The 144,179-nt window shown below is 39.2% G+C and overlaps 3 protein-coding genes across 5 annotated transcripts; all 3 read right to left on the minus strand.

The window, feature by feature from the left end:
* Positions 1-11,730: 11,730 nt before the first annotated feature.
* LOC145769386 (uncharacterized) lies at positions 11,731-16,268 on the minus strand. Of its 3 annotated transcripts, none has more exons than XM_082581005.1 (7): positions 15,083-16,268; positions 14,545-14,645; positions 13,834-13,885; positions 13,341-13,409; positions 12,733-12,911; positions 12,403-12,504; positions 11,731-11,969 (listed from the first exon to the last, which is right to left on the minus strand). In XM_082581005.1, the coding sequence occupies exons 2-7, from the start codon at positions 14,614-14,616 to the stop codon at positions 11,859-11,861; spliced, it is 585 nt and encodes a 194-aa protein (XP_082437131.1). In that variant the 5' UTR covers positions 14,617-14,645; positions 15,083-16,268; the 3' UTR covers positions 11,731-11,858. The 3 variants fall into 3 exon arrangements, with proteins under 3 accessions (XP_082437131.1, XP_082437129.1, XP_082437130.1); XM_082581003.1 differs by having other exon boundaries at positions 12,403-12,516; XM_082581004.1 differs by having other exon boundaries at positions 12,403-12,516; positions 14,545-16,268.
* An 11,232-nt stretch (positions 16,269-27,500) lies between these two features.
* On the minus strand, positions 27,501-57,794 carry LOC145769544 (glutamine--fructose-6-phosphate aminotransferase [isomerizing] 2-like). Its single transcript, XM_082581195.1, has 19 exons — positions 57,702-57,794; positions 50,103-50,210; positions 44,375-44,482; positions 43,914-44,039; positions 43,710-43,768; positions 43,432-43,566; positions 42,470-42,531; positions 41,407-41,486; positions 37,750-37,864; positions 37,606-37,676; positions 37,419-37,540; positions 36,828-36,995; positions 36,563-36,675; positions 36,295-36,460; positions 34,928-35,042; positions 34,519-34,646; positions 34,109-34,276; positions 33,874-34,035; positions 27,501-30,467 (listed from the first exon to the last, which is right to left on the minus strand). The coding sequence occupies exons 1-19, from the start codon at positions 57,706-57,708 to the stop codon at positions 30,423-30,425; spliced, it is 2,058 nt and encodes a 685-aa protein (XP_082437321.1). The 5' UTR covers positions 57,709-57,794; the 3' UTR covers positions 27,501-30,422.
* A 6,177-nt stretch (positions 57,795-63,971) lies between these two features.
* LOC145768550 (RUN and FYVE domain-containing protein 2-like) lies at positions 63,972-86,815 on the minus strand. Its single transcript, XM_082580066.1, has 15 exons — positions 86,511-86,815; positions 85,131-85,223; positions 83,239-83,370; positions 81,746-81,863; positions 81,233-81,334; positions 79,621-79,744; positions 66,548-66,681; positions 66,113-66,293; positions 65,849-65,965; positions 65,495-65,662; positions 65,243-65,340; positions 65,070-65,156; positions 64,731-64,955; positions 64,519-64,645; positions 63,972-64,450 (listed from the first exon to the last, which is right to left on the minus strand). Exons 1-15 carry the CDS (start codon positions 86,752-86,754, stop codon positions 64,307-64,309), a joined length of 2,094 nt encoding a protein of 697 aa, XP_082436192.1. The 5' UTR covers positions 86,755-86,815; the 3' UTR covers positions 63,972-64,306.
* Positions 86,816-144,179: the final 57,364 nt, after the last annotated feature.

Consider the following 144,179-nt stretch of genomic DNA (forward strand, 5'->3'; position numbering starts at 1 on the left):
TTTTGTTGCTGCGGTATTCTAAGACAAATATGCAGGGCCCACAAGAGGGGGGGACAACCGGTGCATTGCACCGGGGCCCGGTGAGTTCAAGGGGGCCCGACAAAATATCTAAATTTACGCGTTAAAGTTGATTTCAACAATTTTGCATAAAATATTGTTTTTTATATTAGTTCCGTATGTCGATTGGGCCCCCTCATGGGTATGCCCTTTTTTAAAACTACAGAATTTTCAATTTTTTGAGTTCAAGGAGCCCGACAAAATGTTTAAATTTGCGTGTTCAGGTCGATTTTGCATAAAAAATTGGCAGTGGCTATTTGACCGGCGCCGGTCTTTGAATCTGAAACACTATTTGACCGTCATTACGTCATTGTCCAGTCACTTTTTTTCTTTTTCTCTTTCAAAGCAAAAGATGAGAAGCGCGCATATAAGTTCTGAATCCAACCATTTCATTCAACTCGTTACGTGGCGCATGTGGTACGTCGCCGCTTCCTATTCTAGAGGGACTGAGTTCGATACTACCCAGAAGCGTTCTTTTTTTTTAACTAAATTTTGACCCAAAGTGCATTTTTGTAGTCAATTTTTAAGTTGAGTTGCATTACATTTACATACCATTACCATTGTTTTAAAAGAAGCATTGTATATAACTAACTTGTTGAGAGCAAAAATGTATTGCTTCGTTCGGCAAACACGGTCACATCAATCAATCATTTTATTTTTCGTCATTAACTCGACCTGTTATCAGCCGGGACCTGATGGTCCCGTCCTTCACTAGTTTTGAAATTTTATATAGAAGGAATTTTCCTAAAGCGCTGATATTTCTTGACTTTTACTTTTTATCATTTGAGCATCGTTTAAACCTAATTTGGTTATTTTTGGAACATTATGTGGTTCACAATAAGCATTTTGTCACAGGTTGTTCAGAAATTTTGTCTAAATTCCTATATTTTGGCAATCGGCCTCGAAATGACTCATCGCTTCTGCTATTGTATACACAGTGGCCGCAGTCAACCGCGAGTCAAATCATCAATCACAGATTTAAACTTAGAACTAAACGCAATGGGACTCATAGTGTAATTTATCGTTTTATCTAAATCCCAGGCAGTTTTTGTTGCGTCATTGCACAATCTCGGCAAGTGAAGTTGACCAGTTTTTACGAAGATTCGACGTGTTCAAAACATGAAAAGCAAACTTTGGCTACTAGGAATGATCTGTTACTTTAGTTTAGTATTTACACTTTGCTACTTCTGAAAAGAAAAACAGGGCTAATCACAACCGAATCATCAAACACAGTTATCCACAAAGCGTTGTACCATTATGTGTAGACGACATCAGAGGAACGGGTTATTCCAAAAAAAGAAATAATCTAGGCAAAGTTTCTGATCGTCGCTCCAAATGCAATATGCCTTTTTGCAGAAAGCACATATTGAAACTATGTATGTCATGCCATTTATGACATGTAGGCTACAGTTGAGAAGGAGCGATCTTCCCGGCGTAAGCACTACCTGACTACTCACAACAGAACAGCGAGCATTGTGTTTCTCTAAATGCTTGTAAACTGAATTTTTCATAACTCCACGATCATTTGTGTGTTGATCCAGAATTGTGGTACATTTCATTTTTAATTATGTAAAAGTAAAATTAACTATTCTTACATTGTCTCGACATTGCCAGACTCAAGTTAAACAACCCAGACAGAAAAACCCGTCATTTATACATTGATTCAACGTCTGAAAAATGACGGGTTTTGCTGTCTGGGAAATTTAGCTAAAAGCAGCAGCCCAGGCAGAAAAGTTGGCTTTTATATCGTTTCAACGTTTAGCTACATTGAAAAGTATCAAAAAGAAGCTTTTTTCTGATTCTAAAACATTTTGGCAGGTTGAAATGAAAGCTACACTCTATGTTATGAAATGAAACGCCTGAAAAAACAGCTGACTGGAAATCGTGTTACCTATACTTCTAACCCAGCCAGTAAATCAACCACTTTCAACAATGATTCGACGTCTGCAGACGTTAAATAAATGTAAAAAGGACCAATTTTGCTGGCTGGGAAAGAATGTGATAAACTAAAGTTATTTCAACCAGAAAATCAATCTGCGAAGGTTGAATCAATGTAAAAAAATGATTTGCTGGCTGGGACGCGACAACTATTTATGCTTTCATTCATCTTGATTTGTCTTGAGAGATACTGCGATGCTAAGCAGCCATGACCACATGTGGAGAACCTATCAGTGCAATTCATCACAATAAACTCAAAATCGCTTGATGTAGTATGAATATGAAAAATACTGTATTTATTGTAGGAAAAAATAATTTGTTTCAAAGTATTTTTTTGAATGTTCACAAAATCATCAAAATTAAAATTCGAACGAAGAAAATCGGACATAAAATGACTAAATGCCAGCAAAATTCGCGGTTTTAGAGCTTTTTTGCAACATATGTTTTCAGAATACACAAACTAAGCATTTATTTCGACAACAAATAATTACAATATAAAATAACAGCATTTGACTACGTACATGCAAATTTTCTCAAATGTGCGATATTTAGCGGCTGAGTTATAACCCATTAATCAGAGCGTGACCAAATGGTCCCGTCTCGTGCTTTTCGCGTGTCTTTGACACGAATACCAGAAAGAGTTAACGCGTCCGGGACGAAAAAGATACTAACTACAAAAATCGATATAGACCTACCAGCACGTTAATGAACAGGAAAAGGTGGCAAAACCTTGAAAAGTTTAAAACGTGTCTGAATTGAAAAATTATGTAGGCTATATACCGTATCAGTAGTTAGCACGGCCACAATCGGAAAATTACCCAGAGAAGTTCTCAAATTCCAGCAAATTAAAAAAACTCTAAGTTTATTTCTCACATTTGAAAAGACATAAAAAATAATTAAAAACTGACTACAAAAATGCACTTCGTGTCAAAATTTAGTTAAAAAAAAATAAATAAAAAAAAGAACGCTTCCGGGTAGTATCGAACTCAGTCCCTCTAGAGTCGGAGGCGGCGACGTATCGCACGTGCCACGTAACGAGTTGAATGAGTCGGTTGGATTTAGAACTTATATGCGCTTCTCGTCTTTTGCTTTGAATAAGAAAAAGAAAAAAGTGACTGTATAGTGACGTCATGACCGGTCAAATAGTGTTTCAGATTCAAAGACCGGCGCCGGTCAAATAGCCACTGCCTAAAAAATTGTTTTTTATGTTAGTTTCGTATTTCAATTGGGCTCCCTCATGGGTAGCCTATAGATGCCCTTTTTCAAAACTACAAAATTTTCAATTTTCTGAGTTCAAGGGGCCCGGCAAAATGTCTAAATTTGCGTGCTCAGGTCGATTTTGCATAAAATATTGTTTTTTATATTAGTTTCGTGTTTCGATTGGGCCCCCTCATGGGTATGCCCTTTTTCAAAACTACAGTATTTTCAATTTTTTGAGTTCAAAGGGCCCGACAAAATGCTCAGATCAATTTTGCATAAAATATTGTTTTTTATATTAACGGTAGTTTCATATTTCAATTGGGCCGCCCTCATGGGTATGTCCTTTTTTAAAACTACAGAATTTTTAATTTTTTTAGTTCAAAGGGCCCGATAAAATGTTTAAATTTGCATGCTCAGGTCGATTTTGCATAAAATATTGTTTTTTATATTACCGGTAGTTTGATATTTTGATTGGGCCCCCTCATGGGTAGGCTAGCATATTAGGGCGTGTTGATTTAAATTATTTTGGAACTTTGCTAGGGAACGTATATAAAAACATGTGTATAGATATCTATAGTTGAAATCCAAAAATTATTATTCGATTAAATAAGATTTAGCTTGGTAAATTTAGGTTTATTTAAAATACAACAAATAAAAAAAAAATTGTTTCGATTATGGTCATTTTTTAGTTGTAAGTTCTTCAATTCCATATAAATATGACTATAAATTGTTTCTAATTTGTTATAGTCTTCATTTAAAGATACTTTTTCAGCTTTCAAGATTTTTTTTTATATCAGATGCCAGGCGCGGATTTATTGGGGGGCAAGGGGTCCGCTGTTGACGTCAGTTGAACGTCTGTTGACGTCAGTTGAAACAATCTGAAACCTTGAATGGCTGTTTTATAGTTTTTAGTCTTCATTATTTTATTTACAATTTTAATCAATTACCGTACATGCCTGCAAACATGCAAATATCCAATTGGTCATGGACACTGCATAGTGCATACGGGGTTTTAAACCAGATTTCAAGTTTACTTTCAAGATTAAAATATTTGCATTAACTTGTTGAAAATAAATTTAATAACGATGGCTTCTAAGAAGAGGACAAGACGGACTTTGATGCATATGAGCAAACTTATTGGAACCGGTCAAGAGATGTTGCCTTCTGAGCTTCCCATTCTGAGATGTCTTCTGAGATATGGGCTACTGTTGAGAGAACGAAGCTGTGAGGATGTGAGAAACTACCCTCTATCCAATCTGGCAATGGACATATCCCTTGAATTATTGAAAAGATGGAGCCGAGCAAATTGTTGTTTTATATACCTAATTATTACTTGCCGACCCGCAATCTTAAAAAAGATTCATTTGAGCTGGGAACAGGCAAAAGATATATCTCTTGGAAGAGGAAATTCACATAATATGTACGTGGACGTGCCCAAAGGAAAAGAAGATTCCAGGGAAAGAGCTTGCTTTTATCAACGGCCAGAGAAATAAGATCGGATCAATTGGGCCACATCAGATTGCCTTGCCAGATATAGCCTACCTAAGCACAACAGGCAGGTCAAAAGACAGAAACGACAAGAAGATGAAAGAAAACTGATTGTGGAGGATTTTGAAACAATTAGGGAAAAGGTTTCAATATCATCTAACAAAACCATGTCCTCCGATGATGAAAATATTGATGATGTTAAATATGTGACATCAAGCACAGAAATGCCAAGCAAATCTTGTAATAAATTACAATAGAATATACATATTGTGGCTATGACGAGCATTAGATATGGTCTTGGGCTACATGCAACGGCTGCTATGACCACTGCTGCCTTTATGGATAGGGGCTTAATCACACAAGAAGACAAGAGACTTGTAGTTGATCATAGTAAAGTCAAAAGAGCCCAATTAAAAGTCATGGCAACATTAAATGCATCTTCTTTGACGGCCGCCAAGACATGACAAAGTTTCTAATAAAAGCAGACAATTCAGACAGACAATTCCCCAGCATCATCAAAGAAGAGCACTATTCAGTATGCAGTGAACCAGGAGGAAGATATCTTTGTCATTTCACTCCTGTGAAAGAATCTTCCAACAAAAAACCTGCTGAAGTGATTGCAGATAATCTCATGGATTTTTTCGGTAATAAAGAGATTGAAAAAAGTCTGCAGGCAATTAGAAGCGATTCCACGAACGCTAATACTGGCTGGGCTGGTGGTGTTGTTCATTGGGTAGAAGTGAAGTTGAGACGCAAGCGGATATGGTTGATTTGTGCCCTCCACACCAACGAGTTACCCTTAAGGCATTTAATGAAAACAATCGATGGAAAGACCTTGTCTAACAACAAAGGGACAGGTGACATTGGGAAGATGTTAGACATTGCCACAACGCGTGAAGTGGTTACTTCATTTGTTAAACTTCCCATTGCAGAACCCCTTATTGGTTTATCTCAAAATATTATATCTGATCTGTCTACTGATCAAACTTACGGATATAGAATTACCGAGGCCATTAAAACAGAAAAGCTTCCTGCTGATTTGGCTCTCCTTCAGATTGGTCCTGTGAGCCATTCCAGGTGGCTGACAACAGCAAATAGCATTTGCAGAATATGGATCTCAATCCATGGCCTTGAAGGCAATACTCTTCATAATTTAAGAATGTTGGTAGAATTTATTGTCCGGGTATATTATCCCTGTTGGTTCAATATTAAAATTAAGTGCTCTTGGGTCGAAGGGCCATGTCACATTCTGCGCCAACTCCGGCTAGGCCGGATGCAAAATAAGACAGTAGTGGATGCTGTCATGCCAACCATCAAACCTTCAGCATGGTATGCATTCAGCGAAAACATCATCCAGACTATTTTGTGCTCAGAAGACATTGAGGAGAGAAAAGCTGAAGTACAAAAGATTATAGATCTGAGAGGAGGAGATGATGACACACTAGGAGATGTTTCAGTACGACCTAGAAAGACGCCTTTCATTAACTCAGATGCTTCATCTCTAATTGAGGTAATCGACTGATCCGACAGGGTGTACAATCCACCTTTGACTTGCAAACTTACAATAGCGCAAGTAAAATGCTTGATTAACGAACCTATGAAAGTTCCACAGTGGCCTTATCATGGTCAGTCAATAGAAAGGTGCTTTAAGCAAGTCACTGAGGCAGCTGGAAAAGTGTATATGCATGAAAGACGAGAGGGTTGAATCAAGGGCCAAGTAGCGAGTCGGCGCAGGATGTCAAGGAATGAATCAAAACAAGACTTGATGAATCTTGTTGGTCAAGAAAATACCATTATTTTGTGTTTTGTATTGTCGTTTTATCGTTGGTTATTGCTGTTGGTAATCCTTAATGTTAGTTGATTTGTTTTTGGTAGGCAACTTAGTTTTGGTCTACATGTTTTTACATTACTTCACGGAAAAATTACATTAACAAATTGCAATAGCATGCTTATCTTCATACTATAATACTAACGAGTATAATGTTAAATATTGAGAAACAACTGTAAAATTTTTTAAAAATGTGAATCTGGGAAAAAAATAGCTTGTGGAACCTGAAAAATGATCTTTAAAGGGAGAAAAACTTCCTAGCAATTAATAAACACCGTATTATTATGGAATTAAAGAACACATGTCTCATTAGAAACAATAATCGGGGAAAAAAATAAAATGTTTTTATATTTGTGGTTTTTTTATCACTATTTAAAACAAACAAAGATTTACCAAGCAAAAGTTTGTTCAATCAAAAAAAAAATTTGGATTTGGTTTATTCACGGCCATACACATATTTTTAAATAAGTTCCCATCTGAAATTCAAAAAAATCATTTTTTCTCTTTAAATTGACACACCTTACTAGCATATGCCCTTTTTCAAAACTACAGAATTTTCAATTTGTTGAGTTCAAGGGGCCCGACAAAATGTTTAAATTTGCATGCTCAGGTCGATTTTGCATAAAATAATGTTTTTTATTTCATATTATATTAGTTTCGTATTTTGATTGGGCCCCTTCATGGGTATGCTCTTTTTTATGACTACAGAATTTTCAATTTTTTACTTTCAGGGGGCCTGACAAAATGTTTAAATTTGCGTGCCAAGGTCGATTTGCATGAAATATTATTTTTTATGTTAGTTTTGTATTTCGATTGAGCCCATCATGGGCATTCTTTTTTAAAAAACTACAGAAAACATATATTGCAGTGTGAATGAATATTTCAGTTTATTTCAATGTTTTAATTTCAGTGTTAGTCTGGGTGCTTTAATGTGAATATTTGGGTGTGTATGTTTTAATAAGCAATTGATTGATCAGGTTAGGTTAGAGCAGGGACGTGCAGTCAGGGGAGGCAGGTGAGGCAGTGCCTCACCTGCCAACATCTGGCAAAGCAAAAGTTATATCAAAGAAATGGTTATCACAGAATAAATATTTTTTGTTAAAAAGTAGTAAATATTGCACGTTTTTAGGTGCTTTAGTTTGTGTAAATTGCTGTAGTCGTGCCCCCTTTCCTCCAAATTTTACGTTTCTACACCCAAACTGTGCTTTAATTTGTTTCTGTGGCGATATTCCTATCGAGCGTTCATGTGGTCAAAATCGTTGAAATACGCAAGGAGAGGCAACGCCAGCTTTGCCTCACTGCAGATCAGAAAACTTCCATACACTGCACTATGCGTGCCTTTTTCTTTCGCAAAGTCGCCAGAAATCATCATGAACGATTTAGCTACGATTTGAGGCGCGCCTCAAATGTGACGTCACAGCTATGAAACCTTTTTCGTCAAGCTGGAGTGCCCGCGAGCCTACGTGGTATGTGACTTCTTGCAGCGTAAAGGATCGTTTCTTATAAAATGTAAATAAAATGCAGGAAGATTTAGTATCAAATCTGAGAGATTTTTAAAAACTAAACTTTCAATCCAAAAGTTGAAGTCATAAATAAAGGAAGACCTGTTCCAAATTTATAAGGTTTGCATCAGACGACTGAACAAAAAAAAAATAACTTGCAACTTTCAAAGAGATTGGTACTCAAAAAAGAAGTGGCTGTGTGGCTATGCTTTAAAAATTGCCTTTTCTGCTTTCCCGTCTCTTATTTTCAATATCTAGTGATAATGTTTGGAGTAAAGAAGGGTCTCTACAACAAAGTCACAGATATTTTAGTCCAAAAGGATAGGCGCATGGATTTTATTTTTAATAAATGTGAAAGCATGCTGCTAATTTTTTTGATTAGTAAGTTATGACACCGTTTTTGTTGTTAAAAAAGTTTATTGTAAAAGTGACTTGAAAAAAGTAGTGCCTCACCATCTAGGAACCTCACCGCACGTCACTGGGTTAGAGTCATTACACAGAAGGTATTCCATGCATTTTTCTGACATCTTGTCAATTTATGACACAAGCAAGCAGTGACAGTTATGTGTAATCATGTTGAACTGGTACAATTTTAGTTGTAGATAATTTTGTTTAGTGTGATATTTTAAGAGTTCAGAAAATAGTAAACAGTAGGAGCCGGTATTGAAATATTGTTCGAATTGCTTAGCAAGAAGTCGTTACTGTCACTTTTTCAGTACAAAAATGCTCAAGTGTTTTTTTTTTGGATACTAATTATACTGAAATCATGGAGCTTCTCTAATATAGCCTGAGACAGTACAGTATTTTTGAGTTTTTAGGACTTGAATGATTTTGCTATATTGGAATGCAAGCAAGTTTCGTGGAGGCAGTGCTGGAAAATAATTTTGTCCTTGTAGCAGGGCCAAATGTTATAGCAGTCTAACAAAAATCAAAAAAAAGTTAAAAGATTAGTGAAAGTGTGATTTTTTGAGTAAAAAATCATAGATCTTTACTTCTGTTGAAATTGAAGTATGATACAGTTTCTTTTAACTCTAGACAGAATCAGAAGTGTCTTAGTTGCAGTGCAACTTACTTTTTCCAGCACTGCAGAAAGGTGTTGATTTTCAAAAATATGTTTAGTATATAAACAAATATTTTTTTATATATCTTAAGTTTTCCTTTTCATTTGTTTTCACTAAGTATTTCTTAGCAATCTTCTCCAGCCAGGCCAATCCAATCTTACTCTTGAATTTCAGGAACAGTGTCAATATTGACTCAAAACAGCCATTCTGTAGTTGTGCAGGGTATTTGTAAAGGTATTGATACATAGTATAGTGATAGATGTAGGTACATTTACATTGATAGCACTTGAAAATAGAAATATATTCAACTTTGTTTTCTACTGACTGCTTGCTGTAGAAATGAAGAGTAAGTGATCCTCAATCGTGCTTGAATGCAGTTTCACTCAAACAAGCAAAGAAAACTAAAGGAGTAAAAATAAGAAGCAGCCTATTGATCCTGAAATGAAGTTGGTATATAATATAATATATTTCTTAATGTCATGAACAATAGCAATGCATTCATCCAAGTTTGGTCTCCTAGTCTCTGCTGATTTTAAGGTCAGAAATGATATTGTACGGTATGTTAATGTAAAGCTGTATGCACACATATGCAATGCTACATAATATGTCAGCCATGCTGGATAGTGTTGCCATTTTCATCTTCAAAGTGGATATTTTTACCCAGTTTTTGCCATGGTTACAATCAGATGTTGCCAGAGTTAGGATTAAAGTTAGGAAGGGTTAAGGTAAGGGTTAGGAATAAGGTTAGGGTTTTGATCTTTGCCCAGGACTAAACAAAATTTCAAAAATATGATACCGTACAAGTTTTTGTTTTCAACAGCTATAAACTTTTCCTCAAATTTGGGCAGAATTCCTTATCTGGCAACACTATTGAGGCTATATTTACACTACATAGTGTAACTATAGCCACAGCCTTTTATCTTTGTGTATAACTAGTGTGTATCTGTGAATTTAAAGTCATAAACACCAGTACAATACTGCATTCTTTGTGAAATGGTGGAGTGTTAATACTTTAACCTAATGTATTCTTTGTGTTATTTTTTAAACAGGTCTGGTTTTAAAATAAAAACATTGTGCGGAACACCATGTATGCATTGGTCTTGTGGATTAACGCGCACCGCAAATTTTGCTTGTGATTTGTGAAATATCATACGACATGTCGCGTTGGGGGGCCCGGCAGCAACATCTGCACCGGGGCCTGGCAGGGCTCTTGGAGGCCCTGCAAATATGAACAACATGTAACGCTGGATACTGGGTACGAAATGCGTTCTTTTCTAGCATAAGAGTCAACCTACCTAAAATTACATTAGTGCGGCCGCCACAGCTCTCCTTAGTGCCAAAGTGGCACGCATGCAAAAAAGGTTGGTGACCCCTGATGGAGAACATAGAAAGTAATGGAGAATTTAGCACTGGACCCCCACAGAATCTTCATCTGGGAATCTACAAATCAACTAACAAAACCCGCCGCAAATTCTAATTTTTAATTCTAGTTGCAAATAAAGTTTTTAATTCAGGACTGGTTTTTCCATTCCTCATTTTTTAAAAGGAAACATGCAGCCTATTGCGGATGAACGAACAATCTCTGTTTCGTGATGGAGGATTTAGAGCAAGAATTGATTGATTGTGGGACTGAAAAAGTCATTGATAGGTTATTCCTGGTAGTTTCGCATAAGCTGACAGAGGCTTTGAACCATTGACGCAAGGCCGGTTACCGAGATTGAAAGAGTAAAGTTTCTGCTTGTTGTCTGTAATTATTCCATCCATTAGGTGCCGCTGATTGGAGAGCTGTCCTTGAAGTGTGTTGCTCAAGCGCACACCCCGAGGGTCATCGAACCACCATCGCTTGATCTTGCAAACTTGTGTGTTCACCCACTGACCTGTCGGGATGAAAACTCGAAGAATCGCAACTTTGATTCGTTTCAGATTACAACGCTTTTCAATCCTTTCTGAATTGCACTAACAACACGAGTTTAATTTCTATTCTCGGATAATTTAGCTGCTTGTATGAAAATCACTTTCTAAAGTAGTAAATATTTTATGTGATCCACTTTTACTCAATGAAACATCGGGGGCTGCGACTAAAGAGTAACATTTCTGTTTGAGATTGTGACGTTATTTTGAAAGTTGTTTGCTACCATTGAAGCTTAATCTTTTGCTGTAGGCCACAATGCAGCCTACCTTAAAATCGTTTCCTGGCTAATTTAAAATTCCACTAAATTACAAAATACATTTGTAGTTGTTAAAAACTGTCTTTGAGGTTTTCAAAAAACTTCTGTGTGAAAGGAAGTGGTTAGGCGTAATTGACATTCGCTATTGGATTCTGATGATAACGTTGAACTTCTGATGATGACGTTAAACTTTTGGTGATGACGTTAAACTTTTGGTGATGACGATGAATTTGTGAAAAGGGACCAAAGAAATTAACGCAAGTTCTCAACTAACTTCAATAAATTTATTGCAGAAAATCCATGTCCTACTTTGTAGCACACGGACGTGGGAGGTATCAAAGTTTGATGACGTACGTTGCCTCACTTGCTGTGGATGGAATATGACAAGTTTATCTAACCTGTCAATCATTCAACAACCTAGCTGTTAACCACCAGACAACCTGTCAATCATGGAGACACCTGCCAATCATATACTTGGCTTTTGAACGCAACAAACAAATATCTTTCATTTATAAATTACACAAAGACGATGCAAAGAATTCAAAAACAATTAATAAAAAATATATTATATAATAAAGAACTGTCAATGTGTCGTCATAGTTGGGGCAGCGTTGCACTACAAAGCAGCATCCCGGGATGCTGGGGCGGAAGGAAGCAGGGCTGTGGTCTCTGCTGCTCGATCTGGTTGAGGATGAGACGCCACTGTTGTGTATGGAGGCGGAGGTTCCTGCAGGAGACAATTATTCCGTCACATATGATGCCACGTGGTTTGTTTGTGACGCTGACTACGTCTACAATATCTATGACGCAAAACATACGTCAAACTGTAGTTTTCGTTTAAATCAGAAATAAGTGATGACGTCATTTCAACAATAGCAAAATGGAAATTTATTCAAGTGACGTGATTCGGACTGAAAAGATCGAGTTTTTTTTTGTAGTATCCAGGCTTACACCCAGTGGTTGACGATTTAGGTTAAGTAGACGGGAAGGCAAGGAAGCCAATCTTCGTGACCACCTTCAGGCATGCCTTTAAGTGTCCTGCCACAGCCGCATGCTCTTGAGCGGTGTCGAACTGGCGCCCTTTCGATTGCCGTTCCAGGGTTCTCACCACTCGGCCATGCAGCCAACATGATCGAGTGTGAAGCAAACAATCAACTTACCAAATATGGCATTGTTTGAAGGGGTTGTGATGAGTCTCTTGTTCCTCCTCTAGTGGAAGGGTCTGATGGTGTGTAAGGGGGGAGGGCAATATTTGAGTGAGGCTGGAACATACACTGACAAATATGGATTACACATGATCAATGAGCCATGAAAATAATTAAGTCAGGGACGATTTGATTCGAAAAAAGAGATCTGGTTGAACGCGACGCACACAAACATACAACATCTAGTTCTCATTGTCAATGAGAAGATGGGTTTATAATAAAGAAACTGTCTGGACACACACAATGCAGCAGCTAGACGTTTCAACCGCGTCGTTGCCTTCATACCTTCCATTCATTGTTGCTTGACATGAACTCTCGTGACGGTGATCTTCGAAATCGATGAAACGCTCTCAAGGAATCATTTCTGAGAAGAGTGTATCTTCCTCCTTCGGAGTTGCTCTTGCAGAAGTAGCCACAACAAGTGAAGAGAGTGGTTAAAGTAATCACACCCGCGATCCAAAACCCTGAAAGATTTGAACAACTTGAACCTTCTTTCGGAAGTGGAGGTTGCTTCTTGGTGTCAACAAATATGTTAGTTTTTGTTTATAGTTTCCATCTTATCTTCGAAGTTCTTCTGACGACTTCTCGTTTGCATAGCGACCATCTTATGCCGATGAAAGACTCCGCTGGAAGTCCGTTGACTTGACGAAGACAATCGAATTGGTGGAATTGTCATTATTAGTGACAATTATCATCGACCTCAATCTGACTGAATTAGTCGCATGTCATTCGGCATGATCGTGGAAAGACAAATAGAAAGCAGGAGCTAATACATTCTTAACAGAAAGCAGATTATGCTTTTTAACAACATTTAAAGACAAGGACACCACTCGATCCTTCTGCACCCGCCTCACCAATATGTCGTCATCTACAATCTATGACGTCACACTTACACCAAACCCGCCATATTTTTTCCCAGCAACAAACTTCTGGCTGATCCTGGCAACAAAACGCGGTGACACCTAAACAAAGGAAGCGATAATAATTTCCTTCCATTCATAACTTTCCTACTTTGACATAGATAATCTACACGGCGATTGATGATTCATAATTCCCAACAACTGACAAATCTTGGTAGCCTATACAAAAACATTTATGAAGAACAATCTTTCCCATATTAGCTTTTAGGTTTACAATCCTCGAGAGTAGGGTGGCCAGTTCCTTTATCTCGGCCGCCTTACCTTCAGCAACTACGCTCAACCAACTTATGACACCCTGGCTAAAGGTGAACGGTGTTTATCAACAACCAGCTGAAGCTGGGAGTCGAACCAAGTTCGCAAAATTGGAAGCCAAGGCTTTATCTGTTGCGCCATCCCACCGACCCCCCAAAGCTCAATAACTAAGTATGGGACCTTTACCTTATGTCACTGCTGGCAGTCAACTTACCAAAGCAATAGTTGATTTCATCATCCGGGGACTTCCCGCATACAACGTCACACTGCAAACAAAGTCAACAATGTAGGCTACGTTCTGGATGCGATGTTACGTTGAAACAAATCTGGATTAATTTCAACCCCAAAAAGTGCTGCTCGTCACGCCGTTTGGTAAGTTGTACACGTCTGTTGCTCTCTCTATGACAATGTTTGTTAAATAATGAACGTCGTCGTAAAGAACCCTATACTTAAAACTTCGAGCATGGCCTAGTTCACGGGTCGGCAACCTTTAGCATTGAAAGAACCATTTGGTCTCGTCTCCATTAAACTAAAACCTGCTCGGAGCCGCACCATCTAACTGACAGAAAAAAATTAACGCTAACAGGAAAGCCGTTTGTTCGAGTTATTCGGCCACACCCTGTAGAACTGATTTGTAGTTACCATTCCAACAGCTGTCAACTTTTAACATGACTGGGAAACACAACTAATTGGTTCATAGTCAGATATAAACATACACATATTCTTTTAATGATTTATTTCACGCAGTTAATGTGATTTCTGCTCCTGAACTTTATTGCATTTCATATGACAATATTTGTTAAATGAGCGTCATCGTCAAGTAGCCTATATTGCAACTTCGAGCATGGCCAAGATACTCATTATGACCATATACACTAGATATAGTGCAGCTCTCATTGTCCGCATTGTTGGCAAACAATCTCACCTTGACGATGCCAAGAAGCGGAAGGACTCCAATCAATCGATGCCAGGGAGCGTGCACACATTCTTTTAACATTGTTTAGACGTTAATTATCACAAACGATTCTGAAAACAAAATAAAATCTATTTACTTAATGTTCAGGAGAACAGTTACGTCACAATTCAACGGACGGTTTGTTCTCATCCGTCTCTCAATCTTTAGAACTTCCACAATAGAAGAGGAAGATATAGTTTTCTTCTTGAACCTCAGAAGGATCGAGATCAGTGATGTGCACTTTATCTTCGACGTCGCTAGGTTCAAAAGACCACAGGTGCTCATGTTCTACTCTCTGCTGACGTACATGCACAGAATGAGATTAGCGCATATAACACGCCCTCGTGTGGTGGACACTATTCTCAAGGGGGAATTACCAGCAGTTGAGCACATGTGACTTTCATGAATTTAAATAAAAAAGACCAAACATAACTTTCCTATCATTAGTCCACCAAGAATTGGAACTAATGGCAGAAAAATAATGAATTGGACGCTGCTGTCTCTCAACCTTTCTTCTGGTTCCTTGATGTCATTGAGGATGAAAAGTTGTTAGAGGTGTACAGAGTCAGGTTTTCTGAACTCCCGCTCCAATCCGAAATCTTTGACTCCAAATTCACTCCTGTTCCAAATAGTTACGAAATATTGACTCCAAACTATTGACAAAGGACCCTGATACTTTCGCTACCCCCGTCATGAACAGAAAAGCATATTCTCAAATAAACAAAATACTGCTCGGAAAATAAAAGCATAGAAGTAGGATACACAAAAATTACGAATGTGTCAAGTAGCTACCGCGTAAATACTTGCAAGTTAAAATTATAAAATACAAACTCTCTACCAAAGCTCTAAAAGTATCAACTGACAAAAAATCAGACTCGGCTCCTGCTTTTACCAAGAACTTACTTCACACTACGGCTTCACTCCGAATGCGGCTGAAAACCGAAACTCCGGCTCCTAAATACTCAAAAATTCCGGCTCCTGTAGGCTACAGTACACCTAGGGAGTACACCTTTGAAAGTTATGCGAGGATCCTTTATGACTGGATAGGACTTGACTACAAACCTGCAATTAATCTGTTTTAAAATAAAGAAACTTGGCGCTTCCTTTCCTCCAGCCCTCGACGACGATATGAAGGAATATGATGAGGAGGATGATGATGTTCTACTCGCAGCTTAGCCGACAGTTTCAAGAATTCTCATTTTGTGAGACGATTACGTCAAATTGTCTCCTCACTATGCAAGAAGATTCTTCCTCGGTCGTTCACTCCTCGGTCGTTCACACCATCTAAGGTCCACCAGGAGGCTTTTGACTTTCTGTTAACGTTTATTTTCTCACAATCTTCGCGCGATGAGCCAAAGCCTGCCTCGCTCTGACGATTGCGCCGCAACGCACGATGACGTCATATCAACTGAGATATCTTGTGTAGTTCGCGCAAGAAGCGAGAACAAAGTCACCATAAGCATGATTAGACGAAGCCACGTCACAAAAGCGAGCCTCGCGCGGTTGCCTTAAAACAACTTTTCGATTTATCAGGTATCGTCTCAACCGATTCATACGCTGACCCATCGTTGGCTCAACCGCTTTCACAATTTTCCTCCCTCTCCGAGATTCTGTTGGAAAACACATTTTTATGATGCATATTGCATATACCAAAGGATTCGCAGAAGTGGCATAGTTGTCAAACCAAGTCTCAGCATTCATTCATTTCAAGTTTGACAACAAAATTTTTTCAATCTTTTTTTACCAGTTTTATGTCAGATTTCATCACTTTGTTAGAGTCGGCTGCATGGCCGAGTGGTGAGAACCCTGGAACGGCAATCGAAAGGGCGCCGGTTCGACACCGCTCAAGAGCGTGCGGCTGTGGCCGGTCACTTAAAGGCATGCTTGAAGGTGGACACGAAGATTGGCTTCCTTGCCTTCCCTTCCACTTAATCTAAATCTTCAACTACCCGGTGTAAGCCTGGATACGACAAACAAAAACTTTGTCAGACAAAAGCAATCCATTGAAGAGGCTGAATGCGTTCATGAAATGTGCTGAGGGAGCAATTAATTCATCTTCTAAGTGTTTGTCAATACTCCGCCTATGATGGTTCAAAAACTGTAAGATTTTTGTGCAGTTTGAAATAATCCTGCCATGAAATCTGGCTTCTGGGGACGATGAGGTTTTGTCCTTAATTTTTGCTGCACTTGTCACAATTATTTCTTCTGGTCATGACTTGGCTTACCATTCCTGCAAGGTGAGATCTACCCATGTTTACAAGTAGCCTCATGTGGCTAGTGTTGAATTTGGTGCCACTGTCTTTCCACCTACACTTTGTTTCAGTTAGGAACTTCTAGTCTAACCTCAGTAAGCATGTCAGTTCTTTTATGCAACGAAGACACTAAATCAACACAATTCTGACTGTGATTGTTGTGGAGGCAGAAACCACAGATGAAACTTACTTGCTGTGCAGCATAAACCTTTGTTCTTGTCTCAATGCTAACTGACTTTGATTCTCAGCTTTGTAATTCATAACTTAAGAAATTTGTAACCATCACAATTTCTTACTTTGACTCTTGTTGCTGCAGTTCATGTTAATCCTTCCTAGAAACAACCGTCTCAACATAAGCTCAGTCCTTGAGTGCTGCAGACAAGCAAGGAAATACTTTGTTATTCAATGAATGGCACAAACTCCGGATGCATACGCTGCTACAAATAAGCTACAAAGGTTTGGTAAATTACAGCGTTCCAATGTTATATTTTTTGTTTGAGTTAAATTTTCCGCAGTGTGACTACACATCTTCTAGTATAAAACAATTACGTGTTGCTTACAATGATTCTTTTAGAATATTGCACAACTTGCCTCGTTATGTCAGTGCCCGTGGAATATCAAGTAGCCTAATGTTTAATATAACAACGTTTGATGCTTTATTGAGAAAAAACATGTTTTGGTTTTCAACCGTTGCATTCACTCCTCAAATCGCTTTATTTCAAACCTGATGTCATCTGATTTTTTTTATCGTTTTGAATACTTTCAATTCTTTCAACGCTCATTGTATGTAAATTTGTAACAGCAGATAGCCCATTTAGTGAGCTTTTAAACCGACGGCATCCAAAGTGGCTCTCTGTGACCTTTGTACATTTGCAGTTTGTGTATTATTTCGTTGTTTTTGTTTTGGATATGGACAACTTTGTCTGACGCAAATAAATAATAATAATAATAACATCAATCCAAGCAGGATTTATTAACGTTTCATGACGTAATTTTGGTAGAGAGGTAACTGTCGAACAACTAGCAATAAAGCCAAGCAAGCAGAGAAAGCATAAAAGGTGTAATGGAACTCAATAATTTAAAATCAATTCACCACATGAAAAATACAGAGTTTGCAACTTTCATGATTAAATATTCATAAAAGCTACTTCCCACAGCATTCAATGATATGATTATGTGTAAACAATCAAGTAGCTCAACAACAAGAAGTAATTCTCCTTATATTCCGATATATTGCAGAATTGACACCTGCAAACAATCAATACGGTACACGGGGCCAACAGTTTGGAACAAGCTTCCAACTACTATAAGAAATGAATGTAAAACTGTAAAAGGCTTTAAATCAAAAATAAACAAGCTAAATCTTCCTTGAAATAATCCTATCTAAGTATTACATACACCAATCATACTAATATTTTTTTTGCCCAGAAATGATAGGCCAATGTGAGTAGATTTATTAGCAAAATAGTAAGGTTGTAAGTACTCCTACTGGCCTTCTGGTTCTTGTGTTTTTTGTCCACAGAAGTTCTACAGAGTCTTCAGAAGTTTTTCCATCCTCTTCGACCAATCGCCATCTTTCGGTGAAGCGGTGGCCATGTGCTCCAACCAGTTGTTTTATATCAATATCTTGGACTGGATCGTCATGCTATTGTCTGTTTGTTTGTCTGCAATTTTTTCTACGTAATATACCGAATTGGATTTTTTATTACTTTTTTATGGTTTAACGTGTAAAACATAAGGTACCTGCAGCTAATAAGGCTCGCTAATCTTCAAACCTCAATATTTTTCTGGGGAGACTGGGGGAAGTTGGGCCGGTGGGGCAGGTTAGGCCACCCATATATCTTGTGATACACAATCGCTGCATGTCACGTGATGGCGTCATGTGATGCCGTTTCGTTCTCAGATCATACAATGGTGAGGTGAAGTTGATTGTGGTCAGCGTTTATGAGTGAAGTAAGAAAGTTTACTTTTTTGTGTTTTTTTGAAAAATTATCTACTTGAAACGTAAGCATGCAGAACTGCAACTGAAAGTGCTATATTTGTGGCTCATATATATTTATATCGTCAGAGGTTAAGTGTCAGTTTATGGTACTCCATTCTGTCGAATCTTTTATAGATCAATCTGGCAAGTTGTACAAAGCAATATGTCTGCTGTTGGGGTAAGTTGGGCCACTTTGAAAAGTTAAAAAAGTTACCTATTTCTGCATTGTTTGTTTAAAAATGTTTTGTTGTAATTATGAGAACCTGTACACTCCGAAAGACGCTTGCCCGAAAGGACACTTGTTCCAACATGCAGGGGCGCCGGAACGATTTTTGACTGGGGTGGCAGGATTACAAAAAAAGGGCACTTTTGTTTACTAGAAGGCCAATTTTTTTCAAGTTCCTAAGATAAAATATAGCGATAATGCTAATCTATCAGCTCACTATGTATTGAGTAATGAATAAATGATAGCCTACAAGTATCCGGTATACAAAGAAGGGCATCTTGCTATGTTATAATGATGTAACCTACTGTCAAGCCTTAAAGCAGCCGGCGGCCATGGTCGCTAAGTAGTGCTTGAATGACCGCCGGTGCTACCTCCTTAATCGGCCAAGTTTGGCCGCCGGTCTCTTCTAGCCAATTATTTAATTTCGCAATAGAATGATCGTGGATTAACTATCGAAAATATGTAGTATCAAAGAGTGACGCAGAATTAGGTCAGCGCGTCATAATCGCCACAGTTCTATTGTGCGGGAATATTTGTTATTGATGGAATATATCCATCTGCGATCATTAGCGCTGTAAGTCTTGTTTGTAATTCTTGACGTTTATTTTAACAAAGTGTTAATCCGAAGTGCTAATTTACATCGGCTGGCAATATTGTCGTTTTTATGTCGATTCGATGTTGTCGGACATTGATTTGTTGTTAAAAAGGAGAACTAGGTTAGTTGACATCCGAGGGGAAAACATTTTTGATCATATTTAACAAAAATTATGCTTCTTTTAGTAATGTCCTTCACATCATTGAAATACTTATTTTATTACCTTGCCGTCATCGTCAACACATGTCGAACGTTGTTTTTCGTTGCTAAAAAGAATTCTAGGGGAGTGGCGAACTTCTTTAAAATCAGCTACATTGGAGACACTCGTGCAAGTGTCGTTAGATGGTCCCGCAGTACTGGATTACAATCCCGATAAAGCAGTTATTGCGTGGTGCAACGATTCTATTGTAGGACGTCGCCTTGGCCTAGACTTCAACAATGCTAAGTGACCATTTTCGCATTGTTGCAAGTTTAATTCTATTCTATTTAATTCTATTTTACCCCCGAGAAGGAGCTCTCGGTAGGCGACGATGGCTGCCGAAAAAAAAAAACGAGTTGGCCTGTACTGACGTGTTGCAAAATTTGTGCCGTAAATATTATTTTGAGGCAAAAATGAAAGATTATAATTAGGCTTAAAGCGAATGGCAGAAATTTTTATATTGCAAAATGTGCAGTAACTTACATGACTTTAAAAGGGCACCATTTCCCCCCCTGCCCCTCCATCTGCAGAAAAATTGAGGGCAGGGGGGGCATCTGCCCCCCCGCTTCCGGCGCCCCTGGCAACATGATACTTGCCCGAAAGGACACTTGTCCGCAATTGCACTTCCCCGAAGGAACATTGCATATAAAATACACTTTATTTTCAGGCAAGTGTCCTGTTGGGAAAGTGTCCTTTCGGGAAAGTATTTCGGGACAGTGATCATTTATGATATTAATTCATCATTTGCAGTTAACACTGACTTAGTATGGTTATTTCTTATTGTTTTGCATACCGGCCCAACGTGCCCCATATGCGGCCCAATGTACCCCAGGGGTGGAGGCACATTGGGCCGAAAAGTTATCGTTTTTTAAACCTTAATACATTTTTTCCTGAAACACTTAGAATAAATTCAAAATTCAGAAAGAATTACTCGAAGAATCAAGATCATAATGATGCATAGCGTTCTACAATCGAATTAGAGTTGAGTGATCTACGTTCAAAAATGTGAAAAATGGCCCAACTTCCCCCCGTCTCCCCTACTGCATAGTTTTGAACGAAACTTGAAATACGCATACTTTGGATCTATCTAAACAACATATCTGTGAAACAAGCTTCTAAGTAGGCCTAAAAGGAGTTGTGAAATATTAACAAAATAAAAAAAATCTCAAGCGGGCCTTATTAGATGCATGTGTTGTGAATAAGGCCCGGTTTGAATTTGCACCAAAAGTGATAGAAAAGGTGTGATTTCCCAAAGTGATTTTCACAATAACAACCACAAAACAACTTCTAATCGGCAAAACAGGCACAGAACTAATAAGTAAATACACAGACACAACTATTCCCTCCTACCCCGTCCCCTATTTTTTTCAAAGCGACATGGTGTTTTTAGATGTGGTAGGGATACTAAAGTATTTTGATACTGAAATTATGATATTTTCATTGCAATAACAAATTGGATTAATGGTGTAACAAGAATTTTTTGGGTTACTCAAGTCTTTAACCCTCACTTTCTAAACCAGGGGTGCACAACGCTACAATTTTCCTACTCCATGTGCCCATGAGCCTTATTACCAACATTAGCCTAGTCGTGATCATTCAATTCAATTTAATTCAATTCAATTTATTTTTCTTTGTCAGAATGCAAAAGAAATGATATTGTTAAAAAGAAATACAGTAACAAAACTAACAAAAGGAAAAGGTGGCAAAACCTTAATGGTTTAAGACGTGCATGAATGGATCTAATATTGCGGTATATGCATCAACAAATATAGTTAAGCACGGCCACCAAACCTGATACTTACCATCATTATCAGTCTTGCTTTAATTAGAAAAAAAGTTCAAATTTATTGATTTTACTGCATCAGCATGCACATATCTTTCACATAAAATGCAAAAAAACCGAAGTCAAAGCGGTTTGTTAACTGCAGAACAGTATTAATAAAACAATATGTAGTAAACAATATAGTATCAATATGTGAAAATTAATAAAACCACTCAATTTCAGTCCCCCCAAACTTAAACTTTCCGTAACTCAAAAAGATGTAAACTTTAGGCTGTGAAACTTTACCAGTCAGTCTCAATTCACCACAGCAGCAACCAGAAATTTCACTTGTGTTTAAAAGATTTGTAACAACGGAGATCTCGGGGGTGGGCCTTATTACCGGCCGGACCTTATTAGCTGTATATGCCTTACGGTAACCCAAATTTATCATATTACTGTGACATGCCACTACTACATCCCAGCTAGCGATGCCTGTCGTTTTTGCATTAATTCAACGTTTGCTAACGTTGGATCGGTGTGGAGGTGACTCTAAAATTATCGCTTTATTAACGCAACTTTATAACAAAGCACGCTTGATATCTTCAAGACATAACTTCCCTGGGTATAACTGAGTTTCCGCAAGATGATGATGTTGTTTTTGCTTGTGTTTCACATCGTCAAGTTGTAACTATTTTGTGAGTCGTGCAAGGCCTGGTGCGTTGCGCTTGAAATGGCTTTGCCCGAGGTAGGATTTCTTTGTGGGGTTTTCTTTGCCTGCCTTGCTCTTATTTGCTATGAGCTAAACGCATCAAGACGTGTTCCCCTCACGACCATCAGCACTCTTGACAGGGATATCTAAAGAAGGGGATGCGAAGGCTCACAGCGATTGCCTTAATCTTATGACACTACCAGGGCGGTAGTTTGCAGCGCGTGAAACATGCGGTTCTTTTTACAATTGCAGAAAGTTTTGTAGTGCAGCTGGTACAGTCAGCTACAGGTGACAGTTAGTAAATGTTACATAGAGCATATTTAAACAATACTTGCTTGGAAAGACAGTTGAAACGTTACCAAAAAGCCGTTTTTCTTAACAAAGCCGTTGTTGTAGACTAAATGTAAAGCAAGTGTACGGGTAGTTGAATTAACAAGTGACTATGAGCATGCAGTGAGTATCCACGCCTGATGCTAATAGCGCAATTCAGGTTATCATAACAAGAGTCATTAAACTACTACCGGTGACAATTGTCATTTTACGGTAAACGGAGATTATTTACGATAAACAGAAGCCCTTCTATTGTCAGACGTATTAAAAGCCTTCATATCCCCTTCTCTAGATATCCCTGACTCTTGATAACGCACCATGGCCGATCTTCATAGCAACTGTCCATACAAATCTTAAATATATCAGTTAAAGCTATTTGGGCTAATAAATCTATAGCCTAAATATATGTTGTTTTTTTTATAACATTTTCTTTTTTTTATTTTCCCTTTAACTTATATCTTAAATTTTTCTGAAGGTGTTGCGACCGTGCCAAGTTTTTTTCAACTCAATAACTTACTTCGGTCACAAGCACGTTTTAACATTCGCGTTTTGTCGCTTCTACCTTTTTCTCGACCTTTGCTATGTTGACGTGTATTGTTTTTGATATGATGGTCAGAAATAAAAACAACTGAACGACATTTAACCGCAGACCGACCGCACTGGCCAATTTGACCGGTTGAAAGGATAACGTTGTTTTGCAGGTTGTTTTGTCAATGAAATTTATATCACTCTTCGATTTATAACTGGCCGAATCCGAACCTCCAGAATCCCTCTTTATAACTAAGCCAATGTCAGATGAACTATTGGTATCAATTGAGACACAGGGCAGCAGGCGTGCCAAAGATATGGTTTTGAATCTTTAGCCTCGGACAGGGATGGAGGAACCACGTGGGCCTCGGCCCACCTACTTTATTTTCTGGGTGGGCCTGGCCCACCCACTTTTGAAAGCCAAATTTTTTTGAAAAGGTAGTGAAAACGGCAAATTAGAGAAGGAGTTCCAAAAAAAAAGCTCTTCACTCATTTGATACACACTAGTTTGATTGCACAAGCCAACAAAAAAAATTTGGCACAAAAGGTGAGAGTCATTTTAGAGTATTTCAGGGCCCCTGATTCCAAAAATGTAGCCTACTTAGTTTTTTCGAATTTTTGAAACTACCAGGAATTGAATTTCGAACCAAGATTACATTCTTTCGTAACAAGGATAAAATTTTAAGCAGCTACTGTATTGAAGAACACAACTTTGTATTCTGTAATTATATAAATGGCCTTCGTACCTTGATGGGTGTTGCTCAGTATATAGTAAGCCTACCATAATAAAGAATTGCATTTGTTCATCGATGGCTTTGTTTTGCTGATAAGCAAAACAATTTATGTATTTTGTTTGTAGGCTACTTAGTATCTTAGTTAGTAAGCCTAAGTCTGATACTGTTGAAGTCAACAAATATATTATAACGCAATGCACAAGTTGTATCTTCTACATCTTGTACCTAAAGCTTGCTTCGCGTCGTATTTTGATTGTTACCAGGCCAGTAAACGTTAAATCGCCGTTTGTTTGGGTTGTAATCAACGTGATTGGTTTCAAATGGCGTTTATAGGGCTTTGAAATACCCTAAAATGACTCTCCCATGCCGTGCCTTTAAAAAAAAATTTTTTTGTTTGCCTGTGTTATCTTCGATAGCTCAATGAAATCTAATCTTCAAACTTTTCTGTTGAGCCCACTGTTGATGGGCAGAACGTGTGGGTGTGGTTGCGTGTGATTGGTGGAGCAATCTATAAATCAATCTAATTCTTCTCCAAGGTGGAAACAATGATATCACTACATACTCGTATTATGCAGTGCATGTACGTAGGCATACTGTATAATGCTGCAGATTATTTCTCCCAGGTTGGTATTATAACTGTGTGTATATTTTGCCTTTTTATTTGTGTGTACATCGCCATATTTTGTACAGCGCTATAGAGCAATTTAACAATTTTGTAATTTGTTTGACCAAATCGGGCCCAAAAACGGAAATTTTTCGGTGGTTGGCACAAAAGGCAATCATGAAAACACAATGTATAAGCGATTTGAAGTATTAGAAATGCAGCAATGCTATGGGGGGGTCTGGGGGGCGAAGCCCCCCAGAAGTTTGATTAACTTTGACTGCTACGGCTTTGGGCCCACCTACTTTTAAAATGGTTCCTCCATCCCTGGCCTCGGACTGACAAAGCCTTGATTGGTTGTTCCTGGTAGTAGGCTAATGTAGAGGCTCTTGACGCAGGGCCGGTTACCCAGATTGGCAGAGCGAACTTTTTCCGATTGTTGAAGTGTTGTTGTCGGGGAATTATTCCATCCATTAGGTGCCGCTGAATGGAGAGCAGTCCTAAAAGTGCGTTGCTCAAGCGCACACCCCGAAAGTCAAACTCGCGCCGCGTGATCTTGAGCTGGGCGCGTAACTACTGAGCTAACGGGGCGGACATGCATGACACAGGGCAGCAGGCGTGACAAAGATATCGGCATGACACAGGGCAGCAGGCGTGACAGAGATATCTGCATGACACAGGGAAGCATGCGTGACAAAGATATCGGCATGACACAGGGCAGCAGGCGTGACAGATATCTGCATGACACAGGGCAGCAAGCGTGACAGAGATATCTGCATGACACAGGGCAGCAGGCGTGACAGAGATATCTGCATGACACAGGGCAGAAGGCGTGACAGAGATATCTGTATGACACAGGGAAGCATGCGTGACAAAGATATCGGCATGACAAAGGGCAGCAGTGGTGACAAAGATATCTGCATGACACAGGGCAGCAGGTGTGACAGAGATATCGGCATGACACAGGGCAGCAGGCGCAAATTCCTTTTGCAACTAGGAGAGTTGTTGTGCACCGTAAAACGATCCTACAACCCGCACGGCAATCTGTAACCTATAGCGGGGCTGCTGCATTGTCTCAAGAACCAAAGTGTGTCAAAAAAAAACCTACATATATGCGCGGGTCATGCGCCAAACCTGAGAGCCATTCTTGCCTGTCATCGCAAAACAAGTTTCAAGGGTTGGTATTGGAAAAAATAATTTTGTGCAAGAACTTTGAATACATGACAGACATTCTGACCGATCATTTACTTCTTAGACCAGTGGTTCCCAACCTTTTTGTTGTCACGGACCCCTTTAGACAAATTATTAATTCTGCGGACCCCTACCTAAATTTTTCCTGAAACTCAATTAACATACTATTGACTATAGCAAAGAAATTTATTTTCACAGTCAGTTCAATCACAGTATTATTGACTATTGTAATAATTATGCTACTCAACTACTGTGCGGTGTCATATTGCATTGCCGCTATGACTCCTGCGGCAAATATCAGGTTAAACAGTTGCTCAAATAAGAAAATGAATGGATTGTTCAAGAAATGTCAGCAGTATTTGAATATTAAGGTGACCCAAAGTGTCATGCCGAAACTTTTTCAACGTAAGCAAATTTTATGAGATGGTTGTTGTTGCCTTTCCTGAACTAAACGACTGAACTGCGGTTGAGTTTTTGACAATACAACACGCATGTCATCTTCAACGTCCACTGTCCAGGCGATTTCGTGTTGTTTTCATTGTAACAAGAGCTGAGAATCCTGCCTCGCAAAGGTTAAGTGGTTATGAGTGGTAACAAAACAATAATCGCTTGCTTTGCCAAGAATGTGTAAGTTTGCAGTTGTGAGCACCAAAATTCTTCCACAGTTTTTGAATAAAATTCAATGCGTAATAACTCTTTTGATCTCAAATCAATTAGGTCATCTTTACTGAGATCGTCATCGCTAATGTTGTTCAAGTCAAAAAGAAAAGAATTTCGAATCCATGTTTCAACTTCGTTCGGCAGATTTTCTAAATTAAAATAATGTTGAAATGAGATTTGCAGGGTTTCAAGTGTGCGCAAAATTTTTTCTCATAGAGATCAAATGAGTACATTCTCTTTGAGTTTCATTCATCAAGATAAGATCTTCTAACATTGGAAAGTTAGCGTAATTACCTGCTTCCAATCTGCGTTTCCAAACCGGCAACTTGGCTAAAAACGCTTTTAGTTTTTCAGCTGCATCAATTATTGTCACACCTGGTCCTTGAATGCCACGATTAACATTGTTAATATGACCGAAAATATCGGATAAGTAGGCCATGCCGTATAGAAAACTTTTACTCTCGAACAATTTTGAGAGGGGACTTCCTATTGCTTTCAAAAGAGTTGATACCTCATTTTTTAGCTGTTGCAGTCGTTTTAAAACTTCCCTAGATAACCAACGTACCTCAGAATGATACAAAAGTACTCCGTAATCTGACCCTACTTCTTGACAGAGTGCTTTAAAAGTACGGTGGTTTACAGCTCTGCTTTTGATGAAATTAACGACTTTCACGCAATTCGTCAGAATTTCTTTGAGACTTGTTGGTAGGCTAAAGTCTTTGCTGCTAAGGCGTACCTGTGCAAGAAGCAATGAGTAACAACCACGCGAGGAGCTTCGTTTTTTACTAAAGCAGCAAATCCAGATTTGTTCCCGAGCATAACTGGTGCTCCATCCGTGCATATAGAACAAAGTTTTTTTTTTCCAAAATTCATCAAGGTAATCACGGACTCCCAGATGCTTTCTCGCGGACCCCCAAGGGGTCCGCGAACCCCAGGTTGGGAACCACTGTCTTAGACGATTCATCTCGATGTCTTAAAAAGTTTGTAAATATTTCAGTCGATGTCTGCCGCTGGTGAAGGACATTGCTGGCAATCCCAATCTGTCGTCATTTTCAGAAGCGAGGGAACATTGCTGGGTTGTAGTCGCCCGATGCAGGAATCGAACGTTGGCCATTCGGCTTGGCACGTGATGCTCAACACCTACCAGTCAATGGCAAGCAGCTCACTAATATACCTTTATTTGTATAAACATTTGCTAGAATATAAATAGTAGGGTGTCCCACTTTTAGGCGACTTTTCAGGAAAATTAGGTTCGGGTCAAATTCTGACTGGATTTTCGTCACTGATTTCAAAAATGACGTTATTTTTTCATTATGACGTCATCTTGATGTGCCAGCTAGCGGATTTTTGCTATTTTGGCCTTATCACGAATATGGTATGAGCGAGAGAGTTGGAACTTGGGCCAAAATGACCGGAAGGGACGATTTCCTATTTGTTGTCAATACAATAGGAAACGCTAACTGCAACAGAAAAGGAGTTATATTGAAAAAACATGTTTTTGGTCATTTTTGGACAAAAAAAGCGAAACACGGCAATTTTGCTTGGGTTTTGCTACAGTGATGCTTTTATTTCGATTGTTAAGCTGCGCCACCTTGTTTAACAATTAAGTACAGTGGTAGTAGCTTAACAATAGAATATAGTGACGCTTTTATTTCGATTGTTATGTCATAAACAGTACATCCTAAAATAAAAATGATGCAATGTTGCATCATTTTTGTTTGGGATATTTTGCAAACAAGATTCATAAATTTTGTCTGGCAGATGGTGGTTTGATGAACAGATTTAAGAAAATACCAAAACCTAAGCCCCAACATCTGAAAATCCGACAAGATTGTAAAGTTTCCATCACAGATATAGCCGCAAATCATTTAAAAGCCAAGATCTTATGGTTTTCTGACAAGAAAGAAGCTAAAGATTCATCTGTTCGGAGCGACCATATGTGTCTTCTTGCTCTGGCAGCTCATTTATTGATGGATGTTCCAGGAAATTTGAAACCCCTACTTTTTTATCGTCAAGAAGGCGTGTCCCATGCGCGTTGGATAACAACAGCGAGTGGTTACTTAAGAATGCTGATTTTTGGGTATTGTGTTGGGCCTCAGGATATCCCTAAACTTCAACGTATGGTTTCTTTCATTGTTTGTGTTCATTTGCCAGCAACTTTAGTCATTCATCTTAAACCTTTCGCTGCTGAAGGTCCCTCAATTGTACTGTTCACAAGAAATTAATTACTTGCAGATAAGTATGTTGATGAACCAGTATTCAACGCTGTTCTGATACATCGTTAAGCAAGCATCCCAATGGTTGAGCCCTAAAAACGTTGCTTTAAGTTCCCACGCTGAAGCTCCACATTTTGCTGCTAATGCGGTAAGACAGAAAAATTTTCCAAGAACGTTGATATCGAGCAGACGCTTTTGAAGTGTGGCAACTTACGTGATTTTTTCTCCGAAGAAAGTAAGATGGCTCCATCCATTGCATGTTTTTCATCTCCATCAGTGTTTTGGCGTATGATCGACAACAACAACAACAACAGAGCGCTTCATTGGAAGACTGAAACGGGTTGTGAACGGCTTGATTCGAGATGACCAAGATGATTTGGCCAAAACAAAACTTGCGCATTTGTGCTGCTTTGCACAGTATGGTGTGATAAATAATCCCATTGAACTGTGTTGTGTTGTTGAATGGTGGTTTTGTTTGATAGATCTTTGAACGAAATGATCAAAGGTTTAAAGTTAGCTAGTATTAGTAATTGCAATATGCATGTAAAAATCAATGCTGAGGTAATTAATTCTAAATACAATATGCTAGTAGACTACTACCAGGTACCACTGTACTTAATTGTTAAACAATGTGGCGCAGCACAGCAACTTAATCGAAATAAAAACGTCACTGTAGCAAAATTGCCATGTTTCCCAATTTTTGTCCAAAAACATGTTTTTTCAAAATAACTCCTTTTCTGTTGCAGTTAGCGTTTCCTATTGTATTGACAATAGGAAATCGTCCCTTCCGGTCATTTTGGCGCAAGTTCCAACTCTCTAGCTCTTACCATATTCGTGATAAGGCCAAAATAGCAAAAAATCCGCTAGGTGGCGCATCAAGATGACGTCATAATGAAAAAATAACGTCATTTTTGAAATCAGTGACAAAAATCCAGTCAGAATTTGACCCGAACCTAATTTTCCTGAAAAGTCGCCTAAAAGTGGGACACCCTAATAAATAACCTACATCTGCTACGTTGGAACATTTGCGCTAATAAGACGTTGGTAGACGGAAAAACATTTCAATCCTTTACATGACAACCCTTCGCTAAAAAGTAATCAGTAAACAAAATACAAATTACTGCACCGTTGACGTCACTATGACGTTGCTGCTTATCGCGACACGTCAGAAAAACAAAATTTACAAATAGCAAAGTGAAATAAGCGACAATTATTGCGACATAAACATAGATGCGACGCCAACGACAGTTAAATCGTAGCAACTTCAGTGAACCATGAAAAGCTTCCAGAAGTTATCGACAACTCGCCGCCTGTGCTTCTGGCGTTTCATCATCATGTACAAGCGACTTCCTCAAATAAATAAAGCACCGCGTAACAATCCTGCAACGACTCTTGTGACGTCATGCAGAGTCATTGGCATGATGAAGAAATAGAACAAATTACTTTTGTTGTTGCCATGGGAACTTGGACTCGACTTTCAGTTGATGAAGCGGTCGTCGTTCGATGTTGGAGAGTTCACTTTGTGGGTTGGACGGTTGCAATATGGTCGATAGGAATTGTGGAGAATACAAGGTTCTCAGGGGTGGGGTTGGAATGCACCTCGCAGGTATAGAAACAAGCAACAAGACAATGGAATGAACAGGCGAATGCCGACTGATGACGTCACAATGTTCGAAGGTTAGCGCGGGAACTTGTGGAGTTAAAGATTGTGAGTCCTCGCTCCTGCCATCGAGGTGTGCTTCACGACGACGATTAAGAAGCAGAACGATAAATAAAAATCAGACAACCAGCAAGGTAGTCTGCAACGAAATATAAAACCTCTGACGACTAAAAGCATAGAATGATGGTCACGTGGTGTCTGTGTCTACTCAACAGTGACGGACTTGGCCAGATTCCTCGGACAATCCACCTGGAAGAGAAAATAATCAAGTTCGTAAATCCTGGCCATGACCGATCGTACCAGGCGACCACCACATCATAGCAGCGCATGGCCGATCGTACCAGGAGACCACCACATCATGGCAGCGCATGGCCGATCGTACCAGGCGACCACCACATCATGACAGCGCATGGTCATTCGTACCAGGCGACCACCACATCATGGCAGCGCATTGCCGATCGTACCAGGCGACCACCACATCATGGCAGTGCATGGCCAATGGCCATTCGTACCAGGCGACCACCACATCATGGCAGCGCATGGTCATTCGTACCAGGCGACCACCACATCATGGCAGTCAAGGCCTATGAGAGGGGGGTACGGCGTACCTTTGAGGGCCCAGAACTGTGTTTGTTGGGGGGCCCGAAATTGTGATTTTATTGTTTACGCGCAAAAATGTTTAGTTAAAACCATCCTAAGCGACTAAATTCAAGCAAAAAAGTTGTTATTCTTTAATCCTGGGGGCCCGTAGTCTAGCAAAAGGGCCGGAAAGTTGAGAATATTGCGAGCAAATTAGAGGCCCAAAATGGTGATTTAATGCTTTACGTGCAAAAATGGTTGGTTGGTTTTGAATGTTTATCCTCGGACTGACAAAGCCTTGATTGGTTATTTCTGGTATAGTTTCGTATTACTTACTTCTAGAGCAGTGGTTCTTAACCTATGGGTAATTACCCACATGTGGGTAATTTGAAGATAGCAGGTGGGTAATCAGCTGAACCAGAATATATAGAATTAGATGTAACAAACAATGTCACAGCTGTAAGTGGTAAAGTTGCTTTATTACTTACACTTTTTTTGATGTTTTGAGTCCCTTCAAAACAACCAAACAAGCACAGTGATATTTTATCATTTTTAAAATTGTTTCGTCATAGTAATTTATTCAAAAGTGAGAAAAACTAACTGGTAAAGGTGATCAGGTACTATGACACTTCCTCAAGTAATTTATTTTCTCATCAGTTTTGTCGCCGGTTTTATGTATTTTATTTTTGTGACATAATAATAAGATTTTTCTTGTATAATAATCAGTTCAGTTACAGTTGTTTTATGAGCAAGCTTGATGGCTGCGTTGCTGTTTGAAGTAGTATAGCTAAGTGTACATTTAGAGTTAGTGTTGAGACGAGCGAGCTATATTCTTTTGAAGATGAAAGCTTGGAAAAATTCTGGGGAAAGCATATCCAAAAATCACTAACATTGTTGACCATGTAGCCTATATATATTCTACTTATCTCTGTGAATCAGCAATTTCAAGTGTTGTTGCTTTTTGAAATCAAAATCCCGAAACAAGCTGTTAGATCTGGAGTCAGATTTGAGTTGTGCAGTATCCAAAATCGCACCCAATATTGCATCGATTGTACACAAAAAAAACAAGAACAAATGTCTCACTGACACTATTGATGTCGTTCTTTGCATTAAATGTTATTTTTGTTGAATAACGCTGTTCTATATTTTTAATACGGCAAAATAGATAAAATTAGATTTTGGGTAATCGGACTTTGATCTGGACAGAAATGGGTAATAAGGGAAAAAAGGTTAAGAACCCCTGTTCTAGAGGCTCTTGACGCAGGGCAGGTTACCGAGATTGGCAGAGTGAAGTTTTCCGATTGTTGAAGTGCTGTTGCCAGGGAATTATTCCATTCACCAGGTGTCGCTGAATGGAGAGCAGTCCTTAACGTGCGTTGCTCAAGCGCACACCCCGAGTGTCGAACTTGCACCGCGTGATCTTGAGCCGGACGCGTAACCACTGAGCTAACGGGGCGGAAGGAAAAGCGTTCTGTTAAAAGCACCTTAAATTAAATCATACAAGTTGGTTGTTCTCCTGTCCAGAGGGGGGAAAACTAGGTTTGAGAAAAACCCGGGCAAAAAGCCATGTGTTTTTTTTGTTGTTTTTTTAAAACTATTTGAAAAAGGTAGTTTCACGCTTATTTCACTTCAAAATGAATATCGGAGTTGGAGCAGGAGCCGGAGTCAATACTTTCAGAGCAGGAGCGGAGTCGGAGTTAAAAAAAGTGACTCCGTTCAGGCGTTCACCTGTGCTAGGTATGTGGTGAATGCAAAAGTTAATGACGAAAGGTTAGTGGTCAGATGATTATAATTGGATTATGTTTTAACAAGATGTTATGTTTGAGCCTTGGTAGAAAGCTTGACTTGTACCAGATATATGTAACACTGAGTAACGTTAACAGATTTAACATTTTTTATTAAACACACAAAAAACAAGACAAAAAAAATAAATCCAACGTTTTTCGACACCACATAGTGTCCTGATCAGGAATAATTATAGGCTACATTTAAGAGAAATAAATAAGTAAATTTGAAAATTTTACATTAAAGCTGTACAAACGACACCTCTCAACAGCACCATCAACAACTGACTCACGAATTCAATGCAGGATACACAAATTGGGGAGGGACAGATCACATGATATGCACAACATAAAACAATAGTTTTATTGCAGCCTGATACTATTATTGCGCACAGACGTCCAATTTTGCAGTGAAATGTTGTATGGTGTGTAATACGCCTAAGCAAACATCACGCGTTTTGCCCAAGACAAAGGGGGCCCGGAGTGAGAAGGGGGCCCGGAATGACTCTTCGTACCTCTAGTAAAAATTTCTCTCAGAGGCCCTGATTGCAGTGCATGGCCGATCGTACCAGGCGACTACCACATCATGGCAGCGCATGGCCGATCGTACCAGGCAACTATCATATCATGGCAGGGCATGGCCGATCGTACCAGGCAACTATCATATCATGGCAGCGCATGGCCGATCGTACCAGGCAACTATCATATCATGGCAGGGCATGGCCGATCGTACCAGGCAACTATCATATCATGGCAGGGCATGGCCGATCGTACCAGGCAACTATCATATCATGGCAGAGCATGGCCGATCGTACCAGGCAACTATCATATCATGGCAGGGCATGGCCGATCGTACCAGGCAACTACCACATCATGGCAGGGCATGGCCGATCGTACCAGGCAACTATCATATCATGGCAGGGCATGGCCGATCGTACCAGGCAACTATCATATCATGGCAGCGCATGGCCGATCGTACCAGGCAACTACCACATCATGGCAGGACATCATCATCACGCAGTCGCAGACGACAAAGTACCAAGAGTCTCAGTTACTCTGCGAGATATCTTTCAAAATTACTCACAAATATATGAATTTGAACATAACAATAACTTCTCCATTTAACTCAACATAAGAAGCAAGTCCCTCGGCGATTGCCTTCTGCCCAATGAAAAGTACAAAATGATTTCTATCTGCATTGGGAGTTGACCGCATGCTGGCGGTACACAGCATGTCAAAACTTCGGCGGAAGTTTCTACGTCATACTTACGTCATACATGTGTCATACTTACGTCAAGCCCTTTCAGTTCAGCGATGTGCAGGGAGAGCAATTGGAGGGGAATGACAGTGAGGACCCCCTGGAGGCAATCCACCGTGTGGGGCACCCTCAGCACGTCTGACGCAAACTTGGCGCTTTCATTGTCGTCATCCTCGCAAATCACGATGGGCCTGCCCTGCAAAAGTGAAGTCACATTGTCATGAGGTGCTGACGTCATAGAGGTGACGCGGTACGAAGAGTGCACTCACGTGTCGGGCGACGACTTGCTGGAGCGCGTTCTGTACTTTCGAGTAGACGTGGTCCTTCGATATGACAATGATGACGGGCATGTCCACATCTATCAGGGCGAGTGGTCCATGCTTGAGCTCCCCCGCTAGTATCCCCTCGCTATGCATGTACGTGATCTCCTTAATTTTCTGGGGAAACATCGATTCAGGGTTAGGGTTACAGACCACGTGGTGGCAGTGTTGATAATATCGATTCAGGTCACTCAGCGAGTTGAATCCTTAACACCTGATATTTTAGTTGCATGAAAGTTTTCAATGAACGGAATCGCGTTGTTATGCAAAGAATGTCCTGAAACCAGGTCGCCGGGTCATTATTCGATAACAAGAAGATCTTCCTGCAACAATCGAATAATTTCCGTCATGCAGCTCACCAGCGCCCCCTCCAAGCAGGTGGCGAAATTGAAGCCTCTCCCCATGACCAGCATCGACTTCTTTTTGTAGAGAATCTTCGCCAACCGATGGATCTCCTCGTCCAACATAAGGACTTCCTTGATTTTACCTGAACAGGTTGGCGACATTCAGTGGCTACATAACACATTAAGGTCAGATCGGTAGAGGTCGCTATGCAATTAGACAAACTTAACCTAATGAACGTAACCACAGGCTCTAGCGAGGTAAACCATGGAAAGCCGCCACATTATTGCGTCAATAATAATTGGGTTGGAAAGGTGAGATTATCAAGGGATGATTGATTTGTTTAAATTTAAAAGGGTGTCTTTGGGACCTGCAACACCGCTTCATGACCATACTTCTTACACTGTAAATGTGCCAGTCAGTTACCTGGCAGCTCTGACAGTCCCTCAATGATCTCTGCGTATCTTTCCCTCTTGGATACACGATCCTCACACATGGTCAGCGCGAACATGACAAGGGCGACAAACTGGCTGGTATACGCCTGCGGGGAGAAATATGTTCAGGGGCCGGGACTTTTAATAGGAAAAGTTGACAGTGGATAATTTACGTTGACGCACTGGATGACATGCGCAATGGAACACAGCTAAGCACTTCAACAAAACTTGTCTACTAACTTACTGATACTTATCTAGCACAAGCACAACATTAGAAGCCAGAAATTATTCAATTTTCAAAATTGAAATCTTGGAACATCCGGGTTGGACTAAAGGTTAGTTGCCATGGTTATAGATTTGCCTGACCTGAATCCAACTTCTGATATCTTGTTGATGCAATGTTGAATGACATTTGTTCAACACACTATCATAAGAATGATACAGTTTTGGTAGAGAGTTTGCTTTGTTGAACCATAGAAAAATAAAACAGAGTAACCTTAGCGGGTTTAACATACTTTTTTTACGCACAAAAATATAAGATAATTAAAATAAACTCAAACGTTTTCGACACGTACGTGTGTCCTCATCAGGAATTAAATCTGCAATACATAAAATGAAAAATCGTAAGATAAATTTGACTTTGCACTACAACTGTAACGACACTCCGGACTGAAAAGTACAAACTGAACAAATGATACGAGAATGATTGCGAGTAAATTATGCGGTGGGAAACAGATCACGTGAGGTGTAGACTACAGGCGTTGGACAAACATTTAGAACACACACAAAAGGAACGATGAGCCACAGGCGAATAACTGCCGGTTGAGAGATGGACTGTTACGTTTGATTCTTAAGGGCTTCCATGATCTTAGTCTGAAAATCAGATCTGCCTCGAGAGATGATTTTAAATTGGTCGATCGAGACATTGTCAGTGCACGTTTCACAAGAGGCGATGTGCTCTTTAATTGCACTTTTGGTTGTTAAGTTCGGGTTTAAGTGCTACCCGGCCCTTGTCAACAAATGTCTGTTTGACATACCTATGCATGTCTGGTTTGCGTCACGCAAACAACTAAATTTATACACAGCATCCCAAGAAAGAGCAAAGGGGGTAGGCGACTTCAGTTGAAAACATTAGTGCACTTTAAATGTTTTATACTCAAGATAAATGTCACAAGAAAATTTCTTTTTTATAAGTTTAGCTAGGTTTTTTGTCGAAAACGTTTGAGTTTATTTTAATTATGTTATTTTTGTGTGTAAAAAAAAAAGTATGTTAAACCCGCTAAGGTTACTATGTTTTATTTTTCTATCATAAGAATGAATAACATAGTGACATCACAATCGATAGAACATGACGTTGACCTTTGTGCTCGCGACGCCAATCTCCGGTCCCGCGTTGATGTGAACCCCGCAATTGGTGAGTCGGGATATCGAGCTCCCCACTGTGTTGGTGATGCCGACGGTGAGGGAGCCTCTCTTCACGCAGTACTGGAGCGCCATCAGTGTGTCTGCGGTCTCCCCTGATTGGCTGTAAACGTTCGTCTCAGATTATCATTACTTTCGATTAACGGATGCGCTCGTATCGCAATCTGCATCGAAAGTGATGATGCGCTGCCGCAGCGCAACCTACCTGATGAAAAAGCACACATCGTCACGAAATATGGGGGTTTTCCGGTCCAGGAAATCTGAGGCTAGCTCAACCATGACGGGCAACTCGGTCAGTTCCTCCAGCAGCTGACGTGTCTGCAAGTGATTGGTTGGTTAGAGCTGACGTAATCGTTGTGTGACATAATTCGAAAATGATTTAAAAGTTGTTTGAAACACTTCACACAGCGGCCGAGACAGCCGCGAGCATTGAACGAGACCACGGAAGCTGATGGTCGTCCGCGACATACCGCGAGCGCTGAGTGGTAGCTGGTCCCGCACGCGATGATGATGATCCTCTTACATCTTCGGATCTCATCAATGTGATCCATCAGTCCTCCAAGAACCACTCTCTTGTCATCCCAAAGCATCCTTCCTCTCATGGTGTTGACAACAGACTCCGGTTGTTCAAAGATCTCCTGCACATCAAGACACGACATGAACCGCCGTTCGATTGGAAGGACCAACGTTCGATTCCCTGCCTAGTCACTTAAACTTTACAATAATTTCAATTGACCATGAACTGCACTGACATGATTGGTAATCTAAACCGATGACAGAAACATCGTTCAGTGCTGGGATTTAGAAAAATAATCATGGCCACAATATATTGTAGTCCAAATGATACATTTCAACTGCTGCTGAAGCAATCCCACACGAAATAGACCTCGCAATGAAGTGGATACGTTTGTATCAAACCTACAATGTAGAAGTTCCTACACTCCTCCAAAGGAGCGGGATCCGGAGTGGAACAAACATGAAATACGAAATTTGCCACCAAGACACAAAAACTTGGTTTGATGGAAACAAGGATGCGCTGCATCAGTGAACAAGAGCGTCACCTTGTGCATGAACGACGAATGGTTTCCCTTCATTATTTGTTGCATCTCGAGCTGCAAGGACATGATGACACGGGAAGATGGCTCACTGTCCTTCCCTCTTTTTATCCGATGGATAGACAAACCTAGATAAAGTGAGATTAGACATCATGCACTGGCTCCTTAACATCCTCCTTTTCATACCACAAACCTCCATCCACGATAGCAGCAACATCATCATCTTCCAAAAAGATCACCTGCTTGGTATGTTCGATGATGGCGCTGAATACAAGACATCGTGATGTAAATGAGGCCGCGTACAAGATGACATGAAGCCTCAACACAAGATGCTCACCTGGCATCAGATGCGAGGAAGAACTCGATTCCCTCGGACTCGCTTTGAGCCACCAGCTCCGTTGTGCTGTTGAGCCTTGAAACATGGAGGTTCGGAGGAACCTTTACTGAGGACGCTGTGGAAACATAAGTTTCTTTCAATCCTGAGATGACAAACTCCCTTCCAATTGGGATGTGGAGTGTAAGGGGAACAAGCAATGAGGGGAGGTCGATGAAGAAACGTGGACTCGATTATCTTCTCGGTGGAGTCCAGGGAAGATTTGCAATGATGAGGTGATCAATAGTAGACTTCGGCCCAGAGGTACACAGGGAGAAGAATGTTGCCCATGGATGTACAATTGTACAGAAGGGTAGGAGAGTTGTTCGTGGGCCAAGTTTAAGGTTGAAGCAATCGAAAACCGTTTGATTGAAAATTATCTAATTAATCGCTGTGAGAATTACAATCAAAGTTGCCAACTAGTGATCGCTGCTTGAGGAACTCATCCCCTTAATCAGTGCTTCTCAACCTTTATTTGCGGCGATCCAAATATTAAGGTTAAATTAATAGCGAAGATTTGGTGACTCTATTTCCAAAACTACGTTTCGCACAACGTTTTGTAATCATGAAATAATGAGCCACACTTATATATAACACGATTAAACATAACAACAAAATGTCGAATTTAATTAATGTGAGCCTTGTCAAAATTTGGAGCTATCTTGCTCAGTGCCAATGTTATGTCATCTTCAGGCTGAAGACAATTTCTCTCTTTTGTTTTGATGTGAGTAAGCGCAGAAAACCCGCTCTCACACAGGCAGGTAGTAACAAATGGCAGGAGAGCTTCTACTGCGTGCGTGCCAACAACAGCCTTTTCATTCTTGACTTTTGTCCAAAATTGACCAATGGTTTCTTTTTTAAAACAGTTCATCAATGCACCGTCGCACTGAATGTCAATAAACTCCTCTTGAAATCCAAAAATGCTTTGGTAGTTTTCAGGCAGGGTATCAACATCATTAGCAAATGGATTACGCACTCATTCCAAATCCTTTGTAATTTTAGGGATAATCAAATGATATTCAGCTGCGAAAATATATCAGAAAGATATGCCACAAACAAAAGCCACTTTTGATCAGCAAACTTTTCTGTCAAGCTATGCTTCTTGTTTATCAAAAATTCCTTCACCCATTTGGCCCCCTTTTTCTTTCCTTGAAAGGGCTGCGGGAAATGCATTAATTTTTTGTTTGATAAAGTTTAAAACAATTAATTGTCCAATTTTAGCAATTAATTGTATTTGTTTGGTGTGGTTTTCCCTGGTCTAATGTGTTGTTGTGTACACTTCACAGCAAGATGCGTGTGGTAAAATCGTCGAATGAAACCTGCGGCGTAGCTTGTATAGTGGGAATTACGAAAAATTAAATTAGTGGTGGGCAGTTTTAACTTTGCTCAAGAGACATTATCTTTTATCACCACAGCTTACAGCGACCCAAACAAATGAAACGGCGACCCAGGGGTTGAGAAGCACTGCCCTAATTGTTCATCATGAGTGACTAATCACGTATATGTTTGACGTCACAATGCCACGTTTATTCGCCAGGTGTCTGTGACGTTGCGATAATTGTGACATCAGGTCAAGCATGACCTAAACACGAAGAGCAAAGCCGATACCTGAGTTGATGCTGCAATGAATTGTTCAAACGCTGATGCTAGAATCAAATTGTGGTGTTAGCACTGAAGATAACTTTCTAGCTTTTAAAAGATTTGTTGAATTATGAGTTTAGATCTTGGGCTCTGCAGTCTGCACGTTCAATACAGATGGGGCAAGCACTTCAACCACTTTGCTGATGAAACAACTAAAGTTATGTTTGTTCAAAACACAACAAACAATTCAAAGCTTTCAATCACTTTCGATAAACCTTTAAAGTTTTAATTGGTTGATTGCCGAGATGGTCAAAGTAAAACTTACGCTGGATTAAATAGTTCCGATTTATTGGTGATGCTTGTAATTATAGAGGCGAATAATTAGACGCAAACCATCGATGCCAGCCACCATTGGTGCGCCCCATCTACCAGCCGCGGCCACCATTGGTGCGCCCCATCTACCAGCCGCGGCCACCATTGGTGCGCCGCATCTACCAACCGCGGCCACCACTGGTGCGCCGCATCTACCAACCGCGGCCACCACTGGTGCGCCGCATCTACCAACCGCGGCCACCATTGGTGCGCCGCATCTACCAACCGCGGCCACCACTGGTGCGCCGCATCTACCAACCGCGGCCACCATTGGTGCGCTCCATCTAATAGCTACGGCCACCACTGGTGCGCCCCATCTACCGGCCGCGGTCACCACTGGTGCGGTCTGCTACTATTGGGAAAAGCCGTTTCGGAGAAATCCCTATTTGGAGACAGCTTTTTTCGGAGAATTGTAAAATCACAGCAGCATATGTATATTGAAAGGAATTAGCTTACAATAGAGAAATGAATGATAATAAATGATCACCAAATTTAAAAGTTAGTTTTAACAATCTTGCTTTCTGTTGCTTAACATTAAGGTGTTTTTATAGCCTGCCTGATATTAGCATACGATACGGTACCGTATTGTCATAAAGGAAACTGCTCGTAATTATGCAAACAAGTAACTTTTGTGTAAAATTTTACCTAAAAAATGAAATAAGACAATAGTATGTTAAACTCATGTAGATGCGGGGATAAAAGAAGAGAGCTGAAGAACATATCACGGTACTTCACATAAATAGTCAGAAGACAAACTGTCATGTCTCGATCAGGAGGAAGAAAAGTTGTCTCATAGTACAAGTTGCATTTAGACACATATGTCGTTGAACTTTCAAAAAATAGCCAAAAAGGGCTTTCTCCGAATCGGATTCTGCGAAACGGGCTATTTTGCCATTGGTGCGCCCCATCTACCAGCCGCGGCCACCATTGGTGCGCCCCATCAACCGGCCGCGGTTGATAACTTAATTATATCAATGTGATCGTCGGCAATTATCCACACCGCTGTGCCGTGTGCTGCTGGCATGCTTGGCTACCCTGACCCTCGTCCGGCTGGCTGGTCCAAGGGACCGGTCCATTGGGCTTGGACGTCTTCAGAAACTCACTGAGCCGTGTCACTCCACCACCGGCGTCACTTTTTCTGCGCTGTGCTGGGTCTGCGCAACAATGCCAACGCTGTGACGTCACTAGCCTCGATACGAGCCACGCACACACTTGGTTGGTGCATAATGACGTCATAATGAAGCAATAATCAAAAACCACGTGAGCAAACGTTTACAATGAGCAAGTTCGTCAACATCAGAAACCTAAAACACGAAACCTGTTCACTTGAAGGAAACCTGAAATAATTGAATGTCAGCTTGGCACGGTCGCCAAGGATGGCACGGTCTGCTTGGCACGGTCGCCGTGGGCGGCACCGTTCCGGGTTGCAACAATCTTCGAGTGACAAATGCAGAACGTTCCATCACTTTATGGGGCATTTGAGGTAATAAAGTGCTCATGGTCTTAAAAGCTTGTACAAGATGCAGTTCTTCCTTTCTACAATGACTCTATCGAACAAAATCCGACTAAAGGACAGAACTCCCTTCCCAACAGGAAAGCTGGGCAGAGGGGCGGCCTCCTCAAGCTAACGCGTCACCTGCTGCTCAATGCTCATATGAGGCAACTCACTGCTGCTGTACAGGATCGGGATGTTGTCAGTCGTCAGCTTCGATTTGCTCCGAACTCCGATCAGCAGAGGACTTTCGCGTCTGAACAACAATCAGTGAATGAGGAGACACGCGACGATTATGACGTAAACCACCAACGCAACGGACCAGAACAACGTGAAGCCGCGATAAGCGAGGTACTGGATATATCGAGGCAACAAACCAACTTTGGAACAAATGTTTGTCTGCTCGCTCAATGGCGAGGGTGGACGATATGAAATACCGAATGTTACCAAGACTGGGCTCAGTTTGCACCTCTCGTGTAGACGTCGCATTGGTCGCAGGACATGATGCGCGGAAAATAACGTTGCACGAGGCACACGAGCTGATCGGTATCAGCGATGCTAGTTTAGGGACTTCCCCTCAGAGCTCCGTGAATAAGACTTTATGGTGAATAAGAATTCATGGTGGATAAGACTTTATGGTGAATAAGACTTTATGGTGGATAAGACTTTATGGTGAATAAGACTTTATGGTGGCTGCTGTTTTGGTAGGATTCGATTTTTACAATACTTAGAATTGGTGCTTCGCAAACAATTACAATGCGTTTATTTTGTCATTTTCCAACTTCTGAGCTAATTCTCAAAAACACAGGCAATAGCAAAGGTCGACGTTTTAAAAACAGGCGTGAGAAAATATGATCTTGAACCATTTTCGTCGCAGGCAACAAAATTTTTCATTGAGAAGCATATTTGTTACAAGATAACCGCCCGATAGCCGAAACAACGAGCATGTCGTCTTTACCACACACCCAGTCAAAGTTTGTTTGAATATATCGCCTAGTTTGGAGAAATTATTTATCCAATGCCCCACAATTTTGTTTTAGCGCATGTTTGACGGTGATGCAATCAACAAAGCTGATTCCTAACGGAAGAATTTTATCAATGCACGTTCTTAGCGTCTTGTTTTTTTCATAGACCCTAGGTACACGACACGTGGCAACAAGGATTTAGGTTGACACAGCCTACACATAATGGGGATTCCCCTTGTACATAGCAACGCCTAGTAACGTGGCCACCACTTACCTGGTGGCGATACATTGTCCGGGGAAGTGCTTGCTTTTGAACACGAACGCTCCAGCTCCCTCCTGTGGACACCATCAAGTGTAAAATTAATTATCTCCAATTCAAAGGATCAAACACAACAAGTGAGCGCACACAGGAAGGGGGGTATTAGTCAGGGGGTCACAGATGGGGTGTACCAAAAAACTTACTTTCACTGATCTTGCTGTTGGCTGGCAAAAAGTTGTGTTTGGGGTCAAAACTAATGCTAATATAAAACATTTTCAAATTTCATTGATGTTTGACGCCTATTTTCTTCACGTTTCCATAGAAACAACCCAAATTTAAAAAAAATGATATAACTTGAAAACCACTACAGTTAGAAAGCTCTAATAATCACCAAAAGTTTCAGAACACCAATATTCATTCCTATGAGTGTTTAATACATTTTATGGGTCTAGGTAATGTAGTTTTTTTTAGATATTTCCTAAAATAGCGTTTTTTGTAAAAAATCTAGTTAATTTACTCTAAAAATTATTTTATACAAATTTTTGCTATAGCTGGCTAAAGTGGCAATGTAACAATCACACAATACACCCTAGGTGGTACACCCTACCGGGCCTACCTAGGGTGTATTTTGGTACACCCTAGTCACGGATCATACACGACAACGCCGCTTGTTAGCATCAGGCCGCGGTCTTTTGGAAGTGACCATATATGGAGTTGCCATTGTTTAAGTTTGGTCGAAGTATTCTTGGAATGGCAACATCTTGTACGCAATAATGTACATGTTGGAATGCTGCCGCTCGGAACACCTTTGATCAACACAAAGAGTTGCCGAAGAAGCAATAAAACTTAATTTATGAAGGATTAATAATTAAACCGAAATATTGGCGCACTGCGATATTCTCAACAAGGAAGTACAACGCCGTAAGAACAAACAGTAGCAATTACGTCACAATGCCAACACTCCACATCAAACGCACCATCTGTTGGATGGCCCGCTCTACCAAGGTATTGAACCGGATGTCATCGCTCTCCCTGTTGTCCCACAAATACTTGATCAACTTGGCGATCACTTCGGTGTCCGTGTCGGATTCGAACTCGTAGTTGTGGCTTTGCTGGAAATACGTAATCGAGTACGTCATCGTGCAACGTCAGTAGTTTGATATGAAAGACTTTAGAAGAGGCGTCCCCCAACTGAAACGGGGGTACAACCAGCAAAAGAGACTCACCAAGAACGTCTTTATTGTCTTGTACTCACCAAAAACGTCTTTATTGTCTTGTAGTTGGTCACGATTCCATTGTGGACCACCACGAAGCCTGAGAAGGGAGGAGAGGTTAGCGGCGAACAATAGCGGAGGGATCCAAAGCATTGTTTTGTAACAACAAATGCGAAAATATGCTGGGATCTTATGCTGGGAACTACTGAAAACACGACATCTGAAAACAAGAAGACGCGACCTACCATTGTCGTCGTCGGATCGTTGGGGGTGGCTGTTCACCGAGTTGGGGACCCCATGCGTGGCCCACCGAGTGTGTGCAATCCCGGCATGGCTGTTGAACTCCACCTTAAAATCAAGACTGTCGCTTTCTGCAAACAAATATTGTTTTATGAATTGAACAAGGCTCATTCCCTCAAAGGTGAGTTTTTACGTATTGAAGAGGAGGGGGTGTGATTTACAAGGGGCAAACCGCCTCCAGTGGCAAGCTAAATGTTGTAACTGCTCACTACAATCAATAATGCTTAGGGGCAGTGAGTTAACTAATAACCATATCCCAACCTGAAAATCATTTTGTGCTTGAACGTTGACTGCACATTAATGCACGTTCCATCGACGTAATCTGACGCATTGACTGCACATTAATGCACGTTCCATCGACGTAAGCTGACGCATTGCGTTACAAGGAATACGGAATGACACTCACTGTAAATTTTGTCTTCCAAGACTTTCACTTTTCCTCTCTGCTTGATGAGGGCGGTGGGTCTCCCATTGTCTCCGTTAGTCAAAGTGTTGCCTCCGTCCACGGCGATTCCTGCGATGACGTCAATCTCAATCAAGCAATGACGTTATTAACCACTAGCTGGGGGCGCCGGTTATTGACGAATAGTTTCTTTTGTAGATAAAATCACAGAAGTTTGGTCTTTATGAACCATCTGTGGCGGTTGACAAGAGCTAATAAGCTGAAGGTACAACAGGAAGGCTGATCTTACAAATGTTCACTGTAGGGTGGCCAAAAAAAATCGAAACTTTTTATTTTTGTTTGCACACCCTATCATTTGAGGAGGATTCATGAAAAAACGACACTGTGAAAATTTGAAGTCAATCCGACAAGAGGAAGTGCTCTCTCACCGACCTCTAAATTTGCTTTTTTTGGCAAAATTTCGAGAACCCCCCAAAAATTTTTTTCCATTTTCTTTTACATATAACAGGCCTCGAAATTCACCGTGTTGTCCGCGGGAAGTACCATCTTGATCGGTCATATTTGTCCGCCGAGAAATAACACAGGAACTAGCAATACAAATCGTCATTGCATAGCATGAACAATTGTTGCGAGAATATAATTTCCATGTCAGGGGCGATGTCAGCTGCCTGTATGGGGTGTGGTTCTTCGCCGTCTCAACTACGAAATGAAGATTAGGGTGGTCCAACTTAGAATACGAAAAATTAAAGTTTAATGTAGCGTGGATGCTCATAACTCATTTGGATACAATACCCTAAAAAAACATTTTCCCAAAGTTAGAGCTCGACCGATATCACTTTTTCAGGCCGATGCCGATACCGATATTTATGAAATTTTTAGGTCGATACCGATATATATCAACTACAAAAAATTTGTTACCAACAAGGTTATTAAGCAACAAACCAGTCCAAGAAAGTTTATGCATTGGTTGCTGTCATAGGCGCCGAGTTTTCAAAATAGCTGGGCGGGCGAACACATACTGTCACGTCACGTCGTGATCACCAATAATAATGTAGAACTCTACTGTTGTTTTCCTACCACCGAGGTCCAAGATCTAGGCTTCCTAGTTCCTACTACTATAAATTGCAAATATCTAGCGATAAACTTCGCTATTGAACCGAGCTTACATTGAATCTACAATTAGAACAGTTATATAACGAAGGAGCTGAATTGCAACTAATGACAACCAACGGTTTCATCCGGCCAAACCAACACGTGTGCACTGTGCAGTAGTGCACAGTTTAATATCAGTGACGTAACAGACGCAACTGTGATGGTTGAGACGACAAAATAGAGCATTTTAGCAGCAGAGTTAATTGATGACATCGTTTGAGAGAAAATTACTCCTTTGAAGAACAATGCTACAGTTTTTAAACCGATTTAACATCTGGCGATGTTAAAACGATGTAACAGCAGTGGAAATTGCGGTTAGACTTTTGCTGCGAATGAAGTTCCTCACAGGTTTGCGCAATTTACTTGATTTATAGCACTGGGCTTACGAGTGGCAGAGTGGAGACAAACCGCGCGGCTGGACACTTTTGCTCGTTTAACGGCGAATCAACGTTGATTAACGTTGCATGAATGTAACATGGCAATAATTGACGAAAACTAATCGCTTAATTAGTAGGTCTAGTAGGGCCTATCATATGGCGACAAAACCTTGCGAATAAGGTAAGTAGGCTAGTATTAGAAGGTGGCAGATGGTTACAGAAATTTTTGGACTTAAAATTGAATTAATCTTTTTTTTAATTCCTGAAATGTCCGGCGGGCGCGGCCCACCCGCCCGGGACTCGGCGCAGGTGGTTGCTTGCTTAATTACGTCGCATAACTTCCACCGAAAGAGGTCGTGTGGCTTCTTGCGTCACAATGCTCTGGGCACAAATCGGAAAACTTCTACAATGACGCTACTATTTTCTTCTGTGCAAAGTTTCACTAGGCTTTTTTCTTTGGGTTTATTTTTGCAACTTCTACAATGACGCTACTATATTTAGAATTAGATTTACATATAAACAAATAAATTAATGTAACTTGTAATAAAACTATAACTCAAATGTAAGGGGAAAATGTGCCCCCCCTGAATTAGGCATCGCATCATCCCGCGATTAAACATGCGGATAAATATCTGTTAATGTGCTTCCCAAGGCACTCAGATACTAGAAGTTCATCCATTCTTCGAGGCTGGCTGTTATAGCAGTCCTCAAACTTATCGTCCCCTCAAACCAGAATAGGAAACCGAGTGACTGAAAAAGGAAGGGCGAAAATAAGCGTTGAAGGATGGCAAGGAGTTATAGTTCATTGGAATGGAGAAATTGTTCCATCAATAGAAGGGAATGAGGAAAAAGAAGAAAGAGTTGTAATAATTGCTACCTGTAAGAGTGATGAAATGCTTTTAGGTGTTCCGAACGTCGAAAGGGGTACAGTACAGGGGTTCTGATTTTCAAGAGTGTTTTCGAAGCTGTTAAAGGTTGGAGTTTAATGATGTGATTGTTGGGATGTCATTTGACACTACAGCTTCAAACACTGGGTCTATTAATGGAGCTTGTCACTTGCTGGAAAGGGAAATGGAATGTAAACTGCTTTGGTTAGCCTATAGGCATCACATACATGAAATTATATCTTATGTGGTGATGTATTTTCTGCTGTCTCTGGTTCATTTTCAGCTCTAACCATTTCGTTGTTTAAAAGCTTCAAGGAAAAGTGGTCAAGCCTCAACAAAGTTGCATATGGAGTTTGTGATGATCCTCGTTTAAAAACCACTCTTGCGGATTTCAAGAAAAAACCTGTAAAAATTCTACATTGTACACTCAATGAATGGTAGTGTAGTTATACCAAAGGATGATTATCGGGAGCTTATTGAAGTTGCTCTAATTTTCCTTTGGAGAAAAACCACAGCATGGCGTATGATTTCGGCTTACAGGTGTCTTCCACCATCCACGGTGGATGGCCAAGGTCATTTATGTTCTCAAAATATATTGTTTGCGAAACCAGTTTGGCTTGACAAAACAAGAGGAAAAATGCTGTCCAGAGTTCGGATTGTTTGCATCACTTGTGTACATTGAGGCATGGATAAAATCACCAGTCATAACAGATTCCCCAGTCAAATGATATGCAGCGTTACCGCTCACTGCAGTTGTATATAAAAATCAAACAATAGCTGACGCTGCAGCTAAAGCTCTTTTATAACATTTGCGGTATTTAAGCGAGGAAATGATGCCTACTTGCAAGCAATGATGTTGATTCAGCTTAGGAAAAACAGAGAATGATCAACAAGATAAATGTATTAAAAAAAGAAAAATTGTACAAGATTAAATCGAAGTTTAAAGTTAGAGATTCACGATAAAGATATTTTAATGAGGGCACCATTTGAAAGTGGAAACCTGTATTGGAAACGGCTCATTGTTGTTTTTTGATGAAATTGCCTTGATTTTTTTCGTGAAGATACAGAACTGTGGGATGCTTTGGAAAGCTATAAAGTGGCAAAAGATATCGTCAAAGGCTATCAAGTAATAAACAACTCTGCTGAAAGAGCTGTAAAACTATTTAGCAACTTCAATGTGTCTCTGCCTTCAATGGATGAATCACAAAAACAGTGTTTTCTCCAAGTTGTAGAAAGAGACAGAAAGCAATTATCCTGGTATCAATAAAAAAAAAAAAAACTTTAATAATTTGCAATAATCATTGTTTGTGAAGCATTTTATGTTTTATGAACTGTAAACAGTGTTCCTTCTAAGTTTCAAACAAGCATGATTTTTGTGCAAATTGGGGTTAAAATCATGTACAAATATGCAAAATTCTTTACTTTACAGTAATTATCTTTACTTTATGGTATTCATCCTTTAATTTTGAGCGGTGGGATGGCGCAACGGATAAGGCGTTGGCTTTCCAATTATGCAAACCTGGTTTGACTCCCGGCTTCAGCTGGTTGTTGAAAAACACCGCTCACCTCTTCCCAGGGTGTAATAAATTGGGTGGGCGTAGTTGCTGAAGTAAAGGCGGCCGAGAGAAAGGAACTGGCCAGTGGCCACCCTACTCTCCTTAGTGCCGAAGGCTTAGTATAATGAGAACCTCATCTTCTCATTCCCCAAAGCTCAGTACCAGAACAATACCAGAAGACTGCCAGTTTTTGATAGACCAAGGTGGTGTACGACAGATGGTGATGACAACAGAAGACCCAATGTAATGGCAACAGAAGACCCAATGTAATGGCCATGGGCGCCGACTTTTCAAAAATCCTTGGGGGGCGTGAAATGTGGTGACGTCATAACCATAACGCTATTTTACTCAATTAAAATAGACTTTGATTAAGCTTACTGTCTTGTTTATATTGACACCTAGGTCGCAAAGCGGATTTATTAGAACCGCTGCTTGAAAGGATTAGTTTTACGCATGGCATGAAGATGCAGTACGCCTAGTCATAAAAATTTTGATATTGTTAGCTCATAATTGGAACAGTTGGAAAACAAGCCGATTCATTTGCTTTTCGTACCAGTGAATAACAACGATCAAGACAGAAATCAATTCAACATGAGCAAACGAGAGATTGAATCACTGTGGAGAATTTGCCTATTTATAACTACCATTATGCCACTTTTTGGTTTGCAGCACCATCAATATCTGCCCCTACAAAGGACCTAGCAATGCTACAGCTCACAGAGCAATATAAAGAAGTTGACAATGCAATTTCTCAAGTGGCAGAAAAAAAGTTGAGGTTGCACTTGTGGTACATCAGTGAGGATCTTGCTGCACTGCCTTTATTCAGTGATAATATCGCAGATGATGTAAAGAAGGCAATCGTTAATATTCATAAGAAAGACCCATTTCCTAAAGATGTTCGTTGTGTTGCCCCAAACAAAATTGTCAAGTTTCAACATCTCTCTTTGGCACAATTTGTAACACAGCGTTCACTTAACCTTTTCGAGTCACTTCATTTGTCAAAAGAATTTCTAACTGCTTCTGTCAACACATGGCGTGATCGTGAAGATTACACAGAAGCATGCAAAGGTGTGCGTGATCTCATAGTCGTCAATGATTGTGCAGAACGGGCAGCCAAATTAGCTACTGACTTCAAAGAGGTCCTTACAAAAAATCAACAACAGCGCCAGCTCCTCTATCAGGTGGTCGAGCACCACAGAAAACTGCTGCTTCCAACAAGTGCAAGTAAAAGCCAACAGCACCACTAAATAAAGTCAACAGCTTGAATCTTTGCAAACATTTCTTTTGCATTTTCTGGGCAATGTGTTGTCACGTGAAGCGATGCGATCATGATTGGTGAACGTACTTTTAAGCGGTTTTTGCTAAAGTTTTGTGCATTTAAGTTCACACCAAACGCTTGTTAATATGATCCATTTTGTGTATTATTCATGTTTTTCTGCATGTGGAAACACTTATTGTATCATAAATTCAGAGTAAAACAATGGTTAACACAAAAATGCTGCAACTGCAAAGTAGATAAGTCAAAAAGAATTACGTCACATATTCAAGGAATTTTGACGAATTATGCCAAAGAAAGCAAATTTAGAGGTCGGTGGGAGAGCACTTCCTCTTGTCGGATTGACTTCAAATTTTCACAGTGTCGTTTTTTCATGAATCATCCTCAAATGAGAGGGTGTGCAAAAAAAAGTAAAAAATTTCGATTTTTTTTGGCCTCCCTAATGTTCAGTCGCTGCAATCACTGATATTCACAAAACCTCACCTGCCGAGTCATAGCCACGATATTCCAATCTTTTCAATCCATTAACGAGAGTTCCCAAAATGTACTTTCTGTCCCGAGGAGTGCAATAGTTGACATAGGCAAAAATTCCTAAAAAAATTAGACAATGACAAAAACATTAATTTATTGTTGATGTCATATATAGTTTTGAGATCAAAGTAGCAAACACTACTGGGAAACCAACAAAAGATAAGCAGACTCTTACCACATTCAAAAATGCATTTAGCATAGGACAGTACCCTTTAACCTTTATCCTAGTGGTACAGGTTAGGTTTTAAAATAATTCAAAAACTTTGTACACCTTTTGAATGGCAGTGTTTACTGAGACAATGGAGACAAAGAATAGTTCCTATCAAAAAGTATGGTCCATTTCTTGGAATGAAGTTTGTTTAATTTAAATCTGTGTGGCGATCCAATAACTCCTCTCTGATGGTTTATCATTATATCTACAAGTTTCCTTCAACATGCTTTCGTTATCTTCAAGAAACTACACAGTCAATGATCACCAAGTAGATGAATTTATGTGGCTAAAAATGATGTGAGATGTGGCATGGTCTGTAGAAAAGTTCTCGAACTCTATAATTTCTTTGCATAAAATATTGACTAGGCCTATATAAAACATCAAGCACATACTTTTTCAAATGAAAATATTATAAATTTATGAGTTTGTGTAATTATATACTAATTACGAATAATAAAGTCGTTGACTCTAAAGCAAAATTGTAACACAATTAACCGTCTGATCAATGATGCAATTGATGCATGTTGTTGGTGGGCTGGGGAAACGCTAGTTGCACAATTGGGAAACACAATGAGGGGAAACAATTGTTTTGAACCAGAAGTATCAAAAATTATTCATACAATATATAATAGGAACACCTGGTGTAATTATTGATCCGAGGCCGCCGATGCTTGGTTCACGATTGGCAATTGAAGAACAAAAACTGATTATAACCTATTTTGGGAGTCAGATATGGATATCCTCCATGTTTAAACTTTTATTTTGTGCAATCACAATAAGATTTGTATCGCAGTCCAGCTCTACAATAGTCTGCATCCACTTTGTGCGCCCTTTCTCAATGGTATACCCTACTTTTAGTCTGGTATGCACTTGGGCATGTTGTATCCCAGGTTGAAGACCACTGATTTATGAAAAGGAATAGAGCGATTGCTATTAAGGGGGCAGTTCCACTTAGAAAAACGTTTTTTCAATTTTTTTTTTATTTTATTGATATATATATATTGGAAATTTATCGTAGATTCCGAATATGCAGTCAGTTTTTACCTATTTGCTCTCATTAGGCTTCAAACGGAAGGTTTTCTGAACGCAGCTCAGTTTAAAATGTGAATAAAAATTTGCATTTTTGTGAGAATGTTAGTTGCAAGATCTATGTTTTGTATTTTTCCTTACAAAATCTAATAATGAATAAGCTAAATAGCGCCACCTTTTCAAAAGATTAACCAAGTTTATTGAGCATACAAAGTTGTTGTGAATGAACATAGAAGAAAAAAAGTCACATTTAGATCCTTGACACATTTAAATCCACATTAAGATCCACATTAAGTCACATTTAAATCCTGAAGTCAAATTTGCTCTTGATGCATAGCAATTATAAAAATTTTTATATTAAAAAATATATCAGTTTATGGCTAGGATACCCTACTAGATCACCATGCAGTTTGAAGTCCCTCCCTCTAGCCATTTTCGAGTTTTTAGGGCTCCAATGGAGACAATCAGTTGATTTTATGTACAAACTCAAAATGGTATAAACCCTTAATGGATTGCTCCAGCCTAACAAAGTAAATATTTTTGGATAGCTTGTTTCCTCCTTTTTCCAGCAATATATGGTTTGTTGGGGTTTGTGGGTGAACTTTTGTGTGTAGATTGTTATTTATGACAAGTACAAAAAATGCGATTCTAAGTAGAACTGCCCCCTTAAGCCACAAATATATGATATTATTATTTTCAAACTTACAAAACTGTTAGATTTCGAATTTGTATCATTCAGTCGTAATTTGCACTAAATGTATTCTTGTAAGATCTTAGAGAATTGTTTTATAGCAGCAATGAATAGATTGCAGCAATCAATGATCTCCATCAGAAAGAAAAATATGCCAGTCAATCATTTTTAAACAGTCTCTCAAAATGGAAACGTACCGTACCAATTCAAGATAAAGCATGACATTAATGTTGGTTATCCGAAGATGTTGAAATCAATAGCCAGCTTAATTCCAATGACGGAAACTTTAAAGGATTTAGGAAAACAATCCATCCGGATGGGAGTTCCACAAAAACAAATTTGTGCTTTTGTTAAGCAGCTTCAGTTGTTTATGCCAGCACAGTGTTTGTAGTACACATTGCATTTTCCTCTACTGATAAGATTATTGTTTAAATGATCAAACACCCTCATGCAGTAAGCTATCTGACCAACTGGTGTCAACAAGATGACACTTGATGCTGTTTTTATGATGAGTTGATACCTATTTGTACTGGCCTTGCAGTGTCTGATGAAGAATCTATGGACATTGCTAGTGGGATAGAAGATTAATTCAATGAATATAATATAATTTTGGTAAAGAGGTCACTTTCTTCAACCACAGACATATACAACCAAGCAACCACACGGCATTTAACATAATCCATTAAAATTGAACATAAACTATAAGCTACAAACGTTTTCGGCCATACACACGTTAGCCCTTATCAATTGATAAGGGCTAACGTGTGTATGGTCGAAAACGTTTGTAGCTTATAGTTTGATGGGATGGAAATCCAATCAAATTTAATGGATTATGTTAAATGCCGTGTGGTTGCTTGGTTGTATATCTCTGTAATTCAATAAAACTTACTAGATTGCAAACTTTCTGGACATGTATTGTAGTTTTAAAACCTCACATATAAGCGACTAAGCGTCCCATTATTTGGGTTAAATAGGGACTGGTTACTGTTTTGATCTGAAAGTGGTTAAGGCAAGGAGAAACAGATGATATTGATAGACCGTGTCAATGGCTGAACAGTGAACAGGGCTCATGGTTTGCCGGACAATGACATGAAACAACATGATATCATTGAAATTTAGTCTAAGCCAAGGCCACTGGGGCATCTTCAAATGTAACAAACCTAGCAAACTCCACAAACCTCACAAACTCCACAAACCACAAAGTTGCCAGATGGTATTTTTTTTAATTGTATTTTTTTTAAATTTTTTGGCGCTTTATTTATCGAGTGCATGTTTTTTAAAACCCTTTTGAATATGTTATTTGTTTAGTGTTGATGTTTTATTTTTATCAATAAAAAAATATCAAAATATCTGCCTTGTTGGTTATGGTTAGTTTTGATATAAATACGTTTAAAGCAATGCCTTTGCGATCAACATTTGTGAGATGTTGAAAGGTAATATTAACGCAATATTTGGTAGTCAGACATTCGGGAATCAGTACTCAATCCCTTCGACCATGGTTGGGTGACTTAACTTTTGCAGGTGACCGTAGTTTCTGGGTTACGGCGTGTGACACACAACGAAGAAGTTCCTAATGACAAGTTTTTGTGAGTGTTTAGAATGTAAGGAATACTTTGTAAACGAAACCGGTTTTTCCAAAAGTTTTGGTCATTTAAAGTGTGTTTAAAACCTACATGCTTTGGATCCTTTTTGGGCTACTTGCAAAAAAATTGGTTTGATTTTGGGATTGGTTTGAAACGTGTTTTTGGCTGGGTAATGTTTGTGCAATCTGGCAACTCTGCAAGGTTTGCATCTTTAAATGTAGCAAACCTCGCAAATCTTGAGAAAGGTTTCTACAATTGATGGCCGATGAGGTTTTCAACTGTTCATAATTTGCATAAAACAGATATATAGGCCTAGATTACAGACAACCTTACCATTACTTGCTGCTAGTCTAAATCTATCTTCTTTAGGGAGACTATGAAAACCTATTGGGGTAGGCTTTCAAATGCAGAAACCTTCTCAAGTTTTGCGAAGAATTCGGAGTTTGCGACATTTAAAGATGCCTGCTGAGAAAACCTCATAACTATCAATTGACAAATGCACAAACCTTCCTCAAAGTCATAGCCTAGATAGTAGTAACCATCACTAGGTAATTGTACAAACCTTGTGAGGTTTGCGAGATTTACTAGGTTTGCTACATTTAACCTTCGTCCGGCTGCATGGGTACAATTGTACCCATTCCAATTTTAAAATACGACAGTCTTTTTTCTAGAAACCCGAGAGACCTGAAACTTCCTGACATCTCTACATTTCTGTGTTAGATTATGCAGACTAAATGTCGGCAAAAAATCTTTACACGTTACCGAGATTTAGGGTCGAGTTGTTTTTACACCCTTAACAGGCGGTATGGGTACAATTGTACCCTTGCACATTGTGTATCTAAATAATGCCAGTATACATAACACAAAGACAATTTTTTGAATGTTGAATGAAACAGAGTACAGAAATGATTTATTTGACACAGAAATATGAAAGAAAACTTAGTCGAGATGGGTTTAGTCAGTGTCACAAGTAATACACTTTGTTTTTGTTATGGAGTGTTCGTCGCACACAGGCTGAACGCAAGCCACGCAGCCTTTCCTGGTTTTACGTCGTTTTTGTTTCTGATCTCTGCAGACATAGCAACTGCCAACAATCGGTGTAGCTCCTCGATTTCCATGGGGTTCTTTGGGGTTAGCTTCTGCCCCTTCTGGCGGTGTCGCAATTGGCCGTCCTAGAACCATTTCCACTGCAGCTCGAAGGAAGCGGTTTCTCATCATCATGCGGTTGGTAGTGCGAGCTTCCACTGAAGGCATACATAGCTGTTTCGCAAGATCTTTCAGGAACTTTCTCCGTTGGTCCTTTTTCCTAAACACTGGCTTGTGTTCCCTGTAGATGATAAACGACGCTAAGCCAGTGACGTCGATCATGTTATAGAAAAACGCCAAAGGCCAACGCAGTGTCCGTCGTTTTACTGTGTATTCACCCAGCATTTTGTCCATTGTGTCCACCCCCCCTTTGGTTTTATTATAGTACGTGATGATCTCTGGTTTGCTTGATTGTGTTGCTTTGACTTCTCCGGTGATGTGCATGGATGATAGAAGCACAACTGATCTGTTTTTCTTTGGCACATATGAACAGACTGTTGCATCTCGATGGTAGGCGAATTGGTCGAGTGAAGTGCTCTTTCCTTGCCAGGCTGCATGTTGCTTGGCAAAAACCTCTTGTTTTTTCTGACTGTTCCAACTAAAGTCATGTCCCAGGTGTTCAATAATTTAGCTAGCTGCATACCTGTGAAAAAATTATCGGTGGTGACATTTCTTCCAGAGCCTTTATACAAACAGACCAGGTCCAAAACTGTTCGCTCACCAACATTTGTTTGTCGGGGACCATCTATTGGTTTTCCAGTATAAAGCTGACCATGCAGCGGGTAGGCGTTTGATGCATCACAAGCCCAGAAAACCTTGATACCATATTTAGCTGGTTTAGATGGTATATACTGTGTGAATTTGGTATGTCCTCGAAATGGAAACAATTGTTCATCTATCGTGATACATTCATGTGGCTTGTAGGCTCTCTCCAAATTTTTATTCAGCATTAGCCACAGATCTCGTATTGGTGCAGCTTTATCTGTTTGCACACGCTCTGCACGTGTATTATCGTTGTCAAATCTGATAAATCTGAGCAGCAACTTGAAGCGGTCACGAGACATAGCTGCACGTATAAGAGGCAAAGCATCTACTTTCCACATATCTTCCAGATTCTCTTTGTTATTCCTGTGTACACCAGCAGCAATAAGGATGCCAATAAATGCACTGAGCTCAACTTCAGTAAAGGGCTCGAATGTTCTTAGTGGTGGCCGTTCAGAAGCATTACGAAATCTTTCTGCGAGAGAGATTGTTGTTGAAAGCTTCATAAACTCTTCTAGCCTTTCGATTTGTTTCTCTTAGTATGATGTCACACATCTCTGGACTCATGATGGATTTGAACAGCTCTTTTTCTGTAAATAGATTGCTGGTTGCTGCAGGCCCACCTCTTTGTCGTAGGATGTTACGAAATCTTGTTTGGGCAGTTGGCAGCGGATCTCTATGCCATTCGGTTTTATCCTTAGCAATCCAAATGCTATCAACATGTTGAGACATGGCAGGGACATCTTCAACACTCTCGTCTGAGTCGTATTCTTCTTCCTGTTCTACCACCATTTCTTCTTCAATGTCGGACGCTTCTTCAATGCCATCATCTGCTTCTGGTATGTAGTTTTCATCGTCAGATGCAACATATGCGCCTTCCTCATATTCAGAATCAGATTCTTCAATCATACGCCTTATTTCATCGGCCGTATATCTGAAAGGCAGCAAAAAAGTAAATAAATGTGTATAATGTTTCTTTGTGAAATACCGGTACTACAAAAGTAGGCTATAAGGTGGACACAAAATGATACTGACCTCAATCGTCGTGTTCTTCGATTATCGTAAATGCTAGATTCAGCATCACCATCACTCATGATTTCTTCACCAACCTTCCAAAACTTATAGCCTACAGTACAACCAATTTTCAATCTACAGTTTACACTTAACCAATTCCGGCAGAAAACTTACCAATTCCTACTAGTCCTACTCAAATATAATCAAAAACTCTAATACTGCACGTGCCTTGTCTTATCTAAGGCAAGAGACGAAGGGAGAGGAAACGAAGTGGAACGACTGGGATGACGATAGCTGATCGCAGGGACAGAAAGGATGATAAAAATAAAAGGGGAATGGAGAGAGAACTGGTGCAGCAACACGTGCTATACTTCCCTAGAGCACAGTATTTAAACGCTCTGACCAATAAATACGGCATACCGTACAAAAAATATAACTAACTTGGAAATTTCAATGGAAAATGTACGTGGGTACAATTGTAACCATGCCGCCTGTTAACGGTGTAAAAATATGCAGTCTGACAAAGGTTAAAGAAGTTAACCTTGCAGAGTTGCCAGATTCCACAAAATTACCCAGCCAAAAACTTGTTTCAAACCAATCCCAAAAACAAACCAATTTTTTTGCAAGTAGCCCAAAAAGGATAGGCTAGATGAGAATAGAACATCTGCAACATCAACACTAAACAAATAACATATTCAAAAGGGTTTTAAAAAACATGCACCCGATAAATAAAGCGCCAAGAAATTTAAAAAAAATACAATAAAAAATACCATCTGGCAACTTTGTGGTTTGCGAGGTTCGCTACATTTAAAGACGACCGGCCACTGTACCAAGAATGGCAATTTATATAGCTAGGTAGTCTATCTTTAAACTAACAAGGAGTGCCAGTTCCAGTAAAAAAATTATATATACCCAACATGGAGATGCATTAAAAATGCCGGACAAGGTAAATCTATTCTAATGTAAGTGCGCCAAGGTGACTGACATCAAATAGTTGTAGGAGTCTTTGCAATTATCATAATTAACGTCAGTTCAGTTTATTGTTTTGCAGGCGATAAACAAACAAAAAGTACATACAAATTGAGTGTCTATCAGCACAACAGGATGGCAACGAAAGACCTGTAAGGTCATCTATGCCAGCTGCCACCTATGTCAGCTGTCATAACATTACTTACCACACATTATGCTGTTGATGATGATACACAAAAATAAAGCAAAAGCTTGAAACAAAAACTGTGTAAAGCAGATTGGTAACTTAAAAATATTTACACCCTGCAAAACATCAGTGCTGATGATGGCAATTTTACAACCAGTGCACTTGTCTTTTTTCCCAAACCATCAAGAAATTCACACCACACTGGTTTTGAAAAATAAATTATTTTCATACCCTGATTGATTGAATCTTTATCCTCGGAAAGGGAAAGCTTCTTGCAGAGCTTAAATTATTACAGTACTGAAACCCCATTAAATATTGGCTGTGGCTATATTTACACTATATAGTGTAATAATAGCCTGGATAGTGTTGCCAGACAAGGAATTCTTCCCTAATTTGAGAAAAGTTTAAAGCTGTTGAAAACAAAAACTTGTATTTTGGAATTTTTTTTTAGTCCTGGGAAGATCAAAACCCTAATCTTATTGCTAACTCTAACCCTTACCTTAACTCTTCCTAACTTTAATCCTAACTCTGGCAACACCTGATTGTGGAAAAATAGCCACTTCCTTAAATATTTCGAAGTGGCTATTTTTACACACGTGTTGCTATGTTACAATCAGGTGTTGCCAGAGTTAGAGTTAGGAATAAGGCTAGGGTTTTGATCTTTGCCTAGAACTAAAAAAATTCCAAAATGCAAGTTTTTGTAAGCTTTAAACTTTTCTCAAATTAGGGCAGACTTCCTTATCTGGCAATGCTATTGAGGCTATATTCACACTAGGCCTACCGTATATTACCCTAGATATAGTGACTATTATATACAGTGTAGCCTAGACATAGCCTAAATATTTTTCACCATAAATTAATAAAACCCTTGAGCTCACTTGTGAATTCCTGCTAGATACCAATAGATAACTTATTTGAGACATTGGAAAATTACAATTTTAATGAGTTGTTGTAGGCCAAGGACTATGCTTAAGCTACCGAAGGCCTGGCATAAATGTTGAAAAGTTACAAGTGGATAACATAAAGTCCCACCACTTCAGTAACGTCTGGCTTGAATCCTGACTACAACCAGTGGCAGATCGAGGTACTTTGAAATAAGTGAGCTACTTCTGCGTCAGCCATTAGCCGACGTGTCACCTACCTTCGGATTTCTAAAAACTCAAGATGCGGCTGTTGCTCCGCCTGCAACACACCTACCGCTCAAAATGACAACTAGCGGCAAAACCTACAATCAGCAAGATCTAGGAACAACGGTTCTCTGGGTGTGCGCTTCAGAACAACCCTCCTTTCAGAGACACCGAGTTGATGGAATAATTGAGAAACAATGTTTTGGATATTTATTCACGGGACTAACGAAGCCTCTCTGATATGTTTTTCCAGGCAGTTTTACATACTTGTAGGCTAGAGGCTTTTTTGACGCAGGGCCAACCATCGAGTTTATCATTTCTATAATGATTAGTCTGACAGGAGTGACAGCTACTGCCACAATGCATTGTTTTGGCAATTTCTCTGCTTGTTTATAAATATTTGCCACTGTTGAAACAAAATAAATTGACTAGACTCTACAAAACTGTCAAAATTAAGGTTCCAAAGAGGTTTTGATGGGGTGGTGGCTGACTAGATGACTGCTTATGGTCTTTCGCTACCATCCTGATTGCGCCATAATCTAACCAACAGTTGTACAATGCATTGTTTTGACAATTACATTTTACTCTGATTATTTGTTAATATATGGCGCTGTTAAAACAAAATAAATTGACTTGACTTGACTTTTCTCAGCGGAGGATTCCCAGAATTTGTTTACGTTTTATTACTTCCGCCTTGTTGGCCGGAGTTGTTTTTGTACTGATGGTCAAATTACTAGCCTAAATAACTTATTTTAAAGTTGGATTTAGCCTACTTTCTGTTTTGCGTAGCCTATAAGTTTGTATTTTGACAAGTCTTTGTTTATGCTTTCTAATTTGTATCAACTCGTTTGAATGGAAAAACGATTTCGCAGGAAGGAATGTCCGCCTGATAGCTCACTGGGTTGACCATAAGAATTTGGGATACAACTGCAATTGTAAAAGTCTAAAATTTACCTATGCATCCCTGAATTTGTGTAGGCTTACCCCAGTGGCGTAGCCAAGGGGGGATTTTGCGGGTTACAACCCTCCCTTTGACAGGCGTGTGACGTCACGATATTGAAAATGATGCTTTCAAACCAAAGTATGTCTGTAAAACAAAGTTTGCCTAATTTTAACCGAAACTGCACTAAAAGAGCGAGTTTTGCCAATAGGGGAGGATGAGGTAAGTTGAGCCACTTTTTACTTAAACGCTTCTACTAAGAAAACCGCTTGGTTTTCAATAAAAGTGAAAGTGGCAGCATAATGGTTGATGCTTTGGCTTTAATTTAACAATTTTTTTTTTTCATAACTCATAAGAATATTGAAAAAAACATGTTTTAAATATTATGTCATTTTGGCTCAACTTACCCACCCCACGTTTGTTTGTTTATCTTTATCCTGCATTGCGGGAAAGCGGACTTGAGCGCTATGCATCGGTGTACGCCTTCCGACATACACCTGACCCACGCTGCAGCCGACGGCAATGTCTGTTTCCAGTTGTCTACTCTACTTATGACTTAAATTTGATACTACCCATTACTCGAAATCGATCACTATAGGTAGAGGCAATTATCGTTAAGTTTCTTGCCCAGAGAAACAACAGCAGGTGCGGGTGGTTGGAGTCGAACATGCAGGCTCTCGACTGCGAGCCCAACGCGCTAACCACTCGGCCACGGCTGCCGACACACCCCGGCCGAAGTTGAGCCGGGGTGTGAGGTAAGTTGAGCCACTCGTTTAAGTTCAATAACAAAAGCTGTAGCGATGGTAGCCTACATGTAAAATGTTATGCAATACATGCGTTCACGAAGTTATTGCCCAGTTATTCGTCCCCGCATTGTAACATAGATTGTGGCGCAATCGTGACGTCATCATTGCGATGCACTGTTACGCTTGAGCGACAATATTTCATTGTTTTTTTTTTCTATTTATTAACTCGTGTTTTCGCTACTTGGCGAAAACGTGGTACGGCCTTTTACGATGTGCAAATCTATCGGACGGACGTCCCGTATTAGAGTGTGCAGTGACTATTCCACACCACAATTGAACCCGTCTCTTGTTGACAAAATATAATCTTCACTCAACACATGTGGAACTGGAGTCAAACGTCAGGAAGAAGACAGGTTGGGTTTCAGTTAATCTACATAGCTGTTACCAGGAAGAAAGAACAACTCGTGAAAGGATACATTTATTTTGTTGTGACTGTTCGACTGTGATTCGACTGATTGCGCACTTCCCAGCCGACAAATCTGCCATTTTTGTTAATTAAACGTCAACAGACGTTGAATCAATGTAGAACTAGCAGATTGTGTTAACTGAGCTGTAGAACAGAAAATAAAACGATGAATTAATACAGCACCATCCTGATTAAATAAACCTCTAAATGTGAATTTGCTAAATCAATTTCCGTTGTCTGTCAGATCTTAACTTATTCAATATGCCACTGATCAAGAGAGCATGGAAACTGGAATTTCTGCAGACGGCGGAAAGTTTCTTTAAGTTGTCGGGTGAGGAAGCTTCTTCAGTCTTCACGACATCTTCTTTAAAAAAAGCACACTCATCATTCTGCTTTAAAGACAAAGGGCAACTTTTTCTTGGACTTTCCAGGCACTTTTCTTAAAAACATTGTCTTAACTTCTCCATCTTCATTGAACCATTCGATTTGACCAATGTAATACACAGGTCGGGTTTCCTTTGCATGTTGCTAGTATGCTGCAGGTTACGAATAAATTCAAACTTCAATATAGACTGGACAAATTATTTTTCCAGAGAGTTAGACTATTAAAGAGTAAAATACACTTTGTTAGGTATTTAAAGACTACATATATCATTACTTAACACTGGCAGCTGAAGTCAGGTAAGTTGAGCCACCGGCTCAACTTACCTGTAGGCTACATCACTGGCTCAACTTACCTCAAGGCCGCCATTAAAAGTTAAACTGAAATTTCTTCAGACATACATGAGCTAGCAACCTCACTTTAATAGTTTCTGAATAAGCTAACATTAGTGATTACTGTTATCATATCAATCCTGGCGAATGCCACAAAAATTTTGTACAACTCAAAAAACTTTTTTATCAAAAAGTTTAAAAAACTTTCCAAAATCACTAAAAACAGTTTTTCTGTCTTTCTACAAGACAAAGACCTATAATCTTTACAGAACAGCTTCATATAAGATAAACGGTCATGTAGGTGGCAGTAGAAAGTTGATGCGATTTTTATTTTTCGAGTTACAGGGGGTGGCTCAACTTACTCACTGGCTCAACTTACCTCATCTTCCCCTACCAAACATTTCAGCCAGGAATTACAGTAGCAACAAGAAAACACAGAGACTTAGCTTTATTAGGCCTACTGAAAAATGCCCAAGAAAACCTGATCTTATCTTTTTGCTATGCCACCGGACAGCACCATTTTACAGTAATATTCATACTCAAGTTTTTGTTGAAAATGATCTCAGAATGCACCAAATTCAAAGTAAATTTTTCAAAATTTTCTGGGGAAGGCCCCCAGACGCCCGCCGCTGGGTGTCGCCTTTGGCGAAGACGTCGGGCTTCGCCCGCCGGCCGTCAAACCCCCCCATTCAAAATTCCTGGCTTCCCCTATTGTGATTCATCACTTTCGCGAGAAAGGTGGGAGTAGGCTACAAAATTTTACAAGTGTTATCAAGGAAGGTGCAGTCAAAAGGTTTTCCAAATCATCCATTGCTGTTAAAAATATATTGTTTAGTTCCTATTGTAAGCCTATGCCTTCATATGCCTGTCCACTATGGTGTAACTATCTTTTATCCAATAGGCAGGCCCGGATTTAGGGGGGGCAGAGGGTGCAGGTGCCCCGGGGCCCCCCGACTTTTACGTGTTGGATACAATAAATAATTGTTACCGTACAGAATGTTGTTTAATCTGCAGAGATGATGCAGCATCACCTCTGCATTCGTTGATATCACAACTTTTCAAGCTCTACAGTACAAATAAATTGAATTGAACTTATTTGAAAAAAATTATAGGGCAAAGTGGGGCGTGTTGTCACAGCACGATTTCCATGTGATAACCCAAGCGTAGAACCACGAGTTTTCAATGGAAGGCATAGTTTTCAGTGCTCTTTCGTACAAGAAGTGAAGGTTAATAAGTTTGTCACCACAGCAGAAATTATGAAGAGTGCCATTGAATTTCGGGCAAAATCAGGTTTTATAAATAAACTAAAAAATGGTCTGGCAAACTAAGGTATGATCATAATTGATCAGGAAAGATACCATTCGTTAGCTTTAAGCCTGCTCTTTTCATCATACCAAACAGATAAGACATGCAAGTAAAGATGTACACATGGTTGTTGAAACCAAGTGATTTCATACCACGGGGCGTGTTGTCACAGCTGTGACTACACGCCCCGTGGTGTGCATTTTTAATATTAAGAAACATAAAAAATTATTTATGCTTATACAACGAGGTAATATGCGTATTTGTTAAAATACAACGCTTTTTTAGGAAATAAAAATTAATATTAGATAATGATACTCACATATATTCGATAGTGACACATAATTCTCAAGATGACATTTTTATTGTTTTTGACAATGGGCATAAAATTTTTACCAATATGTTGTAAATTAATTTTTTTGCATTTCGCATATTTTTTTATCGTTCAGCCTGTATTAAAACCATTTTTTGTTGGTTTTTGTCGTATTTTAGTCATAAACCATGTGCAGAAATTTTGTGACAACACGCCCCATGCTCTGTAACAACACGCCCCGGGGTGGGGCGTGTTGTCACAGCCCATTCACTTGCATTTATGTAAAAACGAAATAATCCAGAAAAACTTTAGTTGTAGCTAAAAGAAGTCGAATGATACCTCTTTCAATTGCACTATCTACCATCTCGATACTATTGGTACAGAACGAGATACAGTATATGCTGATTTGTACAAATTGTGACAACACGCCCCACTTTGCCCTATCAATTTGTAGGCCCGTTGTAACTGGTCTTCCAATCAATGGATTTATGAACTAATGCGAACAGTCTGTTACTATCAATCTTTGTATTTGATACATTACGACTCAGCTCTTCGGAGTTGAGTATCTGCCTGGTTTCTACTTGTTATGTTTGTTTGTAATACGGACCATCTTGAGTCTGATGCAAATAAATAAAAATAAAAGAACTCCTGCCTGGGCTACTCTGTGAATTCGTGATCGTTTGTACTGAGTTGTCGATCACTGAGTGAGCGTCTTCAGCGTACACGACAGCAGCGTTCAACGCCGGAGGGAGATCTGCACGACTGCACCTCAAGACAACGATATATGAATCACGTCACGACCATTTCAACACATGCCGATGCATTATGACGTCGCCAAGCAAACATAACAGACGGGGCAATATTGGAACTGCAAGTTTCGTTTGCAATGAAGTGAAAACACAAATATCTTGCGCTCTGACAAAAAATGAAACAAATGGAAAGATTGCACTGAAGAACGTCATCGCAATGACGAAGTAACGAAACAAGTCTTAAAACTCGATGTCTAAGTGACGTCATCATGACGTGTTTGCGGAGAACCTCTGCAGCAGCAGAGTGTGGCACGCGTCACACACACGGACGGGCTTGGCGGACGAAGCGAGGGGCATCGTGTTGTCGCTGCAGGCGTTGCAGAATATCTGGCCGCAGTTGCGACAGTGATGCTGAAAGTGAAAGATGGAGATTAGTTGACAACTCGCATGAGTCAAGCAATCAGGTCAAGGTAACTTGCCTTCCTACGTGCGAGGTTGAACGGCTTTTCACACTGGACACAGTTCTTCACTTCCTTATCGTCCTCCCAAGTGTTACTGGTCATCGTCTTGTGGACCTCCTTCAAATCCCCGAGATCCTGCTTTGACCTGAGAAAAGTTACACAGTACAATGAACGCGTGCGTTCTATACGTCACAACGAAACCAACACGATCCTGTGTGACCCAACAATACCTGCCCAGGTGACCGGCGAGGTCACTGATGGTTAGTTCCTGCTCGTGGCAAGTCTCCTTCAAATCCTCCTTTTCTAGGACCACTTGCTGGAGTTCCTCTTTGAGGGAAGACATCAGCTCCAACTTCTCATTAAGCAAAATCTTTTCTTGATCCCGTTTTTCTACATCGGACTGCAGCACCTGCCTCCACTCCCGTTCAATTTGGAGGTTGGTGAGCAACGCGGACCTAACATCCGTGGAGAGAGTTAGTTCCGTTGGATGCAAGGTTGCTAGCAACAGCCGGTCATGATTGGAAGGAATTATTGGAACAAAACTATTCTAGAACTACCCCGGAACAAACCTTTTTTGTTCCGACTCATCAAGTTGATAATTGTAACGGTCTGCTTGCTCTCTGGCGACCTCTGTCTGTCGTTTCGACTCCTCTAATCTGAAAGATTTTCAACAAAATACTCGGTTGAAGGGCCAGCAACAACCAACCAGAGATAATTTTTGAACATAAATTTGTTAACTCACAGGTTTTGGAGCTTTCCAACTTGTTTGGCGAGAGTTTCCTTTTCATTTTTCAGCATTTGTATCGTCTTGTCGTTCTGCTCCTCAGCGGTGGTCTTGACCTGACAGCAAGTGATGCAATGTAAAGGAATTCTGTAAATCCACTTCACTAAACGATGTGAACGTTACACAAAAGAACCACAAAGATGATAGATGGAATGAGATCTGCCCGGATATGACGTAGGACGTCGTGGTGGTCATCCTGACTCTGCTCACCTGCAATTTGTTGTAGACGTCAATATTGATCGCTTTGACGTTGTCTAGCTGCTCGCGCAAAGTAATGAGACCGTCCTGCTTGTCGTAGATGTCCTTCTCCAGAAGTTTCATCGCCATCTCGAGTTCTTGCTTCAGCGACATCTGAAGTTGCAATTCCTTCTCCACATCCTGTGGATGATCACAGGTTGAAAATGAACGAGAATAGTTTGGCAACACTGAGAACCTCAAGTGTCGGTTGAAATGTTACAAAGCACGATGGTTGGAAACCCTGGAACTTACAAAATCACGAAAGAAAATATTCTACAATCCAGAGAGTGGCACACTTGGAGAGTTTGGCAACACTGAGAACCTTACCATCCGAGTGTTGGTTTCATGCTTGAGTTGCTTCTGGAGTTGCCCGCACATTTCGTCCAGTTCCACGCGCGACTGCCTCAGCACCTCTCGCTCTGTGTCGATATCTTTTGTCTTGTCCTGTGGAGGCAGCATTGTTTCAAACGTGGTGAAGCGGCCGTTGGTTGCCAGGAACCATGACGTCATAACAACCCATCATAAAATGCTGAGATGTTTTGGTGATAAATAGTAAATAACCAAAAATAAGGAAAACAAGAACTTTCTAACCTCGAGTGTCTTCTGATGAGAAGCAGTGATGGAAACATTCTCATCCATCATTCGATCTTTCTCCTGCTTGATCTCTTCTAGCTGGATCTTCACTGCTTCAAGCTCGATTGACAAACTGTGATTGGTCGATTCAAGAAGCTCCGCCTTTTTCTGGAGTTCACTAGAGGTTGTTTCTAAATGTCTGGAAAAGCAACTTGGTTAATATCTTGGTTGGAATCTTCGCTTGAAACGACGTGACTCACATAGGTAAGGATATGAAAGGCACTGGTTGTCGTTGAAAGGCACAAAGCGTTTGCACGCGGCATCGTCGGCTGGGCATTGTATGTTGCTTGTCCGCGTGCTTCACGACTAGTCGTGTCATTCATTGGAGCTCCCACACCATAAGGACATATCCCCAGTTAAAGCGAGAAAATGTGGCGATTACAATTCCCAAACCTGTTTCTCTCTTCCAAGTAGTTCTTTTGATTGACAAGTTTCCGCATGGCTGATTCCTCTTCCTCTTCGTCATCACACTGGTTGATGCGGTTGCTTCCATCTTTCATGTACAAGCTATAATCAATCACAGTGACCTGAAAGCAAAGTTTGTTGGATTGTCACAAACGGTTTCCTCCCCTGTACTTCTGGATAATCCACTAACCACAGTCAAGAATCTTGTTAGAAATCTAAACATTCTTAATACAAGAAAAGTGCTCATCGAAGTTCATTTGTTACCACACAAAATACGCTCATAACGAAAGCATCTTTCGGGGGGTGACAGATTGCCTTATAATTTGAGCGGACTTTATATGACATTACATTGTTATATGACATCACCAGGGTTGCAAGTCGATATTGAAAAAAGTAGGGGATAAATCGATATCGATAGCCTTCCAAAAAAGTAGAGAAATATCCGAATTTCTATATAGCCTATAATTAAATATATAGCCTCCCAAAAAAGTAGAGAATAAAGAATAAGCTAATCGATGTTAAACGCAATTAAAAAAAATACAAATCAAATATTTGATTTTATACTGCCTACCAGTGCTTCCTTTCTGCTCAATCATGCATAACTTCAAACAAAATGCTTATTCTTTCAGTTCTCCGCTTGATCGGTATAGTTCAATTATCGTTTTTCTCGCATAAGCGTCAAAATATGCTATGATATCTTTGTCCGTCGTATGTTATTAAGTAAAATTAAAGGCTTGAAAAAAGTCGCAAAACAATCGAATAAAGAATATCGATTCACATAAAAAAAAGTAAAGAAAAACCATAAACGATATTGGCGGAAAAAAGAAAAGACTATGACGTAATCGATATTAAAAAAGTAGAAAATAGCGCTATCGAATACCGATTTGGAACCGATACTTGCAACCCTGGACATCACTTATTATGAACAGCAAACTGAAAAGTTATGGGTGGAAATGTTAATAACCTGACTATGATAGCAAACACTTAAAAAAGCCTAGTCTAGACAAAGAAGAGTTCAAGAACTATCGCATCGCCCTGTGTCCAATCTATCTTTTGTGTCAAAAATATTGGAAAGAGTAGTTGGCAGACAGTTAAATAATTTCTTAAACGTGCAAAATTTATTTGATATCAATCAATCTGCTAATCGTAAACATCACTTCACACAGGCGCGGATTTATGGGGGGGGCCCGGGCCCCCCCCGAAATTTTGTGAAAAATTGTATGTTTCCGCATCAAATGGTTTGATATGCTTCTAAACAGCTGATATTAGTCCCTCGGCATCACAATTGATGAAAATGGTTGTTTTAATGTCTATTTTCTAGCATATCGTATATGTCGTAGTATCATTGTTCATATCTGTTTAGCTTTTTCTTTCTTTTTAATTGATTTTCAAATTTTCTGGCCCCCCCCCGAAAAAAACTCTTAGATTCGCGCCTGACTCCACAGAAACAGCTTTACTAAAAATCCATAATGATATTGCTACTGTCATCATCATCATCATTTTCAGCCTGTGAAAGCCCACTGCAGAGCGTAAAGCAGCGTTTAGACTACATGCGTTTTTCTTGCGTAACCACTCCGACAAAACGTATCGCCCGATCCACTACACACAAGTGAATGGGAGTGTTTACATTGCGCGCGTATTTCGTGCGTTTGCACTCAGACAATCGCAAGCCGTTGCAAGCTATCCATCTGAATGCAAGCTGAAGCTGACGCAACCGATCCTAGGTCGCGTATTTGCTAAGTCAGTCTAAGGTAGTTTTGCGAAAAAACGCCGAGGTAGATTAGTTCTTTGTGAAGTATTGATAGAAAAATTACACCATGTAACAAAAAATTAGTTGTGTCAAGTTTTTAGTATTTTTTGAAAGATATAGTTGATTAAAACATGCTTCTAGCAATTTTTTTCCACAAGTGTCGTTTAAAAAATATTTATTTAAGGTTTTTGAACTTCTAGTACCCTGTTTCTCAAGCTCTTACTCTAAATTCCTTATAAGGTCGGTAAACTATGACATCATAGTGGCTATCATTTTAGCTTCATAACTGTAGCTTGTATCATAACAATGATCTTTGTTTGGTCATAGTCGCGGAATAGAGCAAGTAGGCTACAAAATTTCAAGTTGTTTTTATTCACTATCAATGTAATCAGAAAATATAGAACTTAAAACGTTTCAATCATTCATTGCTTCTTACTGTGTTCTGTAAAAAGCTCCAGCCTAAATTGCAGATAAGTTGGGAATTGAATCATCTCGTGAATGCAAACTTTTTACTGATTGTTTTGAAACTTTTTGCTATGTTTGTGGTCTATCTATATCAGTAACCATATCAGACCAACAAGCGAAATGTGCAATGAAACAAAGCTAGAAGCAAAGCTTTTATACTTATGAAATGTATTTTGGTATGGAAATTAGTGACCAGATTGACCAAGTTAAAAGCTGTGCACCTTATGTGATCTGCAGAACACATCGGTCCAATTTAGATGGCTGACTAAGGGAAAACGACATTTGATGCTACAGTATTTGTTAATTCAAGAGTTTGGAGAGAACCCCGAAACCATACAGAAGACCGTTGTTGCTATATGGTTGACAGCTCACGGTTTAGAAAAACAAAAAAACGATATGACATTGCATATTCTTCCATATTATGTTCTATTGCACCTGTTTCGCATAGCAGTCAGCAGCTGAGTTGCCGATTCTCAAACCCTAGAGCAAAAAAAGCTGCATAAGACATGGTAGTGTCTCAAGATATAGAAAAAGTCTCTCATGACGAATTCAACATAACTTACCTAATACAGACATAAATTCAGAATTTTGGTAATAGGCTCAACGAAACAATAATTATTATCACTTTTTGGAAACAATGCGATAAAAGAATATGAAAAATGGTGTGTTTCATGTCCATAAAAATGCATTTCCTGCACTCCCATCTTGATTGTGTTGATCCCTATGGGTGATTGATGGAAGCAGAAAAGATGGTGAAAGATTTCATCTTATATGGAAAGAAAATATCTAGGGCGGTGGATTTGCAACATAAAATGGGGGGGGGGGTGTATGGTCCGCAATACGAGAAGATTTCTCAGTGTATAGACTCAAGTCACACAAATGTGACCACTTTTGAAGTGTTTTCATCTTTGCATGATGCATATATGGCTTATATCTGCATTTCATTTCTTTGTGTTTGCATGTTTACACGTTTAATAGAAAACTATGCTGGTTAATACAGAAAATCTCTGAGTAAAACTAACAATCAGAAAAAGTGACATTTTATCAAAAGTAAGGACACTTCAGAATTTTTTTTGCTATTTTGGTGATTAGTTTGAAGTAACAGAACGCAATACATAAAAATTTTTCCGCAACTAAAAATTTTCCGAAATTTTGTTACATGGTGTTACTTTTCACATCAGAAGTGACTTGTTGGGCAGATTCTGCTGACGTTAAGACTTTTTGAAAGGGTTTTATTGTATTTTTAAGCAAGATAGATGCCTCCCAGTAGTGTTTTTCTTTCAGATCAAACTTAATTATTTTTCATTCTTCAAGGTTTAGGCCACCGTTTTGAACTTTATGTTCGATAGATTGTCACACATAAAAAAATCTAGGCTATGATTATGAAAGTTATGAAGTAAAACCAACCAACCAGTGATCACCATGCTTATGGGAGGCTACCAGAAAGTGAGTAAAATGACCAGTTGAATATCAAGTTCCTACTACCTAAATGTTATTTTAAAGTATGAAGCTAATGATCATATCAAATACCTATTCCATATTTGGAAGTGCTGATTATTTCACTTTAAACCATTATGGTTTTGCCACCTTTTTCTTTTGTTGGCTTTATTATTTTGTTTCTGCAATTGGTTTGGTTTTTGAATCTTTATCCTCTGACTGAAAAATCCTTGATAGGTTAATCCTAGAAGTTTCGCATACTTGTAGAGGCTTTTGATGCAATATCGCCTGATTTGCATTTCAACAAAGAAAAATGAATTCAATTGAAGGCATATTTAACTTTTAAAAGTCATCGCAAACACAAACATGCTAGGCATGTCCAGTGGCGGATCTATAAAAACATTAGGGGGGGGGGGGGCACCAAAGTTTAAAACAAAGGAAATATGTAATACAACATAGACAATGCAAAATTTGTTAAAAACAAACAGAGTGAGAGGGGGTCTGGGATGCTTGCCCCCCCATAAAAGTTTACCTTGCTTTGGTGACATTTCGTGCACTTTAAAAGTCTAATAATGTAAATTTTGTATCAAGACACACACTTTATTTTTACCAAGGTTATCAAAACTGGACTTCTGTAGAAGTTTGTGACACAAATCTTGATTTCAAATTAAACTTTTGTTTTAAACATTTTATGTTCATCATGGCCACAAAGAGATTTTAATGATTGATTTGTTGAAGGTTTGTAGGCTATAGTGCTGTGTTGGCTTTCAATATAATTTTGAAAATTTGCTAGTGTGGTCCAAACTTCCCTTAGTGTAGGCACATTTCACCTCATACATTGAAATAGGCCAAATTAATAGTGTAGATTACTACTATACCGTTCCTATTATACAACCTAGTTTACATTAGTCTGTTCTAGGATGGACCCTCGGCCCCAGAACCTCATACGAGGATGATCTTATTCCTTTAATGCATATCTTGATCACATATGTACTGCATAAAAACAAAGTGTGCCTGATACAATTGCTATCACCGAACACTGTTTTGGCTTGTCCATTGTACTTTGTAGACAAAATAAAGTAATATTCCTTTTCAGAGGTTTATAGGCTATGTCTCTCAGTCACATTTTGCTATGAACATAAAAAGTGCATTTATGTGTATCGTCGTTGATCGCAATTGGATTTGTTTTGCAGATATGTTTGTGGTCTTATCGGACTCGTGATGATTCTTCTACTGTTGAAATTTGAAGTCTTGCACTTTCTACTTCATCAATGCAAAGTCAATGATAAAGAATTTGAACTACATAGTCATTGTACTATCATGGGCATATACTATATCAGAATATTAATGCACTATATACTAGGGTGGCTCTTATTTGGCAAAAATTAAAAAAAATTTGAATTTTGTGTGGGACACCCTTTTAAAAGGTGAGGTTGTCAGAAAAAATAACTCCTGTAAAAAATTTTTGAATTTCAAATTGATTTAAAGGTGGCCCTCCCCCCTAAAGTTTTGCGCCCTCCTCCAAAATACCAAACCTGCATATCTCAAAAACTGCTTGAGCTAGAGATACGGTTTTTGTGTCAAAAGATGCAGAAAGCATGATTTCCTATCTGCTTTCTGAACTGTGATTGCGTCTATCTTGAGTAGAAAAGCAGTTATTTAGAAAAAACCTGTTTTCGGTATTCTAGCACAAAACAGTGCTAAACAAGTATTGTGGCCCAAACTATTCAATAAACAAAGTTCATAAACTAACCTGTAAAACTGGTAAAGCAATAAACGAAATAAGTATTCCTAAACTTTTATGCATTCATGCATAGCTAAAATGCCCGTTTTTTTATCATATTCCTTGGAAAAACTCCTGAGCGTGGAATCCGCTTTCAAGCTTCAGGTGCTATGCATCGCACTTGTTGGATGGCGAAGGCGATTTATGCAAAAAGCTTGGTCTGCATTTATGGTATCTGTCCGAAGAAATGGTTGGACTAGCCTTGTTTGACTCTCGTTTGTCTGTGGAAAGTAAAAAGCTAATGATGGCAACCATGTTAGATGAAACAGGAGAACGTCCACCAAGGAGACCAAGCATCAAAGTAGATGCGTTTCTTAGCAATAAGGGTCTAGAACAGTATTGCACTCTGATTCAAAATGGTTTCATCAGCTGTTGGGTGAAGATCTTCTTCTTCTTCTCTCGTTTGACTTGCAGTAGCTTAGATTGGCAATGCCTCCTCGTGCAGCCAAGATACGGTAGTTGGGTCCAGTTGTCGAATACCAGTGATTCCACTTGGGGGTCGTAAGATGGGACATTCGTGGAGTATGTGTTGCATTGTTTGTTCTACCGCTCCGCAGACACATATCGGCGAATTATGCAACCCCCACCTAAACTGGGTGAAGATGAAGCAATAATTATACTTTCAAAGGATCCTGCTCATTGGACTGAAGAATTGAAGATGGTGCATTTATTCAAGCTTTACACATGGCGAAGGGACTTTCAGTAGTGAATGACAGAGCAGAGAGAGGAGTTGCTCTAAGTCTAATCCAGGATTTTAACAAAATCTTAACTGAAGATGAGTACCAACTTCAGTTTCTTTTGCAAGTTGTTACTGAACACAGGAAACTGTTTCCAAATTCCAACAAGAACAATATTGTCGATTCTTCTTTGTTTAAACCTTCTTTGTTACTCCAGGGGTCAAGGGCTCTGTCTTTTACCACTCTTGGGCAGTGGCGATGCGGTTTAGATGCTTGAGCAGGTGTCGAGCAGCAATCCTTTGATTCGTCCATTGATTCATCATCCAGTTCAAGCAGACCACGCACACCATTTGGCGCAGTTACAGATGGTGTGGTCTGTGGTTTGTTCCTCTTTGCCACACTCACAGATTGCGGATGGAGCCATCCTCCATTTGTGCATGTTAGAGCAGAATAGTCTGACTCTAGTAGGCTAGCCCAGTGCGCAGGCGGTTGAGCCGCACCCAGGCCTTCCTTGGCAAATTATGCATTCCGGTTGGATGGGGGCTGGTGTCGGAGATACAACTTTAGAGTCTTGAGGAGTTCTTCTTCCACTCTGAGCTCCATTTGTTGTCCTCCCAGGTAGCCGCGCTGATGGATTGGTCTTCAGCGGTTTTCATCAGGAGTTGTGCGTCACATACAAATGGATGTCTCAATTTCAGTTGCCGAGGATGCTCGATTGCTCGCTCACAGACTCGTAGAGACTTGAGTGTAGCAAGTGGATGTGGTTCGTAGTGCGGCGAGAAAGAGACAGGATGGCTTCTTCGCGACGAAACTCAGTGGTTGGTTGCCTGCAAGGACAGGGAAATTGTCCGATGGTGTAGGTCGCAGACATCCTGTCACGATATGCAAGACAATATGTAAAATATTGTCGATATTATCGCTTCTTCCAGTACTGACCAGAATTACATTTTGAAATGAATATCGCTACCAGTGTTTCCTCTAAGGTGCAAAAATTAAGACAAAAAAACGAAATTTTGTAGACGGTTTTGTGGTCACAAAAAAGGTTGTAAAATCAAGATTTGGTCAAATGCGTTTTTTCTAAATAACTGCTTTTCTACTCAAGATAGATGCATTCAATGTTCAGAAAGCAGATAGAAAACCATGTTTTCTGCATCTTTTAACACAAAAACTGTATCTCTAGCTCAAGTGGTTTTCGAGATACGCAGATTTGGTATTTCGAGGGAGGGCACAGAACTTTAGGGGGGAGGGCCACCTCTAAATCAACTTCAAATTAAAAAAAAATTTGCAAGAGTTATTTTTTCTGACAGCCTCACCATTTGAAAGGGTGTCCCAAGCAAAATTCAAAAACTCAATTTTAAGAGCCACCCTACTATATACACCTATACTCTAGTATGATACAGTATTCCAAAAGTATACATGTAAACTTTTGCTTATAGCCTATTTCATTGGTATATTAAAAGATATTATATAATACCCTTCAATTGTTCTGAAGTTATGGGTTTTTATGGTTACTTTGACTATGCATTTTGTTATAATCACTCTTAAAGGGGACCTGAAATGAAAAATTAAAATTTTTTTGGTGATTTTTTACTGTTTAAGTATTATATTTTTCGAAAAAATTTTTTGATATGCCTTTTTGTTTGGGAGATATACCCAAATAAAAATTGGCCACCTGATGACGCTATGTGTCTTGTGACGTCATCGGCTGGCAACCAAGTAAACAGCTTCATGCATTTGCCTTAGAAACGTCGCATAGGTCATTGTATATCGAGCATAAACAAGATGTCTGAAACAAGACAAGGATTTCTATTTGAATCAAAAAGACGGCGACTTGACAGCGAAGAACATCATTCTGATTCGTGTTCTGACAACACCAGTTTGGACAGCAGTCGGATAGAAAATTTATTAAAATTTATTAAAAATTTAAAAAAATTAATTAAAATTAGCCGATGTATTCAGAGTTGCCTAATATGCCTACCCTGCCAATGTTTTACTGTCCTACTGACCTGTTTCAAAGTCTTGTTGTTTTCTCGCTTTGCTATTCAATCCAAACGTCCGATCGTACTCACAGACCTGAACCTAGGTCGATCGAGTTTTGTGGGTACTGTATTGACAGTGGCTTTCACATATCTTGAAAAATCAAAGACAGAAGAAACAGCTTCAGGGATGAGCAGGTGTCTGGACTTGGTGCCTTGTAGCTCTGCCTGTAGATCACATTGGTAATCGCTGGCCAGAAAATGATTGCTGCACACACGGCAGTGCTTGTTTACAGCAGGTGGGTTTCTGAGTTTCATCGCTGAGATCCATTTCTTCAGCTTGTCGTCATTATTCAGAGGTAAACGATGAAAGGATACCCCTTTGACGATTCCCCGGTTAGTACAACCGGAAGCCATACAAGAAGCCATCATTTTAAGGGCGTAAAAACTCCCTTAGCACAAAATTGTTTGCTGTTTCGGTAGCCTACGCGATTTGTTCCTGGTGTTTGCACGCGAAACAGAAGACGTTGGATGCCGCTTTGCCAGCCAATGACGTCATCAAAATTTTTGACCAATCAGAATCATTCAATTCAAAAAAGGTTTTTTTAGGTTTTTTAATTAATGGTAACACAAAAAATAAAAAAATTGTTGAAAAACGTTTTATTTCAGAAAGATCTACAAATACAAAAGCCATGTATTTTCGTTGCAGTGCACCTTTAAAATGAATTCTTCTGAAGTCAGGAGTTTTTATAATTACTTTGGCTGTGCATTTCATTACAATCTGAATCACCCTTAAAAGGAATTTAATGGTAAGAACACACATATAGCATATCATGTTATAAGATGTGTTCTTAGGCATTAAGAATTGTTTTGACAAAAGTGTAATATTAACTGACATTATTCCATACGTGTGTGACACAAACATGTTAATATAGAAAATTGTAATTTCCATCATTAGACAGATTAATGGAAGAGCATTTGTTTGCTGCAAATGATTTGTTGTTGTGAATAACTTAACTACCAATTACCATTGCACTTGCAGGCCTATAGATTTGTTGATAACAGCCATAGATCGTCAACTATAATGGTGGTTTATCATTGTCAACATTGTCATTACAAAAAATTAATTGTCCATATGTTTCATTGTTATGACTTTGCAACCTTTTTAATTCTGTTAGTGCTATTTTATTTGCTTCTACCACATTTGTAGCATCTGTTTTTTTCATTATCTGTGCATAACCTATAAGCAATTATACAGAAAACTGCCAACATGCAAAAATTCTACCTTTTTGATTCGCTGGTAACAAATAAGATTGAATTGCATTCAGTTTTTTTGTATTAGCCTAATAATATTTTATAAAAGCAGAAAATAAACAGCTATTAAACTATAGCCTATCAATCAGAGAATTTAGTCCATCACAAGTGATAGTGATCTTTGAGGTCTCATACCTACTGTATATTTATCACAAATATGCATTGCTCAGTGGTTTACAATGCAGGCATTTTCAGTGCTCTTTATGCTGAGTGCAAAGTAGGAAAGCACTTTTCTAAGGTTTTTGATGACCCCAAGGGGTAGGCTATTTGCCATTTTCACTGACTTAGATGTAGGCACTACAGTATATGAACAAGGCCACATTTATAGTAGTGGACTTGTGGTCTAGTTTTAACGTATTAAAAAAAACAATCTATTAAAAAGCGAACAAAGAATTCAAAGTTATTTCACAAAGGTCATGAAACAAGGAAGGTTGTTGAACAAAGATACCAAGGTCAGGAGCAAAATGGCTGGAATGCGAGGTTAATCTAATCAAAAAATATATAGCCCAGAAATAGACAGTTTGGTGTTCGAAATGTTTGCTAAACATGAGTTTAGAATCCAAAGTTATTAAAAATCACTTCTAAAAGCATAGCCTGTCCAAAAATTACAATGGTGCAATCTTGGTGTTGGTCCACAGGCAACAAAGTTTATATTACCGTAACATAACAACCCACTCGGTGCAATTAAAGGTTTCTGGCATTGCTTTAAAAGTCTGGATGCCACTCTGCACTTCATATTGTTAAGTTTTTTTTTTTGGTTTCTCCATTTGCAATATACTATGACCCTCAAAAGTGTTCTACTTTGATATCATAGTGTGCTGATAGATAGTGTAGGCTAGAGTTTCATTACTGTACTTGTGTTATAAGCTTGTTTCTTTCTGTGAAAGTCATTTGTGCAGAGGAAGTAAAACTCAAAATGTATTGCAATGATCGCATTGACAGAAGATGTCAACTAGATCAGCTGATTGACATCAATGTAGGGGAATACCCTATATTTTTCAAATGACGTAACACAATACGCAAGATAACCGCAAGTAGTGTAAACGCGAGCTGTTTGAGACAAGACGCACGAAAATCGCAACGCAACAAAGACGTACGGAAAACGCACGTAGTCTAAACCCACCTTTAGCCTTCCCCTTTTCATGCCAATTTACATGATTATGTGCTAGTTGGTACCAATTGGTTGTATTGCATTGTTTGTCAATGTCGTCCCTCCATCTTACTTTTGGTTTTCCTTTCTTTCTTTTGGCTTCTCGTGGTGTCCATGTTGTTAATTTTTTAGTCCATCTATTGTCCTGATATCTTGCTATATGACCTGCCCAGGACCATTTTAGTTTCTTGATTGTGCTTAATATATCTCGTAATTTCGTTTGATTTCTGATCCATTCGGCAGTCTTTTTATCTCGCCATGTTAACCCCATCATGATTCGTTCATGTGCTCTCTGGATAGTTCTTAGTTTAAGCGTTAATTTCTTTGTAAGGTTCCAAGTTTCTGCACCATATGTAGCGGTTGGAAGGATGCATTGATCGTAGAATTGTTTCTTGAGAGAAAGAGGCAGTTTTGACTTAAATATCGAACTTGCTCTTCCGAAGGCTTGCCATCCAAGTGATATTCTTCTTTTGATTTCATCTTCTTTATTGGAGTTGGTTGTAATTTTTTGGCCAAGATATATATAGTGATCAACTTTTTCGATATTCGCTCCGTCCAAAAGAATATTGCTGTCGGTGTCTGCCAGTTTGTTAAACATAACTTTCGTTTTGTTAAAGTTCATATGAAGGCCAATCTTTTTGCTTTCTGTATTGAGTTCACTTAGCATTGTTTGTAGTTGTTTAGGTTGCTCAGATATAAGGATAATGTCATCAGCAAACGTAAATGGTTTATGTATTCACCATCAATTTTGATTCCTTTTTCTTCCCAGTTAAATTGCTTAAAAATTTCTTCTAAGGTTGCTGTAAAATGTTTTGGAGATATTATGTCACCTTGACGTACCCCTTTTTGAATCTGAAATGGTTCAGAGTTTTTGTGCAGCCGAATTATAGATGTATTTTCCACGTAAATGCTTTTGAGAAGTTGAGTGTATGTTTGGTCAATTCCCTGTCTTTCCAGTGCTGAAATGACAGCTGATGTTTCAACAGAGTCAAACGCTTTTTTATAATCTATTAGTCCAAGGCACTGTACTTGACTACTGTACTTGACTGTAATCACAGCGTTGTTCTACTTTCTCTTGATCTTTCAGCTGCTTTTGATACCATTGATCACAAAATTCTTCTAAATCGTCTCAAATAAGATTTTGGCATTACAGGAATGGAACTTGACTGGTTCTCTTCTTATCTTTATGATCGAACTCAATCTGTAGCAATTGAAAACTCAATGTCTTCTGCAACATTTCTTTCTTCTGGAGTTGCTCAGGGTTCTGTTCTCGGCCCTGTCCTGTTTTGTCTCTACATGAACCCCCTGTTTGACATCATAAAGCGACATAGACTTTCATACCACTCATATGCTGATGATATACAAATTGTATTTGCATGTTACTGATGAAGATTCATTGTGTTGTATTAAGTCAAAATTCCAAAAATATATGGTTGATATCTCAAACTGGATGTCTTATAATATGTTGAAACTGAATCAAGAAAAATGTGAGTTCATTGTATTTTCTCCGAAACGGTGTATTTCAAAGTTTAGACATGACCCTTAACCTGAGTAATATCAATCTTTCTTCTTCTAACTCAATTAAATTGCTTGGTGTAACATTAAATCAACATTTCTGTTTAGAAAACTTTGTCAGTTCCGGTGTTAAATCTTGCTTTTTTCATCTTAGAAATATTGGTTTCATGAGACAGTTCATAATGTTATTGCTTGTAAAATTTTAACTCATGCACTTGTAACATCCAGGCTTGATAATTATTCAAATTCATTGTTAAATAACATTCCACATTGTACTATTTTGCGTCTTCAAAGAGTTCAGAATGCTGCCGCTCGGCTAATTACTTTAACACGTAAACATGAGCATATCACTCCTGTACTAAAATCCCTGCATTGGCTTCCAGTATTGTATCGTATTCGCTTCAAAATATGTCTATTAATTTATAAAGTTTTCCATGGTTTTGCTCCGAACTATCTGGACACTTTGCGTTCTCAACATCAATTGCCCTTGTGCAACCCTTCATGTAAGACACAATATGGAAATCGCACCTTCCCAGTTGTTGCTGCCAGTTGCTGGAATTGTTTGCCTATTTGTGTAAAAGAAGCTAAAAATTTAAATGAATTCAAAGCTCGCTTGAAAACGTTCTATTTTACTGAACATTATGACTGAAAGTACCGTATTAATTGTCACCATTGTCATGTACCGGAATGGCCCGTTTTGGTGAGTTCGATTCGGTGAGTCCGATCCCTGTTCAATGATTTTTTCAATATTTTTTTTTTAATTATCGGGTACCGTAGCCTAATTATCATTGCCGTTTTAGGGTTAGGGGATAGGGTTAGGAGTTAGAGGTTAGGGACTCACCGAATCAGACTAACCGAATCGGACTCACCGAATAGTAGCAGACCCGTCATGTACAGCGCCCAGGAGCATAGTTTGACTGTGGATGTGGCGCTATATAAATATTGTTATTATTATTATAAGTACCACGACATAGTGCCAGGCACCAACCCTCACCTGGTTGTCCAGGTCGTCTCCTTTCATGCACAGGTTTGCGTCGATACAGTTCAACCCCACTAGATGTCCCACTAACACCACCACTTCATCATTGACCATCAGAGCTCCCCCATCATACCATTCACTGAAACGGTGCAATTATGACGTCACACAATAGACACAGGGACGATAGAGGTCGCTGTTCCAGGCAACTTGGCCGCAGTGGCTTGGAACGAGCGGTGAGAATATTACGATTTCCTTTGTTAAAATGTCCGTATCTCAATCGGAAGACATCGGTTTGTTTTTGTTACCCTGCCATGGCACACCAAAGATTTTTTTAAATGATTCTGAATCTTATTCCTACTTGGCCAGTCAGCGAACAATATATTTAAGGTGACAATGTATTCAACTGCGCCAACCCTCGACACACTTGAAACGGCAACTTTATCTTGTGCAACAATTCTCTCTCCCCTGTGGAAAACTTCTTGCCTTGTCTAAATTCTATCTTATGGCTCACAATAACCTACGATTTACAAATTCGTGGCCAAATGAAAACGTAGAGAGACAGATTTGAGCATGCGTGGAACAATACAGTAAAACGGGGTGAGATTGGGCCAGTCTTGACCTTTGCACTGTTGTAATAAAAATTGCAATGCCTCTGAAAGTGAAATTTTTGGTCAGAATGAGCACTCTTGGTCTCCTTTACATGTCTTATCAATTTCAGGTGTGAAGTCATTTAGCTACATTTTTTTTGGTCAAAATTGAAAAATTTGACACGAATTGTAAGCAATAAGGTAATACAGGGTGTCTTTTATCAATTAGCAGAAAGAACGGTCCTCATGGAATTACTAACATGACCATATGAGTGTCCTGCCTTGAAAGAACATGTACATTTATATACAAAACATACACCTACACTAAAACATTGTGCCTTTTATCAACTTTCGTATTTTTTCTGTGCCTTTTATCAACTTCAATATTTTCCAACTTTCGTAGCCTACATGTTTTTACTGCATAGCTGCAAACTTCTCACATCTTAAAACACTTAATTTTGGAATAAATCACCTGTAATGTTACTAACCATCACACTGGTATGCTAAATCTTTGCATTGGTACAACTGTGATGGTAACATGCAATTCTCAGAAAAAAATTGTTTTGCACAATTCCTGTGTGTGAGATTGGCCACCACAACTACTTTTAAATATGATTTTCTCCTGTATAAACAATACAAACCCAACAAAAACACTTAATACAATATGAAACTATATATATGGCATAAGTGCTCACACGAGCTAGAAATAAAGTATCTACACCGTCACAATTTTAAGAAATTTCAAATCAAATTTTAAAAATTTCTCGAAATTTTAATTTTAATTTTTTCATGATTTTTCTTAGCAATATTGCACACATTTGCTTTTGAAGGTATATACAGTATCATGTAAACAGGTTAGCAGTGACATATACTCAAGCCTAAAGGTTAATTAGAAATCTTCATTAACCTTTAAGTTATTTACGTTTTAAAAAACTGGACCATCCCACCATCTCACCCCTAAGGAAAATCTCACCCCACTTTACGGTACTACGCAACCAACGACGCTTGTGACGTCACAACAATAATGCGGGAGGGCTCACCTCAACAAGTCTTTGTTTTCAATGAAGAGTTTGAAATAATCAGCCAGTCTCTTTTGCATGATGGCAAGTCTCAACCAAGCTCTCCCCCGGCCAAGTGGGGTCCTTAGAAGTAACACAACATCATTAAAAGTTGTATGCAGAGGTGGGCGCTTCTTTTTAAGCGGTGCTCCTAGCACCGCTAATGTTTTCTTAGCGATGGCGCGCTACGTATTAGAGTAGCGGCTGCAGTAGTGACACTATTATTTTCTCAATGTAGCGGATAGGCGCTAAATTTTGCTTCAGTTGTACTTTCCCAAAAAGATTTTAGAGATTTGTGATGGAAGCACTGAAGCAGATGAATAAAATTTCACCCCGAACTTCACAACGACGTTGAAATGGTGGTGTAAGCCAATGTGGTACTTAAAAGTGATGTCATTCGCTTCCAAGATTATTTTGACTTAATCGGATTTCCACCTCTGGTTGCATCAATATTGGTATATCCATAGTATTTTTTAAATACGTCAAGACCATCACCTCACTCCGGGCAAGCTTCGTACATTGTCTGTAATTTGGCAAGCCTCTGTCGTTAGCTTTTCCAGCGCCTCCAGTGGTGGCCAGAAGTACTTGTTCTGGGTGAAAAATTTCTTTGGTGCTGCAAGAATCACAAAGTTGCCCTCGTTGCTAATTTCTATAGTAAATTACAACAACGCGGCCCACTGAGTAACAATAAACAACCATTCTGACATCGGACCTGGTATGGCTTTAACGAGTACCTTGCCACCTTAAAAGTGGAAGGCGAATGTCACATTGCCAAGGTATTTCAATTCCATTAGTTATACTCTTATATAACTTCTTACATAATGCACATTTTTGTTCAATAAAGTTCCCCTGGAGGTCGCTTAGTTCGTTCACATCAATGGTTTACCACAGAGGTATCCACCCAACAAACCAACCCTGGTTTACCACAGAGGTATCCACCCAATAAACCAACCTTCTTCTACCACAGAGGTATCCACCCCCAATAAACCAACCCTGGTCTACCACAGAGGTATCCACCCAACAAACCAACCTTGGTCTACCACAGAGGTATTCACCCAATAAACCAACCCAGGTCTAATACAGAGGTATCCACCCAACAAACCAACCCTGGTCTACCACAGAGGTATTCAGTCACCCAATAAACCAACCCTGGTCTACCACAGAGGTATCCACCCAATAAACCAACCCTGGTCTACCACAGAGGTATCCACCCAACAAACCTACCCTGGTCTACCACAGAGAGGTATCCACTCAACAAACCAACCCTGGTCTACCACAGAGGTATCCACCCAACAAACCAACCCTGGTCTAATACAGAGGTATCCACCCAACAAACCAACCCTGGTCTACCACAGAGGTATCCACCCAATAAACCAACCCTGGTCTACCACAGAGGTATCCACCCAATAAACCAACCCTGGTCTACCACAGAGGTATCCACCCAACAAACCAACCCTGGTCTACCACAGAGGTATCCACCCAATAAACCAACACTGGTCTACCACAGAGGTATCCACCCAATAAACCAACCCTGGTCTACCACAACCGTGGTCTACCAGGACAGTTCCGAAGGAGTGAATGCTTTTCCAGTGGGCGCCATAAATTCCAAAGTAAAACGACCGAAGAAATGTTTGAGGTGAATCTAATTTTGGGGAAAATAAATACAAAAAATAATCAACATGCAGGGTATCGTGTCTGGGAGCACAATGACGATGCGCAATCCACCCCTGATTCTCTGAACAGACGTAAAGTGACACTTGACAGGTGATCAATTACATTCAATTCCCATATGTTTTTTTATACTTTTCAATGTCGAAAGCGGCCATGTGCTGTAAGTCATCGCTATACTTTGTTACTTTCCCAAATGCAACAACTTTGAGAACTTGAAACAAACGGCACGATGACCAAAGATGGACCAACCAAATAGAGTTGATGACTAATTGACTATTGTACCATGAAGTGCGCTGCTACAGGATAAAAGACCTCACCTTTTAAGCCATGCCTGAGCACATACTCCATGATAACGAAGAACTGTTGCAGTGGTTCATGGTCACTATCTAGCGTGTGACCAGCCGACAGAGACGATTCGATCACACTCTTGATGCTGAGCTTTGCCATCCCTGGAATCACAAAATATTTAATAATTCTTCTTCTCTGGTGTTGTCGCTATATGTCAGCTGTCAGGGCATCCGTTGGTTAATGGTTAGCCACTACCTGGTGTCATCATCGATAGAAACTAGGCCTTCCATACCATGAGGTGGTCTGTATCGAAATGGCCCGATTCGGTGAGTCCGATTCGGTGAGTTCCCTATTCGGTGAGAGCCTTTTTCGGTGAGAGCCCTATTCGGTGAGTTTTTTTTTTAAATTATTGCGCGCTGTAGCCTAATTATCATTGCCGTTATAGGGTTAGGGGTTAGGGATTAGGGGTTTGGGGGTTTTTGGGTTTGGGGGGTTTTTGGGTTTTGGGGGTTGGGAGTTTTTGGGGGTTGGGGGTTTTAAGGGTTTGGGGGGTTGGGGTTTTTTGGGTTTTGGGGTTTTTTGGGAGTTTTTTGGGGGGTTGGGTTTTTGGGGTTTGGGGTTAGGGGTTTTAATTAGGCTACGGTACCCAATAATTTAAAAAAAAAAAAATCAAAAAAATCACCGAATAGGGCTCTCACCGAAAAAGGCTCTCACCGAATCGGACTCACCGAATAGTAGCAGACCCGGTCTGTATAGCCGGCAAACCTTGATAATGTGGGCTGCCGTCTGCATTTCACCACACTCACAAGCAGCACTCTCTGCCAAGCCCCACCGCAGCATGTCTGCACCATAGCGTCCAACACCAGTGAGCAAACGGTTACGCCTTGATGAGGCAAGTCTAGAGAGGCCATGGCCCAGCTGGTTCTCAGGCGGGGATCTGAATACTTGGCGAAGTGGGGATGTGCTGCTTGACCATTGTTCACACCACGCCGCGTGGCACCTCTGTTTGCTAGGGCTTCCACCAGAGGCTGCCAGAAGGTCTTGTGCAGCGCGTACAATTACAAATGGCTTTCTTGATTTTAGCCGCTGCTTTGGTGGCTATCTCAGCGTGGTTGCGTGTAGCAGATGGCCGGGGTTTAGGGCTTATGGCTCAGGGAAAGGACAGCACGTTGGCGCCGTAGTGCAGCTGGCTCAATGTTTGCAAGGACAGGCAGTCTTTTTAATAATTTAATAATTAATTTTTGTTCACCAAGCACCACTGGTGACATCATCAATGTCTCAAGTGTCATTGCAAGTTTATTAGTATATATGTGTTGCACTGAGATGCGATATCATCATACTCATCCTAGGTGCAATATATAGATCGATATCTGCTTCAATCTTAACAAGGGTGCACAGCAATTAGACATCAAGCTGAACCTAATTCAAGTGAAGTCAAAAGGATGGGGTGGGGTGAACTAAGGATGGGCTATACAATTCTTGGGGGTCACAATTTGTAGAGGGTCCCAAAAAGTGCATATACCTGGACTATGATGATTGTTGCATCCACACCATTAACGGAGTATATCAAGATTAAAGATACAGAACGACATTATTTTTGATGAATTGTCGAGTGGTTGGCTTTCTAAGCTAGACATGTTCACAGCATAATGTACATTGATGTGCTGCTAAACAAACTGTTTACTTGAAATAATTGCGACCAGGCAACAAAATGATCAGACAATAAAGTGGGAATTCCTACAACGTATGTTTCACATGGCAAAGCTGGAGTGGCCTGTTGCTGTAAAAAGAAATTATTAAGCACCGAAAAAACAATGAACATCAACAGTCAAGGAACGAAATTCAAGACATTATAATGCCACAATGTAGCTGTATATATAATACCGTACCAACATTGCCAGGTACAAGTGGAGTTACATACCCAAAAGGTTTTTGCGCTCTATCTTCATCTCTGACCCATTGGTGATGTTCCCGTTCCCAGTTGCAAGCATGGGGGAACCCCATACTGCTTCGTCTGTATAATATTTAAGATAATGAAGGTTTCAACTAAACCACAACATAATCTCGATATTGTTATACACATCAATGTATATAATGTATAATCAAATAGTAATAAAATTAGTTTTTTCGCACCTTGCCTTTCTACCACATCATGTGATCTGTTCAACACCTTTTGATGCAGTTACCTTTGATTCTCGCAGAGCCTATATCGTTGAGTTTTGAGCTAGTCAGAAGTACTGTGCAGTTTTTGTTTTTTTCCTGTTTATGTATAGTTATAATAACCATTGTATTTTATTCAGATGTAGTAAAATTGTATATATGTTATTCCTGAAGAGGACATCTTGTGATGTTGAAAACGTTCGATACTTAATTTGTTGCGTAGTTTTATGTTTATGTAAATGTAATAAACTTGAAGATGTTAAACTTGATCACATTGCTCGGCTTCGTATGCCTATGATTCAACAAGACAAACTCTCTGCCGAAGCTCTATCAATGTATAATCAATATAATACTTTCACATCCTCTAACCAAGAGGTTCTTAACCGAGGATTAAGGAACCACCAGAAGTTCACAGCCTGGAGATTTCTAAGGATATATATATATTGTGGGGCATGACGTCCACCCTGTTAGCTCAGTGGTTAAGTGTCTGACTCAAGATCCCGCGGCGCTGGTTTGGCTCTCCGGGTTTGTGCTTGAGCACATTTCAAGACTGCTCTCCATTCAGCAGCACCTAGTGGATGGAGTAATACCAAACAGCAAAATGTTTCAATCAGAAGTTTCACTATGTCAATCTCGGTAACCGGCCCTGCATTAAAAGCCTCTACAAGTATCATATATATGCAAAACAACCAGGAATAACCTATCAAGGCTTTGTCAGTTCGAGGATAAAGATTCAAAACCAAATCATAATACCACTCCTGGATGAAGAAACTGATTTGCAATAAACAAGGCACAACCTTTATAATAAAGTTGAGTATAGGTACCAGCTGAAATAAATGTTGTTATAGTACTGTGTTAGTATTATCCATGATCTTTTTAATAAAATTTAACTTGGGAAGAGAGGTTATTTTTATCAAACATAGACAGACAAAGCTCAGCAACAATACAACATTTAACATTATAAATTCAAAACGACATGTTTTATATAATGTTAAATGTTATATTGTTGCTGAGCTATGTCTGTTTATTGTTAGTAAAATATCTATAATTTCTTCATGTTGGAAATTGTTAATTATGATACACAAAGATACCGTAACCTACTTTAACATAACAAGGATACACAGGTAGCCTAGTTATTTACCTGTTGGGGTGGCCAATGGGGAATCCTTTGAGACAGAACGTCTTGTTAGGGACTTTAAACTCATTAGGGATGAAGTAAATATAGCAGGAATCCCAATTCCACTCAACTTTGATGATTCTGAATGGATCGATGCTGTTTCTGTATCAGACACAGTAAATGTGACATCACTCTGTGCTGTCTCTGCTTCTTTTAAAGGGTCGTCAGCAGAGGCAGTCGTCTCCAATTGACAGTTGGAAAGATCCATTTCGGAAAAAACATAAAATTTTTTTTAAACTATATATATGAACTTGTCCATCAACATTTAAAAATCCTGCATTGAAACTTCTGTATAATTGAACGCACTCAAGAACAGCCAGCCATCCTTTTGTGAAACGCAAGGTTGTAAATTTCAAAAATACCTTCATTCTCAAGTAGCCTATCTTGAAAGCTAGAACCAATTTGAAAACACCATAAGTGCATTTTCAGAATCAGAGGCCTTGAAATGCTCAAAGTGATTCTCAGACTTGGTGCAAATTTTTTGTTGGCCTGAGCATACAACAAAGGTATGACGTAGACATCAATGAAACCAAAACACTAAAATCATACATTAATGAAAAATTTTTTAGTAAGCTTATTGTTAATTTTTACAGCTACAAAACTTCCTCGTTAACAGCAACAATGTGGTGCACACTATCAGTTACCGGTATTTTCCTAAACTAATCCAGCGAAACAACACTTGACTGAATGAACACTGAACAGGAGCAAACACCAAACAGTGGTGTAGTGAAAAGCATGTGCAATTTCGTTTGACAAGCGTGGCTACATCTTTTGGCGAACAAAAATTTATTAAGAGAAGTTCTCAAACTTCAACACAATTAAAAAAAACTCTTGCAACAAATGCAGCACAAAAGACAGCTGGAATCAGCAAAAAAAGCAGGAGCGGGTGTACAAGAATCCGCCCAAGTCGAACATGCAATGACATCATAGATTGGAATTAAACAACAATATAAGGTGAAGCCCTGGGTTCGATTCCAGGTCGGGTCATACCAAAGACTTTAAAAAGGGTACCGATTGTGTTCTTTCTTGCATAACGCAGTGAAGATAAAACGGGTAATAATCTGGTGAGATTTCACCCTCTTCCAATCTGCCTTGATCCAGCATGGAAGCAGTACGGCTCATAAAATCACATGGAACCCTGTCAAGTAACCCATGTTGATGCGCATTCTGCTGCAAGCGGAGATAGCGAATGATTATTATAAGGTGAAGTACCGATACCATAGCTATTTTGTGCCGACTACTTTACCTTTGCTTCACTCATTTCTAACTCCAACCAAAACCTTTACTTAACCCTGACGGAATGGGGGCAACACTAAAAGGCGGAAATGCGGAAGGCGGAAATAAGCCGGGCGTGAAATGTCGTATTGTCCGCAGAAGTAGCGATTTAATGCCGATGTAGAAAACGCGTAAGATCTTGGCGTCCATATTGTTTAACATAGCAATAACTTCATCATGAAAGAATGAAATGTTGCATCATGGAAAAAGGCGGAAATGCGATTTTTAACAACAACTCACCACCGAACCTACTTTTATGTTGAAATATCATTGAAAGATACCGTATTGTTTAGAAGCAATTGTGAGGTCAGTAAATACTTTGACTGTTTTAATTTCACAGTTATTGGAGTAAATTTCGAAATTTAATGGAATTTATTGAAATAGGAAAAAGGCGGAAATGCGATTTTTAGCCACAACTCAATACCGAACATTTTCTTATGTTATGGTTTAACGTGTAAAACATATAGCCTACACGGTAACCCAAATTTATCATATTACTGTGACATGCCACTACTACTTCCCAGCTAGCGATGCCTGTCGTTTTTGCATTAATTCAATGTTTGCTAACGTTGGATCAGTGTGGAAGTGACGAGTTTAGCTGACTGGGTTTTAAAATTATCGCTTTATCAACGCAACTTTTATCAAAGCACGCTTGATATCTTCAAGACATAACTTCCCTGGGTATAATTGAATTTCCGAAAGATGATGATGTTGTTTTTGCTAGTTTGTTTTAGTTGTTTTCGTCATTGTTTTCAGTGTCGTCAAGTTATAGCCTATCTACTGTATTTTGTGAGTCGTGCAAGGCCTATGGTGCGTTGCGTTTGAAATGGCTTTGCCCGTGGTAGGATTTCTTTGTGGGGTTTTCTTTGCCTGCCTTGCTCTTCTTGCTATGAGCTAAACGCATCAAGACGTGTTCCCCTTAAAACCATCAGCACTCTTGATAACGCACCATGGCCGATCTTCATAGCAACTGTCCATACAAATCTTAAATATATCAGCTAAAGCTATGTGGGCTAATAAAGCTATAGCCTAAATTTATTTGTTTTTTTTTTGTTTATTAACATTTTTTTTTTTTTTTTCTTATATCTTAAATTTTTCTGAAGGTGTTGCGACCGTGCCAAATTTTTTTTTTTCAACTCAATAACTTACTTCGGTCACAAGCACGTTTTTAACGTTCGCGTTTTGTCGCTTCTACCCTTTTCTCGACCTTTGCTATGTTGACGTGTATTGTTTTGATATGATGGTCAGAAATAAAAACAACTGAACTGAACTGAACTGAAATATCATTGAAAGATATTATTTAGAAGCAATAGACCTTTTGCACATTCAAAATCACCAGAGCGTGACGTTTGAGTTACGCGGAGTCTGAGGGTTAAGAATCGCTTGTTTACTACGGTTTATGAAGGCGTTTCTTGTTATTGCAAGCAAGTGTGAGGCCGCAGGCCGGGAAAAGTAATTTTTCTGTGTTTATGAATTGTTGTAGGTTATTGGTACACTTCAGTTCTTGTTCGTTTTAATCATAGTGCTGGCTAACAGACTAGATAAGGCAGTGTAGGACCTTGGACGGCCACCGGACCAGTTAAGTTGCTGTGTGTGTCCATCCCTTCTGTGCATTCTCAGCTTAGTCTAGCTGGCTCGATTGGTTTTAAGACTTAGCCGCCATTATTGTTTAATTATTAACTAGACATACTAAAAACTGGAAACTAGCCTGATACTGTAGCCTAAATGGTAATGTTTCAATACCCACCAGGTAGATTAAGTAGGTCTGGTCTACACAGGTCCAGTCACATAGCTAGGCCTACCACTCTTTTTAAGCCAAAACCTCATTTTATGGGCTCCTGAGTGTTCCAAGTAGCCCATAGGCATAATTAACAAATGCTATTTTCTATAAATTCAGACCATAAAATTACTTGGACCAACGCTACCATTCTTAAAACTGAAAAGGATTACACAAAAAGATTATTTACAGAAAAGTGGTACATAAACCAGAAAGCACAACATGCTCTCAACCAGAAAGATGGTCAGAATTTTCCCTCTGTGTACAAAAAATTACTTTAACTTTAACTTCACCTTTTCCATTCTCAGTGCGTCTTCTCTATCATTGTTATTGCCAATTCCCTTGGTTTCTGTCTTGTCTGATGACTTTTCAATGTTTCTTGACGGTGGCCCAATAGATAGATAAATTTACGCTGTTGGAAAGCAGCCTACTGGTTTTAGGCATTCACTGCATTCAGTTTAACCTCTAGGTGTCTTGTTGCGTGTTTTAATTCTGATTCTTGCTGCTTACTTTATTCATTTTATCAGTACGTTTTTGTGTTGTGCCATCGTTGCTGAACAGGTTGTGTTAACCTGTTTTAGCCACCTTGATAAAGTCAGTCGTGCTGACTGACGAAACGTCGGAAATACAAAAGCTAGTTATCATCTTTAACATCAGGAGGTAACCTAGTAAATAGTCACCAGAAGAACGCAAATTACTTTTATTATAAAATGCTATTTTGTTACAGTGTGATATAAGCTGCAATGTGTGACTGGATGAAATCATTAGAAAAGCTGCCGTCATTTGGCATAATAAGTGATATAGGCCTACCAAAGTGGATTGTATATCAAAGTATAGAACTGAAAGCAATTTTGGTTTGTTAGAAATAAAATGTCCGTTTAAGTGGAAGAATAGCATTTTAGAAGAAATGGCTACAAACAAGGACTCCTATGAATGGATGGCGACATATTATAGCTTAAACAACAGGTGATATTATTTTCAGATCCAAGGACAACTAGGTTCAATTGGACTACAGTGGTGTGACTTCGTTGCGCTCATCCTAGTCGATGATTGTGGAACGTATGCATTTCGACCGAGTATTATGGACCACGTCAATGGTAGCCTACCTTGTCTTGCAACATTATTTTTTGATTCTGCATCGCATTTTCTCTGTCAATAAATTAAAATTCATGGTGTTGAAAGGTGTTAAAACTGGTGTTAAAACTGAGGCATATTTTCTTCAGTTTCCTTCAGTTTGTTTAAACAAAATAGGTTGTTGAAACTTGCAACCACACTTGATTGATGATACCAAGCATAGTCACTGGTATTTTCCCGTCGAAGATGTGAAATTGACGAATTTTTTTTTATGGCCCTCTCTCCATGAATGCGATGGCGTGCAATACTTCGTGTATTCAACACGTCTTCACTCATTTGAGTCCTTCTACCTATAGGAACGGTGGGATATTCAAATGTAGACCAATATCATGTAAGTCTTTTTCTATGAGAAACCCTTTATTGGCCATAACAGCATCCTTGAAGTGTAGTTCATTGGCAGCTATTTTCTGCTTCAAAAGGTGAAAAAATCCACTTCTCTGACATATTTCTTCGTCACTCATATTACCAGTGTACAACTGAGATGCAAACATAATACGCCCATTTGGATCAACTCCCACTAATACCTTTGCTGTGCTTAGTCTACTTTTATAGTTCGAGTAGGTTACGTTTGCGACCGACGGTGAAGTGAGGATAGTGTTTCGAGACGTAACTTAGGCTACTTCAATGCAGTCGATGATGATCATGGTGCTTGGGTAGTCCTAGTAGGCAAATTATGCTAAAACACTGATACACGCCTGTAAAGACGACATAACAACAACTCAAGCCATGCTCAAGCAAACGTTAAACAATTTATTCGCCTGCAAACTACGCCACTAACACGAGCGCACAGCATTGTAAACAGCGGCTAGTCGTTCACGACTCCAACGTCACGCTCTGTTGGTTCGTTATGCAAAAGGTCTATTGTGAGATCATTAAATACTATGACTGTTTTAATTCCAAAGTTATTTCGACTTATTTCCGCGCTTCCGAATTTCCGCCTTTTAGTATTGCCCACGGAATGGCCCGATTCGGTGACGCTGATTCGGTGAGTCCGATCCCTATTGGGTGATTTTTTTTGAACTTTTTTTTTTAAATTATCGGGTACCGTAGCCTAATTATCATTGCCGTTTTAGGATTAGGGGTTAGAGGTTAGGAACTCACCGAATCGAACTCACCGAATCGGACTCACCGAATAGTAGCAGACCCTAACCCTGAAGGTTACCATAGGGTTAGAAAATAGTGAAATTTCGGTAAGTCACTAACTTTTATGCTTTAAAGTCGACCCAAAGTTTAGAAAGTGTAACGTCATAGATGTCATACATCTTGATGAGTGTCAAACAAAAAGCTTTGAGACAATCAAGTTACTTTATTTCTGATATATTCAAGTTTTGTATAACGAATAGCTGTTTAGACGTTAATCTAGATTGAACAAGCGATCTCGATCAGCAGTTACAGATGGCTTGCATCCTTGCACAGTTTGACATGAAATTACTTCATAGGCTAAAGGTTTTCTTGCAAACCATGTATTAACATCTGTAAATTCAATTTGAAAGGTTGAAACCGCCAAACCTCCCTCCCTTGGCTACGCCACTGGTGCAAGACATGCAAGACAGTGATATATTATTTAACAGCCGGTATAGCAATTGTTACGTGACAAGCAGCAGGTGGAATACGTGAATAGAATCACAAAATCGTAATAATAACAGCAGCAAAAAGAGTGTCACAATCAATGTGCATGGCCTCGCGTCGGGCTGCTTTTCAGAACTTTGAAGTTGAAGCTGAAGAGAAACGAGCACAAAGAGAAGCTGAAGAGAAACAAGCACAACGAGAAGCTGAAGAGAAACAAGCACAACTTGAAGCTGAGGAGAAACGGGCGCAGCGCGAAGCAGAAGCTGAAGAAAGAAGAGCGCAATATGAATTGGAAAAGTTAAAACTTGAATTAGAAAGACAAAAGCTGGACATTGGTGAGCGATCTAATTCTACTAATGATAATGCTCGAGATGTTATTGTGGCGCAAGTTAGACGTCCAGATTTGCCATCATTTGTTGAAGAAAAAGATGAGTTGGATAGTTATTTGTTAAGATTTGAAAGATATGCTACAATAGCCAAGTTGGAGAAGTCGACGTGGGCTACCCAGCTAAGCATGTTATTATCGGGACAAGCTCTTGATGTATATTCAAGACTTTCGCAAGAAGAGGCCATGAACTACGACAGATTGAAGTTAGCTCTGTTAAAGCGATACAATTTTACCGAGCATGGATACCGTCAAAGATTCCGTGAGGCAAAGCCTGAACAACACGAAATCCCAGGTCAATTTATTGAACGTTTAAGAAACCTTTTGTAAAAATGGTTTGAACTTTCGGGGGCCGAACAATCATTGGACGGATTGGCAAACCTTATGGTTAAGGAACAATTCACAGATTCATGTTCAAAAGATCTGTCTGTTTATTTAATGGAGAGAAGTCCTAAGACTCTAGAAGACATAGCCAGTGTGGCGGAACAGTATTTAGTTGCCCATGATGAGAAGTTGTCGACCGAAGAGATGTTGTCATTCGATGACAACGAGGAGCAAACAAATAATTTTAAAGAAGGTGCGGTTCCAAGAGAAGTACGTTGTTTTAATTGTAATGGCTTAGGTCATAAACCTGTTAACTGCCGGAGGAAGACTAACAGAAATCATCAGGAATCGAGGAAGTGGTGCAATCGTTGCAATAGGCAAGGACACGAAGCGAAGGAATGCAAGGACAAGTCGTTTTCCCTATCCAATCAGTCTGAAAAAGATAAAGACACGAAGGTTTATCGAGGTGGTTGTGCGATAATGATTCATGAACCAGCGCTTGAGGAGGAGAGACCGGATGAAGATGATCAGATGAAGAATAAAACGGGAAAGAAGACAAAAAAAGATGTTTGTGAAAAAAATAATACCTGAAGATTACTTGCCAGTAGTGGATGGAAAAGTTGGAAACAAAAAGGTAAAAGTTTTACGTGATTCTGGTTCTACAGGTATAATGGTGAGGAGAGATTTGGTTAAAGACAGTCAGTTAACGGGAAAAACTGGAATTGTGATGTCAATAAATAACACTTCAATCCAAGGACCGTTAGCGAAGATATATATCGAAACTCCGTATTGTAGTGGGACTGTGAAAGCGTTATGTTTACAAAACTCTTTAGTTGATCTTATAATCGGAAATGTTATTGAGAGAAATTCTGAAGTTACTTGTTATTCTTGTGGCAAGAATGGTCACTTTGCTCGAGATTGTTCTGCAGATAATCAGCAACGATCTCACGATTGCGGATGCTACGATGAGCGCGAAGAACCGATGAGAGGGAGCAGGCGACGACCATTTGGAGTTTGCTATAGATGCGGTAGACGCGGACACTTCGCCAGGAGTGCGTTGTTGACGGCGGACATTCGGAAAACAGACGTTGCCATGACAACCACTGCTACCGATGTGGGGAGATTGGACACATAGCCAGGAGCTGCCCTTTTGATGAAAAGGCTTGCTACAACTGTCACAGAGAAGGTCATCTGGCCAAGGACTGTCCGGAGAAAAAGTGTTTCCGATGTAAGAAGATGGGTCATCTTGCTCGCCGGTGCATTGAAGACATTGAGGTCGATGAAAACTTTCACATTAAACGTAACTACTGTGTGGAGAAAAGCTATCGTTGGTAGATCATGCAACGATGGACTAATGAGAACTGTTTTATTGAGTAATTAATTGTTTTGTAGTGTGTTTTGTATTGATTGTGTTGTAATATTGTTTGCAACAATATTCTAAGGGGAAGCGTATGTCACAATCCATGTGCAAGGCCTCGCGTCGGGCTGCTTTGCGCCTTGACAGAATGTGCTGTTTTCATTATGGAATTTTGAGCGATGTGTTATTATCGGTTATGACCTGAAGTAACCTTGGATTGCGAATCTTTGTTATGTAACGTAGTTCTGGACCATTCTGTAAGATGCGAACCTCGTGCATTCTGTTGTTTTCTCAATCACCAATTATCGTTTGTCATGATTTACCAATGGAACTCTGATTGCGAAATCGTTATTATGTAAGAGTCCTCTACCCTACGTGACCTTCTTTAAACTTCTTTAAGCTTCTGCTTGTTGACATTTATTGCAACTTGACAGAACAATGTGGCATTACGTAACCTTCTCGATGTTACTAGACCGAAACAACTTTCTATAAATAGTGGTGTAGTTTGCGTAATGATTATTATTGAGTTGATTATGTGATTATGGGAGTTGTATTATTATGAGTTGATTATGAGAGTTGTGTTATGAGTTGTGGATTGGTAGTTGGTGCAGAAATTATTGTTGATTGAGAGTTGAAGTAATCGAATACAAGTAGATGAGAATTGGTGCTGATATAAATTGTGTTCGAAATTAGAGTTATTTGAGAAGCCGTTCGTTAAAGTCCTTCAAGAAGTTAGATTATCATTTCGCTAGCAGAACCATTCGACATTTAATTGACTGCTTTTCGGTTTGACCCATTAAACTACGTCATTGAACCTTTCCAAGTCTTTTTCCTGGTAAGAGATAGAAAGAAATCGTGACAAAGAGCAAGTTTAAAATAAAAGAGAAAACTTCCCCCCCCCCTCCCCCCCCTCTTGCAACTTGAATTGACTTCAGGTTGGGATCCAAATATTAAAAAAATAATAACAATATGTAATATATATAGCAAAAAATAAAAAGATGATGCTCAAAACATTGGGGGGGGGTGGGGGGCAGCTGCCCCGCCTGCCCCCCCCTCTGCCGGCGCCACTGCGAATAAGGTATAGCTTCTCGTGTAACTTCACCGAAGTGATGTTAATATGCAATTAAACTGGTATGTCAGAACGATTTCATACTTTTCAACACGCGATTTGTGATGAAACGAAAGAAAATCGATCGACACGACATCAAGACAGAATTTATCTTTGTTGTATTCTGATACATGTTCGGCAGGCCACTCAAGATTTAGATTAGCCTAAATGGAAAGGAAGGCAAAAAATATGATTATATCCAACTGCAAACGTGCCGTTGTGTCTTTCGAAACGAATTTGCTTGGTTTCGAATAGACTCTTTTCTTAATCAAACTGCTCGAAATATTATTGCCTATATACAAGCGATTGTGATGGTGTGCCACGAAAACAAGTAGAAAATTTTTTTAGTAGAAACGTTGCAAACGTGTTGAACACTATATTCTTACCCCATTTTTAAACTATTCTGCTCGCGTTTCCTTCGTCTGCCGCACCACGAAATTGACACCCTTGGAAACGAAATTTAATTCTGAACACGATTCAAAAATAAAATTCCGAAAAATATTTCGGGAAAATATTTTTATAGACACTTTACTGAAGGCGTCTATAAACGTTAAAATCTCTATTTATTTTTAAATAGGTGAGATATTAGCCCATTTTTAAACCATTCTTCTCGCGTTTTCTTCGTATGCCGCACCACGAAATTGACACCCCTAAAAAGGAAATTTAATTTTGAACACGACTCAAAAATAAAATTCCGAAAAATATTTCGAGAAAATATTTTTATAGACGCTTTACTAAAGGCGTCTATAAACGTTAAAATCTCTATTTATTTTTAAATACGTGAGATATTTATCCCATTTTTAAACCATTCTGCTCGCGTTTCCTTCGTTTGCCGCACCACGAAATTGACACCCTTGGAAACGAAATTTAATTCTGAACATGATTCAAAAATAAAATTCCGAAAAATATTTCGGAAAATATTTTTATAGACGCTTAACTGAAGGCGTCTATAAATGTTAAAATCTCTATTTATTTTTAAATACGTGAGATATTTATCCCATTTTTAAACCATTCTGCTTGCGTTTCCTTCGTTTGCCGCACCACGAAATTGACACCCCTGGGAAGGAAATTTAATTCTGAACACGATTCAAAAATAAAATTCCGAAAAATGTTTCAGGAAAATAATTTTATAGACGCTTAATTGAAGGCGTGTCAAAGCGTCAAAGTCTTTATTTTTAAATAGCCTACGTAAGATAATTATCCCATTTTCAAACCATTCTGCTTGCGTTTCGTTCGTCTGCCGCACCACAGGATTGACACCCCTGGGAAGGAAATTTAATTCTGAACACGATTCAAAAATAAAATTCCAAAAATTATTTCGGGAAAATATTTTGCAATATTTGCGATTTCTAAATGTTAAAATCTCTATTTATTTTTAAATACGTGAGATATTTACCCCATTTTTAAACCATTCTGCTCGCGTTTTCTTCGTCTGCCGCACCACGAAATTAACACCCCTGGAAAGGAAATTTAATTCTGAACACGATTCAAAAATAAAATTCTGAAAAATATTTCGGAAAAGTTTTTTTATAGTCGTTTTTGTGATGCTTACTTTTCTTGCCATATCACATATAGCAGTCTTAATAGATACGATTTTATGTCTTAGTTTTCGCAATTGCATTTGCTTTATCTTTGACAAGTCGAGTTTTTTATTCAAATTTCTGTGTTCACTTTTCTTTTGCCTATGGAAAAAATATAACATTTGCTTTGATGTGGTAACGAGAAGTGATTTTATCAGCTTCCGACTACTGCTCCTTTCATCGCATTGTTAACCGCGCAATTTTTTACGGATCATTTTTTTAGGCGGATCACGCAAAATTATTCTGCCTGAATGACGGTGGTCATAAGCATTAGGCAATAGGCAGTGGTTATTTGACCGGCGCCGGTCTTTGAATCTGAATCACTAATTGACCGGTCATGACGTCACTATATAGGCACTTCTTTCTTTTTCTCTTTCAAAGCAAAAGACAAGAAGAGTGCTTATATAAATTCTAAATTTGACAATTGTTTTCAACTGATTGGCTGGCGCGTAGGATACGTCATGGGTTGGTGTTCCAGAGGGAATGGATTCGATACTACATGGAAGCGTTTTTTTTTTATTTTCAATTTTTTAGCTAAATTTTGACCCGAAGTGACTTAATCGTTAGGCTGCTGCATTTCTGTGATCAATTTTTAATTTCAGAAGCCTTCGGCCCAATTTTTTATGTCTTTTCAACTATGAGTAATAAAGTCAGAGGTTTTTAATTTTCTTGAATTTGAGAATTTCTCTGGATAATTTTCCGTTCGTCATAGAGGATGTGACCGTGTTTGCCGAACGACGCAAAAAGTGACTTAATAATCGTTAGGCTGCTGCATTTTTGTGATCAATTTTTAATTTCAGAAAACAAAGTTACCAAGAAACACAGCGAAGATAAAGCAAAAAATGAACTGCACATAAAAGAAAACGGAACAGTAGGCTACCACGATAATACGAAACAACGGCGTAATGCTACAGCGTTTAAGGTGTATAGTTCGTCTCGTAGCTCGTTGGAGAGCGTTCCAACTTCAGACCTAGATCTTTCGATTGTTGGTGGTACTTCAACATGACAGGTCGTTTCAACTTCCTGAAGAGCTTGAACATCTAGTGAAGCCGTGCTATCGCCAGGGCTTGACCTTATATTTGCAGATGGAAGCTCGCCGACCGAACTTGAACTGCTTGTTGGTTGTGCTTGGGCAAACTCAGAAACGTTATCACTGTCTCGTCGTGAAAAGAATTTTTGTTTGTCGTATCCAGGTTCACACCCGATGGTTGAAGATTTAGATTAAGTGGACGGGAAGGCAAGGAAGCCAATCTTCGTGTCCACCTTTAGGCATGCCTGTGTCCTGCCAGAGACACAGCCGCATGCTCTTGAGCCGCATGCTCTCGAGAAAAGAATGTATCGATGCGTTGTTCCTTATGCACTTGACGGGCTTATCTATGAAATTTTATTGTTGAAAAGTGAAAACGTAGTAGGCGCATTTTATTAAGCGTGCTTTTGCTTACCACTATTAAATTAAACATGTTCAAAATTGAGAATGCTTTGCGACGTTAGGCTACTAAACGCTATTAGCCGGAAGTTTACCTGAATGATAAGTTCCAAAGTGTGGCAATGCTTCTCTCGATAGCTCCTGTGAACAGATCCCGTATTTCACTCGCTGTTTGCTGAATCTTAACCGCTTCTTGGTAAGATCGACCCAGGGATATCTATAACTACGGGATTGGAAACTCTGTGGAACTGAAAACCATTTTATACACCAGTAGGGTCACTTTTCTTTGTGCGCTGCTGTGATAAATATTCACATAAATTGACCTCAAAGGGCAGCAAGTGGTAGGCTAAACGAACAACCAAAAGTGTAACAATCAATTCACCTGTAAATTGTAAGGACTGCGCTTGCCTGGTTTGTTTATTTGTTTGTATTCCATTAGTGCAGTCATGTTGCATTTTGCTTGCTGCTTAAAAAATTTCCAGAATGACTATTGGATTTAGTTCAGATGACATCGTAAACGTATTGGTTTCGTACTGGATTGGTCTCTGTGAACAAGTTGATGATGCAACAGCATATTTCACTGATTGCTGAACAGTCCTCATTTACTTCTGATCCGATTTGCAGTACGCAAAATGCCAAAGAACAACAGTAGGCGGTTTTTGGACTCATTGCATTCATTCATTTTTTGGATTCATCGTTTTTTTTTCTAGCAGCGTAAATGTACTTTTAATCTTTTATACATCAATTAAGTTTTAATGTGAGTGTACATTTTGTATTATTATTGTAAAATCGAATTGTGTATATCTTTTAGTGGGTATTGTATTTTGTTAATCTTTTTGTAGTCGTAGTAATGTGATGACCCTACTGATGTATAGCACTGAATAGAGTTTCCAATCCCGTAGTTATAGATATCCCTGGATCGACCTAGGATCGACCGAAGCTTTTGCCATGCGTGTTGTCGGAGGATTCTTTCGTTTTTAGTCATTATAGGATACTGACTAACTGAAGATTATCCTATCTGTAGTTGGGCAGAGCTATGCTGTTCTTACAACTTGCCTATTACCTTGCCTTGTCCACGCCCAGTGACTACCTACTGTTCTTATAGAAGCGAACTCTTATAAATATCGGCCTTTCTCATCTGTTTAGATCAGTTATTCATTTTCAGTGTAGATATGATAAGCAGTTATTTTTTTTGTTACTTGATAAGGGCTAACGTGTGTATGGCCGAAAACGTTTGTAGCTTATAGTTTATGTTCAATTTTAATGGATTATGTTAAATGCCGTGTGGTTGCTTGGTTGTAGGCTATATGTCTGTGGTTGAAGAAAGTGACCTCTTTACCAAAATTGCATTTCTCATCTGTGTTTCTGATTCTGAACATCTGGTCGGAAACTAGGCTATTTTCTTGATGTAAAAAACTTGCGTAATAAGTATCCCACTGTAGACGTCAATTTATTAGGCTATGTTCTTGTATTGTATGCTTCTGCGATTATTTTCTTCTGTATCAATGACCTGCTCTAAATTATATAACGGAAAGGAAATCTTAATTTGTTTTCGTCATCATGTACTGGCTACAGAAATACATCATTGTTAAATCTTTCAAAGGATGGCATCTTGCCTGGTGTGAGACAAATTTCCTGCAGATGTCCAGACTTCCCAGCCAGCAAACTTGTTTATACATGTCATGCATTGTGATTCAACGTCTGCAGACGTTGAATGTCAGTTGAATTTCAGACGTTGAAAATCAATGTAAAAACGACGGGTTTTGCTAGCTGGGTTGTGTGCTTTTGTGAATGTGCAAAATCGCCCATTACGTAATTACAGAAACTCTTTTAGTGCAAGGAAGTCGAGTTGCAACCGTGTTTATCTGTCTACTATTCTTTATTCATTGTATTCATCGAACATCATTGTACATCGAGGGCTGTATCAGCCATGATACCTACAGAGAGAGATTCTTTATTCACATTGCAAAACATTTCTGCAATCTTGGAACAACAAATGCATAAGTCAGACATAAATACAAACTTGCAAACACGTTGACAACTAAAAGTAGCCTACTTCGGTTATTTTATCTATAAAAGAAACCCGTTGTGTCGAATAGCACGAAACGTGTGTGGCGAAATGTTTGATGGCAGGCGTTAGAACTTCGATCAAAGCATTCTCCCGCAGTGTTTAAAATGTTCTGGAAGAGAACTCCTTTCCATAAAAAAGCGGCTTTTTCCATCTGTATTTCTGAACATCTGGTCGGAAACTAGGCTGTTTTCTACATTTCAGTCAAAAACTTTCATAGCCAGTATCCAACAGTCATTTTACCAGAGCAATATTGTTAATTGGCTCAAACGGCGAAATACAAATTGGCATAGACGTTGACAACTCAACGTAGCCTAGGTTATTTCATCTATAAAAGAAACCCGTTGTGTCGAATAGCACGAAACGTGTGTTGCGAAATGTTTTATGCCAGGCGTTGGAACTTCGATCAAAGCATTCTCCCGCAGTGTTCAAAATGGCGGCGCTGACACCTTGGGAGTTTCTTGTGTGAAGCGTCGCTTGTAGACCTTGTTTTGAAGTACCTGGCGCAAGAAAGTTTACGTAAGTCAGCACTTTTATGATTGCATCACGTGATGCCCCCCTCCCCCCGATTGTTCCTCGACCTGACGACGTTTAGTCCTCGCTCAGTTTTTTTTTTTCGTTTTTTTTTCCCTTAAAGCACGGCGTTTGTCGAATAGTGATGGCGCGTGTCGAGTGACCTCGTCACCGAAAAAAGCAAAAATCGCAGCCCTGCATCTTGCCAACATTTTTTTGCAACCAGAAAAAGCAGGTCAAGTTAATGCAAACAACTAGATCTGTCTCCACAGAACAGAAGTCAAGATATTAATGAAAAAAAGTGGAGCTGCCATGTTTCACACAAGATCTTGCAAAGTAAATATTTTGCCAGCTGGCATGGCAGGTTTTGAGTTTGGAAAGCTTTGAAATAAATGAATATATTATGATTGGTTTGAGTTGGTGAAATTAACATGACACAGTTGCTTTATAAACAAACCAAATATATTTTTGTATTTTGGGGCGCAACTGCATCATTTTAATTTGGGTAGTTTTATAAAAGTAACCAAACAAAGCTAAGCAACACCACAACATTAACATTACATTTAACAGGTATAACTTTTTTTTGTTAAATGTTATGGTGTTGCTTAGCTATGTCCGTTTATGGTTGAAAAAGTACTGTAACCTCTCCACCCGAATCAATCAATCAATCAGTTTATTTATTATGTCACAAACACAAACATGAAAATATGCAATAATCTGCTACGTGTCATATGACGAGGAGACTGCGAAAAGACCAAGCAGTCATCTAGTCAGCAACCACCTCAATCTAGGCGATGTAGGCTAGGTCTAAATAACATACACAGTAAATACACAAACATCATACAAAAAATCAAAGAAACGTATACCGTACCAAAGAGGTGAGCATTGAGCAAATAGAATAATGTAATTATAAAGACAAAACAATTATTATTTATATCATACAGTGTCGTTTAAATCAAGAGGTAGCGTTTAAATTTTCTTTTAAAAGAAATTGGAAAAAGATCTTTGAAATCGCCTGGAACCTCATGCCATACTTTAGGCCCCCTGATTAACATCTGCCTTTTACCCAATTCAGTACGTGCCCTTGATACAAAATAGTTACTACTGGATGATTGGCGAGTTTTGTGTGAGTGGCATTCAGATAGTCTGTGGAAGATAGCCTATCACAATCTGTTTCTGATAATAAATTTAAATGTACTCTGTGTATGTATTTTGCTATCTCTAGTTTATAAATTTCTTGTATACTGTATTTAACAGCTGTAGTTTATCGAAAAGTTGCAATGTGTGTGCTGTGTAATTGCTGAATGTCATGATTCTAACAACTCTTTTATGTAGCTTAAATAAGTGATCCAGTGCATTGTCACAGGCTCCACCCCAGCTGGATATGCAGTATTGAAGATGAGAATATGTAAGACTGTAATACCGGTACACAGTTTTCAGAGTGTTAGTATCCACATAATTTCTAAGTTGAAGAATGGCCCAAGAGCCTCCAGCAAGTTTTTTACAAACATTTTCAATGTGACACTTCCAGTTGAGGGAGTCATCAATTAATACACCAAGATATTTAATACACTTTTTTCTTTGCAATTCATTTCCGTTTATCGTAACGTGCATCTTTACATTAAGCTTTTGTTTAGTTAGTATCATGTACGGTACTCAGTTTTGTTATAGTCAATGGAGAGCTTGTTCATTTTCATCCAGTTGTCAATTTTGATCAATTCTGTATTGACATTTTGTTCTAGAGAAGAAAGATTTTTGTTGGACATAGTTAAATTGGTGTCATCAGCAAAAAGGCTCACTTGAAAAGAAGAAATGGAAGGAAGATCATTTATATAAATAATGAATAACAACAGTCCAAGTGTAGAACCCTGTGGAACACCACATGTTACACTTTGCAAACCTGATGCCATACCATTAATTATTGTGTATTGCTTTCTGTGTGTGAGATAACTTTCTAATAGTTGCAAAGGTACCCGGTAGTCCACGTATTCCATATCTTTGTAATTTCTTGATCAGGATATCATGATTTACAGTATCGAATGCTTTTGCAAGGTCAAGATATATTGAACAAGTTATACAAAAAAAACAATGAAAACTATTAATACTACAAAACAAGTTATATGTTTTTTTTTTATATATGGTTGAAATAAATTCGTAAATTTTGATGCCGAGGCAACTGCATCATGCCAATTTGGACAGTTTTATAAATAGATTGTCTATGATCAGATAATTTCATATCTTTTTGTTGCCGAAATCTAAACGATACAGTTATGTATAAATGGGAAAAATTAATGAATTTGTTCATTTTGACATTAAAAATTGTGTTTTCTTGCAAAACCACTTACGCGCCATCACGTTTTTCGTGGTTTTCTCGAAATCACCGAAAGTGGATGTAAGCGGTTTTGGAAACAAGCTCTTCATATATAGATTCATTGCAAGAATCTTTATCCTCGAATTGTAAAAGCCCCTTTGGAAGATTATGTAATTCTGGCAGTTTTGAACCACTATCAAGGTCCTTAATGTTGGGTTGACACGGGTCATCTGCCTCCATGAGTCACAGTTTTAACTAGCTCCCTCAGTGTCGTCAAATTGAGTTTAGTCTATGCCTGGATGTTGTCTTGATGGTCTGTCTCGTTTTCTCTTTTTGTTGGCTTTAGGCCTACCTTGCATGTAGATTTTACTAACTCCATATTTTGAGCTTTTGGCCAAACACGTTTACAACTTTTGATTTTATTGTTGCTGCAATTGGTTGTAGCTCCGTCATCGTCAAGAGGCCTTGTTATATTTTTCTGGAGTCAAGTAGCCTTTTGTTGGCCAGGCTTCTCATAATGTGTTGCTTGTGAATTATTCCCATCACTAGGTGTCACTGAAGGGATAGCTGTGCTTTTGAAGTCCATAACACACCCCAGTAAAGTTGGAGTTGGACTAGCATTGCATAATCTTGCTATATATTTTTTTATTTACAAGTATTCTATTTGAATAAAATCCTAAATCAAATGAATTTGTGGACCTTAAACTGGGGGGCGTGTGAGGCTTACAAGGGGGGCGCAAGAAATTGAAAAACTCTGCATGAATTATAAATTAACATGTCTTCCAACTACGCTGGACAGTCGATTGTTGAAGATGAAACTTTGTGTTGCAACAGTAGGCTACCAGTGTTTGTAAAGTGTGTTGTTGCTACATCTCGCATTCTTTGTGATGTTTTAGACGTTGCTAAATATTTCTGCGACGCCCTCTTGTAACACAACGGTGTTCTGGCACAGCAGCCTCGAGCTCTAATTGTAATAATAATGGCAACAACTGATTGATAAGTGACAGCAGCTAGAAGTGCAGCAGTATACCGAACTCTACAGCAGTACCATGCGTAAACTTTTTTTTAACATTGATTTAATTAGGTTTATTTTTAATTAATCAATTCTATTGACATGAAATGAGTGGAAAAAAGAGAAAGTATGACGAAGATTATCTGAATTTTGACTTTATAGATACCATAGTTAGCCTAATAAGTAAATGACCAAGTTGTAGGCTACCACAATGCGTGGGTAGGGGAGAGTGTCCAACAGTGCCCCGCTTTTTGGAAAATTGAGGTTTGGACATCAAAAAAAAAAATTTTTTCAATTTTTTTTTTCTATTATGAAAATTCCTCCTTTTCTTTAGTATTTCCACATAAAAAAAAAAGTTTAAAAGTTTTACACACTCTTCATAATCAGGCGTTAAAAATCACCTGTCAAAGTGGGGCAATGTTGAATATGGTATCCAACAGTGCCCCTATCAAAGTAATTGGTGTCTTTAGTTGCAATGTTGAGCCACTCTTTTTGCAATGATTACCCTAGGTATGAAACTTGTGTTAGTACCGGTATTGTTTTACATGATGGATGTCACTGAGCTGGTCAGGTCAAGACAAAACCTTTTAAAAGTGGTACATATGCTACACAATTATCACAGACACAAAATGTAACAGCAACAATTATCATAACATGTAGGACACGCTATCTGCCCGTCGTGGTGACTGTGCTTAAACGAAAGAATGCGAATAGGTTCCAAGAAACCATGCGAACACACTGAGCTGTAGTTTATAGAACAGCCCAAGTTGATTTAATTAGAGCTGTAATTACCTTTTTAAAAGCTTTGGTGTTATGACCTAACTACCAATTGCAATGACAAGGAAGGGTTTATTCAACAGTCAATCAGTGAAAGAACATGCAATCAGGATATTAAAGACATCATTGATTCGGCCACATGGAAGGTATGATTAACACAAGATACAGAGATATATACAGAGATAATAACACAAGAAACAGAGATAATCACAAGATACATTAACACAAGAAACACACTTTAGTAGGCCTATAATGACATGTGGTTCACAAGAAATCGCTTGGTTTATGGAGCAAAATAACCAAATTTGACAGACAAAATTACTAAACAATAGGCCCACATATAGTTCAGACACGAAGCTTCTTCCACAGCCGTTATTACTAAACGTAGGCTACCAAAAACTCCCCAACACCTATAATATTGTTGATATAACATATCATTTTAATATTGTTGATTTAACATATCATTTAATAAAATCTCATGGCTTCCAACAGTGCTCCACCGGGGCACTGTAGGAGACCTCAGGGTGGGGCACTGTTGCAACCACGGGCCTACAAGATAAAATGGCGTCAGTTTTTTTTTATCGAGGCCTACGATCTGAAACGTTATTACTGAAACCTAGTCTAGTGACTGACAAAGCATGAAAAACTTGTGAAGCATCCCTGAAGCCACAGTAAAAACTGCAACAAAACAAGTTGTAAAGTTCTGAAAATTTACTTTTTACCCCCTAAAACAAACTTTCATTTCTGCCAACAACAAGCAATGACTTATTTCTGCCTAACTTAGTTTCAGCAGCTTCTACGGACCACGTGACCATGGTAATGTACGGTTGAGTGCAAGGGCGCGGGAAATAGGGGTGCTCAAGGGGCTTCAGCCCCCCTAGAGCTAATTCAGCCCCCTTGGAATTTTCTAAAATTGCTTCAGCCCCCCCTAGAAAATTCTGAAAATTTAAGGTACATAACATATTTTCAGAAAATTATTCGAGCAATAATTGCTACGATGAATTGAGTTTCTGTTACGTGTGGTCGCGCTCATCATTCACAATAAGAGTCGTTAATCACAGTGAGCTATAATACCTCGCAGTAGCGGTACCAGCCACCCTCCTTACTAACACGGCGGTCCATCGTTTGTTGGACGTCATTCTGCAATATCCACTTTGCAGCATAAAACAGCAAGAGATCTGGTTGTTATAACGTAGTGCGGGCCAAACTTAAAGCATTATGCCCTGGATCGTTATCACTGCAGTAATCATGCTCTCGATTTGATTTTGCAAGACGTTGTAAAGGAGTTGAGGCTTATTGCAGATGCCTTAAGCTTCGTTCAAAGTTTTGCGGTTATAATTCGTGAATCGTCTAAACGTAAATCTTTATTCATGTCGTTTTTTGGTTCCGATGAAGTTGCCTGCAATTTGCTGGGTTTGTTTCCTACTCGTTGGTGCGTTCGTGCTTTTGCCCTCGCTCATGTTGTTAAGTGCTACCCTACCCTGTTTGGCTGTTGCAATGTCTGACCCACATGACAGAAGATAGTGCAATGAAAGGAGACGCACGTGCAAAGATATTCAGCTTGGTAAAATAAGCACGCATGATGTGGCTTTATTTTGCGATTACCTGCAGCGGTGAAGTTTTTCAGCTTGCAGAAGCCGTCGCAAGACTGCTCCAAAACAAAAAGATCTCTGCTTCTTCATCTTTGGATCATCACCATTTTCCGCAAACGGATCAAAAATCTCAGAAAAGATTAATCCGTTTCCATGCTTGTGGAAGCAGCGAACGTCTTTGCGTCTGCCTATAACCTAAAGACGCCAAAGAATCCCAAAGTGAGCAAAACTCTAGCAACATTTCGAAACACAGAGGAATCGGATGGTTTGTCGTCTGCGGGAGAAGGAGCGTGGAAACGGCAATACGTACACCGAAGCCCTTGATTTGGTTCAAGCTGAGCTTGATCGAAGATTCGACCAAGTGAATCTGCTTACAGCAGCCAACAGAGAGAAGGCCCTTCTGAGCTGTGCAAACGGTGAGGAAGGATCTGATACTGAGATCAGCTTACCCGATGCCATCAGAAAAGATCGCCTAAGAACGGAACTTACCTTGCTCAGCGATGTTGTAAGTGGAAAAACCGCAAACTCCGTTAAAAGGGTTGCTGAGATACTATCGCAACTAAACCCTCGAAGACTAGATCTTTTCAAAGAAACGTTAAAAGTTGTGAAGCTCTGCCTTTGCCTCCCGGTTTCAGCTGCATCATCAGAATGTTCTTTTTCTGCTCTATGGCGCCTGAAAACGTGGTTGAGAAGCTGAATGACACAAAAAAGACTTAGGCTACTCGTCTTGCGTTGATACGTGTCCACTAAAACATTTTGAACACTGTCGATGTCAAAAAACTCATGACACAGCTCATAAAGAAAACACCTGAGCTCTTCGGAAGCGTGTGAGAACTCATTTCCACAAACTGTCGTTTTCACATCACTTTCTTATTTGTTCGTTTTCATTTTAAATTTCCTGAATAGTGTTTTGTTGTTGCCGTTCTTCGTTTCTTACAATTTACAAAGTGTGTGTTTTTGGCGTCTTATTACACCCAGGAGGGGACCGATAATACCTTCTACCAATTTTAAATGTTCCCCTACATAAGGGGGGTCTGGGGAGCGAAGCCCCCCAGAAGCTCACAACACTACGGCAGCTTCAGCCCCCCCCTAGAGAAGAATAGTTCCCGCGCCACTGGTTGAGTGAATAATTTGTCACGGATTGCGAAAAACGATGGGAGGGGCACTGTAGGCACCCGGGGCACTGTTGGGCACTCTCTCCTACCTCTAAATACCCATTGTCGGGCATTGTCAGGCATTGTCGGCTTTTTGGAGGGTTGTGGAGCATTTTCAGGGGTTGTCAGGTGTTGTAGATTAGCTATACTTTCAGGCATTGTAGGGAATTTCCAGACATTGTATAGGATTTCCAGGCATTGTCTAGGATTTCCAGGCATTGTTGATCATTATTAGTGGTTGACAGGCTTGTCAGGCATTGTCAAGCATTTTCAGGCATTATCGAACATATTCAGGGGTTGTCAAGGATTTTCAGGGGTTGTCAGGCATTGTAGAGTAGTACTTTCAGGCATTGTCGATAATTTCCAGGCATTGTCTAGGACAGTGGTTCCCAACTCATGGGTCGCTACCCAAAGTTGGGTTGCCTGATAATTTTTTTGGGTCGCTTGTTTTTCAGGCATATTGTATCTTGGGCGAAAAAAATAACAATAAAAAAAATTTAAAACATGATGAGATCGATCACAAAACTGGAAAATATAAACACGTGTCATGAAGCGTTTCATGTCGAGACATCGGAAAGCTTTGTAGCATGATCGTAGTGGAAGAAGTTTTAACAATTTTCGCTTTTATTATTGTTATTATTATTATTAAATGTAAACCCAACAAAAATTTCAGTCTCCAACCTGAATTAACTTGACAAAGTTACGGGATATATATTGTAACGTGCACTATATGTCACGTACGCTATGTCGGACAAACTATGACAAAGTTTTCCACACGTTGGACCACGCATAGTCTGGTGTGGTAAAACGCATCAAAGACAAAGCCCCAAGTGCTGTATGGACTTATTGCTTTCTCCACAGAGAGGCCTTTGCTGCAAAAAAGCTGTCTCAAGAGCTGCACGAAGTGTTGAATGATGTGAAGTGTGTAAACTTCATCAAAACAAGTCCACTAAATCGGCATTTGTTTTCGTCTTTGTGGATTCTGATTATTATCAAGCACTGCTGTTGCACACAGAAGTGCGATAGTTGTCACGAGGTCGTGTCCTGAAGCGAGTTTGTAATTTGCGAGAGGAGATTACTATCTTCCTGAGGCAACAGAACTGTGTGAGATTAGCCGAGAAGTTTTTTCAAGAAGATTTCAAGGCAAAAGTTGCTTACCTTGCCGATATATTTGACTCTCTGAATTCTCTAAATTTATATATGCAAAGCAACGGTTTTGCGGTGATTGATCGCGCCGCAAAAGTTTCTGCTTACTACAAAAAACTCATATTTTGGAAAAGTTATGTCACCAGAGATGAGTACGATATATTTCCTCAGCTAACGCAATATATCTGTGGCAATAAAGTTGATATTAAGCAAACGATAATTAGACACCTGGAACAGTTTGCCAAAAAGTTTGTGCACTACTATGGAGAATCTCCAACACTTAATAACCAAAATGATTGGATAATTAGCCCATTTGTTGGAAAAGATCTGCCTCAACTTTCCATCCATGTTGCAAAACAGTTTATGGACATAACGACAGAAGTAGCAAACCGTATTTCTTTTGCGCCCTTCAAAGACAAATACCCCAAAGATTCTGCACACATCCACTTTTGGGCTTCCAGCATGTACAAAGTGTATCCCACAGTTTCAAAATTAGGGATTCAAAAACAGATTCCATTTGCAACAACTTGGCTTTGTAAGATTGGATTTAGCGCCATGTGTGTATTCGTCGTCGTCTGAGCTTCTGGGGCCGAGAGTCTATCCTTTTACCACCCCAGATTCACGATGTTCCCAGACTACACTGGAAGGCTGCTAGAGAGCAGCCAGTCTTTAGTTTCATCATCCATGACGCGCAGACCTTCCACTCCGTTAGGTGGCTTGAAGATGGTACAGTCATTGATGATGTGGTCTGCGATCTGTTCCTCGGCACCACATTCACAGGAGGAGGAAGAAGCCATTCCCCATTGGTGCATGGTTGAGCGGAAAAGGCCGACGCCCGTACGGAGACGGTTGAGGCGCACCCATGCCTGTCTCTGTAGTGTCAGGCCGATTGGGCGTGTGTCGGCGTCGGGGATGAATGAATGGAGTCTGGTGGTTCTTGACCTCCATTCAGAATTTCATTTATGGTCCGCCCAAGTAGCCGCAGAGATGTCTTGTTCATCAGCTTCGTTGATCAGAAGCCGAGCGGCTGGCACGAATGGGTGTCTTGATTTCAGTCGGCGGGGGTGCCCGTTTGGGAAGGCAGAGATCTTGTGGTGGAGAAGATGATTAGGCTCCAGTGCCCGTCGACCGAGGGACAGAGTGGCTTCTTCGCGACGAAGCTCAGCAGGTTGGATGCCAGCGAGAATGGGGAGATTGTCCAATGGTGTGGGACGCAGGCATCCGGTCACTGTGCGCAGGGCGCTGTTTATGGCAGTGTCGATGTTGTGGCAGTGAGCACTGCGGCACCAGACAGGTGCACAGTACTCTGCTGAAGAGTAGACAAGGGCTAAGGCTGCTATTCGCAAAGTGTCAGCCCTCGCCCCCCAGCTAGAGCCTGCCAGGCGCTTCAGTAATGCAGCGCGGGATGTCAGTTTCTTGCGCAGTGACACCAAATGGTGGCGGTATGTGAGCGATCTGTCTAGTGTCACCTCAAGGTACCTTGGCTCGGGGCAGAAGGACAGAGGTTTTCCGTTGTTGTTGACATGTAGCTCACGATCAGCTTCCCGATTGTGTAGGTGGAAAGCTGCCTCCACAGTTTTGGTTTCGCTGAGTTTCAGTCGCCAGTTCTGGAGATAAGCTGAGATGGTTTGCATGTCCTGGCTCAAGGTGTCTTCTAGATTTTCCCACGACTTTGTGGAGTGGAGAATTGCCAGATCGTCCGCATAAGCGTATTTTGCGGAGACCGTGGTTGGCAGGTCGTGGGTGTAGATGTTGAAAAGAAGTGGAGCCAGGACCGATCCCTGTGGGACGCCGTTTTTCAGGCGTCTCAGTCTGCTTCGCCGTGGGTTGCCGGTGGTGAGGGTGAAGCTTCGATTCCTGACAAGTTCCATAATCATATGGACCATATGTCGGTCAGGAAGCAGGCGAAGCAGCTTGTAAGTAAGGCCGCGATGCCATACGGTATCGTAGGCAGCTGTGAGATCTAGAAAGACAGCGCCGGCCTTCTTTTTTGCCTCAAAGCAGTCCTCGATGTCTTGGGTCAACAGTGTGACCTGATCTACAGTGGATTTTCCGCGCCGAAACCCAGCTTGCTCTTTTGGAAGGAGCGGGTCGATGATTGGGTTGACGCGGGCATAGATCAGTCTTTCGAGGATCTTGAAAGGAACACAGAGGAGGGATATCGGACGATAACTCCTTGGGTCCTCTGGTGGCTTGTGAGGCTTAGGGATCGCAACTACTAAAGCTCTTCTCCAGATTTTTGGGATTGTGAGGTGGTGCAGGCAGGAAGAGAGGAATCTACGTAACCAGGACTTTAGGGCATGGCCAGCATGGAGCACAAGCTCAGGGCAGATCTTATCGGGCCCTGGAGACTTGTGTGGTTTCACTAGGCGGAGGGCGGTGGCGAATTCCTCTGGAGTGAAGTCTCCAGAGATTGTTTCTTCTGGTGGTGTTTCCACTCGCCATAGGGCAGACACTTCCTTGGCAACAAGGCGGGATGCTTTGCGGTCCTTTGTCTTGTACACCCCGTTCTGCACTAGCTGGGAAGCGATGGCATTAGCAGAAACGGGGCACTGACGAGGGGAGTTTGCTGAGCGCCCAGTGAGGTTGTTGATGATGCTCCATGCTTTGCGGCTTGAGTGTGAGAAGTCGATGGTTTGGACAGCTTCGTTCCACCGCTCAAGCTTCTTTGTGTCCAGCCGCTCAAGTAGTTTGGTGGCGGCGGTGTTTGAAGCAGCACCACTTGTGGCGGCTAGGTATGAGCGGTAGAGAGTTTCACACTCAGAGTCCTAGCATGGTTTATAGCTGGTTCGATGGCCACGTGGTATTGTGGCCTTTGCCGCAGTTATTATGGCATTGCAGAAGTCCTGGTATGCCTCGTCTGCGTTGCATGTTTCAGTCGGTGGTAACTTTGCAGCAGACTCATTGGTCAGGAGGCTGTATTGATTGAAAACTGTGTGTATTGAAAACTGAACAGCGAAACCGGCTGAACGTTAAAGCCGACATGCGGCTATGCCCAAGCAAAATAACGCCTCGATTTCAAAAACTAACTGGCAGCAAGCCAGCACAGCTATCTCATTAGTGATTTGATAAACATATTATTTTCAGAAAAAGTTACTGCTTTTGTAGTGCTGTCTGTTTGCAACACAATCTTGTATGGCTTTTAAAATATTACGACAATTTTCTTGGGTCGCAAGATTTTACCGAACTAAATTTTTTTTTTAAATGGGTCGCTTTAAAAACGAGTTGGGAACCACTGGTCTAGGATTTCCAGGCATTGTCGATCATTATCAGCGGTTGACAGGTTTGATAGTCATTGTGGAACATTTTCAGGCATTGTCGAACATTTTCAGGGATTGCCAGGCATTGTAGAGTAGCTACTTTCAGGCATTGTCGATAATTTCCAGGCATTGTCTAGGATTTCCAGGCATTGTCATGGCGCATTTATTTGTATTTATAAATGACCTCTTGTTCATTTGGGACTGCACGCGTGTTGATCTAACTAACGAGATTGCGTGAAATAATCTATGTTGCTGTAACTAACAAAGCTGTGAATTTATAGGATTAAGCGAAGGACGAAGTGTGAGACGCAAATATCCCCGAAAAGCATTTTGTTGGGCTAATTCGCCATTCGCAGATTTGATTAATAATGCTTTCCAGTGTTTACGTGCTTAAATCGTTTGTTTGGCATTGACTTCGCTCTGACTATAATCCTGAAATGAAACGCAGAAAACGCAACTCCGATTCGTACTGTCAAGTGAGGAAGCTTTTTTTAAAGCTAAAAACCTCTTTAATTTACTTCTTATATTTTATGTCGCTCTATCTAAAATTAACACTTCTCAAATGTTTACTAAACTTACATATTTTCTACCTGCTCCACAGTAAGGATTTAGAACGCGTCTCACACTTCGTCAACCTGTCAACCACTGATATTGATCGACAATGCCTGGAAATCTTAGACAATGCCTGGAAATTCTCAACAATGCCTGAAAGTAGCTACTCTACAATGCCTGACAACCCTTGAAAATGCTCGACAACCCCTGAATATGTTTGATAATGCCTGCAAATGTTCGACAATGCTTCAAAAGCCTGTCAACCACTGATAATGATCGACAATGCTTGGAAATCCTAGACAATGCCTGGAAATTATCGACAATGCCTGAAAGTAGCTACTCTACAATGCCTGACAACCCCTGAAAATGCTCGACAACCCCTGAATATGTTCGACAATGCCTGAAAATGTTCGACAATGCCTCACAAGCCTGTCAACCACTGATATTGATCGACAATGCCTGGAAATCCTAGACAATGCCTGGAAATTCCCAATAATGCCTGAAAGTAGTTACTCTACAATGCCTGACAAGCCCTGAAAATGCTCGACAACTCCTGAATATGTTCGACAATGCCTGAAAATGTTCGACAATGCCTCACAAGCCTGTCAACCACTGATAATGATCGACAATGCTTGGAAATCCTAGACAATGCCTGGAAATTCCCAACAATGCCTGAAAGTAGCTACCGTACTCTACAATGCTTGACAAGCCCTGAAAATGCTCGACCACCCCTGAAAATGTTCCATAATGACTACCAAACCTGTCAACCACTGATAATGATCGACAATGCCTGGAAATCCTAGATAATGCCTGGAAATTATCGACAATGCCTGGAAATTCCCAACAATGCCTGAAAGTAGTTAGCCTACTTTACAATACCTGACAACCCCTGAAAATGCTCCATAACCTCCCAAAAAGCCGACAATGCCCGACAATACCTGACATCGCCCGACAATGCCTGACAATGCCCCACAATGCCTACAATGCCTGACAATGGGTATTTAGAGGTACCGCAATGCGTCATATATGTTTTCAAAATCTGAGCAACGACGCTTTGAGAACAACTCGTTTGCAGCGTCATCTTGGAAAAAAAAACACCTTGACCATCAAAATAAACCTTTAGCTTTTTTCCACTGCAAGAAACTTTAAAAAAAAATTAAGATTGCAAGTAGCCTATAGCGAGTGCTTTCGCCAATCGTCGTCGGCGGAAGTTGTAGAAGCGTCTTTCGGAATTGCTTACATGATAGCTCGGGAGAAGAAACCCCACAGACAATTTACAAGAGGACTTCTTGGAGCTAACATGAAATTCTACTGAAAGGGACGACTTTGAAGCAATGCCACTAACTGAGTTCTGGGTGAAACATGTAGCCAACAGATATTTACAAGCATGTGGGTGCTGCGGCTATACGCACACTTCTTCCATTTTCATCCGCTTGCTTTTGCGGAAATGTTTTTTCTACTCTCATGAACACAAAGACAAAATTGTTACGGATAATCGTTCCCCAAATCAAACCCAACTTATAGCGTCTTACCTAGGGATGGTAGAAGTAGGGGATTGCTTACTCAAAAAGAAGGTGGACAACTGGAGGGTCATAGTGTTATGACAAAACTTGATGCAACTACAGCTTGAGGTCTACCGCCATATGTCACATACCCAGGTGTAGCGTATGTTATCTGGCTGCGTGTGTACAAAGTGTGTATTGCCAAAATAAATGTATGAAAATATGTGATATCATGTTTATGTAATACTATTCTAGTCATAATAATGCAGCAATAGATTTCACGCTACGGTGGTAACAGTAGTTAGCCTCACACTGCTATAGCAAGGTTCTGCCGATGTTCTAGCATCTCAATCCTCACGCAATATATAGCATTTCATTTGATAAAAATGAATTTACGTAAAAGCAAACAAAACTTTTTGCAGTTCTGCCAATTTTTAAATTTTGCAGTGACCCTCCAGCTGTCCACATCGCAAGAAAAATCAATAAAGCGAGTCGTCCCGGTATTCCACTGCCGTAGTCTTACCTCATGGAATATAATTGCTAAAAAGTGAGCAGAGATTGCATCATCTTTTCGAAACACCTGTAAAACATTGCACAATCCTTTTGAACACCTGTGAAATTGCGTAACATGCCTGTAGCCTAACATGTAGCCCAGTGAAGAGCAACGTGGTCCAGGTGGACCACAAATGGTCCACAGAGAATTTAGGTGGTCCACGGATAAAATAATTCAAGACACACACACTTTCGGTAAAGTTATTTCCATATTGTGGATCCATATTTGGAAGGTCTCCATGAAGACTGTCAGAGACGGTTTAAAGACATTCTGGAAAAAGATAGCTGTCACAATCAAGGTGCAATGCCTCGCGATGGCTTGCTTTGTATCTTCAACGAGCGTGTTGTTTGGTTGTAGAATTCTGGTGCGATGTGTTATTATCGGTTATGACCTGAAGTAACCTCTGATTACGAAATCTGTATTATGTAAAACGTGTTTTCTGGAATCATTTTCCCTACGTGACTTTCTAGAGACTTCTGTTGTTTACATTTAAATGCTGCTTGATAGAACAATGGTTCTTTATGATGTAACCTTCTCGAAGTTACTGGACTGAACAACCAACTATATAAATAGTGGTGTAGTTTGTGTAATGTATTATTATTATGATGATTATTATTGAGTTGGTTATAAGAGTTGCGTTATGAGTTGTGGATAGGTAGTTGATGCAGAAATTAGAGTTATTTGAGAAGCCGTTCGTTAAAGTTCTTCAAGAAGTCAGATTATCATTCCACTAGTAGAATTATTCGACATTTAATTGACTGCTTTTCGGTTTGACCCATTAAACTACGTCATTGAATCTTTCCAAGTCTTTTTCCTGGTAAGAGATAGAAAGAAATCGTGACAATAGCCCAGAATGGTTTCTTGATCTTTCAAACTTTGAACCAAACGAAACTATTGATCCAAAAATATGTGAATAGCTGTTAGACATGAAAGAAAATGTTCAGCTTATTACAAAAATAAAAAGGAAAGGTGTCTTTGGTTATACTGAAATAATGAACTCCAATCCACAGATTTACGAAATTGTACAATCTTTCATCATATCCTTTCCAACAACATAGCTAGTTGAGGCTGGATTTTCTGTTATTAATGACATTTTTTGTAAAAAAGAAACCGACTTGATATTGATAAGCGTGGTACAGTAAGATTAAGATTGAATCAAACTTTTACTTGTAATTATGACTTAATGTGTGACAAACATCAAGAACAAGGCAGTCACTGACGTAAAATTTTATGATATTTGGTCAATTGTTACTTATAAATATTTGGTTAAATTTATTAGGCTACTTATAAATATGTTGTTTTTCTAAACTTATGCCACAATTATAAATCTGATATTCTGATATACAAAAAAGGCTATGGCCCACAGAGATTTCTAAAAAAATTTATGGTCCACAGTCACAAAAAGGTTGCTCATCACTGATGTAGCCTACCATTATCTATTATTACGTCACAGTTACAAAGTTATGTGGTTTGAAATATCCCAAGTCAGTTTTGTCATTTTAGAATTGTCGCTGTAAAGGTTGGTCGAGTATTACAACTGTTTTGGTAGTGCTTACCAACTAGACGAAACTTCCGTCTTTTATTCTCAGTAATCTGTATTGTGGTGACAAGTTTTAATGCGATAGGCTACCTCGCTGCTTCTCCTTTTTGAAAGCCTGTGGCTATTTTTTCTTGAAATACAATTCGTGAATACAATTAAAAACGTTTTCAGAAGAGTATTTTTTCGGTGTTATCGCATACAGACGAAAGGATTCGGGCATTTTATGTTACAACTTTCCCACGAAGATATTATGGTTTTCCGCTGTGACCAAAAATCTAGACACAAACTTGACTGTGAAACCGACCTGAGATGTGCATTTTCTGCTGCTAATCCTCGAATTAAACAGTTTAGTATCGAAAAACAGTTACATCCTTCACATTGATGCAACTCACTTGAAAACGAATTGCTGTTCTGCTCAATGTTTTTTGATTTTGAAACAAGGTGGGGCGCGAATGTTGTTAGAATTGTGTCACGATTTCTTTCTATCTCTTACCAGGAAAAAGACTTGGAAAGGTTCAATGACGTAGTTTAATGGGTCAAACCGAAAAGCAGTCAATTAAATGTCGAATGGTTCTACTAGTGAGATGATAATCTAACTTCTTGAAGGACTTTAACGAACGGCTTCTCAAATAACTCTAATTTCGAACACAATTTATATCAGCACCAATTCTCATCTACTTGTATTCGATTACTTCAACTCTCAATCAACAATAATTTCTGCACCAACTACCAATCCGCAACTCATAACACAACTCTCATAATCAACTCATACTAATCATCATAATAATAATCATTCCGCAAACTACACCACTATTTATAGAAAGTTGTTTCGTTCTAGTAACATCGAGAAGGTTACGTAATGTCACATTGTTCTGTCAAGTTGCAATAAATGTCAACAAGCAGAAGCTTAAAGAAGTCTAAAGAAGGTCACGTAGGAGTAGAGGACTGTTACATAATACAGATTTCGTAATCAGCGGTCCATTCGTAAACAACCTTGTGACATCATGACAAACGATATTGGCAATTGTGAAAACAACAGAACGTTCCAGATACAGAATGATCTAGAATTACGTTAATAACAACGACTTCACAATTAGAGGTTACTACTGGTCATTGACCGATAATAACATACCGCTCAAGAATTTTATAATGAAAACAGCACATTCTGTCAAGACGCAAAGCAGCCCGACGCGACGCCTTGCACATTGATTGTGACAAATTGTAAAAGGGAGGCGTATCTCAAAAAGTTTAAGACCCACTGCACTATGCAATATGCACCCATTAGGATCATTAGAAAATTTAAAAGTTAACCACTTTGCATTGGCTTTTGCCCTAACCGCATCATGACGTGCCATCGGCTTTTTTTGGAAAACTTTTTGCCGGCTTTTTGGCCTTGCCATGGGCTTGCAAACTCATGTGAAAGTCTGCAGCAGAAACAGCAGAACCGCTGCTGGCGTAACTACGCTCAGATGACACACAGAGGTAGCCTAACAAAAATGAGTCTCAAGGAATTGTTTTATCCGTGAGTTCGAATTGCAGAATTTTGAACACCAGTTTTTAAATTGGAGTTTTTTAGAATGAATAGATTTTGAATTTGGAAATAAAGATAGTGTGATAGGCTACGTTATGTTAAAACTTCTTTGTGTGGAGGTATATAAAGCAGCACTTTCATTTCCAAAGAAAAGGGCAAGTAGGCCTAATTAGCCTACGTAATTTACAATTGGCAAATTTCAACAATATGTTTACGATTGTAGAACACAAGGCTGAACCTATGGTAAGATTTCGTCACAGAGGTTAACTGCGGAGATACTGAATAGTTGTTACTTTGATGTTGAGAAAATCACTGATTTGACGTCATGATGTAGCCTAATGTTTTGCTAAAACAGAGAAAATTGAGAGCGATCAACCGTTATTGAACAGTTCAGTTTGTTTTTATTTGTGATCATCACAACGAAAAAACAATATATGACAAACATAGCTGAATCGGTGGGAAAAGCTGTAGGAGATTATTGAGTGGAAAAAGATTTACCAGTTGTTTTTGTTCACAAGTGAGTTTCCCAAAGAACGCAAATAGAATAGGCCTACCATATTTTGATCGCCTAAAAAGAGGACACGTTTCGCCAGTAAGTAGAATTTTACGCTTGAAGAATCGTTTACATCATTTTAGATCATTACAAGATAGGCCTACGAAGCAAAAGTTACGGAAAAAAAAACAAGAAACGTATTGACAGAACGTTTAACTTATTTTTTTTCTTATTTTTAGTGCTTCCGACAACAAATGGTTTTATATAATTAAGAGTCAGCAAAAAGTGAAAAAAAAAACTAATTTTTGACAGTTTCAGTCAGACAGCCATGATCGCACAAATCTGCAAAATGTGACAAATCAGGCACGATCTCCAGGTAGCAATACCTTAACTTTTTCCAACAAGGAATGGTCAGCCTTAACGAAATTGTTAAATTACTTGCAAAAAATATGATTAAAACAGTAAGCTGCACATAACCGTTACGATGCTAAAAACGGCGTGAACTAAAAATCTATCCCTTTCCTTGCAAAGTTGGAGGTCTATCCATACCACAACTTCTTTTGCTGTAGGTTAAGTGTTATACACACTGCACTTTTAGACATTCGTTTCGATTTGTTTCAAGTAACAAACGAACCAAACTGAGTTGGTAATCAACAACGTCTACAAGCGTTGTATCATTAATCATTATAAAACGTAGCCTATGTAGGTAAAAAGAATAATTTTTTGTAAAAGAGTGTGCAAACTGAGCATGGGCTTTATAATGTTGTTTAATATCTTAGAGTGAACTAGGCAATGAACGTTCAACAACAGTTCCATAAAATGCGCCAATTTCTTGTAGAATTTATAAATCAGTATGTTACATTGGTAGCCTATACAAAATGTTTTGAAGACAGCCTTCAAGCCATCGCTGAAACGTCATCAAGCAATATAATCCTGTTGAAAATATAAGCAAGAAAACCCAAACTGTCAAAAAAGAGGACATTTGAGCTTTTTTTAGTGTCCTCGGAGGACAATTCATTTTTCTTGAAAAAAGAGGACGTATGGTAGCCCTAAAATAGAATCACTGATGAAAGCTTCGAGAGAACGATCCATCAACCACTCCTGCTCACAACAAGTAAGTTCCCCCAGAGAACGTAACCATTATATAGGCCTACCGGTAGAAGAAAAACATTTTGCACACGGTTGAAAACAATGGATATTCACCACGGGTCCCTAAACATTCCTTAAACATTTTGCCTCCCGCATTTGTTCCTTGCAATGATCAAAATGTAAAAAAATGCTGATCAGAATTTAAACAAATTTGTTTCAATTTTGTCGGGAAGAGTTGAACAGCGCTAACCTACCTCTCTTACTTAACGGAAAAAATGGCGGTATCAGAAACAAGAAATTGATGAGAAATAGTTTTTTGAAAAAAATACGTTAATGAGAGCATTTATACCATGGCCACCTGGAGATGCGGCCTGATTTGTCACATTTTGCAGATTTTGATTACAGCTACTGCTAGTGCTTGACTGACATTTTTTGAGATTTTTTTACTTTTCGCGGTTTCCTCATGACATAAAACTTTTTTGTTGCCTTGGGGAAGCAGTAGCAAATGAGAAAAAATAAGTTGAAAAACGCAAAATCAGACTGTTATTGAAAATTAACAGTCTGACTAAAATCTTCGAAATCAAATTTTCTTTGTTTTTCAACATGTGAGGATGTTAAAACCTATTGTGTCATCTGGGGAAAAGAATAAAGAAAGCGTAAAAATCTAATTTTTAGAAAAAATTATTTAAACGTTCGCCCAAAGTTAGAAAAACCTGGAAATTTCTGCAAAATGTGACAAATCAGGCCGTATCTTTAAGTGGCCATGTTTATACCCATAAAATATATTAAAGTCATATAGGAAATTGTATCTTCCGATTCAAAGAAGCCATCAACCAGGTCTCTATGTTCAGTACTTTTCGAGAAATGTAATTTTTAGCTAATTTTGTCTTTCCTTAAATTTTGAAAAATATGACGTCACTTCTAAGGCGTCAAACGATGTCGGATTTCAAAAAAAAAATTTACAGAGTTGTTTTTTCACTCACAAGCTAATTTGGAACCACTGACAGCATATTCAGAGAAGGTCGGGTGTTTTTGGGACACCCTAGTACAGTGGTTCCCAAACTTTTTGTCTTGGTGACCCCCTTTAAAAAATTTCGTAGATACCGCGACCCCCACCTACATACTTTCCTAAATGCAAGTATACTATTAACAAATAATACAACAAAAGGCAGCACTAAAAATGTTTTTCTTGCATTTATTGACAAATCAATGCCATGGTTGACCTTGTAGGCCTGCAGCTAACCGTGAAATTCGAGGCTGCGTGCTAGACAGAGCCAGTCTCGTGTCGTCTTCCACATTCATTCTATTTTTTTCCTTCGTTTTCATATGCAGAAGAGCTGAAAAACCACTCTCACTTAGATACGTCGTAGCGAAGGGCAATAATACTTGAAAAGCCAGCTTAGAAATCTGTGGGTATGAATCATACATTTCACACCAAAATTGAGAGAGTGACTTTTCATGGTAGAGAATGCGAGCAGATGAATCATTCTTAAGATCAAAATATTGATCTTGTATTTCATCAGGAATGCCACTTGCATCCAGAGAAACGGAAAACGGATTTTGAAAAAGTACAGCTTCTTGCTCTTCGAGTTCTGGAAAGTAACGTTGGAACTCGGACTCCATGGTCTGCAGGTGTGCCACAATCAATTTTTTTTAAATCTTCGAACTCTTCCCCGTTTCTTCGATGCAAGAAACACTGGACAATCTCTCAAACGCAATGTTCTCAATATGCACTTTTCGCTGCCAGCTTTTCAATTTTGAGACAAATGCCTTGACATTATCATTGAGTTGTATAATATTTGTGTCTTTTCCTTGAAGTTTCAGATTTAAGCAGTTCAATTTTTCAAATATGTCCGCCAAATAAGCCAGGCAGTTCATTCACCTATCATCCTTGAGGTACGACAAAAATTCCCTTTTATTTTTAACTTCTAAAAATGCCTGAATCTAATTCTTCATCTCATAAACTCGATTAAGAACGTTTCCTTTGGAGAGCCAACGAACAGATGTGTGGAAAAGCAACGTTTCGTGTGTTGAGTTCATATCTTTGCAAAGTTCTTTGCACTAACGTGAGCTGAGACCTCCTGCTTTGATGAAATTTACGATTTTCACCACAGAATTCAATACATCTTGTAGTTGAGCTGGTAATGTTTTGCTGGCAAGCGCATATCCATGAATGAAACAGCGCGTTCCCTTTGCTTCAGGTGCAAGCCCCTTAACTTGCTTTTTGAATGAAATAACTCGCAATTCGAATGAAATATCTAGCGGACCGGTACCTCGTCCTACTTGCATTCACTTTTGTTGTTGCACGAGCAACAGCTTTGCGACCTCCTATAAAATGCTCTGCGACCCCCTTGGGGGTCGCGACCCCCAGGTTGAGAACCACTGCGGCCTAGTACTTATAGCCTACTGGTATGGGAATCCTTCAAGAAAGATTTAGCTTGTTCATTTTTGACTTAAAACCTTTTACAGTTTTGCATTCATTTCTTATAAGGTGGAAGCTTGTTCCAAACTGCTGGCCCCATGTACCGTATTGATTGTTTGCGAGTGTTAAGTCTGCAATATATTGGAATATATGAAGGAGAGTTACTTCTTATTGTTAAGCTACTTGATTGTTTAGACATGAATAATTTATTATATCATTGAATGCTGTGGAGAGTATTTTTTTTAGAATATTTGGACATGAAGGTTGCAATAATACATTAACTCTCAGTCAACACGGTTTTAGGACAAACGATTTAACAGAACTCGGTATAACTCACATATATGATCATTTACTCGAAAACTTAAATAATAATAACTACACGTGCTCCATTTTTCTTGAACTGAGTAAAGCATTTGACACTGTTGATCATGGCATTTTATTGGACAAATTATATTGTTATGGTTTACGTGGAAAAATATCGAACTTGACACAGTTTGATTGATTGATTTTATTTCGTTGTAGGTAAATATAATACAATCAATACAGCAATAAAAAAGGAATTTCCAGCAACGGGAATCTGCAAAGAGACCATGGGTCTTCGAGTCAAGCAGATACCCCAGATTCTAATAGAAGTTCTAAAATTGCGATAAGAATAATTCAATAACGAAAATTGAGACAAGGTGTTAGAAGATGGTCACAGAGAAATATATTTAGTAGTCTATCGGTAGCATAAAGGTAATACAAAATTAATCGTGCTAATATTTGGCGATGAGTGAATATTTGTGTTGTTTTTTAAAAGAATAAAATGACAATTTACGCAAGCTCGTTGGTAAGGAGTTCCAGACTTTCACTCCGGCATATTTAATGCTGCGCTGGAGTCGGGATGAGGCGTAACGTGGGACAAAATAACAATCATTGTAAGAGTGTCTAGTAAGACGTGCATTATACATGAGTTTGGTTTTTTCAAAGTAGTGTGCGAAAGGCAGAGGCAATACATCTGTATCAAATTTAAACATGAATTTAGCAGTTTCGTGTTCGTACAAATCTTTAAGCTTGAGTATGTTAAGTTTCTTATAGAAAGGTGTGACATGATCAGACCACCTTCCACCTGCTACTATTCTGACAGCCTTATTTTGCAAGGTGCTAAGCTTGTTCATTTGTGTCTTGCAGCATGAACCCCAAATCGTTATCCCATATACGATATGAGAATGTACCAGTGCGTAGTATAATTGTAATAATGTTTTGTTTGGAAAAATGTATTTGAGTTTCGACAATATCCCTACAGATATAGAAAGTTTCTTGTGGAGCATATTAATATGAGGTTCAAAATTTAGACCATTGTCAAAAATAATGCCAAGGTATTTGGCAAACTTAACTTGTTCGATCTGAACACAATTATAAAGTACATTGATATCTTCTGGGTAGCTGCATTTTTTAGGAGGGATCACAATGACATTTGATTTGGAAGGATTGATAACTAATTTATTGGCATTAATCCAGTTCTTGATGTTAAGTAATTCAGACGATATTTCCTTTTCTAAGTAGGTTGGATTAGGAGCGTTAATTACCAGGCAGGTATCGTCTGCGAAAAGTCTTGGAACAGAAGACGTGCAGTTTGGTAAGTCGTTTACGTACAATAAAAACAGTAATGGACCCAGCGTTGAACCCTGAGGTACACCGTGTGTTATGCATCTCTGTTCAGATTCCTGTTCATTAATCGCGACATACTGCATTCTGTCTTTTAGGTAGGAGGAGAATAATTCGTTTGCTGTACCTCGGATTCCATAGTGGTTGAGTTTGTATAGTAGAATGGGATGGTATACCGTGTCAAAGGCTTTTTTGAGATCCAAGAAAGCTAAACCTGTGTACAGGTTGCTTTTTACGTGTTCATAGGTGGCACTAATAATATCAATAGCGGCATATGAAGTAGAGGAGCCAGACCGAAATCCAAATTGCGTAGGAGCAAGGACAGAATGTTTGTCTAGAAAGGAAGAGACCCTTTTATATATGAGCTTTTCCAAAAAATGTTTGAAAGACGATAAAAGGGAGATAGGTCTATAATTATTTACCTCAAGTTTGTCTCCAGATTTGAAGACGGGTACGACTTTGGCAAGTTTAAATGTATCTGGGAAAATACCAAACTGAAAGGAATAGTTAATAAGATTTGAGAAGGGCAGGGCAATAATCACGGAGGCGATCTGTATGAAATATGCTGAAATGTCATCGTAGCCAGTTGCTTTGTTGGGTTTTAGAGCTCGGGTTTCTTTGAGTAACTCATCGCCAGTCGTTGGTTCAAGCAAAATAGAAGAAGGAACGTGGTTTGTAAGGTAGGATGTGAAGTTGTTATCGTTGGCAAGCGGAACGCTGTCAGAGATCTCTTTTCCAACATTGCAGAAGAATTTATTGAATTGGTTCGCCATTTCGATGGGTTTGTTTGATGACACTCCATCAATATTAATTGAATTGATTGTTTGCTTTGATTTTTGTTTATTTGGCAGCAGTGAGTTAATGACTTCCCAAACTTTACGTGGAGAAGATTTGTTCAGTTCAATTTTCGAATGTATATAATTTTGCTTGGAAATGTATTTCAATTTAGTGAGCTTATTTGCGTATTTTTTGTACTCTAGCCTGTCTGTTTGATTTCCTTTCAGGTAGTGCGATTGGTACATTTTTGCTTATTTTTAATTGAAGTAAACAACCCACTGGTAATCCACGGCTTCCTTTTTAACTTGCACATTTTCCTTGACATTTTTTTTAGTGGAGTGTATTTGTCAATTGCGTTTTTTAAAATCTGTAATAGTTCGCTATATTTATAATCCAGTTCCTGAGGTTGTAATGAGTTAATACCCAACAGAAACGTGCCTAGTTGGGAGTTCAAGTCCTCAAGTTCTATTTAACCAACAGACGACAATGCACCAAATTTAACTCCGTATCATCAAACTTTTCGACTGTCAAATGCGGCATCCTCCAAGGCGTGTCCTTGGTTCTTTTCTCTTTTTATTATATATGAATGATCTACCTACTGCGATCTACCTATGTGACGTATTTCTAGAACATTTCGTGGACGTGCGAACCTGGAATGCTCTTTTGTTTTTTACAATTGCCAAATGTTGTTTGTTATGATGTAACATTATGTAACCTTCTCAAAGTTACTAGACCAAACGACCTGCTATAAATAGTGGTGTAATTTGCGTGAATGATTATTATGAGTTGTAGATTGTTGTTGTAGTAGTTGGTAATAGTTGCAGAGATTATTGTTGATTGAGAGTTGAAGTAATTGAATACGAGTGTGTGATCGAAATTAGAGTTTCAGGGGAAGCTGTGTTGAGCCGTTCGTTAAAGTCCTTCAAGAATTTTCATTATCATTTCACGAGTAGAACTATCCAACCATTTAATTGACTGCCTTTCGGTGATATCCCATTAAACTACGTCATTGAACCTTTCCAAGTCTCTTGCCTGGTAAGAGATAGACAGAAACAGTGACAACCTACTTGTACAGCAAATTTCAAGCATTAAAAGTGAGTGATCTTGCAAAGCTGACATATGCACAGTTCATGTTCAAGTTCAAGTGTGAAAATAATTTCTTGCCAGCATGTTTCTTTAGCCACTTTTTTGAACTAGACGACATATATCAATATGGTAGGACAAGACATACGAGTGAAGTGTTGGACCATAAAATATTTTGCATTATTTGTTCTAAAATGTCCGAATTTCTCCAGGATTATCTGGCAACTATTGATGTCGTGTTGTCTTTCTGCGTTCCTTTCTATCACATCTTTCTATCACATCTTTCTATGACGCAATCATACATGCTTTGTTTTCACATTGAGTTGGGCCAACTGACGTAACAGTGACGTACCTTCGTACGTCATGCACCATGGGTCTTCAACAACAAGGTGAAAATAAATATACAAACTTTTTTCAAAAAGTAAATTTGACATCATTGAAACTTAAATTAGAGTGGCGAAGAATAAGTCAATGGGGCATTGTCAAGTTTCGTTGGTAGTTTCATTATCTGTTACGTAATAATCAAAACTGCTAGAAAAACTGTCAAGTTGTGATGGAAGAGATCGCGTTCGTTTCTTCAAAGTGTTGCCTCGATGACGACGTTTTCTGTGGCGGAGACGCTGAAAGAAGCGCCAGACAACATTCTGGGAGCTTATTGCAGTGTTCTCGGGGGCGCTTTCGTCTGCAAAACTTTGCTTTTTCTGAAAAATACGTCATAGGTATTTTGAGATTTGCTGTAAAGTGAATATTGTATATTAGTCAAATATTCTTCAACTTACTCTGCTTCAAATATCGTTCCCTATGCGGGCTCCGTGTGCTCGGTTGGTTGTCTACGTCACAATTAAGTCCTCAGTGACGTAAAAAATGTCTCGCTGAGAACAAATCACTACACAAGAGTTCAATGTTTTCGTTTCAATCACATTCCAATTCACATTACATCATCAAAATATTATTAATTGCAGTACAATTACATCATCACAATTATGTATTACGTTACAGTAGGCTACTACACTGTTCTGAAATTCCGAATTAAAATTACAATTGTTTCCAAATGCAACCAATTACACGGTTCAATTACAAAAATGTTTCAATATTCACGTTCATCGTTGATGTTTTACAGTTGGATAAAGATTCGGTTGCAATGCAGAAGTGACAGCTCAACAAACTTATTGATATTATGAGCGCACAAATGTCATTGCTTGAGAGTTTTGAAATTGCAAATGTAAAAAAAATATCTCAATTACAATTACATGAAAATGTATGATTAGTTACATTCATTCAACGACTATTATAATTAATCCAGCTCTGGCCGATATCATCATCGATAGCCCGATGCCTGCATGGTCTTTAGCAGCTGGCTTACTACGTTGAATGGAACTATCTTGGTATTTCATGCAAACGTCTGTCCTGACGTATATTCATCTTTTACAAAAGAGGAAGCCAAGGCCTAGGATCAAAAACAAAAATTCAAACTCCTTCCTTGCAAAGTTACAATTTCTTGTCATTGTAAGTTTTACGTCAATCGGAGGTGTTGCCGTATGCCATAATGACGTCATTACTGGTATCGCGTCACTTTAGAGATGCGATGTTTTACAGCAGGTCATGATCAGCATCACTTCCACAGAATGAACTTTCCGTTTGTTGACATGTTGTTGCCGGGGAACTAGCCAATCCACTAAATCAGGCCGAATGTTCTTTGAAATGCGTTGCCAAAGCGCATCACCCGAGAGTCGAACCGGCGCCCTAATAAATAATTGTTTTTTCACAAACCAGTAACTATACCTCGTTGACCCAAACTAGGTCCATGCCTGACGCACCTTATCTTTAACTTTCTCTAGGGGAAAAATTTGCGCTTGTTTTAGCTTCTTCCTAGTGAGTTGTTTCTTCAATGAATTGGGTCTCTTCGAGCGTGATTCACCTGAAAACTGATCAAGTAACTTCTGTTAAACTTTATTGTGACAGTCAATGATTTGCAAACTAGTTTTTACAACACATCTCACTTTCATCAAGTCGTTCCAGAAGATACAAAAGCATCATAACTAATGTGTCACAACTCACAATCATTACGCCTCGCCCTCGCATCAATTTGTGTTGTCAGCAGCATTTTAATCGCTGTGCATTTTGTGCTGAGTCTCTTCGAAGCAATAATTGTGAAACCTCACTAGCCGGAGTTTAAGATGATAATCAGCGATTGTGACGTCAGACCTATCGTGGTTTCTGAGAGAGTGTGGTTTATAAATGACAAAATATTTTTAGTTCAGTGCAGTGGTTTTCAATTTTGATCACCACAGCAGGATTACCAGATTCGCCTTTTTAGGCCAAATTTCTCGAATTTGGCTTTTTTTAAAGCCGTTTGGCCTTAGAAATTATACGTTTGGCCTTTTTCTAGATTTGGCCTTAAATTTGGCCTTTTTTAAATTTAATCTTCAAAATGCATAATAATCAATATTTCTCATATATCGTAACTTTACCAGATGAAAACCGTATTCACCATTGTTCAATACATGTTCTATACTTGTTAACTGTTTGAAGGTTGGGGGGGGGCTGTCAATTCAACTTTTTTGCATCAACAGTTGTATCTCTAAAACCACTGAGGCTGCGACTATGAGATTTCTTGACTTTTCCTAACTTTCATTCACCTCTATTGAGCTGAAATTTTGAGCGAATAAAGGTTATAAATTGAGAGATATAAGGCATTTCTCAGCACATTCTCTGAAATATTTCATATTCTATTGTTCAAAATTTTCCCACCAGCTGGATGAAAGTAATTAATTTGGCCCATGTCTCGTTAATCCTAACTGCTTCACAGCGTGAAGGAAATTGACAGTATGCGTGGACCTTTTGTTCTCACCACGGCTTATAAGCGACGTCGATACAAGAAAAGCTTCAACTTTGATACGATGAGTTACCGTCGCTTGCGGTTGAAATTGCGTAAAATTAAACATAAGACTTGGTGCCAATGCATCTAGAGCGAGAATAGTTTTTCGCAGACAATTATGTCCTTTCAATCAAACAAAGCATAGGCTACAACGTTATTGCCTACTATAGAAGCTGCTCTGTAACATATTATGATTTTGGTTTCAAATCTTTCCTTTTGTCCGACACACTATCAAAAGCAGAAAAGGCGTCGATGTTCCCAAAGCTTCTCACATATACTTGTAAACATTTATTTCCAAGTCGACATGTAAAGATTTGAAATGCAATACGCTTCTCATTTGTGTAGGATAAACCAGAACATCACGCTTTTGTGAAAAGGACGATCGTTCCACCACGTTTATACGTGATGCAGCTTAGTTGAATCAATATATTCGAGGCTTCTTGTACCAGGTTCACTGTCACTGATAAACTAAACCGCGATGCAGTACCTCGCAAAGCAATTGTAGCGTAACATTTCCATGTGCTATAACTTGTCATAAATTGTGAAAACTTGTGTATTTACTTGTCAAGTTGTCTCATGTGAAATATAAGTTTGCATAGCAATGTCACAATGAAATCTTATCTCCGTTTACCAAACTAAAGATATGAACTTATGCGACGTCTTGCAACGTTGAATCGACGGAAAGGCGGGTAACTGCCAAACTGAACTGAGAATGCATGAAAGAAATCGTTTATTATCGAATGGACGTGACGTCAGAAAACGATGAATCGACATAGGCTAGCGGCGAGAGATATTTTAGTTAGATAATGACACGCGGCAGCGCGTTTACATTGAATAAAAATACCTTTATTTTATCCATTTCTATTTCCATTCTTCCTAGTTTCGTCTCACAATGACAAACAAATGAAGTTACGCATATTTACTAAATTATTCAATAAACAATAATGCATCATCCAGCATTATGTCAGCGCTGATTGACTAGACATATTCACGAGTTGTGTGAGAATTGTATTCGATTAATCGCATTATTTATTGTAGGTAACACCTGCAAAAGTAATTGCAGACTCTGCCTTCATAAGTGTAGTTTAGAAGTAGCCATCTCATATTGAGCCAATCCAATCAATGTAAAATAGAACGCTTTTACTTGATAGCACGTGTGATATATAGGTTTTATCTAACAACTACTTTCAGTTACATTGAAAGTGAATGAGTAAGCATTATGCAGTCTGTGACAAGGACTGGAAATGTATAATCAGAAAATATAATATCATAAAGTATATTGCGTTATGTACATCTAGTAATTTTTATGAACATGGTATCATTTTGCAGGCAGGCGTTTTTATAGAGATACAAACTTATTCCATAGTTTGATTTATGGCACTTATCCAACTGTTTCATAATGCGAATAGCTGTTTTAGTTGAATTTAGAAAAAAATATAACTTATAACCGCAGACAGATGCAACTTTTTTCATGCTTTAGGCAATCGGCAGTACGGTGAACTATAGTGGTACATAACATAACCCATATGCGGGGTAATCGCAAGGGTCAACCCAAGTAATGGAAAGGTTCTTTTTGAATTATGGTGATGGAATTCTTGTAATGCTATTGAACTTCATCTTTTTATGAAAAACTTATATTGTTTGCATTTGCAAGAAATATCAAACTTTTGGATTTTTTTTATCACTGAACTGTCCGTTAGTAGAATGTTTCTTTATTACCTTAGTTAGGCCTATTGGTAAGTCAGGAAAGTATTTGTTGATGTGACATATGAGGATATTGTAAGAGACCGAGTTATTTTGTAAATAGTATTTGATTTTTGGACACCATCAAAATTTTCTCACAATACACAAATGCGCATCGAGATATAGTGCTCACAGTTTGGAAAAGTTAGATTGTGATAATTACAACTTGCCTGAGTAGGCCTACAGCAAGGGACAATCAAAATAGATGAAACCGCATTCATGGTAATATAGACGTTTTGCAAACTGCTCTTTTCGTTTTCAATATAATAACAAGAATGACAGCTTATTTTCACTAAACATATAAACAAATATCAAAAATTATGAATGAACAGCGCATCTATATTTTTCGGTTTAGGTTCAACAATGCATTCTAGCCGTCAAAATGATGGAATATTTGGTAATTTTGTTGAGACATACCATTGCCCAATCGTTGAATTTACATCAGAGATAATTTTATTAGATAGATTATCAGTTTCATGCACATGGTTTCATTCAGCGTTATAATGTTGTTTTTCAAGCCACGTGGCGTTCATGGTCATAACGCAACATTGCAGAAACAGCCAATATTGATACCAGGTAGGCCTAATAATTATTACGCCGCTTTCGTCGAATCTACGTCGCTAAACGACGATATTGTGCAAACGCCTGTTGGATTTCCCTTCTACGTGTAGTTTATCATAAACGTGAAGCATTGCTCAAAAAGCTAATCTGAATCACCATAGATAACCATACCATTCATATAGTTTCATCATCAGTAAATATGTAAAGTGCACTTCATAATTTTTGACAACGGTCTGACAATTTATTATATTGCAAAGTTTTGATTTATTCTCGATTTTTATAATTCTGTGTAACAGTTTTTTTCTAACTAGTTTCTATGGGACTAACAATTTGTTTCATTATACATTTTCTTTAGTATTTCAACGCCATTATTAAAAAAATTACGTCCTTTTCACTTTTAAATAAAACATGGCAAGGCAAGGATTCAGTGCTGAAGAAATATTGCAACATGTTTTACTGGATTCTGACGACGAAAGCCAGGCGGATGATTTGGAGGATTTATGGCACTCCGATTCAGATGAAGAAGCGGATTCTTCTCCGTCAACTTCCGCAACAGCGATTCCGATCGAGATTGACGACCAGTTACCTTCCATGGGCGATGTTCAACCGGAGTTTGCGCCATCAGGACGGATTATAACATCGAAAAGACTGGTGAACAGCATAGATTTCTATCTCGACATGAACAACTACGATGCTGTTGAGTTTTCCTGACACACTGAAGTCTTATACAACTTTTGTAGAAAAGCCAAAGAACAGACAAGAGGGCGGCGTCAGCATTACTTGGTCTAATGCGAGACCGGTGCACAATGGGAGAAGGGGCCGGGCTAACATTATATCTGGCCCGATTGGTGTTAGAGGAGAAGCCAAAGAAGCCAAGACCCCTCGGCAAGCATGGGAACTATTTTTTTCTTTAAACATTTTGAACATTATTGTTCAAGAAACAAATAGAAAAATTGCCACACTCATTTCTCAATTGCCAGAGAGAATTTTAGATGACAGCAGGTACTGCTATTTTGGCCCAACCAACAACGAGGAGATGCTGGCCTTTGTTGAATTGGAGTATTTTCGGGGGCTTTTAGGACAGGCTGGTCATTCCACGGATGTATTGTTCAATCAACTGCAAGGACATCCCGTGTTTAGTGCAACAATGAGCAAGAACCGCTTTAAATTTTTATTTTCGAACATTTCGTTCGACGACCAAAATACTAGGCCGCAACGTTGGAAGAATGACCGGTTGGCCGCATTTCGAGTCGTTTTCGAAATGTTTAACGAAAACTGCGGCAAACATGTCATTCCAGGTGACTACTTGTCGTTGGACAAAACGCTATACCCCATGAGGACACAAATTGCCTTCAAGCAATATAATCCAAACAAGCCTGCGAAATATGGCCTTCTGTTCAAGTCGGTAAACGCCAGCAGATTCCCATACACATTTGCGGCATCGGTCTATTCAGGTAAACCGAAGGAAGAGCCATTTAATTTTTACGTTCGTGGAACAGAAGAACTGGTAAAAGGAATGGTGATGAGCCTGGAACAACATGGTGACCTTCAAGGTCGGAATATTTTGTATGACCGCTTTTACACCTCCATACCACTCGCGCAGTGGTTGCTTGACAGGGGTATAACGTCAGCTGGAACCCTCAACGCTATACGTAGAGGAATACCCCTGGAAGTGAAGCAAGTGAGTGGTAGGGAGAAATCTTCGTACGAAATTTATTGGCAGACGAGTGAGGCTGATCTCAGCCTACATTCTTATGTAGTAAAAACGAAGAATTCTGGCATGCGGAATGTGTTGATGTTTACGACCATGCAACCTCTATTGGGGATTACCAAGGATGACGGCAAAAAGAAGCCAGGCTTGTATAAGCTTTACGACTTCACAAAGGGTGGCACCGATATCATCGACCAAAGGATGGGTTGGTTCATTCACGTGCAAAGCGAAGTCCCCACGGTGGACAACTACTGCGTTTGCTTATTGAGAAGGTGCCAAAGCCACAAAAAATAAACTACCAAAAAACCGTGGCCAATGTCAATGCTGTGAAAAGCCTTTATGCCCTGCACATTCCATACGAGTATGTCAAGTTTGCTTTTGCGCAGAATAAACTATTTGAATGATTGCGGTTTTATAAACTTTGGCTTCAACCACAGCCTAAATAAAACGCGGAGCTCAATGAGAGATTTTCCTTTTTTCCTTTTATTAGACAGATAGCTATTTTTACGTTGATTCAACATATCAAGACGTTGAATACTTGTAAACATGTGCGGTTTTGCAATTAGATTGCTTATCAAAATCATCTATCCTTTTTTGTATAAAAAGTGGGTCATAAAACTAATCGTAATACTCGATGTAAAATTCAGCATTTTTATATGCTGAAACAGTATTGTATTCATATTTTATAAATCCATTTTCTATTTAGAAAATATCAATATAATGCGGTTTGAGCATAGCTGAATTTTAGCACAGATACAACGACTGATTTTATGACTTTTATACAAACAAGGACAGAAGAGAAGTAATCTAATTGCAAACCCGCGCATGTTTACATCGTCTTGCAATGTTGAATCCACGTCGAAATGATTGTATTAGCGTTGTATTCAATTTCTCGTATTATCGAACTGTAAATGTGCAGCCACTTGTAATTTCAATGTGCCTCATTGCATATTCTTAAATATTTCTGAATTTGTGTGTACATAACCTGACAGAACACAGGTTGCTTTACCATTGAATCAAGTTGAAAAACGTTGCTGCAAGAGCCTTGTGCCAATTGCTGCAGTCCGGTATTGCTGTAACCAAATCAAAATACTTATCAATATTTTGCTGCCAAACTGACATTTTTATCGCATAAACGCCCATTAGGCAAAAAAAAAAAGGCAGCTAATTCTTTGTAAAGTATTTCTCCAGGTTCACAATGATTTGACGCATAATAAATACTACTTTGAATAAATCTAAATATTGTTTGGATTTTAGTGTGTGGCATATGAATCTTAGAGAGCTTATTGAATCCAAAAGAAAATGACCCGAGGCATTACAGATTTTCCTTTTGATGAAAAGCGTTGTGACGCTCTGTTAATTAATGAACCGTTACTGTTTTATTTTGAATTTCTTTCTGACTTCTGTTTATGTAAAGCATCATCGACTTTATCGGGTAATCTTACTCCTAGTACTAGCCTTGTATGTAGCCGAGTTCACATTGAACTTACATTGAGAGACGCTGTTGCAACTACAATACATTGCATTTAAACCGCTTTTTTTGTTGCATGATCTTCCATTCGTTTCGTGGATTACATAATAGTATTTGATAAACGCCACCCTGCTTCTTCAGCTGGTCTACATTTGTTAATAAAGCGTAGGAGTTGCTGTTCTTGGAACCGAGGTCACAAGATCATAATCCAAATTGGTGTGACACGCGTTCAGAAATCTCATTACTGCATGTAATTGATGAAGCATTGTTCTTTTAGTCAAGAAGCGAGCTTTATTTTGAGCGTGGGAAAAGTTATTATTTTGCATGAAAAATATAGATTCAAATTGAGATTATGTAAAAAAAATTTAATCACAACATGGCAATGCATGTTCTTCATTACTCTAGCAAAAAATAATGTGTAAACTCACGCTACAATTGCTTTAATCGCAAAATAATCCAAAATGCCAGATGTCACCACTGTAGCAGATTAAAACTCATCTGCTACAGTCCTTTTATTATATAGTATATATACTTGCTACTTTCAGAATTATGTTTGCTGTAATTTATTAAAGTCCGCTACAAGTCATAAGATATCGATAAATATGAATGTTATAGACATTATTTTGGAATTATAATGTTAACGCTCAAAAGTAGGTGGCCTATACAGAAATGTAACGATTAACGTGTTCACTTTTCAGTTCAATTTATTTTTGTTTTGTTGGCGAAAAAGAAAGAAAAAAACAAAAATATACAAAACACAATAAACACAAATAATTCGCACAACAAGGATGGCAGCGAAAGACCAAAAGGTCACTAAAGTCAGCTGCATTTTCGATCGATCGGTAGTCCAACACAATCGCTGGCTTGCCAGCAGAGCATGCTTTCAGAAATTCAGTTGTTGAGCAATACAAGTGATTCGTGGTTGTGCAATTGAGTGCGTTTCAAATTACCATTATTGTGATGCTTTGTGATGTTATAAATAAATTTGTGATGAGCAAATAAATTATTGATCATAGACTTGTTACAAAAGAATCTCTTTTTAATAATTACTGTAGTAATGTTCACTTAAATGATATACCAAAGACAGGCAAGACACAACAATACCACAGGGTTGAGCATTACAACAGTATATATTTTACATATTTACAAAATAGTTTAACATTCAAACGTTATCGGCTTAACCTAAGCATTTATTGCATTTTATTAATATTTTCAGATTCCTGATGAGGGCTTAGGTTAAGCCGAAAACGTTTGAATGTTAAATTATTTTGTAAATATGTAAAATATATACTGTTGTAATGCTCAAACCTGTGGTATTGTTGTGTCTTGCCTGTCTTTGGTATAAAAAAGCAAACTCTCTCCCGAAACTATAAATGATATACATACATCATTCATTCATTTATTTTTAGTCATTAACGCGTCCGGGACGAAAAAGATACTAACTAAGTATAGTAACTAGTACTACAATAGTCGATATAGGCCTACCAGGACGTTAATGAACGGGAAATGGTGGCAAAACCTTAAAAGGTTTAAAACGTGCCTGAATAGTAAATCATGTAGTAACCTGTATGTCTGTAGTTAGCACGGCCACAAAACCCAAAAAACAAACAGAAGCACACATGTAGCAATAAATGACAGCCTAATGAAAAGTGTTGTGGTTCGCATTTGCCAGTTCCAATATTGATGTGGATGAGCAGTCATCATAATAAAAATAGGATGGAGAAAGAAAACCGGACATAAAAGAAACCCATCCTTAGGCAAAAGCCCGTTTCAATGCGGCCCAGGAGAGCAAAGTGTTGAGCTCTTCCCATGGTCAGACTGCACATCACGCAGTAGCCTACGACGATTGAGGAATTTAAAAAACATGAATTTGACGACATGAACATAAATTATTCAATTATGACGATATGAATTTAGCTTTATTCAGTGACGACATTTTAATATTGATTGCCTTCATATTTGACCTTCTTATGAAAAGTGTTCAGGTCTGTTCGACACTACAGTAAGACTCTTTCCTGCTGGACCATTCCTTTCAGACCTTGCTAAGGTATTGCCTTTGTAGCGGACGTCGAGTGGTCTGAACATCCGCCCATACCTAGCTGTAGCTGCTACAGCAACATCCCGGGTACTAGCGTGTAGTGGGGATGATCTTGAGAACAATACCTTGCTTCTTTTGCGAGTAGGAGTTTATTACAAAGAAATAAATGAACTTCCACGTCGGAACGTTGTAGCCAAATAATGCCTTGAATTCAAATAGAACGAGCTAAACTAATTTAGAACATAAAAAACTACACTACAACCATAATTAAACTAACACCGTGACTTCCGAGAAAGGCATCCGTGACAAACTGACTGAGAAAATAAGGCACCACACAACTGGCCGACAGAAATCATACTGGAAACTCACAAACTGACTGTGTTTAACGCTGAACGATTGATTTAAAGGGGCTTATTGCTTCAAGCATTGCAGCATGCAGGGCCGTAGCCAGACCGCAGAGCAAGGGGGTCCAACTGTTTTTAGGGAGGGCCGAAAAAATTTAAATGGGCAAATCATTATAATTGTGGCTGTTGCTCGAGAATGTTGGGATTTTGCCAGAGGGGGGCAAAATTTTCTTCAGGGGGGTGAGGCCCCCCCTGGCTACGGGCCTGGAAGCATGTGTCAAATGCGCAACACCTACAACAACGTAAAACTACGTAGGCCTATGTAAAATCAAACCCTGATAAGTGGTGAAAATTCCGAAACGCCCTAATTTTCAGCCAGCGTTTCAAATTCCTACCAAGCACAAATATCACAACGGCAATTAGACTGTCTAAACTCTAAAGTAAACATGAAAAAAGACCGCAGGCGCTAGGCCTACACCTCCTAAGAAAATTTTCCACCGGATTTTTCTTGTATTATTTTGGCATTAGGACTTTTCACAGTCTGGCAACGCTGATTACAATGTTTATTTTATCTTGTTTGAGTTTGGCTCATTTTTGGCCTTTTTTCTACCTATTTGGCCTCAATTTGGCCTTTTTTCTTGTTGAGTTTTTTTTTTTTCAAATTTCAGTCTGGCAACCCTGCACCACAGCGAAAACAATACACGTCAACATAGCAAAGTTCTAGAAAAAGATAGAAGTGACAAAACGTAGGCTAAACATAAAAGCGCGCTTGAAACCGAAATCAGTAAGTTAAAATTGGCATGGTCACAACATCCAGTACATTTGCCCTGTCGGTGATGTTGACCTGATGGGGAAAATGTGTAGAACACTGGACAAGTAATCACTCTGCTATTTCACTGGCTGCGTCATAGATTATGGCAGCACTACTTACGTAATAATTGTCGTGCACGTTGCTTGTGCTTCGCTTAACCCACTTTTTCTTCTTACGCACTCTGACGTCAGCATAGCTTATGGGAATGTACTGAAGACTAATGACGTCACTGAAACTGTGACACATCAATGTGGCATTGTTACATGCTTCATTTTTCTAAATAATTGCTTTAAAAATAAACTATTTGTGAACTCAAAGGGTACTTTGGTCACTCAACTTTAATTTCACTCCTGAGCTTGTTGATGAATTTGAATACAAACAAAACGATGAAGAACCAAACATTATGTAAGTAATTATGACATCATACTCACCTTTCTGACGTGATGTCCGGATTACTGTGATGTAATCCCTCGCAAGACGAATATGAAGAGTTCGAGTGACGCGATAAGTTGTGTGAACTGATCTTTGACCCTGATCTAAAAACAATGACATATTAGATGGCTTCCCTCAGTGACGTCAGACAATGACATATCAGTGATGACAGCTTTCCACTTAAACAACCGGGAAGCGAATCGTGAGCTCAAGATCAACACCAATGGAAAAACTTTCTTTCGTCAAACGCCAAATGTTATTTAAAGCGAATCGATCAATAAGAAAATGTGTCATTGTTAGATACTGTTGTTGGATTTTTTTTTGATGCAAAAATAATATGTAGGCTAGCACAGCCTACGTAGAAGGAGCGATCAACCTGACATAATATAGAAGGGTGCGGATCGTACTCACTACAAAATTGAGCGTTGTGATTTTCTAACCATACTAGTGTTGCCTCTAAGATAGCTCTGCAGACTTTTCCAATCAACAAATGTTTCTCGGCAATCAAGTGTGGACAAAATTAAGAGCAAAAGACACGTGTTTCGCACATGATGCTTATCAGTATCACGCCACTAATTCATGCTACGGAGCTCTCGACCGGTAATGTGTCGAGCCTTATAAGCGAAAAACGTGTCTATGGCTGTCATTTCAGCAGGCCATAACCCAAAGAAGGGCCCATAAGAATTTCTCTCGAGAGCAGTCCGGAGAGAAATCACGGGATATAATCGAGGGGGAGCCAGTCGGCAATCGACGGCATGCTTTTGTCTTGTCAAAAACACGGCCACATGCAATTGAGCAGTGTCGAACCGACGCTCTACCGAACGTTGAACCATGGCTCTCACCACTCAGCTATGCAGCCCACTATGGTTGTCAATTTTTGATAAAACTTAGTCTCACTAAGTTAGTCTCACTAAGTACTTAGTCTCACTTCGACTTAGTCTCAGATGTTACAACTGGCAAACCTCCAGTTCTCCAGTTGCTTTAGGTATGTGGAGCCAACTTGATCATTGCTGTTGTTTTTCGACAAAAAAATAAATTGAATCATTTTGGCATGCCGTAATGTCTTCTCAGTAGCAACATAGCTGCTTGCTCTGGAGCGGTGTTGAAACAATGTGTTTTTCGCGTCTCGAAACGTTCTCACCACCTGGCCAAGCAGCCGACAACAATATATATAGGTGCCAGAGTTAGGGTTAGTAAATAACCGAGATCGTGACAATTTCGTTTCTTTATTTGCTTGAATGAAATGATGAAACATAAGAATCGTAGCCTACATTGCAGAAACTATCATGAACTATAAGTGCGGGCTTGCTTAAAAAATGTTCAAGATAGGTTTCTAACACTCTAACCCTAGCTTACTGACTTTCACTTACAGGTGTTTCAACAAGACATTAGTGTCTTTTAGAATTTTGTGTCGTTTAATCACAAAGTTTGTTTAGATTTTTATCATATTTCAATAAGAAAAGTAGCCACTGGTGCTTGCAGAAGCAATCCCTCCCAAAAAATATTTTTAATACTATTAGGCTACAACGTTGTAATGACATTGTCTTTTATGTTGAATGACGTTTCATAAATAAAAAAAAATTAACTTTGACCAAAAAAAGTGAACACCCAGCCATAGTGGTCACGGTTCACCAGTGTCTCGTGGCCCTTTTCATCAGCACAATTACAGGTCTACGCTTTGTGGTCGGACATGGGTTCACTTTTGTTTCTGCCGTGAAGTAACTGCAGGTGAAAATAATTTAAATGGTCTCATCAATTTTTCAAAACCTATGAAACTTCCTGCTTAGACCACTAGTTGTGCGCGTGAGCAACTGTTTAAAGATTATTGTCTCACCTGAGCAGGTGCTCCGGGATGACTCTTTTCACGTACTCCTCCAACGAATCGACCACTACCACCGGAGGAGGACTTTCTGGCGTCACAATAGGAACGTGTGACATCTTGCTGTAGATGCAACGTGGCGTGACGTATCCAGGGAAGGTTGATGTAGCAATTGCGTGACTTTGCATGTTGTCATCTTTGGTGAATTGTGAAGTCATAGCGTCCACGTCATATTGCTCGTTTTCTGGAGATTCATTGTCGGTTTGTGTCCTTGCTGAGTTTTTTTGGCCTGAAACTTCTTCATGTAGTTTGTTGTTCTCTTCTTGAAAATTCTATGAAGCGATATTTGCGTCATTTTCTAAAGTTGTTTCTTTGATCAGAAGCGAAAAGAAGATTTTGCTGCAATTATTTTCTCAAGTCAAGTTGCTGATGTGTTTTTATGGGATTGTAATGAGTGATGTAAATGTTTACAACTCTACAACCTAGGACAGCCCAATTTCTTAAGGTCGTATGCCTGTCTGCTGTCTCATACTGTACGTGCCGAAACTAAATCGTTGATCTGAATACCAGCAAACTACTCTACCTGGTTTGGTGCAGTCAAACATAACATTCCTGAATGTTCACACCGATTCATGTATAAGTTGTCGCAAGTGCTCGATTGTTGCAAAGCAGGCTTGGTTGTTTGTGAAGTTAATTCAGGGACATTCACGAGCCTGTCGATAGAATAGTTGAGGTTTAAAATTTAACTCAATTGTTTTTACTTCTGATCATCACAGAGAAAATAATACATGTCAGTATAGCAGAGTTCTGGAAAAAGGTAAAAGAGACGAAGCGCGAACGAGTTTAAAGTTAATTTGCCTTTTGCAATTTGTGACCATCGCAGTGTGGCCTACACCGGAAACCATCACTTCAGTGCTTATTGGATTTTTATATCAATGGTCTAAGACCATTATGAGCCTGTAGATTGTAGATACCTGTAGATACCATTGGTCTTACAAAGACCGCTCTGTTAGCTTAGCGACAATGCGCCCTACTTAAAGTGAAGCGGCGCTGGTTCGACTCTCGGGATGTGCGCTTGAGCAACGCACGTTAAGGACTGCTCTCCATTCAGCGGCACCTTATGGGTGGAATAATTCCCCGGCAACAACACTTCAACAATCGGAAAAACCTCACTGCCATTCTCGGTAACCGGCCCTGCGTCAGTGATTCAAAGCCTTTACGCTTACAAGTATGCGAACATGCCAGAAATAAGCAGAGGCTTTGTGAATCGGACCATGAAGATCAAATCAATTAATAAATAAAACAAGCAGTCCAAAAACTTTTAAGCTGAATAGTAACTATATTTGATTTATTTCCCTCTGGCATTGAACTCCTTTATGTAGAAATAATAATGAAAAAGTAAAGAGCCCAAAATGTAGATAGGCTACAAAACGTGTGTTCAGCAAACGTTTTGAAACCTGTTTTCATCATTACATTTGTAGCACTGAAGATGAAGACACCATAGTTTTGGAAATAGTTGCTGAACATGAGTTTATTGTATTTACATTTTGGGATCTTTAATTTTTGATTGTAGCTAATTACAGTTCAATGTTCTTACATACAAACGGACAAGGATTGTGAAGCAATAAAATGGATTATGCTAATGCATGGAATTGATTGATCGATGCTAACTCGGAGATTGAAGAAATTGCGGAAGTGCACGAAGGAAGCTGCACGCGTTTGAGCCACATTTTTTGTGACGTCACAATAAATTAAAGTATTGTCATCATTTCTGCAGATGACACTAAATGACGCAGTTCACTTTCTTTTACAGAATTGCTTCATTAGTTTTCGCGATATTAATAAAGAACAGAATGCGACTCTGTGGCCACAAGCATGATGGCATTATAGCGTAATGTCGGCATCTTTTGCGGACGCACTGACTGGGACTGACCAAGAGGGTCTCGCCGGGCGACAACTTTTTTTTCAAATTCTTCTACATGGCGTAAGGTCGGTTAGTACTGAGTGACGTCAAAGCTCAGGAAAGTATCGAATTTTTACACACTTTTCATGAACAATCAAAGATATTGAAACAATTGTTCATCAATAAGCAATTGTCACGTATTCGAACAGAGTTCATGCGACAAAGTGAATTATCGCTAAACATGACAAAGAATAACTTGTTATGTAGTTGAATGAGTTTCGCTTTTAGCAGCATGATCGTTGCTTACTTCACAGTGTAGATTCAAACGATCTGTTATAGCCTGAAAAAAAAAACCACTCACTGACTTCAACACCATTCGTCATAGCACATGACTAGGGAACTGTGTTCCGAAAGCTAGTGTAATTTGATATTGCCAAAAAGAACCCGCAGCATCAGGCTATAACAGATCGTTTGAATCTACACTGTGAAGTAAATAACTTGTTACGTAAACAAACCCCACCGAGTCGGAGGATAATCTCAAACCAAATAGTTTAAGTTTGTAAATTTGTAAACTTTCAAATCGAATGCCAGCACAAAGGCACCGTGTCGCGTGGTAGCTTCATTGCTACAATCAAGCCGCAGTTCAGTAACTTACCAAAAAGCAGTGCGAGTACTTCGTTGGAATCAAAGCTACGACCCCCAGAACGTACCAGAGCCTCTAACAATACGTCCACGCAGCCAACAACTGGTCAGCGGGATTCAAGTAAGTCATCACTTACTTGGAACCTTTTACTTGTTACTTATTCAAATAATTCTCAATTACTTGAAATTTTAAAGTGGACCTAGAGTAATATAAAAAGTTGGAAAATAAAAGCAAATCTTTAAAAGATGCCCCTTGCACTTTTTGATATGGACTTACAGGGTCTGAATGAACAAAAGGTCAAAGTTCCTCGCGGTTTGTCAGAGAGCCTTGACATCATGGAAGTAAGAGCAAACCATTTGCCAGAGAGATGTTGCAATGTTGAAAATAAAAGTTGCTTGGATACGTCTTCAACATATTCATGAAAAAGAAAAGGCCCATGTCAATGAAACTGCTCTCTAAAGTACAGTAACAAAGAGGATCAAAGCAAGGAAAAATGGAAGAATTTGTGGACTTGCCATGCACTTGGAGGCTCCAAATCATTGTGATTGTGGATTCTTCTTCCTTGATTTATAAGAAAAATGATCTGGTCAAGATTATATCAGACTTTTTCTTAACATGGACATTAGAGTTGATAAAAGTGACCAAGATATCAACGAGAAACACCCAGAGAAAAAATCCAAAGCAGAAATATTGAATGAAATTCTATCTGCAGGCTTCAAGTTCTTTTTGCATCCAGTCCAAGAAAACGCCTTACATAAAAAAGGAGATTACTTTTTACAAAGCCCCGAAGAGTGTCCCAAAGATCTTAAAAATCTAAAATCATGCCTTGCCTCTCTCCCACCGCCTTCAGTTGAGAGATGCTTGAGTGGAGCTGGACTATTTGCCTCTAAACTCAGTCTTCTCTTAGTGACAATTTTGTGGATTTTTTGTGTTTTCTGAGAAGTCACTTTCAGAGCCAGTAAGAGAGGTACAACTGTAATGTAACTGGGTAACTGTAATGACTAGGCCATATATTTCATTTATTGTGGCTTGTTTGATTGATTGCTTTTGTTAAAACTTAATTATTACCAAGTGAACGTGGTAATGCAACTTCCCATTTTCCCAATCGACAAAAAGAATCATGTTGTGAACATAGCAATTATGCATATAGGCCTATACGCTTACCTCTAGTTACATTGTGTTGGCTCGGGTAAACTGCAGATTTGTTTGTTACTAGAATTACTTAAGTACCGGTACCGGTAACAAGTTATAATGGTGAAGAAAGGGGCATTATTCCCGGCTATCAGCACAAGGCTGAGCACTCACTAGAACAGCGAGCAGTTAGTGATTCGCTAACCATAACGGTGGGCAAAACACGGTGTCTATCCCTGTTGATTCTTGCTACAATCGGCTGCCGAGAAACACAACAAGTTATAATCTTTACTTATTATTTGAGTAAAAACCTCCTTTACTTGAGTCCAGCCCTAATGGCAGCAGTATGTTACTCCATGAATGTCGTCTCTCAACCAGCTGCAGGAAAATCGAAGTAAATCTCAACGTTTTGATGTGCGAAGGCCTTCATCGACAGCAAAATGAAGCAAATATTGACTTGCTGATTCTTGAGTATGGGTTGTCGGCGACTGCGTCAGAGAGAGGAGGCTCAATGACGTAGCCTCAATGACGTAGCTAAAACATGATTGTCTTCAACCCAAACTCCAAATGTGATCCTTACATCTGACATAGGGTCACGTAGGTTGCTTCACTTAATATGAAAAATTGAAGCAGTGAGCTGTCAAGCCTGCGATGTTACTATATTTTCTTTTATATGACATCATGAAATGACATCCTGACGTCATATTGTCTTCATTCATAAGAGGTTGAGAAGGATGTCAGTATTGTTCGGTCATAAAATTGCTGCTTATTGCAACTACAAACAAGTGATTCGTAAAGAATTGATGAATCAAAAGTCCTCGACTTAAGATGCTTAATGTGAAGTTTCTAATTGACTGACAAAAGCAGCGGTTGAGAACTATGCGGCATGAATTAGTGGTGCGATACTGATGAGCAGGGGTGCATTCCTAAAATTTTATTTGGGGGTCTCTAACACTTAGCTGTGTTGTTATAAACAAAGTATGTATAAGTAATCGGTGTAGGTTAGCCAACAATGTTTACCTTTTTTAAAAGGAAACACTGTTCAGTTTGTAGAAGCAACAAAACGTGAAAACGTGGTTGAATCCGATATAAAATTATAAGTTTGAAATTTGGCTTGGTTGCTACACTGCAATCTCCTTTTCTTTTTTTTTTACTGCGTAGGCCTACACTTGAAACTCGATTGCCAATCCT

Source organism: Aplidium turbinatum, chromosome 4, assembly GCF_918807975.1.
Source record: "Aplidium turbinatum chromosome 4, kaAplTurb1.1, whole genome shotgun sequence".
Classification (NCBI taxonomy): Eukaryota; Metazoa; Chordata; class Ascidiacea; order Aplousobranchia; family Polyclinidae; genus Aplidium; species Aplidium turbinatum.

What these genes read in the sequence shown, in the direction of transcription:
- LOC145769386 (XM_082581003.1), bottom strand. Translation starts at nt 14,616, where the DNA reads ATGTTAAAAGAATGTGTGCACGCTCCCTGGCATCGATTGATTGGAGTC. An exon ending in TGAAATCAACTATTGCTTTG is followed by an intron (nt 13,410 to 13,833) that starts GTAAGTTGACTG and finishes TCCTTTGTTTAG; the next exon opens with GTGTCACCGCGTTTTGTTGC. An exon ending in CAAGCAACAATGAATGGAAG is followed by an intron (nt 12,517 to 12,732) that starts GTATGAAGGCAA and finishes CATATTTGTCAG; the next exon opens with TGTATGTTCCAGCCTCACTC.
- LOC145769544 (XM_082581195.1), bottom strand. An exon ending in TCGTGGCTATGACTCGGCAG is followed by an intron (nt 44,483 to 50,102) that starts GTGAGGTTTTGT and finishes ACGTCATCGCAG; the next exon opens with GAATCGCCGTGGACGGAGGC. An exon ending in GGACAATGTATCGCCACCAG is followed by an intron (nt 41,487 to 42,469) that starts GTAAGTGGTGGC and finishes ATTGTTGTTCAG; the next exon opens with ACGCGAAAGTCCTCTGCTGA.
- LOC145768550 (XM_082580066.1), bottom strand. Translation starts at nt 86,754, where the DNA reads ATGGATCTTTCCAACTGTCAATTGGAGACGACTGCCTCTGCTGACGAC. An exon ending in GCTCAGGCATGGCTTAAAAG is followed by an intron (nt 81,864 to 83,238) that starts GTGAGGTCTTTT and finishes TGATTCTTGCAG; the next exon opens with CACCAAAGAAATTTTTCACC. An exon ending in CTCGCCGGTCACCTGGGCAG is followed by an intron (nt 64,646 to 64,730) that starts GTATTGTTGGGT and finishes AACTTTTCTCAG; the next exon opens with GTCAAAGCAGGATCTCGGGG.